Consider the following 144,179-nt stretch of genomic DNA (forward strand, 5'->3'; position numbering starts at 1 on the left):
GAATACTTATTTAATACTAAAAACTAACCAATGTGATCTATCATATTAACAAACTAAAAAGGAAAACTATGATCTCTCAAAAGATGCAGAATGTTTGTTAAAATCCAACATTTATTACTGATAAAAATTCACAGCAAAATGTCAGTTAAGCATCCAATTTCAGCACAGGTCATGATCTTGTGGTTTTAAGTTCGAGCCTGGTGTGGGGCTTTGTGCTGATAGCTTGGAGCCTGGAGCCTGCTTCGGATATTGTGACCCCCCTCCCTCTCTCTCTCTCTCCCTCCCTCAAAAATAAACACATGAACAAACAAACAGAATTCACAGCAAACTAAAAAAGAGGTCAATTTCCTCAAATCGTTTAAAAGAACCTATTATACATCTATAGCTAACATCACATTTAATAGTCAAGTCCAAATGTTTAATGCTCAAAAGCAGAAGAGATAACAAAGACTACAATTATCGAATTTCCTAAACCTTGTACTAGAGCAACTATCCAGAGTTCATACAACATAAGGAAATAAAGTGCATCTAGATTAGGGAAGAAGAAATAAAATTGCTATTACTCCTAGATCCATATGCAAAATCCTACGGAATTACAAAATGCTACTAGAATTTAGGAAGTCATTTTAGCAACATTACAGGTTGCAAGTTTAATGCACAAAAAATAACTATTTCTAGATACTAGCCACAAGCAACTGAAAAGTGAAATATAATAAAATAAAGTTTATAATAACTTCCAAAATTTGGGATACATAGGAATAATCTAGCAAAAGATAGGAAAGAATAATATACTGAAAACTACAAGAGGGGCTCCTGGGTGGCTCAGTCAGTTGAGTGTCCAGCTCTTGATTTCAGCTCAGGTCATGATCTCAGTTTGGGAGTTCTCTCTCTGCCCCTCCTTGCTCATGCTGTCTCTCTCAAAAATAAACAAACACTTAAAAAAAAACTGCAAGAGATTTCTGACAAAGACTTAAACTTATCTAAAAGAAATGGAGAGATACACTGTATTCATGGGTCAGAAGACAGCATATTGTCAACATGTCAGTTCTCCCCAACTGATTCATAGATTCAACATGAGCCTAATTAAAATCTTAGCAGGGATTTTTGCAGAAGTTAATGAACTGGTTCTAAAATTCATATGGAAATGTTAAGGATATAGAATAGGCAGAGTAGTTTTGAGAAACAATTTTAAAAGACAAATGCTTCATCTTTGAAGAAAAATGCTACTTGACTTGAAGACTTATTTTAAAGCTATAATATCGTGACAGTATAATATTGGAGTCAGGGTAGATGGTAGACACATATTTTAATGAGACACAATAGAAAGTTCAGAAAAGACCCACCTATTAATGGGCAACTAATATTTGACCAAGATCCAAAGATTATGCTGTTACAATTGGATATCCATAAGCAGAAAGCATGACTTTTAATGCATACTTCACACCACATGCTAAAATTAATTCAAAATGAATCTTGAAGCCAAAAGGTAAAACTGAAAAACATCCAACTTTTAGAAGACAGTTTTGTGTTATACAAGGATTTCTTGGATATAACAACGATATTCTAGGCCATGAAAGTAAAACTGTGTTAGGTTTTAAGCAGTTCGACATGCCACATGACTCACCCTCACGCTTCCACACAAGTATTCTTAGAAACTTCAGTTTTAGTAGCCAAACCTGGAAACAACTCATCTATTCTTCAACAAGTGAACGAATAAACAGTTGTAGAATAGTCACATGATGGATTAGTGAATACCATACAAGTTCATGAAATGTTGACTCCAGAGTGTAGATGAATCTCAACTTCATCAAGAGGTGAGAGAAAAACTCTAATGTCATTTATATTAAATTTTAGAAAATATAAATACATACCAACAGACCACAGGTAAGTGGATGCCTGGAGACACAAGGAGGGAATGAGATTCAAACAGGAGGGAAAGGCCACAAAGGGGAACAAAACTCTTGGGGGTGATGGATAGGTTAACTGATCACAGGGATGGATGGCTTCATGGTTGTAGACTTAGGTCAAAACTTTTCAAATAGTGCATTACATGTTAAATATGAGAAGTTTATTATGCGTTGATTTTACCTCAATTAATTTGTTGAAAATATACACAAAATAATTATCTGTCTTCTTTGATGCCAGATCTAGTGGTCACATCTGTGCCTTCATTTTAAATGACCAATCAGGAGCATTTGTTAGACAGGACTACTCTGTCCTTCTTACAAGTCTTACTTGCATTTTAACTCTCTTACCTTTTCTCTTTCCTCTCTGACCTCTCTTTACCAGTCTCTTTGCAAGCTGTATCATTTCTGCTCAGACCGTCTCTGCTCCCCCATTCTACATTAGAACACTTTTTGCATTTAATGTTATTTAGCCCAATGACTTAAAATGCCTTCTCAGTGCTAACTATCCCCAAATGCACACCTCCAGGCTCAATTCCTTTGAAATACTCTAGATGCATACATTTCTAAATGGATATTGGTACTAGGCTTATTAAACATATCATGTTCAAGATGAAACTTGAACTTGATTTTAACCCCAACCTATTTTTTCCGTTTTTCACCATTTCAGTAAATGTCACCAAGACTCACTCCTCCTTAAAGCCAAAATCTTAGTTGTTCTTCTTGATGTTGCCTTCCCTCCCAGCTTCTATCCAATGTAAAAGAATGTCCTATTAGCTCTATCCCTAGCATATAAATGAATCCAACTATTTCTGTTCATTTTTACCATAAGCTTTTGTTAAAACTATTACCTCTGACTTACACTGTTGCAGTAGTTGTCTTACTCTCATATATTCGTTTTGCCACAGAGCAGAATGATCCTTAAAAATCATAAATGAGATTTTTGTTACTAGTGTACTTAAAACCCACCTATAGTTTCTTAATGCTCTTTAAAAAAAAAAATCCCAAATTTATGGCCTAAGTGGTTCAGCACGGTCCCAACTTTAACTCCCATCCTCCTCTCTCTTTTATCTCCTAGGACCCAGACACAGTGGCCTGCCTTCAATGCCTTAATCACACGGTACTGGTTAAGGGCTACAGTTAGGGTTAGTTGGTTAAGGGGAAGGAAGCAGAAACCAGAATATTCAGTTCATGCCTTAGCTTGCCACTTAACTGCTTGTGGGATCACGGTCAGAACTTAGACAGCTCTAAGTACTTTAAAGACCAACATGGAAATATTAATTGAATGAGCAAACAGCAGAGAAGACAGATACTGATAAGAGGTAGCAGTATTTGTCCCATCTTGTCTCCTTGTCCAGATTTTTCTCACAAAGAGCACATTCCTAAGTGACTTAAATTTTTAAGTGGCATAACCACTTAATGTTAATTTTATTAAAATTATAGAAAGCATAATATCTTTAAATTTTCAATAGAGTTACAGTCTTCATAGTAAGGTTTCCATGGGTTCCCACTGTAGTTTACTTCAGTTCACCAAAAAATCACTGACAAACTGAGTGCCTGAATGTGAAAGGCATAATGTTTTAAGTCTGAATGATCATGAGTACAGTTTTTCCAACCTAACAACAGCTCAGAAACAGAAGATAAGCTTGAGTAAAGGCTTGTAAGTAAAATCCACCATGCTATGCTGAGTAGAATTGCCTCGCTTCAGACAGCAGTAAGTTCGGCATTCAAGAGTTTCTAAGAAGTCATTAGTTCTGAACTGCCCAAGTAAAATCATCCACTTTTTCATCCAGGTTTCCATACAAATTGGTAACTCATGTGTCTAGACCATTTACCCATTAAAAATAATAAAATGTTTCCCTGGCCCTGTAGACTGTGAATTACTCGAGAATACAAACCCTATTTCTGTAGAGCAAAAGACACCTTCTCTTCACTTTCTAGTTGCTTCACTTGTGTTATTAACTCTAACTAGCATGTCTCCTGTTTTTTTTTTTTACTAAATTACTTTTTATTTTAGTTATTTTTTTATTTTTAAAGTTTATTTATTTTGAGACAGAGATAGCATGAGTGGGGAAGGGGTAGAGAGAGAAAGAGAGTGAGAGAGCATCTCAAGCAGGCTCCATGCTGCCAACACAGAGCCTAATGTGGGGCTCCAATTCATGAAACCATGAGATCATGACCTGAGCTAAAAGCCAAGACTCAGACGTTTAACCAACTGAACCATCCAGGCACCCCTATTTTTTTTAAAGAGAGAAAGAGAAAGTGAGTGGGGGAAATGGGCAGATGGGGGAGAGAGAGAGGGCCAGAGCCTGGTGCAGGGCTCAATCCCATGACCCTGGGATCATAACATGAGCTAAAATCAAAAGCGAGATGTCAGATGCTCAACAAGCTGAGCCACCAAGAAACCCCAGACCAACTTATTCTTAAACACTGTTTAATAATTTTTTATTATTTTTTTAGTTTATTTATTTATTTTGAGAGAGACAGCACAAGCAGGGAGGGAAGGGAAAGAGGGAGAGAGAATCCCAAGCTGGCTCCTCACTGCCAGCACAGCACCAGACGTGGGGCTTGAACCCACCTAACCATGAGATCATGATCCGAGCCAAAACCTAGAGTCAGATGCTTAACCAACTGAGCCACCCAGGCACCCCGGTAATCTTATTTAAAGAATGATGTTTGATATACAGGATGCATTTGATCAATTTGCTGATTAATTTGCATTAAAATATTGGTGGTAATTTCTTTTAGTGGTAGAGTCAGGGTTTAAAAGTCCAGGAGACAAAAACAAACAAACAAAAAAAACCAAACAGAATCTCTCTCCTAGCTCCAGGTGCATTCAGTAGCATAGCCCAAAAACAATTATGATTTTCAAGAAGGTGCAACTGATAAAACTCTTTCAGAATGTGTTCTCTCATGAGATGAGTTTATTTTCCAACTCATGTGCATTTAATGCTGAGGTACAAAGTGCTTAGTGTTCCTACAAAGGAGGACGATATAACAAAAGAGGAACCCCTCTCTAAAGAAAAAGGAGAAATCCCATTATTTTGGCCTGAGGGTATATAGAAAGAAGAGGGGACAGACCATAGAAGAGCAGGTCAGCAGTTAGATGAAATTATGAAGGAAAATGAGAACATCAGGGTGAGTAACACAATTCCCAAGATGTATCCTGGGTGAAGCTTTAAGATTGTGGGAGGGGAGTGACATTTGATTTATTCCCCAATCCAATTTGAAGTTAGAGTACCAGGATGACACAGAAAGAAGAGGGCGTCAAGAGATAAGAAAGAGACAAATTTTGTGTCTTCCTGGGCTTTCGTTTAGTTCTAGGGCTTCCAGTAGGTTCCACATGCCACAGGAAATTGACAGAAAACTGTTAAGAGAACAAGTAGAACAGCCAAGTTTTGAGACTGAGCAATGTATCATGAATGAGATCTTTACAACAGGAGGCAACCGGTGTGCACTACAAACTTCAACCATCAAAGTGTGCAAAATCCCAGATAAGAGCCAGGTGATCTTTGGGGCAGTAGTACAGTGTATGGGGCAGACCAACCAGCATGGATCAGAACACATTAAAAACCAGAAAAGAGAGCCCCGCGTCGGGCTCTGGGCTGATGGCTCAGAGCCTGGAGCCTGTTTCCGATTCTGTGTCTCCCTCTCTTTCTGCCCCTCGCCCGTTCATGCTCTGTCTCTCTCTGTCCCAAAAATAAATAAACGTTGAAAAAAAAAAATTAAAAAAAAAAAAAAAAAAACCAGAAAAGAGCTTGACCATCCAAAGACCCAAACCCATCTCCTTTAGCAAGTAAGTTCCTTTGGGTAGAAGAAAGGAACAGGATGAGGAAATTTGCCCCCCCCCAAAGACTGAGTCTAACAGCGGGTAATAATGAAATGGAAATTGAACAAGTTTTATCTGTCTTATCACTTTCCCCATATCCCACATGTTTCTAACAACCATACTGCATATTAAATCAGTTCTAGAAAATGAAATGCATATAAGAGCTTCTCTGGGATTCTTTAAAATCTCTGCACTGTTTATTCCAACCTTGAAGTAAAAGAACTAGGCATCCTAAGGCCCCAGATGTGACCTTGTGACACCAAATGTTCAGAGTCAAAGAGAAAATAAGAGGCAAGTAAGGGAGAGAGATGGAGAGAGAAATTGGGACATTTTCTGTCAAGTCCTCTTTGTAGACAGTGAATATGAAAGTCCTCAATTCAATTCCAGTTGCAAAAGCTCTGTCCATTAAAGGGGTCCTTATGCTGCATTTGAGTGTACTTTTGCTTTGTAGGACAAAATTCCACAATCAGTCCAGAAACAGAAGCCAGAGCCAAAAATGCAAATACTAAGTCAGATTGAAAACTTTCTGTCAAACCTGAAAACAGACCATGGGACTTGTGCAAAACTAACCCAGCATATACTCATTGCTTCTGAAGCCAGAAGCTAAGACCAGAGACTGGACAAGAACTTCAAGTGCTCTTAATCTTCATATGCAAAGGAATCATCTTGTGAACCTTTACAAAAATCAGCCTCCCAGATATTATGATTCAACTGATCTGGATGTGTCCCTTGTCACCTCTTCCTGAAAAACTTCATAGATGATTTTAATGTGTAGCCAAAGTTGACAGGTTCTCATCTGAATTCCGGGGGAAATGGGTTATGTTAAAATTTGGGTTTGGGGTTGCGAAGCCACACTTCCTTCTGTCTTTGAGCAAGGATAGCTGTTGGATACAGCATAATGCTAGAGTCTGAGACTTTTTTTCATGCAGTAAATGTTTTTATCCACTTAGGTGGCTGGGCAAAGTGTTTTTGACCCAGTACTTAAAAGGCAGTTTTCCTAGAGATGAGCCCCAGTGTTAAAAGGTGATCATTTCACCTATTATCCAGGCTTAACCAAGACACATCTTTAAAGAAAAGCTAGGGATTCGGAACTGAGAAGTTTGGAACCTGTAGAAATTCCAGTTTCTTTCTTAAAAGTAAGGGAATACCTAGGTGACAATCAATATTCTCCAATAACATAAGGGATTTCTCTAAGCAATAGCAATTTATAAAAGAAATACTATTTTATAAACACTCTTTTCCCTACAGTTGCCCTCTTATTATCAGACCATTATTTTCTTCCTATTCCTATAAGGCATTAAGGTAAAGCAAAGAAACTGTGTCATTGGAAAGAAAAAGGGTATTACATAGAGGAAGTTCCTGAGAAGAATAAGAAGTCTAATTCATAACCTTAGGAGTATGGAAAAGTAATAAGATACGAATGAAAAATTGAAGAATTTAGTTGCTACAGGGTTTTCTATGCTTCTGTGTTCTCTATCTGCCTTAAGGCTGAACCTTGAAGTGTGGATAATGGAAGAAAGCAAATAAGTAAGAAGATACTTTGGGTTCTAGCCTACTTCCCTAGGGATAATAAGGGTAAGGGTTAGGCTTCTAAGAGAAGCTTCACATTTATTGTGAAACCATTTCCCAGGATGTACAAGATATGTGCCTCAGCCTCATCAGAAGGAAGTGACTACATAACCTTGAGAAGTGGTAAAGATTATCTAAAATTTCTTGTCCTGAGACAGTGTAAAGATTATCTAAAATTTCTCCCTTTCTTTAGTTGGGGAAGGATACAGGCAGTTATTGACTGCATGGGTAAACCAATGGAAGACTGAGATCAGGGCAAAGAGTTTGCAGAGTTCAGGGACTTCCTGACTGGAAGTACATGGGGAGACATGTACTTCAGTGCTAAAGTATGTGGATCTAAGAGCCTTCTCCCTTTAGCTGAAACATGTCCATACCCTCTCATTCCAGATGCCCTCTTATGGAGGAGTAAATAGTGGAAGAGGATCGAAGGACATCTCAATGATAAGATTTTTTCCTTCAATACATTGAATAATTCAAAAAAGACCATCTAATGGGAGAGACTCAGGGACCATTAATTGGTCAATGGAAAGCTGTTTCCATTATTGTTTCCTCAAATATAGACAGCTTATGAGGAAGAACCTAAACAAGAAATTAAAAGCTACGACTTCTGTGTGACATTTATTTTTTGGTGTCAATTTTGGATTTATCCACATGATTAAAGGTCTAATCTCAAATAAAACTTAACAACAGAAAAGGATCTCTGTCATGTGACAGGTTTCTCTCTGCTTTTAAACACAGCTGCTGCCCACTCAGACTCTGAAGGTCTGGGGCAATGCTTTATCTTTGTCAGCAAAAAAAAAAAAAAAAAAAAAAAAAGGCCCCATAACAAAAATAGGCAAAGGATGGGATAGTAACATGATCAATTTACATAGAACTTTACACCATGAAGGAAAATTTCACATTCTTTCTAGGCTTTTTTTAAAACGTTTATTTATTTGAGTGAAAGAGAGAGAGAGAGAGAGCGAGCGAGAGTGAGCACATGAGCAAGGAAAGGGCAGAGAGAGAGGTGGAGACTATCCCAAGCAGGATCCAAACTCAGCACAGAGCCCTGTCCCACAAACTGTGAGATCATAACCTGAGCCAAAATCGAGAGTCAGATTCTCAACCAACGGAGCCACTCAGGCCCCCATAAGTTTCACATTCTTATGTACAATAGATATGTAATTATCAGCTTTGGTCTAGTCATCATTATTTTAATTTTTCTCTATACTAAATTGTTCATTTAATAAAATCATGTAGAACCTCTGTAATGTAGATGGCATTTTTGAAAAAAAAAAATCCTCTCATTTCTTTCAACACAAGGTAACTGGATCCTCCAGAGTGTTACAAAAACTCTACAGGGCAGGAACTTTCAACACAAGTGATCAGAAAGCCAGGACCAGTGTCACTGATCCTCCTACTTCAGGAATGGGTAACTTGATGTGCTGGTGCGCCAGTGATTCTAAAAATACACTCTTGTCACACATCACATCTGTCAGTTTAGTTCCCCAAGTCTTGAGAGCAGCATTGACTAGACTGAGGCAAAGCTCCTATTATTTTTCCAACACTTCATCTCCCATTATAGAAATGCTAAGGAAAATCTTCATGTCATGCCAGACAACTCCTGAAAACCCATATATTTATATTTCTTTTATGCCTTTACAGGAAAAGCAGATACCTTTAGTACTTCTGTGTAAGTCTTCCCAGAAATAAGAAAAAAATCATATTTAATAAGTTAAAAATGCCTTGTCAGGGTTTGGGGATTTTTTTTTTTTTTTTTTTTTTTTTTTTTGGTAAGAATCACCATTTCTTGCTGAGGACAAAACCCATATGGATACAATCTCAACCCAAACACTACTTAATAAGCCAGAATCTCAGAGATCAAGGGCTATATATGTAGAGTCTTTTCTGTGGTCCATGGCAAAAAACTACTGTGGGAAGAATTGCAAAGGCAATAAAGGCAGAGAAAATCTAATCAGTGACTCTTTACAAATAAATAAAATTTCAATATTCAATCAAAAACTCAAGGAATCATCTATCCCAGAGAGAAGGTACAATCACTAATTTTGTAAATATATTGAAATTTACTCATCTTAAAATGTCTTTTTAAAAAGTATCTATTAAAGATACAAGAAGCATGCCTAAGTTTAGAAGACTGTAAATCAAATAGGACCAATTAGATGCAAATATATAGTTACTTGCACATAGGAATTATACTAATATTCTCCAAAGAAATAGAACCAATATATCTTCATACATACACACAAATACATATACATGCACATACACATATACACAGAGATTTATTATAGAAGCCGGGCCACAATTATGGAGGTTGGCAATTCCCAAGATCTAAGATCTGCAGAGTAAGGTGGCAAGCAGTAAACCTAGGAGAACCTGAAGGCTAGCTTCCTTGAGACCTAGGAAGAGCCAATGCTCCAGTGAGAATCTGTAGGCAGAAAAAAAAAAAAAAAAGAAAAAGAAAAAAGTCCCACTTCAAAAGCAGTCAGGCAGGAAGAATTCTCTCTTATTTAAAGGAGGGTCAGTCTTTTTGTTCTATCTTGGCCTTCAACTAATTTGATGAGGCCCACCCACATTCAAGACAGCAACAACTGTGATCCACTGATTTTAATGTTAATCTCATCTAAAAATGACCAGATTAATGTTACACCAAATAGCTGTACACCCAATGGCCCAGTCAAGGTGACACATAAAATGAACCAATTACTTAATCCAATAACAGTTATTTGAGTCAACTCAGTAACTGTTTACTGATGAAAAAATTAAGTAGTTAGAGCAGTTAAATATATTGATTTCCTTTAAGAAATACATGTAAATGGGTTGTAACCTGAATATCCTTATATGAATAGTTCATTGTAAATTATAAGAATGGTCTTTATGAATATATATTATGATATTAAGGGGCACAGGTTCAAGATGGCAATGTAGAAAGATCTGGAGCTCACTTCCTCCCATGGGCACTGACTCTACAGCTTTATAAGAAAAATGTCCTCTGAAAAAAATTGAAAGTCTGCCTGAGCAATCACCACACAAAGAACAGCTGAGAATAAAACCACATCAAATTGTGTAGGAGAGGCTGGAAAACATAATCTTACCATATACATCCCCCCTGGCATGGTGACCAACAATCAGGAGGTGTCTAAACTGAGAGTTTCTTGCTGAGGAGGGAAGAGTTTGAACTCTACATCAGGCACCTCAAAATTTAGGACCTATACCTGAGAGACAAGCTCCTACAACATCTAACTTTGAAAAATAGCGGGGCTCTTGTCCACAAGACCCACAACACTGTAGTGATCTGGGAAATGGCTCCCAGAAGGCTCATGCACTCATGCCCCCCAGTGTTGGGCCTGGCACAAAGGAACCTGATTGTAGTTAGACTTTAACTGAGAGGCTTGTTTGAATATGTGGGGTAGGCATCTAACACACACATCTGTCAGAACCAGCAGGAATATTTTCTGGGGATAGACATTAGTGGGTACCATATTTGGGCTCACCCTCTGCTTTACTCTTATTAGCAGGGCCATCTTTTTTTTGCAGTGGGCACCATCTTTATACCCCCCCCTCTGCCATGTTCTAGAGCACCAGTATCTCTTGGAAGGGATTTTTTATGCATGTCTGGTGTCCTGAATTTTATGGCTATCACCCAGGGACACCATTGATTACCAGGCTCACGTGGTCCATAAAGCCTGTGTTCCTGGGTCCCATGGGACTATCATATTCAGAGGGATGGTTTCTGGCAGGCTGCCACCAACAGGGCAATGAACGCACAGACACCTAAAACACGCCTTCAGTCATTTGGTAAAAGACTATTCAGTTGTCCAGGAGCTTTGGCCTGGGGGACAAACTTATGGTTTGATGCACATCTAGTGAGCCACATAAATAATTTTAGGGAACAGAGGCCAGTAGACACAATCTCTGTGCTCTCCTTCTGTCTCACTCCAGCCTGCTGATGTCACCCAGAAAGACAGAAAATAAGACACACCCCAAGAGAGCCACACCAGACACCTATCAAATAACCAAGAATACTCTACCTAAGCACAGCCATCATCCAGAATTGAAAGAGAAATACAGTTTTCAAGACAAGGAAAAACTCGAGAAATTCATCAGATTTCTTTAAACTGAAAAGAAAGGGTATTCGTTAATAACCATAACAACAACAACAACACAAAAAAAGAAAAGGATAAATCTCACTGGCTCATGAGAGAGGTAAATGTCTAGTAACAGTAGTGGATTAATCACATTATAAAGACAGTATGAAGGAAAAATAATGAAATAGCAAACATAACTGTAACTACAATTATTAGCGAAGGGATCCAAAAGATAAAACGATGTAAAATGTGACATGAAAAACATAACACGAAGGTGGGGGAAATAAAAATGTAGGCCTTTAGAATACGATCCAACTTAAGTTGTCATCACCTTATAATAAAGTTTTATTTTGTATGTAAGCCTGATGGTAACCACAAAGCACAATCCTACAGTAGACACACAAGAGATGGAGGAAAAGCAATCTAAGCAGGCCACTCAAGAGTCATCCAACCACATGGAAGAGACCAAGAAGAAATGAAGAGCAGAGCACAAAACAGCCAGAAAACTCTTAACAAACTGTAGTAAGTACACACCCTTTAATAATTATTGAAATGCAAATGGACAAAATTCTCTAGTGAAAACACAGAGAGTGGCTGAGACTATTTAAAGAAAACAAAACAAACCCAAAACCGTATCTCTGTTGCTTACAAGAGAGTCTCTTTAGACGTGAAGAGGCAGATTGAAAGTGAAAGATGGAAAAATAGTCCATGAACGTGGAAAACAAAAGAAAGTGTGAGTAGCTAAATTTGCATCAGACAAAACTAATCACAGATTAAGAAAGGTATTACCTAATGATAAATGGGGTCAACCCAACAAGAGAATATAATATTTGTAAATTTTACGTACTCAACATAGGGGTACGTAAATATATAAAGCAGATATTCACAGAACTAAAAGGAGAAATACACAGCAATATAACAATAGTAGAGGACTTTAAAACCCCATTTCTATTGGTGAGGTGATCATCCAGACAGAAAATTAAGAAGGAAACATCAATGTTAAATGACATGTTAGACAAGATAGACGTAACATGCATATTACATTCCATCCAAAAATCAACAGAATATACATTCTTCTCAGATGTACAAGGAAATGGTCCAAGATAGATGATATTTTAGACGATATATTAAGTCTTAATCACTTTTACAAGATTGTAATGATATCGAGCATCTTTTCCAACATAATGCTAGAACTCAGTAACAAGTTAAAAACTGGTAAATTCATAAACATATGGAGCTTACACAACATGAAACTGAACAACCCAAGGGTCAAGGAAGAAATAAAAGTAGAAATCAAAAAATACCTTGGGACAAATGAAAATAGAAATCGAATGTCTAAATACCAAAATTTAGGAGACATGGCAAAAACAGTTCTCAATGTAAATTTTATAGTGATAAATGCCTACCTCAGGAATGAGAAAACTCAAGTAACACAACTTTTTACCTCAAAAATGAACAAAGCCCAAAGTTAGTATGAAAAGGGAAATAAACCCTCCCCCGTTCATGCTCTGTCTCTCTCTGTCCCAAAAATAAATAAACGTTGAAAAAAAAAAATTTAAATGGGGCGCCTGGGTGGCGCGGTCGGTTAAGCATCCGACTTCAGCCAGGTCACGATCTCGCGGTCCGTGAGTTCGAGCCCCGTGTCAGGCTCTGGGCTGATGGCTCGGAGCCTGGAGCCTGTTTCCGATTCTGTGTCTCCCTCTCTCTCTGCCCCTCCCCCGTTCATGCTCTGTCTCTCTCTGTCCCAAAAATACATAAACGTTGAAAAAAAAAAAAAAAGAAAATGGAAATAAATATTAGAGCGAAAATAAATGAGATACAGAGCAAAAACACAACAGAAAAGATTAATGCAACTAACAAGTTGTTTTTTCAAATGATAAATTAATTTGACAAAACTTTAGCTAGAGGCACCAAGAAAAAAAAAAAGAGGATTCAAATAAATATTATCAGAAAATAAAGAGTAAACAGTGTAACTGCTATCACAGAAATACAAAGGATCATAAGCAACTACTATGAACAATTAGACGTAAAAAAATTTGGCAACCTTGAACAAATGGATAAATTCCTAGAAACATGTAACCTACGAAGACCTAACTATGTAGAAATAAAAATTTAAACAGAACAATTATTAGGAAGGAGATTCAACCAGTAATCTGAAATCTCCTAACCAACAATAGTCCAAGACCAGATGGATTCATTGGTGAATTTCGTGAAATATATGCTGAATTAATACCAATCCTTCATACACTCCCCCAAAAAAGAGGGAGTATTTCCAAACTCATTTTACAAAGCTTGCATTACTGTGATAGCAAAACCAGACAAGCATGCCACAAGAAAAGATAACTACAGGTCAATACCCTTGATGAACACAGACACAAAACTTTTCAATAAAATATTGATAAACTCCAATTAACAATACATTAAGAGGATCATATCGGGCACCTGGGTGGCTCTCAGTCAATTGGGCATCCAACTCTTGGTTTAGACTCAGGTCATGATCTCACAATTCCTGAGTTCGAACCCCGCATCAAGTTCTGCATTGACAGTGCAGAGCCTGTTTGGCATTCTCTTCTTTTCCTCTCTCTGCCCCTGCCGTACATTTTCTCTCTCGTTCTCAAAATAAATAAACTTTAAAAAAAAAAAAATTTAAAGGATCATACAACATGATCAGGTGGGATTTATTCCAGGATAAAAAGGTGGCTCAGCATTCACAAAATCAATTTGATAGACTACATTAGCAAAATAAAGGATTAAAATCTTATAATCAAATCAACAGGTGCAGAAAAAGCATTTTACAAAGTTAAAACTCTCAACACACTGGCTACAAAGTGAACATACCAGAATAAAGACCGTGTATGACAAATCTAGGGCTAATATACTTAATGTTTAAAAGCTGAAAGCTTTTCCTCTAAGAAACAAGACAAGAATGCCCATCATTGCCACTTTTATTCAATAGAGTATGAGACGTCCTAGTCAGAGGTCTTAAGCAAGGAAAAAAAAAAGAAAAGGAAAAGGTATCCAAATTATTAAGGAAAAGTAAAAATTTCACTATTAACAGGTAACATTTATATAGAGAGAAAACCCTAAAGAATCCATCCAAAGCCATTAGAGCTAATCAACAAATTCAGTAAAATAGCAGGATACAAAATCAGTACACACAAATCTACAGTTTCTATACACTAATAATGAACTATCCTAAAGAAAAATTAAATAAATAAACCCATTTACAACTGCATCAAAAACAACAAAATACTTAGCAATACATTTAACCAAGAATATAAAAGACCTGTACCCTGAAAACTATGACATTCTTCATGGAACTACAATAATTTTAAAATTTGTACGGAACCCTAAAAGACCTGAAGAGCCACAGCAATCTTGAAAGAACAAAGCTGGTGGTATAATCTTCCGTGATTTCAAGCTGTATGGCTTTAGGAATCAAAACATGTGGTATTGTCATAAAAAGAGGCACAATGAAACAGGATAGATAAAAAGATAAAGTGACACTTATTTGTTCAATTAATGTGACAAAAGAACAGGAATATACAAAGGAGAAAAGACAGTGTCTTCAATGAATGATGTTAGGAAATCTGGATGACCACACGCAAAGGAAGAAACTGTACTGTTATCTTATACCACGCACAAAAAGTTAACAAAAAAATGCGTTAAGGACTTGAATATAAAACCTGAAACCAGGGGCGCCTGGGTGGCGCAGTCGGTTAAGCGTCCGACTTCAGCCAGGTCGCGATCTCGCGGTCCGTGAGTTCGAGCCCCGCATCAGGCTCTGGGCTGATGGCTCAGAGCCTGGAGCCTGTTTCCGATTCTGTGATTCTGTGTCTCCCTCTCTCTCTGCTCCTCCCCCGTTCATGCTCTGTCTCTCTCTGTCCCAAAAATAAAAATAAACGATAAAACCTGAAACCATAAAACTCCTATAAGAAACCATAGGCAGCAAGGACTTTTAACATAGATCTTAGTGAAGATTTTTTAAATCTAACACCAAAAGCAAAAGCAAAAGCAACAAAAGAGTAAAGAAGTGGGGAAAGCTTCCACGGAGCAAAGGAAACCACCAACAAAATGAAAAGGCAGCCTGCAGAATGGGAGAGAATATTTGCAAATCAGGTATCTGATTAGGGATTTACATCCAAAATATATAAGTAACTCATACAACTCCATATCAAAAAAAAAAAAAAAAAAAAAAACAATCCAATTAGAAAATGGGTAGAGGATCAGCATAGACATTTCTCCAAAAAAGACATACAGACGTCCAAGAGGTATACAAAAATATGTTCGACATCACTAAGCATCTATAAAATCAAAATGAAAGTCACAATGTGACATCATCCCACATCTGTTAAAATGGCTATTATCAAAAAAAAAAAAAAAAAAAAACTGAAACCAAAAAACAAGAAGGAACTGTGAGCAAGATCTGGAGAAAAGGGAACCCTTGTGCACTATTGGCAGGAATATAAACTGGTACAATCATTACGGAAAACAGTATGATGGTTTCTCAAAAAACTAAAAGTAAAATCATCATATGAGCCAGGAATCTACTTTCAGGTAATCATCTGAATAGAACATAAGAACACTAACTCAAAAAGTTATATGTACTTCCATGTTCACTGCAGCATGATTTACAATAGCCACAATATGGAAGTAATCTTAGTGTCCATCGATGGATGAATGGATAAAGAATATGGGTATGGGTGTGTGTGTGTGTGTGTGTGTGTGTGTGTGTATGTGTGTATGCATGCTTTGGAATAGATATGGAATATATATACTAGAGAATATATATATATATATGTGTGTGTGTGTGTGTGTGTGCGCACTTTGGAATATTCAACTATAAAATATAGCGTAATCTTGCCCTTTGTGACAATATGGACGGACCTTGAAGGTGTTATGCTAAATGAAATAAGACAGAAGAACAAATACCACATGACTCACTTATAGGTGAAATCTAAACAGCAACAACACACACACACACACACACACACACACACACAAACCAATCTCATAGATACTGATAACATGGTGAACAGGTGAACAGGATAAAAAGGTACAAACTCTCAGGGGCACCTCGGCGGCTCAGTTGGTTAAGCATCTGACTCTTGATCTAGGCTCAGGTCATGATCTCATGGTTCAGGAGTTGGAACCCAACATGGGGTTTTGCACTGACAGCACTGAGCCTGCTTGAGATTCTCTCTCTCCCTCTCTCTCTGCTCCTCCCCAGCTCTCTCAAATAAAAACATTTAAAAAAAAGGTACAAACATCAGTTATAAAATAACTAAGTCATGGGGATATAATGTACCTATTGGTCACTATAATTAATATTGTACTGAGTATTTAAAAGTTGCTAAGAACATAAATCTTCAAGTTCTTGTCACAAGAAAAAAATTTTTATAACTATGTAAGGTGACAGATGTTAACTGGTCTTATTATGGTCATCATTTCACAATGTACACCAATGTTTAATCATGTTGTACACCTGAAACTAATATAGTGTTCTATTTCAATCACATTTCAGTGGACTTTGTGATTTAATTCATACAAAGTGTTGTTAAATTTTGTACACATGTGAATAGTGATATGTGATATGATTTTACATAGTACACTTAAATTTATGATTTTAACATTTTTTTTACATATTAACAGAAAAAGAGTAATTAACCCATCAAATTCATGGTTTCTGATTTAATGTTGTTTAGGTTAAAATAAACTAGCTTTTGGAGTGAAACTCAAAAAGTCACTTAGAAAATCATTTACTTATATATAAAGAAAAGTGTAAGCATCCATTACTGCCAAACTTTTTGTATACACTAAATGTCCAATGAAATATAAACATTCCATGTCTTTATTTATTTTTATAGCTTCAGCTTCTTTTTTTCTCCCATCTTACAATTATACAAAGAATAATGTTTTGATATTGGAGAAGAATAAAAGAATGGTGATACAAATTTCAACTTGGCATCTATGGATTCATTTTTCCCAGACTTAAAGATAGAGTAATAGGTATTGACAATTACTTTATATTTATCTCCTACATTAAAGGTGCATCAAGCTCTTATATGGATAACCTTGTCAAGATTTGTATAATAAGAAATTTGCCTCATCTTTGTTCCTGGGTTTCTTGGAGGTAACCTCTAGAACCTTGGGATTTTCCTAGTGTTAGAAGTGTTTGTGTTATCCAAAGTGACCCCTTTGTACCACACCTGACATTTTAGGCTAATAGCCATTTATTGGATGGTTTATGTTAAACTGACTCAAAATGGAGGATGATCTTATCAAAAAGAACAGGCACATGATTACAGAGTTTTGAACCTGAGCCATATTTTATTAGCCCAACCTCCATGGTGGGAATGGAGCTAGAGACTGGGTTCAACCACATGGCCAAGGATTTACTTATTCACATCTTCATCATGAAACCCTATAAAAACTCTAGACATAAAGCTCAAGTGAACCTCTTGGTTGGCCATACTCTCTAATTGTTGTCACACTCTGATGCTGGAAGACTAACACATCTCTCAGGATAACAGAAGCTTCACATTTGGAAACTTTTCTCTGTGCCTCTCCCCATTTGGCCAATTCTAACTTGCATTATTTTGTTATTATAAAACTCTAATTTTGAGCACAGTACTTACTTTAGTACTGTGAGTCATTCTAGTGAACTATGAAGCCTGAGGGTGGTTGGGAAAACTCCCCAATTTGTAACCACATAGCCATAAATAAGGTGGACCCAGAAACCCCTGAACTTGTGGCTACTGTCTGAACAGAGGTTAGTCTTGTGGAGGATTATGCCCTTAACCTGGACTTTTGCAACTCACTCTCAGGCTCACCTCTCAATTCTTTATTTAGAGGATGTTCCTCTGGTTTTGGATACAAAAGTAAAATCTGAAGAGTACATTCCCTAGGCATTCAGAGGCAAATATTCTGCTCTCTGGTAAAATAACCCAAATATACGTCTCAAAGAATAATGAAAGTTACGTAATTGGCTGTGCACCAGGCTAACCACTTACTCTGTAATGCGTACTTAATGTACATTTTGTCACTAATGATAAATACTTAACAATGATTGTTTTTTCACTGTGATAAATTAAGTACATATAACCTGTCAAAAATATATAAAGTCTTTTTGCTAATAGAAAAAAAATTAGTAAGTGATTCATAAAGGAGAATTCAGAGGACTCACCAAGGGTCACATACAGCCTATTTGGCACAGATACTGATAGGATAAAAATAGTAAGTAAGTCACTTCTATAACATAAATGCTGCCACACATGAAATTCTATAAGGCAATATTTTAATTCCTTCTACCTCTAGAGCATAGGCATGTGTCTGAAGTTGAATACCACTGTAATCTGTCACATTCTGAGATAAAGATACTAGTGGTTTTCATTGTGCAGAATCGTATCTATCCATCATCAGGGCTTAATATCTGTGGAAATTTTTTGTCTGCTTGCTTATGCAGTTTTTATACTTTAACCTATAACCATGTGTCTCAGCTGGCAGAGCTTGGAATGTAGTTTTCAGCAACTGTCAGATGATATATAATGGTGTTCTTGGCAAGAAGGGTTCATATCTCTGTGGATGTTTTGGATAACACTTAACAGTGTCTAAACAGTCACTATTTATAGAAATGGTGACATGTGTTAATACTCAGATTAATTCAGGCTGTTTTTTCCAAAAAATAAAACAAGAAAAATTTAGGGAAACAAAAAAGTCTTTTCTACTTCCAAATACTATACTAGCATATACTAGCACCAGAGAAAATTTTTCTTCCTTATTTATTTAATATCAGGAGGAAAAACAAATCTAATCACATTCTCCTCAAAAGTTACCATCTTTCCTTCTCTACAACGCTTAGTTTTAAAACAGATATTTGCACATTAATGCATAATAGTCGTAAATTACCAAAATATTCCCAAATCTATTTTCATGTTTTCTTTTTTTTCCTTTGAAAAGTTATTGTGAAATTGAAGGTCCAGAGCCAACTTCTGGAATGGCAGAGTAAGGAATTTGGTGGAATCCTCTCTAATGAAAATAATAAAGTCACAAGGCAAGACAAGATTGAAGGGGTGAGGAAATAGACTCTACACTTGTTGGGAGGAATTACAAAATCATGTTACAAAGCAGTATGGATCTTTTCAACAAATATGACCATGAGATAGGATATCTACATGCAAAATAATGAATTTAGACTCTTTCCTTACATCATACACAGAAATTAACAAAGTGGATCATAGGGTTAAATGTAAGCACTAAAACTAAAAATCCTAAGGTGGAAAATAGAGGGAAATCCTCATGACATTAGGTTAGACAAGAGTTGCACAGACACAACACCAAAAGCACAGCATCACAAGAAAAAGATAAACAGAATCTTATCAAAATTACTAGCATTTTTGTTTCAAGGGACACCATTAAGAAAGTGAAATGACAACCCACAAAGACCCCACCCAAATTAAAAATGGACAAAGGATTTTAATAGTTCTACAAAAACAAATAGATACAATCAGTTAATAAGAAAAAAAGATACTCAACATCATTAGGGACAATGACATATCATTTAACATTCACTAGCACATCTAAAATTAAAAAGATAATAACAAGCGTTGGTGAGGATATGGATAATTGAAACTCTCATACATTGCTGGTGGGGATGTCAAATGGTGCAGCCACTTTGGAAAATCGTGTGACAGCTCCTTAAGTGCTAACTTACCATATGACTCAGAAATTTTACCCCAAAGCATATACTCAATAGAAATAAAAATGTATTTCCACACAAAAACATATACATGATTGTTCATAGCTACATTATTCATTATAACTAAGAGTGGAAACATGCAAAAAGTACATCAATTGATAACTGGATATACAAAATACAGAATATTCATTCAATGGAATATTAAAAAGAATGAAGCACCCATAAAAGCTACAACATAGGATGAGAGGCTGGGAAGATGGCAGAGTTGACAGCCCCTAAACTTGCCCCGTTCCCATGGTTGAAACTAGGTAACACTTTGGTGTCAATAATCCAGAAAATGAACCAAAGACTGACAGAACAAACTCCACAACTAAAGGTTGAGAACCTGGAAGAAGTGGGAAGGGCAAAGACACAATTTGGGAGTAAAACATACCATGGCCATCTGTGGTCTGGAGGGGGTGCAGAGAAGGGCAATAAACAAACTCTCACACTGGGGAGCTCACACAGGCCACACAAATCCCCATTAACATTTGGCTTTGGAAGCAAGAGGGGCCAAAGTTCTTACATGAGTTCTTACAACCAGCAGGACTTAAAGCCTGGAATTTTAAACATCAGTGGGCTCAGCTCTGAGAAAGCCTGGGGGCATTAGGAAGCTGAATCCCTGCCCTCAAGGAGAGATGGATGAATGGATAAAGAGGAGTTATGTGTATATACAATGCAGTATTATTCAGCCGTAACAAAATAAAATTTTGCCATTTCCAATGACATGGATGGAGCGAGAGAGTATAATAGCAAAATAAGTCAGTCAGAGAAAGACAAATCCCATATGATTTCATTCATATGTGGAATTAAGACACAAAGCAAATGAGCGAAGAAAACAAGAGAAATAATCCAAGAAATGGACTCCTAATTCTGGAGAACACACTGATGGTTACCAGAGGGGAGGTGGGAAGGAGGATGGGTAAAATAAGGAATTAAAGAGGACACTTATCATCATGAGCACTGCGTAATATATAGAAGTGTTGAATCACTATATTCTACACCTTAAGTTACTATAACTGTATCTTAACATCACAGAACATGACTGTATGTTAAGTATACTGGAATTACAATAAAAAACTTAAGTAAACACTGCCTACAACATGGGAGAACTTTGAAAGCATTGATGCTATGAGAGAAAAGTCAGTCACAAAAGTTGCATATTATATGATTTCCTTTAAGTGAAATGCCAGAAGAGGCAAATCCAGAGAGTCAGAAAGGACATTAGTAGTAGCCTTAGGCTGAGGCAGGTGGGTGGATGGAAGCAGAAAAGGATTCAGGAATGACTGCTAATAAGTATGGGATTTTTCAGTAGCGTGATGGCGCAAATGCTGTAAAATTAGCTTATGATGATGGTTGCACATTCTGTGAATACATTAAACAAAACTGAAGGGCACACTTTCAATGAGGAACTTACATGGTGAGTGTTTAGCTCACTTTTTTTTTTTTTTAATGAAGAGCCAAAAGGTAGTAAATATTTTAGTGTATTTCCTGGTATGAGAATTTTACCTAGGCCACCTCAAAAATATAACTGCTGCATTCTTAAAAACAAACAAACTCTAGCTACCTTGGAAATTGTTTGACAGCATAACACAGGGACTCAACGTCTGTGTTGCCACATCTTTTTAAATATCTACATTTTTCTGCTGCCATCGCTTCTGCAAATTTCTGATAATTATTCTAAAACACTTGATTTCATTAAGTGTTTTCACTGTTTAAGATACTACTATTGGTATTCATTGCTAAGCCTCTTTTATGTAAATTCTCTCCTCAAGGATTTCAATCGTTTGGCTTTCCTTAATGTCAGTTTCTTTACAAAAATAGACTGGCTTTCTTCCCCCAAACATCTTACTACCTATGGAATCATAATTTTTAACATGATGCTGTTATAAAGTCTGTAGTTACAAGTAACAAACCAAGGCCAAGGTTTAACCAATAAGAGAATACACGATCCTTCATAATCAGAAATCTGAAGAAGACTAATGACGGAGGTTAATTAATACAGGGCCTCAGTACTTTTATTAAAGATTCAAGTACGTTCCACTTTTCCACCATCATGTGTAGCATGTTCTCCTCAGTTTCACTTCCCTCATGGCCCAAGACAGTTGCTAAAATTTTATGTCCACATGCTGACATGTCAAATACAAGTTGAAAAATAGAAACTATTTAAAAGTCTCTTTATAAAACTCAAAAAAACCTCTCCTAGAGCCTTCTGGTAGATGTCCTGCTTTCACAATAATTATCTAAAACTGCATTATATGCCTACCCCAAGTCCACCCAAATTCACTCTCTAGGCCTGGAGAGGAGCCTGTCACAAGCAGAACATCGAGTTAACCGCAGTCAAGTATAAAATTCAGTTAGGTCAAGAAAGGTCTAGAATGACTACTGATTATATGGGGGAAGAATGGTTATCAGCTTTATACAATCACTCCTCTTTAATTTATACTCCATTAATTGAAATGTGCCATGTCATGATTTCTTCTAATCTCTTTCAATTTCCCCAAGCCTGTCTATTCACCCCATGTAGAAAATAAGTCTTGATTAACTACCTTCAGCCACCCACACTGATACAATGTTTCCTTAACTGTTCATGAGATCAATACATTCTACCATGGTTTTCAATCTAAGAAAAACAGGTCAAAAGGGGGTCATCAAAGGTATATGCTTTGAATTATAAGACAAGTCAGTCATGGGGATATAACATACAGCATGATGACTATAGTTAATAATACTTCATTGTATATTTAAAAGTTGCTAAAAGACTAAATCTTAAAAATCCTCATCACACATAAAAAAATTGTAATTAGGTATGGTGACAGAAGATAACTAGACTTATTGTGGTGATCATTTCACAATATATTGAATCATTTTGAGGAACACCTGAAACGTTTATGTCATTATACATCAATTCTTTTTTTTTTAATGTTTTAGGAATTATAGCTGTAGGTAATTTAAAGTCCATCTCTCCAAATTCAGTATTTTTTCAGGAAGAGACCAAAGTCAAGAAAAAGAAAATCTAGGAAATAACAAAGAAGATCCATTTAAATGACAAGGAAGGGGAGGATAAAAGTAAGAAAGCAGCAAAGTAGAAGAATAAGAAGGTGGAGGAAATGGGAAGAAAACAACAGAAGAAAACAAAGGAAGTGATAGTGCAAGGAAGGGAGAGAGACAAGAAATAAGAAGAGGAAGGAAAGAAGGAAGAATACACAAAGTGGAGATGAGAATGGGGAACAGAAAGGTAAAGACAGACACCTAAGATTAGCACATGAAAGGTGACATGTTTCACACTTTTCTTAAAGAGCACATGGAACATATAACCTTGTGGTAATCAATGCAGAACTACACACATGTTAACAGTTATCTATCTGGTAGAAAGCAGACCATCATTCATGATTCTGACATCATGATCAGTCCTAGAAAAAAAGAACTATCAACAATGCATGGATTCATTTGAAATAGACTCAGCCACCAAGAAAAGAGGAGTCAAATACTGAGTGCTGAGAAGGACAATGTTCTGACCTTTGTATTTTACTGTGTATGTTTCTCAGACTCAGAACGATGTATCATCTAACCTTTCAGAACCCCTTGAAAGATCAGTTTTTCAGTTGCCATTAACTGACCACTTTTTTAATTATCATTTTCTGGAAGTGTATCAAAGTTTTGTTAAGTGCTCTCTTAATTCTACCAATTGCTAAAAGATTTATGCTGAAGTATATACATTACTTAGCATCATGGGGATAAACCAGAGTCAAAGTTTGGCCACCAAACTATTCAGGTAGCATTTCCCCTTAGGTCATTCTAAACTTATACTATACATACTGTTGTAGGAATGTGGAGACAAATTACAAAACATGTAAAGATGACAAATATGGACCTATAGGTACAAGATCTCTCAGCAAAGCCATTTTGCGTCATCACTTACACAGGAAAAATAAGAATCACAGCAAGGAAGCATCTGTTTTCTTAAATTCTACATTAAAATTAAAATTAGTCAACATACCAAATAAGTATATTTGGAGGCATGTGGCTTTGACCTACAAAATTAAGCCCTGTTTCTTGCAATAATAAACCTATTTATAAATTATCTAAGGTAAAATGAAAATCTCCCTGTTCCAGTCCAATTACATATCTCATATTTTTTCCTTTCCTTGTGCAAATAGGTGTTCATACATAGTTATTTATTTCAAAAATGGGTACATAAACTCTGTAATTTGTCTTTTTCAATCTCACCTGTAGAAATTCATCTAAATCACTATATATCACTCTTGTTCTTTCCATATTTATATTTTATTCCATAGTGCGAATGTACCATAATTTAACATTTGCTTAGTAAAGTGGAACATTTCAGATGTATCAAGCCTTTGCTCTTGAAATGTGCATGAATATGAATTTTTCAGTAGTACAGGACTATAAATACTTTCATATCTCATTTATAGTAATACTACTTTTATACTTCTTGCCCAAAACATGCAAATAATTTATTAATTGTCAGAAGTCCTAATTTCAATAATGGTCAAACCAATGACAACATCTCACTAATCTAATGGCTAAGAAATATAATTGTTAAAAAACAACATGAAGATTTATGCTTTCTTGCAGGATGTAGAAATCCCTAACACAGATGCAGTAACCCCACTTCTGGGAATATATCCAAAGATAATGAAAACACTATGTCAAAGAGACAAATGCACTACCATGTTCATAACAGCATTATTTGTAATAGTCAAGACATGAAAACAATTTAAGTGCTCACTGAGAGATGGATGGATAAACACATTGTGGCATAAACATATATACAATGGAATATTATTCGGCCGTAAAAAATGAGGAGATCCTGCCATTTGTCACAACATGGAAGGTCCCGGATGGCATTGTGCAAAGTGAAATAAGTCAAAGAAGACAGATACTATATGATCTCACATATATGTATAATGTAAAAAAGAAAAAAAAACAGAAAAAGAGATCATTTCTGTGGTTACCAGACATGGGGAGTGAAGCGAATTGGGTAAGGATGGCCAAAAGGTACAAACTTTCAGTTATAAGAAAAATAAGTACTAGAAATAAAATGAAAAACATGTTAAGTATAGTGAAGAGTGCTGTAGGATATACAGAAAAGAGAGTAGATCCTAGGAGTTTTCATTACAAGGAAAAGATTTCTTTCTTTCTTTTTTTTTTAATGTTAATTTATTTTTGAGACAGAAACAGAACATGAGCAGGGGAGGGGCAGAGAGAGAGAGAGAGAGAGACAGAGACAGAGAGAGAGAGAGAGAGACAGACACAGAATCCAAAGCAGGCTCCAGGCTCTGAGCTGTCAGCACAGAGCCCGATGAGGGGCTCAAACTGATGAACTGTGAGATCATGACCTGAAATGAAGTCTGACAATTAACCGACTAGGCCACCCAGGTGCCCAAGACATATTTATTTCTTTCCCTTTTATATTGTATCTATAGGAGATGATGGATGTTAATTCATCTTATTGTGGCAATAATTTCATGATATATATCTCAAATTATTTTATGCTGTATACCTTAAACTTATACACTGTTGTATATCAATTATATCAGTAAAACTAGAATAAATATTACCAATGAAGGCAAAGAAAAAACAAATTGATACAGGAGTGTTACTCTCACATTAACAATAAGGAAAAGTCAAGTAATCTAAAACTTACAACTATTTTCTTTTCCATCAGAAAACTTAGGTCCTCAGACTACCAGGTATAATGAATTCCAAGGAGTAACAATCTCCTCTGAGGAAAGACAAAACACATGGACCTTTTTCCCCATGGACAAACAGAGGAAGAAGAGAGACCAAAAAAAATGTAAAAAGAAAACTGAGGTTTTAATAAACTTTCAGGGGCTACGTGTGACTTAGTATAAAATAGTTTAGATTCTCTGAGATACCAGGTATAAAGGGATGTTTGTTTTTCACTACTCACTAGCTATTTTGCAAAGCTCTCAACTAGCATTAAGAGAAAAGATTACAGACATGGAAGAAAATTGAAAGTGGCACAGATATGCCAGAGGTGATGGCATGATGCCGACAGACATGCATGAAACCAAGTTCCTTCTCTCCTGCCAATTGAAACTTGTCAGTCATTGGAGCAACGGACAAGAGAAAATTCCTCCTCCAGCTTAATCCCAAGCAAAATTGGCCCTGTGGTTGTGTAAAAGTAAAAGCAGGCTCATGCAGAGGGAGTGGGAGAAAATCCACTTGTTCTCATGATCCTAAGTAGATATAAAGTGAAAGACTGCTGTCCTGGGGGGAGGGACAGGACATGTGTTCTACTCTATACCTCCAACTAGTACAAGGACACTATGAATAGGAGAGCAACAGAAATGCTGAAAAACATGACCACGGAGCTTTTGAAATCACAGATAACAACAAAGATTGACATTTTATGAGAGAACTGAGAAACTCTGATCCTGCCATATACTTTGTACTAAGTACTCATCAAAAGTAGTGTGCCTAGAGTAGGGACAAGAGGTATAGGGAGAAACTGGTGCTGTTCAACAGCCATAGTGGCCCTTTAGAAACAAGATCCAGTAAAAACCCCCGAGAAAAGACAGCCACAGAATGAGACAAAATATGTGCAAAACACATTTCTGATAAAGGAATTAAGTCCAAAGTATACAATAAATTCTTAAAACTGAAGAGTAATGGGAAAAAAATGTTAAAAATGGGCAAAACTTCTGAATAAATACATCACCAAAGACAATATACAGATGGTAAATAAGCATATGAAAAGATGCTCAACATCATTTGGCGTTTAGGAATTGCAAATTCAAACAATGAGATACCTCATTTGTTAGGATGGCTCAGATCCAATCAACAGGCGATATTAAATTCTGGCGAGTATGCAGAACAAGAGGAATTTTTATTCATTTATAGTGGAGATTCAAAATGGTACAAGAATTTGGCAAGAGACTTTGGTGGTCTCATACAAAGTTTAATATAGTTATCATATGACCCAACAATAGTGCTTTAGGTATTTGCCCAGCTGATACGACAAGTTATGTGTATACCAGACCCTGCATGTAAATCTTTACAGCAGTTTTGTTAATATTTGTCAAAAACTGGAAGCAGAAAAGATGTCCTTCAATAGGTGAATAGATAACTGTTGTGCATCCATATGATGGAATATCCTTCGGTGGTAAAAAGAAACGAGCTGTGAAATCATAAAAACAGATAGTGATATACATTTAAAGTTCACCTAAGTGAAAGAAGCCAGTGTGAAATAACTACATACTGTAGGATTCAAATTATATGGCATTCTGGAAAAGATCAGTGGTTGCTGGGGGGTTGGAATAAGTGAGGCAGGCTTGAATACATGCAGCACAGCTGAACTTTTAGGGTAACCTATTCTGTATGATACTTCAGCAGCTGATACATGACATGAAATTATCAAGACAACATAGAGAGTAAACCTTAATGTGAACTACTTACAAAATAAAAACTGTTTATAATTCACTGGACCCCAGAAGGGAATGCAGAGTGGGGAAACATATGAAATAAGTTCACCCAAGAAGGTGATTGGAGAAAACGTGCTAAGTAACTTCGGAATAAGTGGAGTCCATAAATTTCACCAGAAGAAACCGGGGAAGGAGTGTAGTCGAGTTGATAAATTTCTGTCACATGGGGGTTGAAGTTAATAATTCTGAAAATGCTATATATGGATACTGGAAATGAACAATTAAGTAAATGCATGGCAGATGGTGGAAGCCAGGTGTTTCATTGCTGGAGTGTGAATTTACAAATAAGCCAAAGAAGCAGACTAGAATGATCTAGGTGGTGATGGATTAAAGTGGCAGACATTGGTATAAACTCATGTTTAATATAGATATAGATGATGGCATCAAGAAACATTTATAGATATGTATTTATACATGGATTCGTAAACCCACATTCCCTTGCTCTGTCGGAGGAGAGAACTTAAAAGCAAAGCCATGTAGGAGCAATGAGATCACCCAGTTCTTAAATCTTGTTTTCTAATATGATTCTACAATAAAAGGGACCAAGACTCTTTGGAAAAATGTCTAATTCTAGGACTTGGGCAAGAAATTAACAGATGAGCTGGAAATAGTATTCAGTGCCAGGATTATGGAAGTGCTCAACACATGTGTGTATACACAGACACACACACACACACACACGCACACGCGCGCGCACACACACACACACACACACACACAAATGGAGATACATCAAAGAAATCCAGGAACCAATTGAAACATCCCCCAGGGGCCCATGCTGGAACACTGTGAGAAACAAACAACAAAAAAGAAATAGTAGCAAGTTAAAATCCAGAGTATTAAATAAATATCTATGAGGCTATACTGGTATGAATGTAACTCTGCACTCCTTAACTGTGGGCTGCATATAGTACTCAGTTCAAAAGAATACAGTTCGGGAAGGGTAGGTAATTTTACAGTGGAAAATGGCAAAGAATACATAATACAATGCTTAAGGTCAATATCAACTTTTGTAGATCATGTTGACAGTATGTAGCAATGATATATGATATCAATGTAATGTAGTCCTGGATGGGATCCTAGAACAGAAAAAAGACATTAGATAGTAAGTTTAAAAAGTGAATAAAGTATGGGGGTGCCTGGATGGCTCAGCCAATTAAACCTCCAACTCCTGATTTCAGCTCAGGTCATGAACTCAGTTCTTGAGTTCAAGCCCCACATCAGGCTCCATGCTGTCAGCTTGCGATACTCTCTCTCTGCCTTTCCTCCACTCACTCTCTCTCTCTCTCAAAATGAATACATAAACTGTTAAAAAGTGAAGAAAGTATGGACTTTTATTACTACTAATAATACTGATTCATTAGTTGTATCAAAGAAATCATTCATGTTAGGTGTAAATAAGAGGGGGGAATGGGGTGGAGGGTATATGAAACTCTGAAAATCTAAAACTATAATCAAAAATAAAGTTTATTGTGGGGGGTGCCTCAATTGGTTAAGCATCCGACTTCGGCTCAGATCACGATCTTGTAGTTCATGGGTTCAAGCCCCACATTGGGCTCTGTGCTGACAGCTCAGAGTCTGCAGCCTGCTTCAGATTCTGTGTCTCCCTCTCTCTCTGCCCCTTACCTGCTTGTGCTGTCTCTCTCTCAAAAATAAACAAGGGTTAAAAAATAATAATAAAAAAAAACGTTTATTTTGGGCCAGATTCCAAAGTATAAAAGTAAATAGAAACAAAGATAAAAAGAAACATTTTTAGCAAAAAAAAAAAAAAAATGCTTACAGTATTCCTTTCAGTAAAGTTGTGATGCAATAAATACAAAAAGTAGTTTTCCATGTAAAAATGACATGACACACAGTGGAAATTTGTATTCATACAAAGAAAGAGTAAAATGGAAACGGTGAAATGACACAAATGTAGGTATTTTTTTTGTATACTTTCTGAAAGTAAAAGTCCAAAATGTACATAGTAACAAAGCATTGTGAAATTTATAACACATAATATAGTAAAATGTATCATAACAAAAGCTGAAAGAATGGGAAAAGAAAAGTACAAGTGTTTGAACATTCTTACACTATATATAAAGTAGAATATTATTTGTAGACAAATTCTGATAGAGGAAAATACATTGCAATCCAGGCCTATCTCAAGAAACAAGAAAAATCTCAAAGATGTACAGTGTAACCTTTCACGCAACTTTTAAAACTTAAAACTCAGAAGTTTGCCTAATGAATCAATAGTGGAAACATACTTGAATCATAAAACTACTCAGCGTCCCCAAAAAAGACATGAAACTATTTGAAAACACAAAGATAGAGGAGACAAAACAGAAAGTAAAAATCAAGATGTTAAGTTCGAAGTCAACCACACAAGAAAACCGCACTAGGAATAAATAGCCTAAATTTTTCTATTAAAGGAATAGATTGTCAGATTCTATTTAAAAAGGTTAAACATAAAAGTAAAAGAGAAACAAGTAAAGCTACTATCATCCTTAAAATTTTCAAAACCTCTCTCTTGATCTAGTTGACATTTCAAGAACATTGCACCCAAAAAGAGCAGAATACACTTTCAAGTATATTCTTGAAGGGAATGTTCACCAAGGGATATTCACCGAGACAAAACATTAATTCTTGATATAATCATAAAGATAGAAGAATGTGTACTCTGACGACAATGAAAAAAAAATAGGAATCGATACCAGTATATTTCAGAATTTTTTCAGGTATCACTTAGAAATTAAACAATGCACATAAGTAACTCATGGGTCAAAGAAAGGTTCATAAAAGATATTAGGAAATGTCTTAACAAGAATGAACAAAGACACCATAATCAAAATTTATGTGTTTTAGTGCTAAAACAGTGCTTAGAGTAATATTTACATCATTAAATACTCGTAACAGGAATAAAGGTGTCAAATCAATTTTCCAAACCTCTACCAGAAAGAGCTAGAAAGAGAAATAAATAAAGTTCAAATAAGGAGAAAAGAGTAATAATGACAAAAGCAAATTCAATGAAATTGGAAACAGAAATTAATAATAATAAATCAATAAAACCAAGAATTACTTTATAAAAAATCAATAAAATTCATTGAACTTTAACTGATCAAGAAAAAAAAAACTCACACACAAAGACAACTATCAAGAATGAGGAGGGGAGTGATGTCAGCTTTATCGTGGCATGAGGCATGCCTTTCCCTCTCCCTTTGATTTATAACTAATTGGATACTCATCATCAAAACTAACTGCCTTTACACACTACACCAAGACTTCCAAGAGTTTCTACACACCTGTGTATCCAAAAGTGGGCAGACAGGACTTTGGCGAGAGCACGGAGCCAAGCCAGTGAGCTTGCTTACCCCCAAACTCACTGCGATCTGCAAAAGAGCAACTGGGAGAGTGCAGGACTGGGCACACCCCCATGGGTATGGGGCATCTGTGGAGATCCAGCCTGTCTATTAGAGGAATCCATCTGAGCATGAAAGAGATGAGTTTTGAGACAGCGGAGATGGACGAACATGCCAAGTCATCCGCCCTCTCCAGAGTGACAATGCAAGGTGTTGAGCTTCTAGTGTCATCTGAGGTGATCACTCTGGCAGAGGAGGCAAAACGCCAAAGTGGTGAGTAACCACCCAGCCGTCTCAGATGTTCAGGTTGCAAGTGCAGGGTCCCCCTTCTTCCAGTAGCATCTTGATTTCTGAGGTGGGACCACTGTGACTTGGAAGACACAGAAGAAAGAAAAAGACAGGCAAGACTATCAAAGGGAACAAATTTCTGTCTCACTGCTATGGGTCCATGATGGACCTCTGGAAATGCCCACTGGAAGATCCCCTTACAGGGCTGTAATCAGCCCCCTCCGCCCCCCGCCCCCAGAGCTCCAGGTACTAAGCCCACATTTTCCCTAATCTGTTGCCAAGAGATCCAGCTCTAGCAGGAGAAACCACAAATTTGAGCTATAGCACCACCTTCTGGAATACAAAAGAAAGATATCGAATAACCAATCTGCTGAACTTTAAGAAACAAAGTAAACATAAATTTTTAGCAAAGGAAGTTGACTGCTGCTTCAAATGTGACAAAAGCACATGTCATCAAACACTAGAAAATAATCAAGTAATTATGATATCACAAAAGAAAATTCTAATTCTCCAGCAACTAAAGTCAAAGGCACAGAATACTGCAATCTGATAAAGCATTCAGAACAGTACTTATAAAGAAATCAACCAACTTCAAGAAAACTCAGAAATTAACTCAATAATTAACTCAATTAACTCAATAATAACTCAATCAATTAACTCAATAATAAAATTAATGAACATAAGAAATTGCCAAAGAAATTGAAATTATAAAAAAAAAGAACCAAATTTGAGAGCTTAAGAAATCAATGAACGAGATAAAGAACAGAGAACATAGCTAACAGAGCAAACCAGATGTATAGAGAAGAAGGGACTTGGAGAACAGAAATATAGGAAAATTCAGTTAAAGGAGAACAAAGAAATATAATTTTTATTTATTTTTTATTTTTTTATTTTTTTAAATTTTTTTCAACGTTTTTTATTTATTTTTGGGACAGAGAGAGACAGAGCATGAACGGGGGAGGGGCAGAGAGAGAGGGAGACACAGAATCACAGAATCGGAAACAGGCTCCAGGCTCCGAGCCATCAGCCCAGAGCCTGACGCGGGGCTCGAACTCACGGACCGCGAGATCGTGACCTGGCTGAAGTCGGACGCTTAACCGACTGCACCACCCAGGCGCCCCACAAAGAATTATAATTTTTAAAAAGCAAAGAGGGGCGCCTGGGTGGCCTACTCGATTAAGTGTCCAACTTCAGTTCAGGTCATAATCTAGTGGTTGGTGAGTTCCAGCCCCCTGTGGGACTCAGTGCTGACAGTTCAGAACCTGGAGCCTGCTTCAGTTCCTTGTCTCCCTTTCTCTCTCAAAAGAGACTTACTTCAATAGTAGCAGAACTTCCCAAATCTGGGGTAGGCATCAAACACCAAAGTCCATAGTGCTAAAAGAACACCCTATCATCTCAAAGCAAAACAAAAACAAAAGTTTTCTCCCAGACACATTATAACAAAACTCAAAAACCAATGATAAAAACTTCTTAATGGCAGCCACGGGGGTAAAAAGTAACATACAAAGGAACCGCCATTAGCCCTGATGTGGATTTCCCAGCAGCAAGTCTATAATCCAGGAGAAGGTAGAAGGGCATATTCAAAATTTATCTGGTAAAGGTGTTCTTCTGATAGGAAGGAGAAATAAAGTTTTTCCCAAACAAAAATTGAGGGAGTTCACTACCACTAGACCTGCCTTGCAAGAAATACTTCAAAGAGTTCTTCAAGCAGAAATTTTAAGAAATGGTCACCAATGAATTGAAAAACATGTAAAAGTACACAACACTATGGTAGAAAACTGTAACTGTATATTATTATGATCTATTAACCAATTAAACTAGGCAAAAAGGTTAAAGGAAAAGAGCATTACAAACAACTATAACTACTATAACTTGTTAATGAAACTGATGAGTTGTGACATTACGAATACAAAAGGGGAGGAATAAAAAGGTGGAGCATTTACAGGCAAACAAAGAGAAGCTGCATCAACATTAAATGGACTATTTTATCTGTGAGATGTTTCATGTAAGCCTCATGGTAGCCACAAGCAAAACTCCAGAGTAGACTCAGGAAACATAAAAAAGGAACGAAGAGATTGGTCACATTACCATGGAAAACCACCAATTTACAAAGGTAAGCAGAAACAGAGCGGGCGGGAGGGCGGGGAGGAGTAGATGTACAAGACAATTAGAAGGCAAACAATACTACAGTAGTGGTAAGCCCTTATGTATCAACCATCACTCAAAATGACCCATATACACTAAACAACGAGTTGGAGGTTGCCAGCGGGGAGGAGGATGGGCAAAATGGATACAGGAGAATGGGAGATACAGACTTCCAGTGATAGAATAAATAGTCACAGAAATAAAAGCCCCAGCATAGGGAATACCATAAATGATATCATAGTAACATTGTACGGTGACAGAGGGTAGCTACACTTGTTGTGAGCATAGCAAAATACCATAATGTAAGAGAAGCAATATATATGCACCCACTATTAGATCCTCTAAATATTTTAAGCAAATGCTGACATATTTGAAAGGGGACACAAAAAGCAATCCTGGTAAGTCACTTAAATATCCAATTATCAGCAATGACAGGCCAGTGAGATAGAAATCAATTTTAAGCCTGGAATTAAACTCTGCTTTAAACCAAATGGACTTCGTCATAGATACAACATTCCACCCAACATCAACAAAGTCCACATTCTTCTCAAATCCTCGTGAAACATTCTCTAGGAAAGATCATATGATAGGACACAAAACAAATATTAGCAAATTTAAGAAAACTCAAATCATACCAACTATCTTTTCTGACCAGAATGGTATAAAGGTAGAAATAAATAGGAAAAAAACTGGAAAATCTACAAATATGTAGAAACTAAGTAAGACACTTCTGCACAATCAACTGGTCAAAAAAAAATCAAAAGGGAAAATTTAAAAATACCAAAAAACACATGAAAATAAAAATAATAGCAAATCGTAAGCATTGGGGCAAGAGCAGTTCTGAGAAGAAAGTTTATAGCAATAAATACATATATTAGGAAATTTACAAGACCTCTAGTAAACAACCCAAGGAACATCTCCAGGAACTAAGAAAAGAACACATTGACCCAAAGCTAGCAAAAGGAAGAAATAATAAAGATGAGAATAAAAATAAATAAATCTAAAAAGCAACAGACATAATAAGACTACAATCTGGCTTTTCATAAAGATATATAAAATTACCTATGTTAATAAGAAAAAGAGAAGGATCAAAATAAGAATAAGAAGAAAATAATAATAAGTAAATATTCCCACTGATACTACAGAAATACATAGGATAAGAAACTACTATGAACTATTATATGTTAACTCAATAACCCAGAAAAATAGATACATTTCTAGACACACAACCTACCAAGACTGAATCAGAAAGAAATAAAAAATATGAACAGACCAATAACAAATAAAGAGAATGAATCAATAATAAAAAATCTCACAACATAGAAAAACCCAGGACTAGACAGCTTCACTGATGAAACCTAACAAACATTAAAAGAAGAGTGAATTCCAGTCCTTAAACTCTTCCAAAAACTTGAATAGGGGTGAATACTTCCTAACTCATTCTATGAGGCAAGCATTACTCTTATACCCAAATAAGGACACTAAAAAAAAGAAAACTGACCAGTATCCTTGATAAATATAGATGTAAAAATTCTCAAGAAAATACTGGCATACCAAATTCAACACATAATTAAGGGATTATACCAGGTCTAAATGGGATTCATCCTTGAGTTGCAAGGTTAGTTCAGCATATTATTAATTAATAAATGTAATACATTGCATTAACGGAATAAAATATAAAACTCACATGATCATCTCAATAGCTCCAGAAAAAACTTTTAACAAGATACAATATCCTCTGATTTAAAAAAAAAATTCAACAGACTGGATATTAAAAGATATATTTCAACAAATTAAAGACCTCTTATGAAAAATTCACAGCTAACATACTCAACAGAAAATAGTTTTTTCTCTAAGATCAGGAACAAGACAACAAAACCTACTCAATCTTAGTACTAGAAGTCCTAGTGAGAGCAATGAGGCAAAACAAAGAAATAAAAAGCAAACCAATTAGAGGGGAAAGAGTAATATTGTCAGTATTTGCAGACAGTATGATTTGGTACACAGAAAATCCCAAATATTTAAAGAATTTTTTTAATGTTTACTTTAGAGAGCACACATTCTCGTTCAAGAAAGCAGGGGAGAGGCAGAGAGCAAGGGAGACACAGAATCCCAAGCAGGCCCCAAGCTCCTAGCTGTCTGCACAGAGCCTGATGCAGGGCTCGAACCCATGCACCTCAAGATCATGACCTGAACCGAAGTCAGATACTCAACCAACTGAGTCATCCAGGTGACCCAGAAAATCCCAAATATTTAATGAAAAAACTGCTGACACTAATAAACAATTTTAGTTAAGTTTCAGGATATAAAGTTAACATACAGAGACCACTTGCATTTCTGTACACTGATAATCAAACACCTGAAAGAGAAACTAAGAAAACTATCCCATTCACAATAGCATCAATACAATACTTGGGAATAAGTTCAACCAAGGGAGTTAAATTCTGTGCGATGAATAAAGAGTGGTATTTGCTAAAAAAAAATCTGGAAAAGTCACAAACATATTCATGGATGGAAAAAATTAATGTTAAAATGTCCATACTACTCAAAGCTGTGTGTAGATTCAATGCAATCCCCATCAAAATAACAATGGCATTCCTCAAAGAAGTAAAAAAACAAGCCATCTTCAAATTAGTATGGAATCAAAAATGATCCCAAAGCAATCCTGAGGAAAAAGAACCAATCTGTAAGTATGGCACTTATTAATTTCTGACTATACTACTTTAGTAATACAAACACTATGGCACTGGCATAAAAATAATCACAAAGACGAATTAAACAGACATATACGGTCAACAATTATTTGACAAAGGAACACACAACACCATACAGGAAAAGACAGTCCCTTCAACAGATAATTTTGGGGAAAACAAGATAAATATGCAAAGAATAATGAAACCAAATCCCTGTCTTATAGTACTCACAAAAATTAACTCAAAAAGGATCAAAAACTTAAACATGAAACCCTATACCACAAAACTCCTAGAAGAAATCTTAGAAAAACTCCTCAACATTGGTCTTCACAATGATTTTCTGGATATGACACCAAAAGCAAAACAAAAACAAGTATCAACAAATGAGATAACATCAAAATTAAAATCTGCTGCACAGCAAAAGAAACAATTAAAGCAAGAAGGCAATCTACAAAACAGGAAACAGTTTTCAAACACGCTATGTCAAATAAGTGGTTCACATCCACAATATAGAGAATTCATAAAACTCAATAATAACAAAAAATAATAATCTGATTAAAAATGGCCAGATGGTGGTGCCTGGTGACTCAGTAGGTTAAGCGGCTGACTCTTGGTTTTGGCTCGGGTTATGATACCACAATTTGTGAGTTCAAGACCCACATCAGGCTCTCTGCTATCAGCACAGAGCCTGCTTCAGATCCTATGTTCCCCGCCTTTCTCTGCCCCTCCCCCACTCATTCTCTCTAAAATAAACACTTTGAAAAATCTTTAAAAAAATGGCCCGAAGAAGTAAATACACATTTTCCCAAAGAAGACCTCCAACTAGCCAACAGAAATTTGAAAAATTGGTTAAAAAAATAATGGCCTTTATTTTTTTTCCAATAGCTCATCAAAGTGGGAAGATACTCAACTAACTTCTGAAGCAAGGAGCCAATTTGTATTACCATATATTTCTTTCAGAAATACACCATATTATAATCCTCTGCCAAATACTTCCAGAAAACACTTACACTTTCTAACTTTTCTGTTTGGGCAAATGTCTTTTCTGTTTGTTATACTTTCCGGGCATTAACAAAGTTAACAATTATCTTCTGATTTTCTACAGGTGTTTTGTAGGGGCAAGGGGTCCTTTCTGGGGAAAGCAATAGCTTTCCAGTCAAAAACTGTTTTCCACTAGAAAACCATTTTGGACGCTACTGGCAGTGGAAACCATTCTCTTTGCACTTGGAATGGTATTTATGTGATTTTTCCCCCTTATCTTCATGCCTATTTCTGTCGATCTTCCAAATTACTAAAAGTCATTCCAGAATTTCTTAAATTCTTATTTGTAATAATTGTGTTATGTAAGCTTCAATACTTTCCTACTGCGATAGAAGAAAAATGCATACTCCTTGTGTAGAATCCTCAGATTAAGCTGAGAGTTTTAAGTGGGTCTACAAACATTCTCTATTTATTCTATCTAGTTTTCTCTATTCTTCATTATTCAGATTTTAGATATGCTTATCAATTTTAAAACAGTAATCGGTGATAAATTCATTTAACTCTTTCATTTTTATTGAACTTATTAGACGTATAGCATTGTATAAATTTGAGGTGTATTACAGGTTATTTTGATAAAAGTATATATTGTAACAATTGTGGTTATAGCAATATTTAGCACCTCAACCACATTGTGTAATTGTAATAGAATATTTTAGTCCATATTATAATGTGCAGTAAGTCTCTATGATGTACTACTCATTACAAGTTTGTACAATTAAACAACATCAATTTAATCACCTCAGCCCCCATCCCCAAGTAATCACAATTTCACTGTTTTTCAGGAGTTTATTCTTTTTTAGATTCCGAATATGAGATGATCCAGTCCATGTCTTTCTGTGCCTGACTTATCTCACTTGGCATAATTCCTGCAAAGTCCATGAGTGTTCTCATAAATGGTACCCCTTCTTATGGCTGAATAATATTCCCATTTATACATATACCCCATCTTTTTATTCATTCATTGATGGACATTTTGATAGTTTTCCTATATGGGCTATTATAAACAATGCCATAATAAACACAAGACTATGTTTGACTTCCAAAGTCTTTTTAAATTTCATCTAGGTATACACTCATAACTGGAAAGTGGGGTATCATATGATAAACACATTTAAATTTCTTGAGGAAATTCCCTATCATTCTCCTAGTGGTTGTACCAAACTGTATCTCACTGTACTTTTCATTTGCATTTCCCTCATGCTTAGTGATGTTACATATCTTTACATTTTTAATGTTTATTTGAGAAAGAGAGAGAGAGAGAGAGAGAGAGAGAGAGAGAGAGAGAGAGAGCGCGTGCACACACAGGTGGCGAGGGGGGAGAGAATCCCAAGCAGGCTCCCCACTGTCAGCATAGAGCTCAATGTGGGGTTTGATCTCATGATTATTAGATCATGACCTAAGCAGAAATCAAGAGTATGACCCTTAACTGACTGAGCCACGCAGGTGTCCCAAACATCTTTTCAATTTTTAATTGATAGAAGTGAATGGATAAGGTACTATCATTTTTTAGGAAAATATCCTATTTACTAGCATCTTTTGTAAATACATCTAAGGCCAGCATGGCTTCTTTACTCCTGGCCTACCCCATCTGAAAACCTTCAAGGTATCTGTATTTTCTATCTCGATGTCTGTTACACATTTCTATAATGTTAACACATATCTCAAATTGTCAGTATTGCTCAGTAAGTCATTAGCAAAAAAAAAAGGGAATATATATTTTACTTCTGCATTTATGTTATTTAGAACACTGTGGAATGAACTAGAACAAAGGGAGGATATATGTGGTAAACAGAGACATTACAAGAGTTCCAACTACTGTTCCATTTAAGTTTCACAACAGTCCTATGAGATACGTAGGTACTATTGTCCTCAAATGACAGATGTGGAATCTTTGTAGTGGACACTTGACTTCTCAAAGATGACTCATCCAGTGGAAAGAATGGAAACGAAATTCACTTTAGGTAAAAACCTGTAAGTTTTCCATTACATGAAGCTACACTCAAGCTTTTATTAAATTAGTACTTGTTTGTTTATGCTACTTATTATTTGTTCCATGGGTATATTTTTCTAACTTCCCTTGATTTTACATTCATTAAAGCCAAGTAATAGGTATCATACCACTTTTATGTTCTGTTCATTATAGACAATCAGGTTTTCTTACCGTAGCAAATGAAAGCAGTGAGATCATAATGTACCATAAAACATCAAAATGAAGTTTGCATGTTAAAACATGGATACCCAAAACTCACAAACATTAACAATCCTATGCCTAATAGGACATCAGGATGAATAATGGCATGAATTATGTAAATGGCAAACATACATGATTCACCTTAGCACTCAATGTAATAACTATAAATATTTGTCAAGATGGAAACTCAAAACTAACAACTAGTTGACTCAGAAAAATTCTCTACAAATATTCATGGCAGATGGGTTTCTTGCACTGACACAACTTTTCATGGGAGGAACTGTTTCAGAAGTCCATTGTAAAATCTGTAGTCTACGTCAATGTATTTTAGTACGTTAAATTATGTGAAATCAAGCAAACTCTATTTAATAAGCCAAGTAAGTTTCAAAGTACAGGCAGAAAACTATTCTAATGAACATGCGCTGTTATAACATTTTCAAAAGAAAATTTCATATAATCAAAATTTCATATCTCCAATAGTGATAAGCCCTAGAACTCCTTTAAGCATTAAGGTATTAGGACTTAAAAGTTATTTTCTGAAGATATTTAGGGGAAAAATCCTTCATTATGAGGTTTTGATGGAAGCTTAGCATCTTACCACAAAAATCACAGTATATATCTTTATTCCCCATTATAAGGCAATATCTCAAAAAATAATATGGAATGAGGCAAGGTTTTTTTTGTTTTGTTTTGTTTTGTTTTTGATTTCTTTCCTTCAGAAGTTTGCAAATGGGCAACTAAATATGGCTCCTTAAAAAAAAAAAAAAAAAAAAAAAAACAAAGCCCATGAAGGATGCTTAAGGATTTTAAAGTGTTTTTCTTCCCACACTTCATCAAAGAAAAAACAAGGCTTTTCACAGGTTAACAACAAAGATTCTGTTATATTCAGGGGAACATACAAAAAGTTTTATTGGTCATTTGTGTACATGTACGTATATGACAAAGCTTTATTTTAAACTCTTAAACTTTATTACTATGTGTTATGAAGAAGATCTATGTGTTATACAAGATGCTGGTGACCTGTACATGATCATGCACAAAACACTGCTGAAAGAAAATGAACCATGAAAGAAATTCAGGAACATACTGTGTTCCTAGATGAGATGACTCAACATTCTTAATATGCCATTTTTTTCCCAAACTTTTTTTTTTCATTGTTTAAATTTTATTTTTGAGAGAGAGTGTGTGCCCAAGCAAGGAAGGGGCAGTGAGTGCCAGGGACAGAGCATCTGAGGCAGGTGCTGTAATGACAGTAGCGAGGCTGAGGTGGGGCTCAAACTCACAAACTTGCAGATCATGATCTGAGCGGAAGGTGGAGGCTCAACTGACTGAGCCCCTCAGATGCCCCTTCCCCAACTTCTTTAGAGTCCATACAGTCCAACCAAAATTCCACCGTTTTTAGTGAAATTGATAACCCAATTCTTAAGTTTATATAGAAATGTCAAGGGCCCGTACGTTTTGAAAATATTGATAAAGAAAAAAGGTGGTGAATTTGCGCTACCGATTTTAAAGTTTTAAAGCAACCAGCGGAGTATTGGCATTAAGATAGATACACAGAAAATGGAGTCCAAAAATACGCTAAAACATCTAGAGTCAATTGGTTTCCAAAAAAGGTACAAAAGCAATTTAATGGAAAAGTATTTTCAAAAACTGTTTCTGGAATCATTTGATATTTATATGAATATAAATTCTCCAATATTATCTCCCGTCATATAAAATAAGCTCAAAATCAATCATAGACCTTAATGTAAAAGCTAGGAACCTTATACCATTTCTTCAAGAAGGCATAGGTAAAAATTTTTTCTGACTTAAGGTTAAAAGTTTCGTGCATCAAACAGAAAAAGCATAATTTCTTAATGACTAGTAGTATTCCATCAACATTAACATCTGTTATTTGAAAACCACTCAAGAAAACAAAAATCAAGTCCATAATGAGAACTCACATATCTGAAGAAGTCTTTGTAATGCAGAATGTATCTTTTTGGGAAAAAAAAAATCAAAGTACAATAAGAACACAAATAAAAAGCAGACGAAATATGTCAAAACATACTTTACCAAAATAGACATACCAAGGATCCCTAAGAAAAGTTGTTCAACATCATGCTTCACTAGTGAAACGTCAATCAAACCACAATGAGATACCACACCTTTTACAATGTGTACAATTAGAAGGACAGCATACATTGGAAAGAAGGTGGAGAAAATTCAACACTGTTACTGGAAAGGGAAAATGTACAACCACTTTGAGAAATAATTTTGATTTTTTTTTTCAAAGTTAAACACATGCCTGGCATATAACCCAGCCATTCTACTTCTAGCTATATGGATAAAACATAAATCTAAAGGTGTGTTCCTACAAAGACTTGTACAAGAATGTTAATCACATCCTTATTTCTAATAACCCCAAACTGGAAACAATCCAAATTTCCATCAACGAGTGAATCATAAATGAATTATGTAACCTTCAAAAAAAGGGTCCATTGCTGAGTAACTAATTGAACAATCTAATGATAATGCAACAACATGGATCATTTGAAATAATGCTGAATGAAAAGGTGGGCATACTTTAGGGTCACATTTATATCAAACTAGGTAAAAAAAAACTAATCTAAAATGGAAAAAAAAAAACAAACAATAAACAAAATTGATCCATGATGGTCTGGAATAAGTTCAGTGATTTGGAATGTTTACAAAGAGCACCAGTGAACTCTGCATTAACAGATACAGTCATTATCTGGTTAACAGTGATGGCTTCATGTCTATTTATGTCAAAATATCAGATTATGTACTTGAAACTTATGTATTTATCATAGGCTATCTCTACCTCCATCATACTGTTGCACCTGTTTCTTTATGATCACTGTGTACAAGAAGGCCAGAATATGTCAAGTTGCCCACTCTACTGACTTCTCCCTCTACCTAATAAAAGTATCACTTCCCTTTACTTTTCCACTTCAGTTGCTCATTTGAGAACAATGCTCCTTTGAAAACTGATACGATGTTTTCCACATCTTCACATAAATCCTTGTACAGTAATGATGACAAGGTTTAGGTAGACATTTTATCCATGGCAAAACCTGTTTTTTCTCTTCGGGTATCATAATCAACGACATAAATATTTGGGTTTATTATCCAATCTCTTCTAAAATAATTAAATTCTTTTCAGGTAATTTTAAAAGACAATCATTTTTTTAAGCACATGCAGCATCGATGCATTGTTTTACGTCTACCACTATAAATGGGAATTAGGCAAGACACCTACATGGAAGTTTCTATTTAACAGTAGTATCTCCCTAAAATAGAGTTCACAAATAGGGCTGTTAAAGAAAACACATTCTTCTGTTTGCCACTGGTTCAATCCCTTGTCCAAGGAAGTCAGTCATCCCTTGAAAAAAATCAAGACATATTATAAACTGTGCACAGCATTATAGAAGATAAAACCCACAACAGTTAAATGCTGGAATAGTGTCCTGACCTTTTTACAATAGAGCACACACAGGGAAAGGTAACATTTATAAGTACAACATGGTAAGGTGAAGCCAGTTATAGCTGGAGGGAGTTCTGTAAATTTCCCACTCTGTAAAACCATGTCAAGGGCTACAGGATCCGAATCTCAAACGTGTCCATCACACATGTGTAGCACACTGGGAAGCTCTGGGCTGGGGGATGTTTATGCAGCCTAGGGGATGTTGGTGTAAACAGGAATACTACATTTCCCATAGCTTCTGTTTTGGGCTAAGTAGGATTTGTTTTCCCTAGGTTTCTCCAACAGCTGCAATCCCTCCAATACCATTCTTCCCACTTACCTCAGATTTATGCATAACTATATTCCTGAAGAGGCAAGATGTATTGACAAGTTTCAGTTTGTAATTTTTTCCTATCCTATGTATTTTACCAGCAACTTGTCTGTTTTGTGAAGAAGGTTGACAACCCTAATGCTTCAGTGAAATTACTACAGCAGCCATTTTAATTTTTTTTTAAGTTTGTTGATTGATTGAGAGAGAGAGAGAGAGAGAGAGAGAGAGAGAGAGAGAAAGAGAGAACATACACCCTCACATGTTTGAGTGTGGGAGGGGTAGAGAGAAGGAGAATGTGGAGAGAGAGAATCCCAAGCAGGCTTTGCACAGACAGCAAGGAAGCGTGATGAACGGCTTGAAATCATGAACCATCATAACATGACCTGAACCAAGATCAAGAGTCAGATGCTTAACCAACTCAGCCTCCCAGAATCCCCAGCCATTTTGTTTTTTATATAAAAAACTTATAATTACGGTATACTTTCTGTTAAACTTTTCCGTCAATTAAACACAATAGCACCTAAGTACGAAATCATATGTAATACTTATTTACCTTTAATTCCTCTTGTTTTTAGTATTAGAAATTCAATAGGTCAACTGCTCTAGGAAGCAAAGAGTAAACATTATCGAAGTCACCCTTTGCCTGGAATGAGAAACAGAAGAAATAATCCCTTTTTATTGTCCCACTTTACTGCCCAGAGAACAGATCATAGTCACAGTATAGTGAAGAGAAAACCACAATATGGAGGAAAAGCAGAGCCCAGTCATCTCATTCAGTTAAGCAAATGGATCTCGAAGTCTAGAGAAACCAAGGCAGCTAAAATTAATTGGGTAGCTTATCATAAAGGGCAGAGACACTAGCCTACAGAGAATCATCTCACACATATGTGAGGAAATTACCTTACACGCAGGAAGGAGTCACCTCAATGTATTTAAAGGAAGAAACCTCTTTTGTGCAGAAAACCTAATTCAAGAGGCACACATCCAGCATTCAATAGAGGTTTGCCTCAGAACAAGGATTAAATTGTCCCTAAATAGGGGCGCCTGGGTGGCGCAGTCGGTTAAGCGTCCGACTTCAGCCAGGTCGCGATCTCACGGTCCGTGAGTTCAAGCCCCGCGTCAGGCTCTGGGCTGATGGCTCAGAGCCTGGAGCCTGTTTCCGATTCTGTGTCTCCCTCTCTCCCTGCCCCTCCCCCGTTCATGCTCTGTCTCTCTCTGTCCCAAAAATAAATAAAAAAAAAAAAAAGTTGAAAAAAAAAATAAATTGTCCCTAAATAAACCACTGTCCTAGCTCAATCTAACACAATTTACAAGAAAGACCCCAAAGAATAAAAACCTTCCAAGTAATTTGACTCCATCTCATAACAGAGCACCAAAATATTTACGGAAACACATTAGAATCCAGCACCTACGAAGACAAAATCCACAAAGGCATCCAATTACAAAATCCCTAGGCAGGTAGAACAGCAGCAAACTATGACCCATTAATAGAAAAAATAATAAATAAATCAGCCCAATTTATAAACTGAACTTCGTCAACATTCACAATGCCTGCACTTAAAAAAAAAAAAAACAAACCACTTATACGAAAATGAAAAACAAAATCCAGACGGTAAAAATCATTTCCAAGCCACGTATGAGATAAAGGACTTCTATACAGACTATAAAAGAACTCCGAGTACTGAATTGAATATTTAAACCCCTAATACACCAAAGTAGATACAGAATCACCAACATCTAAATGAAAAAAAATAATCAAAAGCAATAAGGAAATGTGAATTAAAACTATGAAACAATAACATGCACATGTTCAAGTAATTAATATTTTTAAAGTTTCATCATACCAGGTCACCTGGGTGGCTCAGTTGGTTGGGCCTCCGACTCTTGCTTTTAATTCAAGTCTTGGTCTGGGGGGTCATAGGTTCCGGCTCTGTGTTGGGCTCCGCACGGAGCATGAAGCCTACTTAAAAAGAAAAAAAAGGAGCTTTAGCATACCAAGTTTAGTGAGATTTTTAACAAACTCCAACACTCAAACATTAAGGAACGAAGGAGAAAACACTTCGTAAAGTATTTTGGCAGCTTCTTAAAAGGCAAAACATACAAATGACATAGAAGCCAGCAAATCCATGTCAAGGCATTCACTCAGGAGAAATGAGACCATCTGTTCACACCAAGATTTGTTCATGAACGTTGATAGCACCTCTACTTCTAACTGCCAAGAACTAAAAATAATCCAAATAGCCAATAAAGATCAAGGGACAAATGCTGATGTATTCTTACAATGAAATACATTTTCTCCACATTGTGGATCAACCTCAAACTTTTTTAAAGACAACATAGCCAAACAAACCAAAAAAACCTACACGGTCTAGAACTGTTTACACACAAGTGTAGAAATTCTAACTTCTCTCATGACACAACACACATCAATAGCTGTCTGGGGACAGGGAGGTGCAGATATGGACAGAAGTGATTGCAAATAGGCACAAGACAATTCCGGGGATGTGATATGTTCATTACCTTGATTGTAGGGATTATTTCCCAGATGTTTATACAGGACAAAACTTAAATTGTACTCTCTATAAGAACGATGATCAATTTCTCAACTTTCAATAGTTTTAAAAGCATTTTAATCAAACAATTAAGAAAATATGCCTGCTGAATTTTGAGCATTATTGTTTTAGGATTTGTAGTCCAACAAAAATCTTAGCATCTTCCATACCTTCATGAATTTCACACCAGAAGGACGTGATGCGTTTTGTTGATGAACTCCAGAGAAGAAAATGGCCCACACCTGGAGGAGCCCCTTCTCGGTTGTCTGTCCTCAAATCTGCTCCCTGAGACAGTATTCATGCTGGTTTTCCCTCTACTGTACATCAAGAGACCTGAACTATTAAAACACACACACACACACACACACACACACACACACACACACACACACACTTATATTTAAAATACATGAATAAGCCACATTATTTGCCATAAAATTGGCCTGTGGTAGTTTAACAGATATTTTTTAAAGCTTACCATGCACCAAACACCAATCCATGCTCCGCAGATGACTGAATCACCAAGCAATTCTGGGGTTTTGTCCTCAGGAATCTGACCTGCTACTGCCAGTGTGGCTAATTTAATTACTGGATCCAGTACTTCAATACTCTTTGTTTCTACATCCTTTTCCCCTTCCTTTCATTTACAAAAAAAAAAAAAAAAATACTAGAAGTAGTCACCTTGTAGGCTGCCACTTCGTAAAGCCTACCACAGAAAAGCTCCGCCCTTTGCAGGCTGGCTGTACTCTCTTGACTAATGCTAAGAAGGTTCTTATACTTCAGTGTGAAACCATTTCACCTGAAGGGCTCGTTAAATACAATTGATGACACCCCCTAGCTAGTGTTCTTGATTCAGTTGACCTGGGGGGAGCATAAGAATTTGCATTTCTAACAAGTTCTCAGGTAAAACCAATCCTGCTAATCATTAAACCACACCTTGAGAACCACTGTGTTAGAAGCCCAAACAGGTGCTAATAAGAATGGAAGGAGAGGCTGATTCACGGAGAAAAATATTGTGACTCTTTAAGAACCAGTCTTAGCTTGCCTAGAAATGGTGAGAGTGGGCATCTTTGCCTTGTTCCTGATCCTAGAGTTTCCAGATATTTTGCTTTTGAGTATGATGTTAGCTGTGCGCTTATCATTTATGACATTTGTTATATTAAGAAAATTTCTATTTATAGGGTTTTTTTTTAAATTTGAGAGGTCATTAACATAGAGCATTATATTCATTTCAGGTGTACAACATAATAATTCCATATTTTTATATATTGCAAAGTGATAACCACAGTAAGTCTAGTTAACCATCAACACACATAGTTACATCACTTTTTCTTGTAATGAGTAATTTTAAGGTTTTCTCTAAGCAACTTTCAAATATGCAATAGAGTATTATCAACTGTAGTCACCATGCTGTACATGACATCCCCATGACTTCATTTATTTTATAGTCGCAATCCCTTTAGAATCTCTTTATCCATTTTGCCCACCCTCTACCTCCCATTTCTGGCAACCAATGATATGTTCTCTGTATATGTGAGTTCAGTTTTGCTGTTTTTTTAAATATTTTTTTCATTTTATTTATTTTTGAGAGAGACAGAGACAACATGAGCAGGGAGAGAGAGGGAGAGAATCCCAAGCAGGCTCTACGCTGTCAGCGCAGAGCCCAATGTGGAGCTCAAACTCATGAAACCATGAAATCATGACCTGGTCCAAAACCAAGAGTCGGACACTTAACCGACTGAGCCACCCAGGCACCCCAGTTTTTGTTGTATTAGATTCCACATATAAGTCAGATCATAGGGTTTTTGTCTTTGTCTGACTTACTTAGAATAATGCCCTCAAGGTTATCCATGTTATTCTATGCACCTTTGTTGTTTCTTAGTGTGCAGCTGTTATCACTACAATCTCTGTATCTGTCATCCCATGACATTTTCCTTGCGTGTCTCCATCCAAATTCCTCCCTACTAACTGGGATTCCAATCATATTAAGTGATGGCCCATCCTATGACCTCATATTATAACTTGACTCTATCGGCAAACACCCCATTCACAAATAAGGTCCTGTGTCCAGGTACCAGAGGCTATGACTTCAACATATCTTTGGCAGGGACACAAGTCAACACATAATGAGACCAAGCCATTTCAGTAAGGAAGATCTATGAGCAATTTTGTAATCAAGTCTGTTCTTTCCTTTTTATTTTTTTCTCCCCTGGTAAGACACCTATAATTTAGGTGTCTTTTTCTTTTCTAGGGACACAATTCTCTTTTTTCCCTTGGATTTTTTAGGGATTCCTTTCTTTCAACGAGAAAGAATTACCAAATTGGCTTTCTTCCCAGGATTTATATGTATATATTGATTAGTCATTATCATTTTTTTCTGTATAATTCAATGCAGCACACCAAGGGAACCATTTAATGATAGTTCACAAGAGGAAGAAGGGAAGGCTGTTCTGCTCAGTTTGGGTGCACTCTGAATCATTTTGGGAGACCCTAAGAGATGCAGGGATCAGTGTAGGATTGTTTGCTCTTTCTGAGTTGAGATTAGGGAAAGTGGGAACAATCTAGTGATGGGGCACTACTCTGTGGTAAGAATAGCTTAGGAATAAGGTATCCTCAGTAATACATGGGTGTAGAAATATAGGACTGGGATCATCATTGATAACAAAGCAGTCATCAGTCAAAGAGGGGGGCTGTTTGTCATTCTTCACCAGGATCACAACTTTCCTTTGGGGAGAACGATGTTTCATGTTAACTTTGCCGCTGGCTTTACTGTGTATGTACTCTAGACTGAATCATTGCTGGGCTGCTTTTCTCATTGTTGGTCCGACTTGCTCTTTCTCTGTTTCAGTTTGGTGAGCTCTTTACTCTCTCATGACTAAAATTCTCCATGGTGTGGACTGTTGCCAAACATCCTTACTTCACATTATCCAACGATCACTGTAGAGGTCAGTTTCTTCATAAATCATGCTCCTTAAAGGTTATGTTTTTACAGAGGAACTTTTGTTTTTTAATCTCTGCTGCCTCTTATTGATATTGATTTTGGTTGGTTTGGGAAAGAGAGACAGTTAAGAAATGCCATGCTCCTCCACACTTTACTCAAACGGTGAAATTATTTTTATTTTACGTCACAATAAGCATGTGAAATGGAATCTTAGGATTTATTCAACATAGAATGAGTTTGATAGGGATGCAACTATGCAACGATAATATGATCAGTTAGCAACTACAGTAAAAAAATATATATATATATTTTAAGTTTATTTATTTATTTTGAGACAAAGTGAGAGTGTGAGTTGGGGAGGGCCAGAGAGCAAGGAAGACAGAGAATCCCAAGCAGGTTCCCCACTGTCACCAAAAAGTCTGATGCAGGGCTCGATCTCACAAACTATGAGATCATGACCTGAGCTAAAATCGAGAGTCGGATGCTTAATTGACTGAGCCACCCAGATGCCCCTACAGTAAAAATTAAATTACAGAATGAAAATGGTTATTTTGTTGACATGTAGATGTAATTTCTGATTAATACAAGATTATGTCAAAATACAAACAACACCTTTTTGGAAAGTAATCACCTACCCAGTTATTTTTATACAATCTGTGTTTTCCCACAAGTTGGAAAATGAGTATTATTCTATATATAGCCCTAGGGAGATCCCCCTTATTCAAAACTGGAGTTTTAAGTAAAAAATCATCAGTTTAGAGAAATGGCAAAGAGATGGATATAGATTATTTTAGGATTTTGGTGGTACATAAAAATAAGGAAATTGACTTTATGAAGCACATTTTAAGGACACAGAAGTATAATATCTTAATAATAATCATGAAAAAAATTTAGTTTTTTAAAAAGTCTTTAAAGCTGGGGTGCCTGGGTGGCTCAGTTCATTGTGTCTGACTTCGGCTCAGGTCATGATCTTGCAGTTCATGGGTTCAAGCCCCGCATCAGGCTCTGTGCTGACAGCTCAGAGCCTGGAGCCTGCTTCAGATTCTTTGTCTCTCTCTCACTCTGCCCCTCACCCACTCACACTCTGTCTCTCTTTGTATCTCAAAAATAAATAAACATTTTAAAAAAGTCTTTAAAACTAAGTGGAAATCATGAGCGTTTGGAAATAATTGAACAATTTTAATGGATGTACAAAAAAAAAAAACTCACACACCCCTGAAACTATAATAAACCTGGTCACTGCACAGCATTTCACTCCATTTGTATTTGCAAAATTCATTTTCTGGTACACAAATAAAAGAAACATTTTTCAAAATTGAATATGAACTTCTTTGAACTGACATCTCATTTCTGGGAAATGCTGTGGTTGTCACATATACTTGTCACAAAAGCAATTACTCTGAGTGCCTTTTCAAGTAACAAATATAAAAAGGTACACAGTCACAACATGGTCTGACTGTTCATTCATGCAAAATTAAAACAGCGATAGCAACAAGTAAAACAATCCTGTCAATTCAGTGAAGTTAAAACCAGTCTGGGGAAGACGCTTAGTAAAGAAAATGGGGAGGAAAAAAATTCTTCTTAAAAATAGAGGCCCATCTTTCAAAAAAACATTGGTGCTAAACATAGAAAAGAGAAGGCATGAGCAATAGGAGAGTGGGTGAGCAGGAAAGGTGTAGAAAGAAACTGTTTCTGTTTTAAACTACACATCACCCAGACTCACTCACCAAGTCTCATACACAGAGCACCAGAGACAGGGCTTCTCGGGACTGGATCAGTGGAATAAACTTTTTTTTTTTTTAATGCTTCTTTTTGAGAGAGAGAGAGAGAGAGAGAGAGAGAGAGAGAGAGAGGGTGAGGGGCAGAAAGAGAGGGAGTCACAGAATCTGAAGCAGGCCTCCAGGCTCTGAGCTGTCAGCACAGAGCCGGATACGAGGCTCAGACTCACAAACCATGAAATCATGACCTGAGCCAAAGCCAGAGACTTAACCGACTGAGCCACCCAGGTGCCCCACTATTGTAGTTACTTTATAACCAATATTGAAAACAAATCAAAGTTAGATAATCCTACAGGGTATGGATGTCTATTGGGAGAAAATGACAAAGTTCTCATCAAACCAAATATTTTTACCTTTGCTTTCCCTACTTTGCTTTCCCTAATTAAACTGCCTACGTTTAAAACAACAAATTCCTTTAATTTTATAGCAGTTCAGTTTTACACATTTTTAGTGAGAGTTCTGCCTTTTTTCAAACTGCAAAATTGAGCACTAGGACATATGTATGACTAGAAATTAAAGATATCATGACCTCTGGCAAAAAATGATACATCTTGGAGCACCTGGGTGGTTCAGTCGGTTAAACATCCAACCTCAGTTCAGGTCGTGATCTCAGGGTTTGTGAGTTAAAGCCCCGCATCAGTCTCTATGCTGACAGCTTGGAGCCTGGAGCCTGCTTCAGATTCTGTGTCTCCCTCTCTCTCACTCTCTGCCCCTCCCCCACTCGCACTTTCTCAAAAATAAACATTTTTTAAAAACTTAAAAAAAACAATACATCTCTAAACCCTTATAATGTTTAATTTAAGGCTGGTTAAACCTTTCCTTCCACGGAAGGATAAACCACTCAGTTTTTCTCAACTACAAACAGTCTATCAAGAGAGAACGGTGAATCTCAAGAAAATCATAGTTGCTTCAAACTATTTTTTTTCCAAGTCCTTATTCTGGCTGATTATTGTGGGCTTTTCCTTTCAGCCTGTCAAGCAAGAACATCCAGAGAGGAGGATGGATATGGAGAGCAGTTTCTTGAATCTGTTTGGAGCATCTACAGGACTAATAAGGCCGTTTATATTCATAGTCCGATGATAGCCTGGAAACAGTCTACAGATGGATGATACAGCCAAAGACATTCCTTAAGCAAACTCCACCTTAAAATTGTTTTGTCCGAAAGGGCTAGTATCCAAAATCTATAAAGAGCTCACCAAACTCCACACCCGAAAAGCAAATAACCCAGTGAAGACATGGGCAGAAAACATGAATAGACACTTCTCTAAAGAAGACATCCGGATGGCCAACAGGCACATGAAAAGATGTTCAGCGTCGCTCCTTATCAGGGAAATACAAATCAAAACCACACTCAGGTATCACCTCACGCCAGTCAGAGTGGCCAAAATGAACAAATCAGGAGACTATAGATGCTGGAGAGGATGTGGAGAAACGGGAACCCTCTTGCACTGTTGGTGGGAATGCAAATTGGTGCAGCCGCTCTGGAAAGCAGTGTGGAGGTTCCTCAGAAAATTAAAAATAGACCTACCCCATGACCCAGCAATAGCACTGCTAGGAATTTATCCAAGGGACACAGGAGTACTGATGCATAGGGGCACTTGTACCCCAATGTTCATAGCAGCACTCTCAACAATAGCCAAATTATGGAAAGAGCCTAAATGTCCATCAACTGATGAATGGATAAAGAAATTGTGGTTTATATACACAATGGAATACTACGTGGCAATGAGAAAAAATGAAATATGGCCTTTTGTAGCAACGTGGATGGAACTGGAGAGTGTGATGCTAAGTGAAATAAGCCATACAGAGAAAGACAGATACCATATGGTTTCACTCTTATGTGGATCCTGAGAAACTTAACAGGAACCCATGGGGGAGGGGAAGGAAAAAAAAAAAAAAAGAGGTTAGAGTGGGAGAGAGCCAAAGCATAAGAGACTGTTGAGAACTGAGAACAAACTAAGGGTTGATGGGGGGTGGGAGGGAGGAGAGGGTGGGTGATGGGTATTGAGGAGGGCACCTTTTGGGATGAGCACTGGGTGTTGTATGGAAACCAATTTGACAATAAATTTCATATATAAATAAAAAAAAATTAAAAAAATAAAGATATAAGTAAAAAAAAAATTGTTTTGTCCATACTAACTTCTCTTCGGACATCAGTTTCATCTTTAATAATGTCAGACAATCAATCTCTTTAGCCATAAGGTTAGGTAAGACTGGGAAACTTCTCACTGCCTCTAGCGGGTGAAGCCTAAAGACAGGCTCAGAAATAGGCAACTTTACAGTCTTCGTGAACTTGGATACACACTGGTTTGGAGGGCTTTCAGCAAACAACGTTAGTTTACTTCAAGAATTTTGGATATTAGCGTATTACCTCAGTAATAAACCCTAACCATTAGTACAGTGACTTCTCTGAGTTCTGTGACTCGTCTGTAAATGTCATTTAAATCAAGTCCATTAACATTATTGTTACTCTTTTATATCCTTACAGCTTTTCTGATTACTTCTCCGTTATTGAAAGAAGATCGTTGATATCACCAACTGTAATCATGAATGTATTTCTCTTTTCAGTTTGTCTCTTTTTCACTCACATATTTAGAAGTTGAGCTTTTTTATTGTTTTAATGTTTTCATTTTATTTATTTATTTATTTTTTTTTTTTGAGAGAGAGAGAGACAGAAAGTGAGCAGAGGAATGGCAGAGAGAAAAGGAGATACAGAATCCAAAGCAGGCTCCAGGCTCTGAGCTGACAGTAGAGAGCCGGATGCGGGGCTCAAACTCTTGAACCACAAGATCATGACCTGAGTTGAAGAGGGACGCTTGACACATTGAGCCACCCAGGTGCCCCTTAGAATTGAGCTTTTAACATATACATACATATATACATTTATGATATATTTTTCTGGTGAACAAATTCTTTTGTCATTCATTACGAATGGCCTCTCTACTAATAATAGTATTCTTTGTCCTGAATTTTATCATTATCGAGTGCTTGTAATACATTTTGCATTTTTTTTTTACTTTTAACTCAGCTTGTATCTTTAAGTGTGTCTCTTATTACCATCCTGGTAGTCAAAAGTTTCCATTCCTTTAAAGATGACAGTCTGGAGATTATCAGGGAGAACTTGGGCTTTCTGTTCTGAGCTGGGATGTAATCACAGATCTTTGGGCAGAATGATCAACTTTTAGAAAACTGAACCACCTGCCATATTTTTGAGTAATTTCAATAAATTGCCCTGGATATAATATATCTGGTAAGTAGTTCTTAATGCAAAACATACTTTTTTTTTTTTTTAACCTGCCCTGAGAAATAATACAAGATCTGGATTCCATTTAAAAACAGGACTAAAATCTCACTCTCACCCTTCATGACTCCTTCAACCATTCCCTGTCTCAAACTCAAACATTCTTCTGTATCATTTCTCAGACAAGAAAAGGATGGCACAGAGAGATTAACTGATGGAACTGAAGTAACAAGCAGACCCTGGTGTGATTATTGGGTTTCTGGCTCTCTGTCCTGGGTGCTTTCCTCCAAGACCATTACCTTTCTTGCATGTCCTACCTGAAAAAGGTTTACAGCCTATTACTAAAGTATCCCATTTCCACTTCCCCCCCCCAAAACCCTGAAACACATAGAAAAAACACAGGTATCTTTACTATGATTTAGCAAGAAGTTCAACTATGTCACTCCAGACTTCATAACCACTCTTGGTGAAAGTGATCTCCAGGCTTGCTTCTAGTGCTGTATGCTTGAGGATGGAGAAGAAACTCCGCTTTCAATGTTCCTAATGGTTTAACATTAGAAAGTCATAGTTCCAAAGTCTTGTATCAGATATATCAGATATACAGGTGTGTGTGTGTGTGTGTGCGTGCGTGTGTGTGTGTGTGTGTGTGTGTGAGAGAGAGAGAGAGAGAGAGAGAGAGAGGATCTATACACTCTAAAAATAATCCTAATGGTTTGGTTTTATACAAATATTCTTAGTAACTGAATCTAATAAACTGGTAAAGGAATGTGAATATACTCCTAAAGTGATATATAGGATATTTTTTTATCATCACTGTAGTACAGAAAGCACTCTGTGTGTTATTGTTGAAGATACAACAGTAGTAATAGGTAGTTTCTGCACTAAAAGAGCTTAATGTTCAACATTAATATTGAAGTAAACGACTATGTAAATATAATTCAAAGAAGATAAGGTCTTCCGGGGATGAATGTTCTTTAAAAAAAAAAAAAAAAAGGTAAATAATACCAGAAGCATGAGGAAAGGCTCCATGAATAATCTTCATGGCATGCTTTTATCCATACAGTAATCTTAGAAGATACACAGAAGAGAGGTGACTATTATCCTCACTTAATAAATGCTCTCAGCATCCATTTGCTTATTCCATATTCATCCAGCTAAGAGGTAATAAAAAGAATAATTATTCTAATTCAAGTCATCAAAATTCAAATGTAGAAAAAACTATGCATTCTACTTTTAGAGCTCTGCCTTCCATTTCTAACTGACCTAGACCAAATCGCTTAAAAATTATTTTACGCTCACTGCATTCTCTGGTTAAAAGCAGACATTTTCATATCGATGATCTTAAGTGAATTATCAAGTCTTCTAAAGTTGTAACATATAAAAAAAAAGTTGTGACATATGTCATATACCAAAATAATTTCAGAAGTTTCCATCGGTAAGTTACAGAGGAAGAAATAGGAGGTGGAATTTTCCACAAAGAAAATATGAAACCCCATTTCCTTGGTAATCTATGACTCAGAAAAACATATCCAGATAAATCATCTTCCAAGACTGATATTAGAGAAATAGTAGCCAGTGTGGGAAAAAATCCAAGAGTGGACAAATGGCCGTATGGTATTTTTTTTCTTTTTCTTTTAATATAGTGCCTATCTGGAACTCCTTATTCCCTTTATAATAAGAACCTGGTGCTTCTGCTTCATTCCTCGCCATGTGTGGGTGATTATGGGGGAGGATGGCTGTCTGTCAAAAAGCAGATGATGCCCACAGAATGCCTGAAAAAATAAAACTGCTTATTGCCAAGAGATCGCTTGGGTTTATCTGCCACACACAGACTGTCTGGTCGATAGACAATGTAATTTGAGTGAGACAGTTGTGTCGACATGTAGTACTGAAAACAACACTTTAATTTTTAGCCGCAGTAACTGAATTTTCTTAATTTTTCAAAGTAGACACATGAACACTAATCACTGATCATAGAACAGTGCTTATACTCCACATAATTTCATTACTAGCAAATAAAGCACTTACATTCACTTCGTCAGTATTTTTAAATATCATAAAACTTCATCTGTGCTTGATAATGATATTTAAAAATTTCTTTTAATGTTTATTCATTTTTGAGAGAGAGAGCGCACGAGAGGGAGAAGGGCAGAGAGAGAGGGGGAGACACAGAATCTGAAGCAGGTTCCAGGCTCTGAGCTGTCAGAACAGAGCCCGACTTGGGACTGGAACCCACGGACCCACGGGATCATGACCTGAGCTGAGGTCAGACGCTTAACCGACTGAGCCACCCAGATGCCCCAATTAAATTCTAAGATGTTAATATATCCTTCCATTAGTCATTTATACATACAGATGTTGTTTACATATATTTTTTAAAAGTCTATTCATAATAGCTAGCAATGTTGTGGTAAAACTATATCTACTCACAAAAATTCTAAAATAATCAATCAAATGTAAATTTTGTAATTTATAGGAATGGTGCAGAAAGATGAATGAATGTGATAAATACATATTCTGACTAAACTCCGTGTAAAATTCACAGGACTACCAAAATTTTCTTTGTGATTCAAATAGCATATGAAATGAATAAATGCCTATAATTACCAGTGACCATGCTCCTTGCATTCCTGTTAATAATAGCTTTTAGAAAGATTAATAAATACAATGACTAGCTGAAAATAATTCATGTGCTCAATTGCTACAATTAACACTAAAATTTTTATTCTGCATTCTTTTTACAAGTTTTATACTTTCATTAAGAAGAAAGAACTCAATATTCTAGGGAAATCCTCAGAGGCATACTGATTTTTTCACTTTTGGAAATATAGAGGATTAAAACAATTGGGGGTGCCTGGATGATTCAGTTGGTTCAGCAACCAACTCTTGATTTTGGCTCAGGTCATGATCTCCCAGTTCACGAGTTCTAGCCTGGCGTTGGACTTCGCACTGACAGTGCGGAGCCTGCTTGGGATTTTCTCTCTCACTCTCTCTGCCCCTCCCCAGCTTGTGCTTTCTCTCTCTCTTCCTGTCTCTCTCAAAAGTAAATAAATAAATCTTAAAAAAAAATAAAATAATAAACACATTGCCAATATTTCCCTGGATAGTATGGATTTTTAAATATTTGATTTCCTTCATCTGTTTGTTGAAATGGCTAAGAATGTTATGGAAGATTGCTGGAAGGATCTGTATTAACAATGTATTGATCACCTTGTGTTCAACGGCTGGAAAGATTCACAGTACTAAAACCCTCTCTAAACAGTGAAGAGCTCAGTTACAAGCAGAAGATACAATGCAACCGCAGCAAAAGGAACATGCATCAGTGAGCATCTGAGGCCACAGATATAGCCCCTCCTGTCCTCTCACATCTAGGTCCAAAGGACATACTTTTTCTCTTCTAGTAGAGAAGCACTACCTATGCCTATGTAAAACACCTTGATACCAAGAAGTGTAAAATGTGCCCCTGGTGGAGAGGAAGGTCTGTTGAGGTGAGCTAGTCATGTAGGCATATTCTAGGCACACTCAAGCTAGGTGGCCATCTGTGATGTGTTTCCCAACATCAACAAACAATTCTCTACTTCCCAACATTAGGTGTGACACTAAGTATCCATAATCAGCAAAGGCCCCACAGGTTAAGGGTGCAGTCCCACAAGACTGCCCTGAGATATGAGCTGTAAATGGGGTACTCAAGCTTTCTGCACTTCAGCCTTCTTGACTACAGGTTTGGAAGTTACCATGACCCTCTCCATTCAGCTTCCAAAATTTGCTAGAACAACTCACAGAACTTGGCGAAGTGCTGTGTTTATTATTTCAGGCTTAGTATAAAGGATACAAATCAGAAACATCTAAATGGAAGGGACGTATGGTGCAAAGTAGAGGGACAAAGGTGATGCAGAGAGTCCAAGGTCTTTTCAGGCATGCCACCCTACCAGCATGTTGATGTGTTCAGCGACCTGGAAGCTCTCCAAATCTTATCATTCAAGAGATTACACAACCCAATCTCCAGACCCCCCCCCTCCTCCCCCGAAATCAAGTGACAGAAGAGTTACCAGTTCCAATGCTCTAATCATACGGCTATTTCCTTTGGTGACCAGCCTCCATCCAGAAGAGTCATCTCATTAGTATTAAAAGAACAAAACCAAAACCAAAAACACCTCTTATTACGCAGGAAATTCCAGTTTTGGCAAACATATAATACCACACCATCCCTAACTATTGAAATCCGTCATACTCCATGGAAACAAGGTACAAATCATAAAAATCCAATTATAATTACTAAACAGTTCTGTCTGATAGGCTGGTACATTCTACTCCTGAAACAATTTACAAAACCATGCTTATAAAACATTATTTATCTCTGGTTAATTTACTTTATGGGGCGTCTGAGTGGCTCAGTCGGGTATGCATCCGACTTTGGCTCCGGGCATGATCTTATGGTCTGTGGGTCCGAGCCCTGCACTGGGCTCTGTGCTGACAGCTCAGAGCCTGGAGCCTGCTTTGGATTCTGTGTCTCCCTTTCTCTCTGCCCCTTGCTCACTTTCTCTGCCTATCTCAAAAGTAAATAGACATTAAAAAACATTTACTTCATAACATTGGCCAAACATCATCATCATGCTCTAGGTAACTTTGAAGATAAGAATATGATAAATCCAGATGGGGGTGAATAACCTATACTATGTAGGATATATAAAGAGAAGGCTAGCAACAAATACATGTTCACTTATTCAAAATATATAGATTTAACGTCCACAGGTAATGTTAAAAAGTATTCCTCTTTCTATTAGAAAGTAGAACCCTATACTCAATAGACCAAAACTAAACACACAATTCACAATCAGTGTCTGTGACAAAGAACAATACAATTAGGATGTGTATTTTTGGGGGTGGTGCCTGGGTGGCTCAGTCGGTTAAGCATTCGCTCAGGTCACGATCTCATGGTCACGATATCTAGCCCTTGTGTTGGGCTCAGCATGGAGCTCAGACTGGGATTCGGATTGGGATTCTCTCTCTCTCCCTCTCTCTTTGCCGCTCCCCTGCTCATGCTCCTGCTCTCTTGCTCTCTCTCTTTTTCTCTCAAAGTACATAAAAGATCCAAAAACAAACAAACAAACAAAGAATGTGTATTTTTCATGGCCTGTCAGCTGGTAGTGTGAATGGAACTAGGACAGCCTCTGAAGTGAGAAATAGCGAAAAGATTCTGTGCATCGTTTCCCATTTCACTGAATGAACGTGCCCACACAAAGAACTCAGCGTATGTTCATTGTGTACAAATGAGTGGAAGCAAAAAGAATACTTATTTACTTATGCATGTCGGTATTACTTAGTTATATTAACTGAACTACCAAGGGCAGAGTACACCTCCTCCATTCTATTCTGTCCTGTTAATGTTAAATATGGCTTTCACATTTCAAACACTGCCTGTGAGGGGTACTCTGAGAAGCTAAATGAACACCTTCAAGTACTTCAATACTTCCCTAGGGAGAGGATGGGAACACTGGCTTGGTAAATTCAGACATAGAAGAGAAGAGAGAAGGTCAATAACGTAAGATTGCAAAGCCAAAAGCTGATGATGACAGGAAAGCTGGAGATAATAGAAAGGAAAAATGTGGGTGGCAAAGATGTAATTTATCCCCTTCATTTTATCTCCTAAGGGTGTATTGTATATTTGAAAAATAGGACCCTATCCCAGTCTGAGAATTTTCAAATGCGATGGAATATTCCAAGCCAAGCGAAATGGTTGGTTTCCACCCTGTACTCCTGTGTAGGATACACTGTTGATTGCTTCCCCATGTACTCCTACGCCCTCTCTCCTTCCTTAAAGAATATGAGTTTGTTCATGGATCCAGTCGCATCCTGACATTTCTGGGAAGTCTAGAACAATCTGTAGCCCCAAGAAGTGGGTCTTAAATGATATAAGCCAGTCTCAGTCATTACATTCCCGTTGACAATCGGTCTGGGTTTAGATGTGTGATGTAATTTTGGCCATTGCAAGCTGAGTGCTAAGACTGGTGCAGGATCCTGGGAAAGATGTTCTCACAGAAACATAGGTCGTCTCTTTCCTGCAGCAACTGCTGTATCTAGATATGACACCTGGAAGTGTGGCAGCCTGGAGTCTGGCCTGAAGGTGAAGCTAACATGGCAAAGACTATGGAGACAAAAGATGATTACTTCATTGTGCCACTGTCTCACACGACCTTAGACCAACTCTGATTGCCCTTCTTATGTGGGGGAATAAACTCCATTACTCTTTACTGTCGCTTGCAGCCAATGCAGCGTTTTCCTCCCTATGTTATCAAATCCCATGTACAACTTTCAGTTCTTCTCTTGACTAGAATTTATAGAAGCATTGACACACTTACCAATTTTTCCCTTCTTGAAATATAAGGGCTTTTTTAAAAAAACTAAAATCTCCTATTTTTTTTCTATTATCACCAGACACTTCTGGATCTCCCTTTGCATCAATCACCTAAATTTAGAATTTCTCAGGGCTTTGGCCTTGGACCTCCTTCCTTTTTTTCTATACTTTCCCCATAGTTGATTTTATTTTCCCTTGGCTTTTAATACCACCTCTAACCTGGTTATCGCCACATGCACATCTCTGCTACAGACCTGCGTTCTTAGTCCCAGGTACATATTTCTGACTGTGTCATTGAGATTGCCACTTTCATATTCCATGACCTCTCATGCTGAACGAGTCCAAAATCGAGGTTTAGATGATTCCAACTAAAGTCTCCTCTATGGGAACCAGAAACATGCTAAAATGATACAGTTACTGGTCAATTCAGAAACTTAGGAGTCAACCTGGACTCTTTTCTGACATCTAGCCTACTGGCAATATATTTTGAATCCATTTACCTCTATGTGTCTCTCTAACAGCATTATTGCCTCCTTGGTGGATAGCAGGAATACCTTTCACCTTACACAACAGCCTCATAACTGATGTCCTCGTTTTTGGTTTCCTTTTATCCATCTCCTATGCAGCAGCTAGAGTACCCATCTCCTATGCAGCAGCAACAATTTGCAAATGACATTAGATCCATTGTGTATATGTGTGTGTATGTACATGCAAACATACATACACACACACACACACACACACACACACACACACACACACCACATCTTCCTCATCCATAAAAAAGAATGAAATCTTGCCATTTGCAACAATGTGGATGGATATAGAGAGTAGTATGCTAAGTGAAGTAAGTCAGTCAGAGAAAGACAAATACCATATGATTTCACTTGTGTGTAATTTAAGGAACCAAACAAATGAGCAAAGAGAGAGAGAGAGAGGAGAGAAACCAAGAAAGACACCCTTAACTATAGAGAATCAACTGATAGTTGACCAGGGGGGAGGTGGGGGGAGGGGGGGGTTAAACAGGTGTCGGGGATTAAGGAGTGCACCTGTGATCAGCACCTGGTGTTGCCTGGAAGTGTTGAGTCACTAAATTGTACACCTGAAACTAATATTACACTGTATGTTAACTAACTGGAATTTCAATAAAAACTTGAAAAAAAGATAAAAAAATGAAATCAGGTCATCTGCTAAAAGCCTCTCTTCCCAATGCCATTCTAATGTGCCTCCACCTAAATCCAAAGTGTTTTAAGGAACGGACACTAGCACATGATCTAGACCAGAGGACCTCTCCAATATCACATCATCGGCCCCTGACACATTCCTCATGCTCCAGACACAATGGTCTCTTACGGTGCCTTCCAAGGGGACAGACCTCTCCCCTCCCCTTTCACTGGGTTAATTCCTGCACATCTTTTAGCTTTCACCCTGAATATTACTTCCAAGTAATGACTGCCAGAAACACCCCATCTAAATTGTATCCCCACCTTTTATTGTCTCTCATGAAACTATTTCATTTCACCTTTACATCACTTATGAATACATCGACACAAGCATATGTATCTGTGTATGGGCATATATACATGTGTATATACATACATAACCATATATGTGTGTATAAAAAGAATGCATGTGTATACATAAATATGTATATGCATACATACATAAACACACACAAACAACACTGATGGATGTACAATCTGCATCTCCCTCTAGAGAATCACATTCAGGATGACAGGCCAAAGTCTGTTCCATCCACCAAGCACCTAGCACCGACCTTGGAACTCAGCCAAGGAGAAGGAGTCCAGTTTTCAAAAAGTTCTAGGCAAGGCAAGGAGGTCACAGGTAGAAAAAGAAGCAGGTCCTTACAGCCACCACTAGGCATGCAGTATCTAGCCTGCTGAAAGGGTATTAGTAAACAGGGTGGCCTGTGCTAAAGCTAAGGCAGAGACAAATAGCTTTTACATTATTTCCGTAGCGCCTTATTGATATGAATATTCCTTAGTCTTCAGTGACAATATGGTAGAATTCAGTTAGATTTCCCCAAACAAAATAAATAACATTTATGTCAGGTTACTTAATTTTTGTTTCTAATGTTTTATTGCTACCATAATAGCATTAAGCACATTGTCGGTAAATATTGATTTGCTATAAATTAATGAAATGACAGATTCCCATAGATTATTTGAATAATGCTACCAGAAAGAAAAGCTACAGTAAAAATGTCATGAGCTAAATGTGAAATCCAGTTCTGACCATTTCTAGTTATTTGTTTTCTTATTTATCACAACTAGTTTGACCTTCCTTCTGGTGGGGCTGTTTAGGGAATGTACGTGATAGTAAATGTTATAGGTCTTGGCACAGTATCGTGAGCAACAACACTGTAGGGGCGCCTGGGGGGCTCAGTCAGTGGAACAGCCGACTTCAGCTCAGGTCATGATCTCAAGTTTCGTGGGTTCGAGTCCCATGTCGGGCTCTGTGCTGACAGCTCAGAGCCTGGAGCCTGCTTTGGATTCTGTGTCTCCCTCTCTCTCTGCCCCGCCCCAACTTGCTCTCTCTCTCTCTCTCTCTCTCTCTCAAAATAAATAAACATAAAAAAAAAGGAGCTACAACACTGCAAATGATCAAAAGTTAGGGAAGTAACCTTATTGTATTTTGTTATCTAATCTGTTAATGAAGAAGTCAATGTATGTAATGTTTTCAAGAGAGAGCACAGCTAGATACACTGGCTAATGAGTCATTTATGTGAACATGAAATTTGAGCTAAAAGGGTAGATAAAAATTATGGAAGACCCAAAATAGGAAGGAAAACTTCAGTGATTTATGGCTTTCAAATATGATTACATTGATCCATTTATTGAAAAAAATACATTTCCCTATACATTTTTCCCCACACATTTAAAAAAATCAATGAATCTATCAATAGTTTGCCCCAGTTTACATTCTATTATATTCTTACTTTTTTATGTTGCAATATCCATGAAACAATGTTTTCTTTCCATTTCTATAATCTAATGAGCTATCTAGATGCAAAGTCATGCTTAGATTTATTGGCAAGTCACTTTACTACCAAAGAATAATGCTATCACCCATCTATGCACACACAAGGATTACAATGCCCTGAAAAGTTGTTTTAAAAAGCAGAATTGAACAGTGAAGGCTTTGTTTCATACTGAAATGCCATGTGAAAAGTGATCTCATCTATGTGGCTTCTTTAAAGGCTTGCTCAATCTTTGGAATCAAGCAGCAAGAATTTACCCCATGCCATTTCTGATGATCACTTCAGAAATGGCTTCAAATTATCACTAGAAGAAATGCCATCTATAGCACCTATGCAAGTGGAAGGACGGGAGTGGAAATACACATAGTCCCTTCCCCACCCACATTCTAGTGTGTACATCATTCACGAGCGACACTAATGTTTATGGAATGGGTTAGGGACAAAGGAAAAACAAGACAAATATTGCCCCGTTTTTACAGACTCTCAATTCAGTTATGCCCCTCAACTCCAAATCTCAAACACAAACTATTCCAAATCTTTTTCTTTTTTTCATTTGCCAACCCCCGTATCAGTCACGTTCGTAATAAATTCTAGTCACCCCATTTTCCATAATACCAGCCCCCAATAATACTCTCTCGAAAAGTGATTTTTAAAATTCTGAACTTTGGGGGGCACCTGGGTGACTCAGTCAGCTGAGGATCTGACTCTTGAATTCAGCTCAGGTCATGGTCCCAAGAGTCCTGGGATTGAGCCCTGCGTCAGGGTCTGCACTGAGTGTGGAGCCTGCTTGGGATTCTCTCTCACTCTTCCTCTTCTCCTCTTCCCCACTCGCAATCTCTCTCAAAATAAAATAAAATAAAATAAAATAAAATAAAATAAAATAAAATATAAAACTGTGATCTTTCTGGGTTTTTTTGCTTCTTTATGAATTCTTAGCTTTGGAAAACAAAGCTTTATTTTGATAACTTTAGAAAACCTATTAACCATAAATGGAAACAAACCATTTACTTTTTCTTGCTCCGCTACAACACATTTTATCTTTGGGAATATGTTTGGTAAAAGTCTATACGTAAAGATTCCTTTCCCCCTTTATACAAGGTAATGAGAAATTTGACTCCCTCAGGGGTGCCTGGGTGGCTCAGTTGGTTAAGCATCTGACTGTGGATTTTAGCTCAGGTCATGATCTCACAGTCGTGAGGCTGTGGCTCTGTGGTAGGCATGGAACCTGACTAAGATTCTCTTTCCCTGTCCCTCTGCCTGTCCTCAGCCCCTATGCGTATGCGCTCACACTCTCGCTCTCTCTCAAAATTGAAAACAAAATATTGACTCCCCCAGAAATGATTCATGTGATTATTTTTAACATTTATATAATGGGGCAAATGCAAACATACACAAAAGAAAAAAAAATAAGGTAAGTAGAATATGCTTAATGGTATTTAGGATAATATTTTTAGGCAAATCCTATCATGGGTGAAAACAAACCCATATTCTGAGTACTCAATTGGGATTCATTAATTATGCAGACAAGTTTAACTACTAAGCTGCGTGGACAGCTACTATAGACTTTAAATATCTTGTGCTTCTTCTAACCTATACAGCATACTCTTAATGTCTGTCTTTCTTAAACACAGTTTTAATCCTAATGTAATGCACAATTGCATGAAACAATTTTAGGTAAAAATCATGTAAGAAGATGTTGCCTCTCCCATTTTCACAAAGCTACACTTGACCCAGATCATGTTTCAAACTCAATTGGATTTCAAGTAGGAGTTAAGCCACAGCTCACCAAACACTTCATCATATTATCTGATTGCATTTAAATTGCTTTTAGGTATTTAAGGAACAGATTCTTCGTAGGGACGGTGGAAATAACAACACTTTCCCACAACAACAGTCAAATTCCTTTGATCATCTGTTTTTAAAGTTAAATCCCTTTCATCCCTAGTGTGAAAATTTTTTTTTAAAGTCTGGTTTTCTGTTAAAGACTGGGCAGGAAGCTATATAATTCCACTTTATGCCCAGGCCAGGAATGAGAGTTGAATGCTAATCTCAGCTCCACCCCTAATATCTCCGTTTCCGTCAGTACACAGATTCAAAAATACTTTCATAGTCCCCCCCCCTCTGGTCTTTTAAAATATTCTTTGCACAGTATGAAATCATAAACATTCAATATGTCTCACCCTCAGGAGTAGACAACTTGAATCAAACAAAGTAGCAAATGTCCTGGTAATATTCTTTAAAAAAATTTTTTTTAAGGTTTATTCATCTTTCAGAAAGAGAGAGACAGAGTGTGAGCGGTTAAGGGGCAGAGAGAGAGGAAGACCAGAATCTGAAACAAGCTCCAGGCTCTAAGCTGTCAGCACAGAACCCTATGTGGGACTCAAACCTACAAACCGTGAGATCATGACCTGAGCCGAAGTCGGACACGTAACCGACTAAGCAACCCAGGCACCCCAGTCTCCGAAATATCCTTACCCCTACCTCCCCAACAGTATAAGAGGTGCATATTCAACCATCCGCATGAAAGCTTTTATGGAAAGGCTGGGAGATATTTGTCTTTGTTTCTTCATTAAACAGCCTTTGGTCAATTGTGACACCACTGCCCTGAAGCACCATTTCTCAATGCATTCCATAACATATGATATTGACACAAAGTGAATAGATTCTACAAGTAAAATAGTCAAAACGTGGTAAAAAAAAATTGGGGACACACCAGGAAAGCTGAGTTGAGTACAAGAAGATAGGTTTTCTTGCACAATTTCCCTAAGCTTTCCATATATTAATTTGAATGAGGAACCCCCAAGAATGAGAGTGTCCATGAATAGTTTCTCAAAGCAGGTGGAGGAGGAAGTACACGAAGTGCAGAGAAAGACAAACTGGGACACAGATTCAGGTTTATGCTGTTGTCACACTACAGGTTTAGGTAGTAAAAATCTCTCCAAGCCTCAGTTTCCTCACCCCCATATGAACACAGTGGATAGGACAGTCTCTGAAGAGAGACACGCTAATGCTCAGATCCCAGAACTGTCACTTAGTCGCTTGAGTACTTGCTATATCTTCTTTGTACTTTGGAGATTCCCTTTAAAAAGTAAATATAATGACAATTATCCCTACTCCCAGATTCACTGTAAGGATTAAACTGCTTAGGAAAATGCCCAGTAGAATGGGTCCTCACTACATGTGAGTTTCTTCCTCCCCATTTCCTTCTGTCTCACACCCAGGAACTCAGGATCTCTCTGTTGCCACCAGGTTATCATGTTCTTTCCAGTTTTGCTTTTTGGTCCCATATTACATCACAACACGAACTTTTTATCCCCTCATTCAATTTGCATGTTGTTTCCTGAACTGGCCACCTTATCTTGTCCACATTTAGCATTGAGATCAACTGAACCGTGCCAGTATTTTATTGGCTCTGTACATTCATCCCCTCCAAAGTCCTATGCTGTTAAAGGAGACCTGAAGAGCACTGACAGTGTGAGAAAATTCAGACACCACCCTAGCCAGCAGAGTAAATGGTACCCCCAGCAAACTACCAGCTCTGTTTCCTGAGGCCAACCTTGCCCTTGGTCACTGGTCTGATGTTGCGCTTTCCTCTGGGAGCAGGTTGACATGCATTTGCCAAGTGGTGTCAGAGGAAAACAGAATGGAACCAGAATAAGGCACAGAATTAGTTTTGGTTCCACAACATCAGGCTTTAGCTCTTGCCTTTGTCAAAAAGAAAAGCTAAACCAAGTTTTTTCCTAGCCACAAAATCTAATCAACACCTACATACAGTGTATAAAGTGAAAATAAAGTATTCTTTTAATGAGAATATATTTACTTTTAGAAAGTAGCCAAATAAACTATATTACAACTATTTTAAATCTGCTGAAGTCCAGCATCCCCATCATTTAATCTATTTTCTACCCTTATTATCAGTATATCCTTCCCACCTCAAACAGACATACCTCAGCTCTTAATATTCTTGAACTCCTGGTAACTTTTGACAGTTGGCTATTGATTGCTGCCTTGTGACATATTCTGCTCCTTTGGCAAGCATGCCACGGAACTGTCCTAATCTACTTTTATGCCAAGTCCTTCCTGTCTCTGTACAGCCACAGGCACTACCTAGACTATTTCACCCATACCTTGGTGAACCTAGATTCAACCACTACCAATACATAGATTCCTTCATTCATCAAATATTGGTTCAATGCCTTTATATCTGATGGTCCACAATTGGCACAGGAAGAAGCCCTGAAAAAAATGGGCACAGTCCCTGAAATCATACAACACGCGCGCACACACACACACACACACACGCAATAAATTGTGGTAAATATCAGAAATAAATGAATACGATGTTGTGCCAAAAATAATTAGATTGGAATGAGATGTAGAGCTGGTTTAAACTGATTCGAGAGGCTAATGGAGAAAACTTGGATGACGGAAGGCCTAGGATGTCATACATCAAACATTATTAGCCATAGAACAAGTTTCAAAAGTTTCATATATATAAAATTATATGGAGCATGTTTTCTTACGATGGCGTAATTCAGCTACAAATCAATAGCAGTAAGTAATGGAAAAGAACCATATATTATTGACATGGAGTGCTGAGTTGTCTACTGCTGAGCAGTCCATTAGTGAAAGAAGAAACCAAAATGGAAATTGTGAAATATTTTGAACTGAATGACACTGAAAATATAGCATTGAAATTTGTGGTATATGGCTCAAGCTAGGCTTATGGAAATATACAGCATCGTCCCTGTTTGAAGAAGGCCTGTAGAAAATCCAAAATCTAACATACTTAAGTTATTGGGGAGTTAATTAAGCTTCCTAGATCTAAAGTCAATAAAAATAATAATTACAGGGGCGCCTGGGTGGCTCCGTCGGTTGGGCATCCGAATTCGGCTCAGGTCATGATCTCGCTGTTCGTGAGTTCGAGCCCCGCATCGGGCTCTGTGCTGACCACTCGGAACCTGCAGCCTGCTTTGGATTCTGTGTCCCACTCTCTCTCTGCCCCACCCCTGCTTGTGCTCTGTCTCCCTCTGTCTTTCAAAAATTAATAAACATAAAATTTTTAAATAATAATAATAATAATTACATTTCTCTCTGTCAGAACAAAATCTTAGGAAATAAAACTTTAAAACTAATACCATTTGTAATAACATCAAAAAAATAAAATAATAAAAGATAGGTCTGACAAAAGATATGCAAAACCTTTTGCATCAGGAGAATGTAAAACTTTGAGTAAAATTAAAGACTATCTTAGTTAAAAAAAAAAAAAGGAAAATATCATGTCTTGGACTGAAAATCTGCAAATCTTTCCAAATTGATGTACACATACAATGTGAACCCAGTGAAAACCTAAGCAGCATTTTTGTGGAAATGGGCAAGCCGATTCTAAAAACATAGGTCTGCAAAGAGCCATAAATTGCCAGGAACAAAGTATGAGCGCCTAACACACCAAGAATTGTTATGAAACTATAGTAACTAGTGTGTTTATTGGTGCCAGGAGAGACAAACAAGACAGCGGAACTAAGATCGTCCAGAACTAGAACCACTTTGATTTTGACAAAATTGGCATTCTAGAGCAGTGAAGAAAACAGCAGTCTTTTCTATAAATGGTTTTTGGTAAATTACAAATGAATGAACTACATAAATAAATAATGAAAAGTGAAATCCCTGCCTCACAACATATCCAAATATCAAACCCAAGTGGATGCTATATATGCGAAAGTTTAAAAAATAAGAATTCTAGAGTAAAGATAAATTGACTTCATAGCATGGGATGATTCATTAAATAGGAAAAAATGATCTAACACAAAGAAAAATGTAAATAAATTAGAGTACATTAATATTATAACTTCTATTTTAAAAAACCCACAAAACACAAAAAGAATAAAAAAGTAAGCCTAAACTGGGAGGTTATATTTACAATACATATAACTGACAATGGATTTCATATTAGGAAAATAATAAAGATCTTTTATTAAATAAAAAATCAATACTTAAAGTGGGCAAGAAATTTGAATCAGCACTGTATAAAAGAAGAGAGCCAAATGACCAATAAGCATTTTAACATTTATTTATTTTTGAGAGACAGAGAGAGGCAGAGCATGAGCAAGGGAGGGGGAAAGAGAGAGAGATACAGAATCTGAAGCAGGCACCAGTCTCTGAGCTGTTTGTTACCACAGAGCCTGACAAGGGGCTCGAACTCACGAACCACGAGACCATGACCTGAGCTGAAGACGGATGTACAACCGAATGAGCCACCCAGGCGCCCCACCAACAAGCATTTTAAAAGTTGCTCAACATTCATACTGATCAAGGAAACACAAATTAAAACTTCAATAGCATGCCACTGTGTAATCCACCAGCATGGTTAAAATGTAAATGCACATACCTAACAATATTATGTAATGGCAAAGGTATTTAACAACTGGAAGCTCGTCCACTCTTAATGGAATTATAAACATAAATGAGTGCAGTCACTTTAAAAAGTGTTGGGCAGGATACACTAACTTTGAACATGATACATCAATCCTCCTAGATTCATAACAAACAGACATAGATTTACATGACCCAGAAGCTAAGTACAATAATGTCCATAGCAGCAGCATCTATAATATCTCCAGACTAGAAATATGATCATGTTTATCAGCAGTTGAAAGGTTAAATAAGTGGGGCTATACTAGGGAATGCCACTATGTAATGGAATGCTATACAGAAATAAAATTAATGAACAACAGCCACCACAGCCAATAGGATAAATCTAACAAGAATATGAAACTTTCAGTGAAAAAATATGAGACAGAAAGATGCATACTGGATGATCCCATTTGTATAAAGTTTTAAAACTTTAGTGTTTCAGGTTAAAATGGTGGTTACCTTGGGGAGGGAAGGTTATGATGGAGAATAAGAAGAGTTTCTGATGTGCACCTGATATTTTAATTTTTTGACGTGTGTGGAGTTCACTTGGAAGTAATTTATGGAGTTAAGATGTTTTGGTACATGCACTTCTGTGTCTACTTTTCATACTTCAGTAGCAAAAATATCTTACCTAGAAATTCCGGTGTTGTCATGTCTTTCCACAACATAGAATCTTTCAATGGCTCCCCATGCCTTCGAGAATTCACAAGCACTTCAAATTGTCTTCTGGGTCTCCTTTGCCCCCCTTGCCATAGAGATACCTTATCTTCAAACCACACAAAACAGTCTCTATTGTGATTTTGCTTTTGGTGTGCCATTTGGAATCTATGAAATGCTTTCCTGATCCATGTAACTAATTTGTCTCCCTCATTAAGGGCTACTTCCTCTAGAAAACTGCCTATGAGCCTCAAGTCTCCATTAAATTTATTTCCTTTGTATTAGATTAGGACCTTGCTATGTTTCAGTAAAAGCTCTTGCAACTGTTGTGATTACCAGCCTATGTGTCTGTCTTTTCCTGGAAAGTGTGGGTCTTACTCCATTCAATGTTCTCAGTGCCAAGCACAACGTGTGGCATATACTAAGCTCTTGATAAAACACTGTTGAATTAAATTGCCTGTCATTTGGTTGAAAAAGGTAGCTTTGGTTGTGAAAACCAAGAAAAGTCTTCTTGTTTACACATTTTTATCAATTGTACTGTACTTGGGTAGAAAGGGCTGCAAAGGGGAAGTTAAGTTTAATGAAAACACACGTAAGATTTACACTGTACAATCACTGAAAGTTAAGGCAACATTTTTTCCAGTTCACTCAGATCATCTTCTAGTCACTCTTTCCCTGGCTGGGTCTAAATGGTTTTTACTGAAATCAACTTTTTTGGGGGGAGAGGCATTAGAGAATATCTTATTATTCATCATGGGCAATATGGAATTTATGAACCCAAAATGTTAATTAGTGTTATAGCTTTTCTGCACTTTTGCAGAGACTGAATCACAAATAAATATGATTCAGTTCTGCAGATTTCTTATCAAGGTCTTAATTTCTTAATTCTGGGGAGGACATTTTTCACATGGCTATCTCTACGTAATAAACATTAAGGACTAGTTTTAAAAACCCTTATGTTCTATCTCTGTCAAAGTTTCCAAAATGCTACTTCCATATTTACAGAAAGGCAGATTAAGAAGAAAAACCAGTGACAACTCCTCTTACTACATGACACAGTATGCCCATAAGCCTACAGAAATGACAATCCCATGGGTTTTACTGAGGCTATTAAAGAGCAATGATCCCCAACAGTTAGTTGTCTCTGCGGCCCATTATAAGCATCTTTGATGAACACTTTTTCACAGAAGTCAAACATCTTTAAATGTCAAGCAAAGCCAAACACATAAAGCCTTTCTCTCCAGACTCAAAATGTACTTTATTCTACAGTAACATTCTGTAGCAGGTAAACAGATAAGGCATCTTTAGAAGAACTGGTTACTTGCCCTTTAAGCAATGTTTCTCTTCCCCAATATGGCATCTAGGACTCTTTGATTTTGTGTAGAGGGAGCTCATACCAAACAGAGAAGCTCTGTCTAAAAGCTATAAGGCTGTCTCAGAACTTAATGACTGTTTGGAGAGGGAAGGGAAGTAGCAGAGCATCAGGATTACACAAATGCGAACCTAAATACTGCTGGAGACACAGAAGCGGAGTCTTACTCCTGCTTCATTGCACATATCGTCTTATTATATTTCTTTCTACACACTGGCTTCGGCTGTGCACCATGCCATGTGATAGAAAATATCTTTTTAAAGCTTCTTGGATTATTACAGATACAATTACTCAAAGAAGTTGATTCTGTTTCTTTCTCTCTCTGTGTATATGTGTGTGTGTGTGTGTGTGTGTGTGTGTGTGTGGTGATAATGCAAAGAACATATATAATATGTATGTAATATATATGTATGTATATGTACATATTCTGCATTTCTTTTTTTTTTTTCAACGTTTATTTATTTTTGGGACAGAGAGAGACAGAGCATGAACGGGGGAGGGGCAGAGAGAGAGGGAGACACAGAATCGGAAACAGGCTCCAGGCTCTGAGCCATCAGCCCAGAGCCCGAGGTGGGGCTCGAACTCACGGACCGCGAGATCGTGACCTGGCTGAAGTCGGACGCTTAACCGACTGCGCCACCCAGGCGCCCCGCATATTCTGCATTTCTAAAGACATACATATAATGTTATAATTAAACTCAAATTAAAATAATTTTAAAATTATATTTAAATTTTTAATTTATTACAAGATTCAAATAATTAGATTTATATATGTATATATGTATGTATATATGTATATATATGTATATATGTGTATATGTATATATATATTTAATATGATGGATCATTTGATATCTTTATCTGTAATGCTTATCAAGGCACATCTCTGAAAGTATACACGGGATTAATTTCAACTCAAAAAGCATACACCTTTGAGTACATATGTGTATACACACACACACATACTAATGTGATATACATTATATTATATATATATTGCTATATTGCATTATGCTATTTATATTGCACTATATATATATATATATGATGATGTGATATACATTGGTGTATCACAGACACACTCATATACACACCTACCATGAGAAAGAAAAGCTAATGTGCCTTGCTTGTGTCCAGTGTACCATTTTGGATCAAGCACTGATGAGATGACTAGTATGACTTAGTAAAAGCATAGCCTTGCAGGTCCCCTCCAACTTTGTCAGTCAACAGCGTGTCATGCTACCTAAAAGCCAAAATGAAAGATCTAAACAAAATGCCAGTAAATGCCAATTCTTTTCAGTCGAGGACAAAAACCTTGCGAAAAAAAAGAAAACTCTACATACTTAGCAATATTAGTGCTGACATTCAACAAAGATTAATCGTTCAGAAGAATCATTCATTGTTTATAACACTATACTTTCTCATCCTGAAAATGGGACATTCTGTCCTCTATCATCTTACAGATGATCTTTTGGTTGAGACCATATCAAGAAGATTTCCAATTTCAAACAATAGATTTTTCATTGTCCCAAGAAGGAATTAAGTAGCAATTTTAACAGGAAGCTTATATCTTATAATCTGTAAGCTTCACATCCACTGATATCATAGCCAACTTAATTCCAAAAAACTATTTTTTCAAACATGTGACACTCAATTTCTATAATACAAGAAATATCAATAATTCAGAAGTTAGTTTCACACATTTTTGCATGTTTGCATGTACATTCATTACATTATCTAATTATAGAAAACTGCACTAAAATTCTTGCATTCTTTTAAGGGTAGTGGGAAGAAACTGAAAACATGGGAGCAGAGCAAGAGTCCAAAGAATTTAGAACTGCAACAGAAATAATAATAATAAAGCACTGAAAATAGATATCAACCCCCAAAATTTAATATTCAATAGTTAATTGGCCAAAACTATTAGACAAATTCAACCTATAATTTTAGCCCACAGGTTGACAAATCTTTTATATAAATATCTAATTTCACACTGTTTTTCTATGCTAACAAAATCAAATATTCAACAGTTTGAGCTCATGAATGGGATAATTTGAATATAGTCATAGATTATTAAAGGAGGATATTTGGAATGCAATAAGAGAACTTGAAAGGATCTAATGAGTAGGCTGGTATTTTTAACAACATCTGTTGAACTTTATTAATAGACACAGAATGGGAAGAGTCCAGGTAGGTAAAAATGTGAAATAACACAAATTGTCTCACTTTGGGAAAATGAAGTTTTGAGTTTTTGTTACAGCAAACAATTTTACATATTGGACCTATTGAAAGGTCCAAGGATTTGGCAGTCCCTCAGTTAATGTTGTCTTTCAAAAAATTAATAATTTTGCAACATTCTCTTCTTATTTTATATATGTATATAATAAAATATATTTGTATATAATAAACACATTATTAATTGAGGAGGGATACATATAAATATATAATAACTATTATACATATTATTTATATATATTTAACTTGATAGGTCATTTGATATAATGCTTATGCAGACACATCTCTCATGGTATACTAGGGGACTGATTTATTTTAAAAGAATTTAAATAACAGAAAATGATACATTACCATTATATTTTTTTCACATTTATGAAGTTAAAGAAATTTTTAGAAACACAGATGGAGGGATGAATGGATAGGTGAATGATCATAGGTTTTGCATTGTTCAAAAGTGTGTCTAGCTAACACAAGAAGAAGTAATTACTAAGATACACACTTTTAAGTATTAAAAAATTGGAAATAGATAAATGAAGAATAACTTTATGTCAAACTAGATAATAAGTATTTGATATATAATCTCCCATACTAAAGCAGGGCTAATTAAGCATCTTTTTTAAGTGACAACCCTCTTCTCCTTGATACTGTTTTTTAAAATCTGTTTTCTGTTTCTTTGATTCCTCCTATGAGTGAGGAAATAAATTAACTATTGTATTTAATTTCAACTAATTTAAGTCCAAACAGCCACACATGGTTATGTTAATAGGTATGGTACTGGACAGTGCAAGACCAGATTATCTCTATTCTATCCCAAAACAAACCATCTAAGCCTTGTGTAATATTCTGTCTAGAAAGGCACTACAGCATGCGGAGAAGTATGTTCAGACCTGGCTTCTTGCTCCCTCTCCAAAGTTCGATTTCTTCATTTATCTGTCATTTTCTTCTCTTGGCATTATTCCTTAATGCAAAACAATGAATTATATATACACACGTACAGCTGTTTAAATGAAAAGAGAAGTGATTTAAAACATGTGAACATGCTTCCTAAAATGGTATCTAACATTTGCATTTAGAGAACTAGCTAAGAGTTGGCATTTGCAAAGGATTTCCCAGGACGTTACTCACATTAACTATTTGTGACTTATCTACTCTTTGCAACAAAGAGAAATTGTTCTTACTCAGAAAGAAAGAAAGAAAGAAAGAAAGAAAGAAAGAAAGAAAGAGAAAGAGGAAGAAAAGAGAAGAAAAGAAAAGAAAAGAAAAGAAAAGAAAAGAAAAGAGATAAGAAAGGAAACACTGGTGTCAAGTCTGTGTCCTATGCTGTCATCTGTCAAAAGCAAACAATTTTCATACAGAACTAAATAGCAAAGTCTGTCTCCCAACCTGCCCAAGGTGATACCATCAGGTAGAATCAAATTCCATGATTCTTCTACTCACATGCTGCTTAGGCTAAAAGTAAGGTTCACAGGTTGCAGACACGAGGCAAAAGAAGAGGAAAATATCATTTAATTCTCTGCCCTTCAATCTACTTTTCTGCCGTGGCACCTTCTTCCTTCTTGCCCTGCCCTCTTAGATAAAGGATTTTTTTTTTTTAAGTTTATTTATTTATTTATCCTGTGAGAGTCAGAGACAGTGAGAGCAGGGGAGGGGCAGAGAGAGAGAGAGAATCCCAAGCAGGCTCCATCCACACTGTCAGCATGGAGCCTAATGTGGGGCTCGAACTCATGAACGATGAGACCATGACCTGAGCTGAAACCAAGACTCAGACACTTAAATGACTGAGGCACTTAGGCGTCCCTTGCCCTGCATATTCTTACTAAGGCCACAGAGTCACAAGAAAGTTTGTCCCAGGGTATAACAGAATTGCAGTGTTCACATGACATATGGGTGTGATGTATCTTATGGACAGTAATGCCTTCTCCAGTTCACCTGGTATTTGATATTTGGAAGGCAAGGTACAGCACTATCGTTAACTGCACAGGGTATGGAATTAGACACGTGGCTTTAGGTGGCTTGGATATTTATTTAGTATCACCTCAGGCGAGTTATTTAAACTTTGCATGTCCAAATTACCCCACCTATAAAAATAGTGATATTAAGCTGCCTCAGGGGATGATTATTAGGAAAAATTAAATAATACACATGAATTGTTACCAGCTTCTACAAATGGAAGCACCTGCAATTTTTAAAAGGACAAAATTAATTAAATAAAGGTGTAATTTAATAAGTGATCTTAAGAAGTGCTTATCATCCAGTTTTACTTTGCTACTTTACCCCTGTATTTAATTCTGCTCTCCGTTGACACTGTAAGCCATTTTTTAATGTTTATTAATTTTTGAGAGAGAGAGAGAGCACAAGCAGGGGAGGGGTAGAGACAGAGGGAGACACAGAATCTGAAGCAGGCTCCAGGCTCTGAGCTGTCAGCACGGAGCCCGACATGGGGCTCGAACTCACAAACCATGGGATCATGACCTGAACCAAAGTTGGACGCTTAACTGACAGGGCCACCCAGGAGCCCCTTTCAACCATTTTTAAATACAAATGACTGTTACTGCACTTTCTGTTTCCCTGACTGATTCCCACCTGAAGGAACACCCCAATCTTAACATCTCTGCAACTATACTTTTTTCACCCCTCAAATGTAACACTATTTCCAGAGTTTCCTTTACTGATAAAGTACTGGCATTCCTTTGTCATTAAAGTAAACTTCCACTATTTCTGTTCACAAAATCAGTGTCCACATCACATAAATTCCACAACATGGACATGTCTTAAATAAAATTCCTATTCCCATAGCTACTGCCTTACTACAGACTCTTAATATCTCATCCTATGGTTACTCTCATAGTCTTCTAAGAGGCCCCCTGTGTCTCCATTTATGACCCCTCCAAAACACCCAAGTGACTTTGAGACAACACAATCTGGTCATGTTGCTTGAAAGCCTACAGTGAGTTCAATTGCTTACATTATGAAGCCCAAACTTCTCATCACAGCACACAAAACTGTTTATGTTATGGCCCTGTTTTTCTTTCCAGACTCATCTCTTACTATATTCTACTTTCCAGTTTTACAAAACTACCTGGAGATTCTCCAGCATCCCAAGCCACTTTTGGATACAAACAACAAAAAGTCACCCAAAATATCTAGAGGCAAAAATGGAAAAGGACACTTGTGATAAAGGTATGAACAGCTCATAGACTCTGATGTGGGTTAGAAGTATAACTCAGGCCGTAGGGAGTGAAATTCTGAATTAGAACATTTCTATTAAGTTATTATCTAATGCACGGTGTCTAATCTATGTCTCCCAAGTCTGCACTACTCTTTGCAGGTTCTTGACCTGGTTTCTCTACTCGGCTCACCTTGTGCATGCCCACGATCCAGATGCCTCCTAGCTCCAGAGCGTATCACCAATTAATTATTCTGTTCCATGTCACTGAGTTAAAAATCTAGCTCAAACCATCACTGCTTAGCAAAACATATTGATGATCATACCATGTATTGGTTTGTTCAATTTTTATGTCCTCCACTCACTAACTGTGTCTTTCTCTATAGAACAAAACAAAACAAAATATTGAGCATTATTTCTGTGGGTGGTGGAAAGCTCTAGCAGTTTAAGCTGGAAGCAGCAGATGGGCGTGGAAGGTATACAGATTAACCTACACAAAGCCTGTGTGTTTCTACCTGGAATACACTTTTATCCCCATCGTCTGCTGTTGATAACTATCCACCTTGCAAAATGCTACAATCTTCCTGAGGACAGAGACTGTGTCTTGTTTCTTGTTTTATCTCCAGCCTGGAAAATACTAGGCAACCTATAAATAGCTATCAAATTAATGCAGACATACTCTTGTCACTTCCCTATAAGATCTTTCCTGTCTTTTGCAAAAAATAAAAAATTAAAAAAATCTAAAAAACAAAACAAAAGAAACAAACAGTCCTCTCCCTCCCTTATACTTCATGATACATACATCTATGATATAGACCCTGTGTTTTGTACCCTCTACACATACCTTTATTAGAAACTAAGATACCAATGTACTTATTTGATTCCTTCACTTTACTGGACTGCAAGATCCCTGGGGATACATCATGATTTATTCATTCCAACAAGATTTCTAACCCAGAGCCGGTGCTCAAAAATGTCTGTTGAACGAATGAGCGAAACAATGGGCAACTTGACACTCCGGAGGTCCAATCAGATTGATACCTCCTTGATGACAGCACTGCTTTATGTAAGTTTATGTGGTTCACCAGGAAGCAGAAATAAGTAAAACTGCACAAAACTTGTCATTGTACAAACCATTCCTGACGTCCACGAGCAAAAACACTTCAGTCTATTGCTGCCCCTAGGGTGCTTGGCCTTTCACTAAGGAAAATGTTCCTCATCACACCCACTCTTTGAAGCATGTTCGGGAGACTCTGCTCAAAGGTTCTGATACAAAACTGAGGTTCTGATACAAAACTTTAACTGATTTGCCCCAATGACACAATTATAATGAAAGAAGTTTTGATGGAATATACGAATTGGCTCTGTTTCAATACCCAATTCTTTTGTTTGGAGATCATCTAAAGGGTATATCATATGCCAAAAATAATCAGATGTATTGTTCTTCCATTCCCTTAATGAACTCTACCATACTTTGTCTTTTCCAGTAAATTGCAAGTGAGTCACCATTTGAAAATTAATTTTAAAAGAAAGCAACTTCCCAAGCAAGAAAATGGTAAGTATTAACTTGAGTGTAGGACCATCTGTCAGAGTTAATGCCCATCAGGGATTTCTTCCCTAATGATTTGTTTCTGCAGCTAAGGAAAAGCAGAATTTTTGAACTTTGAATAGTGGCCAATTCTTTGTATATATACCAAGTTGTGTTCAAAGCTGATTAATGTTCTTCAGGCTATAAATATTTCTATATTTTTTTTAAAAAGTATCTCCATAGAATAAAATTAGAAGGTGAAATTCTCTAAATTCTCTAAATTCCTATTCTCTGGAATTAACACAAATGAACACTACAATTTTTTTATATAATTTGTTTGCTTTTTTAATCTTTTTAATGTTTAGTTTGAAGGGGGGGGGGGGGGGGGGCCAGGGCCAGAGAGAGAGAGAGAGAGAGAGAGGTAGACACAGAATCCGAAGCAGGCTTCAGACTTTGAGGTGTCAGCACCGAGCGCCACGTGGGGCTCAAACTCATGAACCGTGAGATCATGACCTGAGCCAAAGTGGGACACTTAAATGACTGAGCTACCCAGATGCCCCTCAAATAATTTGTTTCTAACATCGTTGAGGGTTGCCTACCATCTTTAAATTTGCTTAATGTTATTAAGGTTGCCTCAAAGTTTTAAACAGATTAGTTGAAAAAAGCGAAAGTAGTATTTTTCCAAAGTGTCAAAATAGATATCTCTAATTTGCCAGTGTTGATGCAAGGTCATTTTAAATGTCTAATAGAGACAAGAGTTCTCTTACAACAACCTCAAATAATTAAATGAATGCCCTCTAATTTGTATGTGTTTTGTCTTTTCTGCTCTCATATGACAGTGAAGTGGTGAATTGCTCTCTAAAGTAGCCAATTACATCCACAGTTAATTAACCGCATTAATTATCTACAGGACTTTTTGTACAATAGAAAAGTTTCAGGCATTACAAATGTAATTGGCTTCATCTTTTAAAGTATGTGGGTATATTATGTTCAGTAAATATACACTATTGCTTATGGTAAGCCCACTGTATTATGGTTATCAACTGGGGCAATGGAAGAGATATTGAAATCCTTAGGGAGCAATTTGCTTTAACTTTCCATTGTAACAATAGTCAAATTCATCAGATTCTTCTTTGGAAAATCATGTATACTGATAAGCAAAAGTATAAAACTCGGGGTGAAAACAAAGAATGGCTGGAACCAGCAGTAAAAGCAGAATTTAGCTGTTCCTTTTCGTCTCCAGAGAACCCTAGAGGAAATCGGCGTGATTGAATCAAGGCCCACCACTGTTTCCAACAAATCCAACCCCTCCATGTAAAAATCCATCAGGATTCCCTCACATTCCACCTGTGGCCAACCAAACTGGGCCAAATGGAAACCCTGAAAGAGTCAGATTTCCATTACTAACTTAGTAATCATAAGCAAAGTCTTCTCTCAGGTTCTGTTTAATTGGTCAAGGGTTGTATGAAAGCAAAGATCTTCAAGAGACATGACTAAAATCCTAGAAAAGCATCATCAGAATAGGAGACAATTTGTCTTACCTTTCTGGGCAGAATATTAACTTCAAGAAGTAGGCAAATCTGTTTCTGCCAAAAAGGATAGAGATGGAAAAGATAGTAATAGAACAGGAAAGAAGAAAGGGAGGGGGGCAATCCGAAGCTAAAACTGTGCTATTGTTAAGTGTCTTTAGAGAAAACATTGCCCCCTCTGAATACCCAACACTGAACTACCCATTATTTAACGGAATTTTATAAAAACTATTTGGAAAAAAATTTTTTGGAAAAAAGTGGTAAGATTTGAACCTTATTTCGGTTAATAAGTAGTTTTCAGAAATTTTTTTTTATTTCATATCATTTGAATGGCACAAAATTATTAATAAATAGCCCATAAAAATAAATTTGGCATAAAAATAAGCCAAATATTCAATGATGAATTAAAGTTTATAAAATTATATAGACAATCCTTTGCTCAAATTATTAGTTTAAAAATAAGTTTTTACATATTTCAGCATTAGCCCAGGGATAATCCTGAAAGGATTTAAAGTGAATTAATTTAGGGACACTTGGGTGGCTCAGGCAGTTAAGCATCTGACTTCAGCTCAGGTCATGATCTCACAGTTCGTTGGTTCGGGCCCCGCCTCAGGTTCTGTGCTGACAGCTCAGACCCTGAAGCCTGCTTGGGATTCTGTGTCTCCCTCTCTCTCTGCCCAGTACTCTGCCCCCCAACCCCTGTTCATGCTCTGTCTCTGTCTCTCTCTCTCTCTCTCAAAAATAAAACATAAAAAAATTAAAATAAACCAAATTAACATATAGATTGAAAGGTTTATAATCACAGGATAATTTTTGAGCACTAGAAAGAGGCAGATGGGGTTCCTAGATGGCTCAGTCAGTAGAGCATACAACTCTCCATCTCAGGGTTGTAAGTGCAAGCTCCACATTAACTGTGGAAATTATGTAAAAATAAAATCTTTAGAAAAATTTAAAAGAAAAAAGAAACAGAAAGATATAATAAAGGCCAGCAGCACAGGACGCAATATTCCACATTATTCACCATAAGGGAAATGCAAGTAAAAACCACAGTGCAATACACTGCCCTTATCCTAGGACTATACACAAAATTTTCAAAGAAAATGGAAATTACAAGTATTGGGGAGGATGTGGTAAAGTTAAAACTGTCATACACGACTAGTGGGAATACAAAATGGTGCAGCCTTTGTGGAAAATAGTTTGATTGTTCCTCAATAAATTAAGCAAGCAATTACCATGTGACTCCGCAACTCCATGTTCAGTTATATACCCAAAAGAACTGAAAACAAGTGTTAAAACAAATATTTGCATACAAACATTCACACCAGCACTATTTACAACAGTCACAAACTAGAAACTGGGGCACCTGGGTGGCTCAGTCGGTTAAGGGTCCCACTTTGGTGCAAGTCATGATCTGATGGTTTATGAGTTCAAGCCCCACATCGGGGTTTGTGCTGACAGCTCAGAGCCTGGAGCCTGCTTCATATTCTGTTTCCCTCTCTCTCTTGCCCCTCCCCCACCCACACTCTGTCTTCCTTTCTCAAAAATAAACACTTGAAAAAATCTTTTTAAGCGGAAACAACCAAAATGCCCATCAATTGACGCACAGATAAACAAATATGGTATAGCCATACAACTATATTCAACTATGGTTGAATATATATAGTCGAATACAGTTGAATACATACAACTGTATTCAACTATAAAACAAACCAAGTACTGATATATGCTATCAGATGAAGGAAGCTTGAAAACATACTAAGTGAAATATGACGGATATAAAAGGTCACATATTGTACGACTGCATATGCATGAAATATCCAGAATAGATGAATTCACAGAAGCAAACAACAAAATAGATCAATGGTTGCCAAGGCCCACTAAAAGAGGGAAAACAGGAAGTGACTGCATTAATGTGTCCAGGATTTCCTTCTGGGGCGATGAAAATGTTTTGGAACTACGTAGAGTAGTTGTTGTATAGCAATGTGTATTTATTATATGTCACTTAATAGAACATTTTAAAATTGTTAAAATGGTAAGTTTTATCTTACATGAACTTTATCATAATTTTTTTAAGTATTAGGAAAAGAAATAGAATGAGGAAAACTGGTGGCTTCAAATGAAAGTAATTATTTCCAAAAACAAAAGTGCATTTTTTTCCCTCTACACTTTATACCAGTTGCTGAAAACATTCCACCCTTGAATCTTACTGATGTTCCTCTTCATAAGTTCCATCAGTGTCACACTTCCTATGGTGCCCTTTCTACCTGCAAATCCAGTGCTGGAACTAGCACAAGTCATGTTAATTTTGTGGTGCTTGACAGAGTCCATTCTTTACCATATTTGTCGTTGATATAATTTGTAAAAGAGGCAGCTTTCAAATACTTATTTTCATTTTAATTTATCCACTTCGAAAAAGGTAAGTGCCTTGGATTATTGAATATTATCTCTTTAAGCTACTTTTAACAGAGGATTAAAAGTGATGATTCCTACAATTCTCCACTCATGACTCCTTTTCACCCTTTTCTAGAAGCTAAACGTCACAAGTAAGCTTATTAGTTATTGTTTTGTGCCATAGGCAATGATCTCATATATGACGTTTAGCCTCAGACCTAGCCCCTGAGATGTTCAGTAATCATCTCTAAGATACACACATGACACTCATTGTAAAGTACTGCCCATCTTAAGAGGGAGAAATAAATGATTTTATTGATATTTACAGATATATTGGCCATTTAAATAAATTAGTTTGTTCCAGATAAAATGTCACGCTAAACCACAGTGACTTAGAGCCTCAAGCTGCCATGATGCTGGTATTTAAGGCTTTAGGAAATTACTGTTAGCCTGAGGAAGGGAGACATACCAGGATCCATATCAAATGCAAAGCTCTCACCATCTGGATGCTAATATAAACTTCCCTGTGGGACGTTAAAGCTTAACCAATCACGTAAGTTCAGGCAAAAGGAAAAAAAAAATAAAAGGGACAAAAGATTTTTTGGCTGATTCAAAAAACATACCATCTAGTTTTCCAAAACATGCTATTTAGATGATTAATATTACACAGGAAAAAAATTATGTTTACAATACAATATGACTTCTAAGTGGATGAAGTAGTGAATGATGTAAATAAAATATGAAAAATGAAGACCTAAATTCCACACTACAAAAACTACAGTCTGAAAGATGAGTTAAGTCTGATCCAGAAGGATTTCAGAAACTGAGATGAGACTTTGGTTTTGAGGTATGAATAAAAGCAAATATGAAGAGAGGGAAAGGGCATATTGTCACAGAAGTCAGGCACCATAAGCAAAAACCCAGGTGTCAAAATCAAAAAAATGTGTGGGAATAATACTAGTCCTTTTTTGTGATTTATTTGTTTGTCTGTTTTTAATTTTTATTTATTTTTGAGAGAGAGAGAGCAGGGGTGAGGCAGAGAGAGAGGGAGACAGAATCTCAAGCAGGCTCTGCACTGTCAGCACAGGGCTGGAACCCACGAACTGCAAGATCACGACCTGAGTTGAAATCAAGAGTTGGAGGTTTAACCAACTGAGGCACCCAGGTACCCCAATACTAGTCAGGTTTGACAGAAATCAGGTGGCCATGTTGGATACAGTAAACAATAATAAAGAGAGAAAAGCAAGACGGAGCCAGAATATGGAGTTCCTTCGATGCCCAGGAAAAGTTTGAATACATGCAAACGAAAGTGGAAAAATGTCAACGCCCTTTGACCCTGGCCGCTGGCTGTCGCCCTAGGAGGATGACCTAGTCTCAATATGCAGTGTAAAGACAGAAAATTGTAGAGCCAATTGTAGGAAACAATCTGGATGTTGTTAGAATGAGTTAGTTGAGTAATCCTGAAGACCAAAAACGTAGAATGAATGTGCAAGTAGAGAAAGTGCAGATTCAGGAGCCAACAAATGGTAATGCATCCCGACAGAGCAGGTGAAAGGAAGAAAAGAACTAGAGAGGCAACAGAGATGTCTAGCTTGAATTCCTCTGGTAGGAATAACTGAGCGGGAAGGCAACTGAGGTGAATTTTGTCAGTGTCAGGCTTGAGAAGTCTGTGTAGATTGTATTTCAAGAAAAAAATATTATCTTCTCCACCACCCTCAAAATATTTCAAAGGTAAAACAAGATAATAGGTATGAAAGTGTTTTCCAAGCCTACATATAGCTTATATGTAAATATAAACATAGTTTATATTAAAGATGCTTTATTATTATCTTTATTATTAACAATTACAATATGACAAGGCTGAGATTCAAGGAGGCTCAAGTTTAGAAAGACTAGTGGTGTGTCCTTGGAGATTAAAATGAAAACTTTGAAGAGGGTTGAGTTTCCTTGGTAAAGTGGATTTAAAAAGAAGAACAATGGGCTCATAGTGTCCAAAGTTCAAAAAAGAACAAATGCCAAAATTTCAACTAGAGATTTAGCCTTGTAGAGCTGGGTAGAGGTTTTGTTTTCCCTGTCACAGAAGTTAAATTTGATATGAATCAAATTCAAAATGTAAACATAATGGACAACCCTATACATTCCAACTTTTTAACTCTTACGTCTGTCATATACACAGAAACACCTACACACAGAGAAAGCACAAGCAAACAAACACACAAAATAAATAAATAAAAACCCCAAATGTGACGTTTAATGGTGTCAGAGTGCACAAAGCAAAGATTTCACTTTATTTTCGATCACCGTTTATGAAACTACAATAATGATTACATTGAGATTTTGTGGTGTGTGTGTGTGTGTGTGTGTGTGTGTGTGTGTGTGTGTTATCTGAAGGTAACAGCCAGGGTTCTGTGAGATGTGTTTCTTTGCAGTAAAGAGTATCTCATTACAAAAAAAAAAAAAAAAAAAAAATTACCCTGTCAGTGTGTCTAGGGAAAGAGGAAAGGAAACTGCTAAGGAAATCCCTTAGCTTTGATAAGTAAATTAAAGTAACTAAATACTATGGAGACAGAGATAATGCCTTACATGAATTAATGGTTAAGAAAATCAATAGTCTATAACTTTCGGGTTAGTAGCAAGATTTAATTTAAGGCTTACAGCAGAACAAAGTTGTTTTGCACAAAATTCCTCTCAGAAATAGATTGTCTTTCTGAAAAATAATTCGTTCAGATTTGTCCTTTCTCCACACCAAGACACATTATAATTAAATTATCAAAAGTTAAAGAGAGAATATTAAAATTCAGCAAGACAAAAACAATGGGTTACATACAAGGGAACCCTCATATGACTATTAAGCTAATCTTTCAGCAGCAACTTAACAGGCCAGAAGGGGTAGCATGAGCTATTCAAAGTGCTAGAAGGGGAAAACACTTCCAAACAAGAATACTCTACCTTTGCAGGTTATCATTCAGAAGTAAAGTAGAGATAAAGAGTTTTCCAGACAACTAAAGAAATTCATCACCTCCAAACTGGCCTTACAAAAATGTTAAAGCTGAAAAGGAAAGGCATAAGGAGAATAGAAAGGTAAAAATCTTACTAGTAATGCAAAAGTAGTAGATTAACTGCTTATAAACCTGATATGAAGGTTAGATGACAAGAGTAGTAAAAGTAAGCATAACTATAATAATCAGTTAAGAAACATGCAAAATAAAAATATGTAAAATATGACATCAAAAACATAACAGATGGTAGGAGGGAGAATAAAAATGTAGATTTTTAGAATGCATTCAAATTTAAGATGCTATTAACTTAAAATAAGTTGTTTTCAAGGGCCTTAGTCAGTTAAACAAGTGATCTTGATTTCAGCTCAGGTCATGATCTCATGGACATGGGACTGAGCCCCACATCAGGCTCTGCGCTGACAGCATGGAGACTGCTGGGGATTTTCTGTCTCCCTCTCTCTCTGCTCCTCCCCCACTCACTCTTTCTCTTACTCTCTCTCAAAATAAATAAACATTTTTAAAAAATAGATTGTTTTACATATGATGTAATATGTGAGCTTCATGGTAACTACAAAGCAGAAAGCTGTAACAGGTACATAAAATGAGAAAGGAAGCTAAATGTAACATGGAAAGAGAAAGAAAGAAAAAGAAAGAAAGAAAGAAAGAGAAAGAAAGAAAAAAGGAAAAAAAACCTTATGAAACCACAAGGGAAGAGAGTAAGGGAAGAAAGGAACAGGGAGGAACTATGAAAATATCCAGTCAAAAATAAAAATAATGAACAAAATTGCAAAAAGTACATTCATATCCACAATTACTTTAAATGTGTATGGACTAAAATCTCTAATTAAAAGACACAGAGTGGCTCCAGAGGTGTGATGGAATGTCTTGATGTGAAAGAAAAATTGCATTGGAACCTTGTTTAAAAGAACAAAAAAAAACTTCATTCAAAGAAATTGCAATAGAGATCAGGACTATTACAGTGGGGCAGAGGCAAGGAACTCCACTTCACTGAAACAAAAGGTTTTTGTGTTTAAACACTAGGGAGAGCTATAGGTTAGTGGAAAAGTACTAGAGAATGTTGGTCAAAGTGAGGAGGCCATCCTGTTGACCAATTGGTTCTTATCAAAGTGAAGCTCCTACTCTTACAGTCTGAAAGGCAGGGCTGTCTTTCTTGAGGTTTACCTTTCAGTGGGAAGGTTCCCAGGTACTCCTGGGTTGTAAAACTGTTGAGAGTCTGTGAGAAGTTGTACATCTCAAAGAGAAAGAATTTACAATTGAAAGTTCACTTAGGTAAACACTCCTAGAAAAGGAGGTCAGGGGCCTATAATCTAGAAACCTGTCTAAAATTTAGCGAAGCTGAGGGGAAGAGTAACGTTGTCTTCTTGGTCAATAGACTTAGAGAGATACCAGAATCAGGACTGGGGCACTGGAAGACAACTGGGAAAAGTCAGGAACTACTTCTTGCAAAGAATATGCTTTCTAGTTGTCTCCATGCATAAAATGTGTTCCTCTATATTGTCTCAAATTCTTTATTTTGCCTTACTATACTTACTGAAGGTAGATCAACAAAATTCATTTGAGCTATCTAGCATTCTTTTAAAATCCAAGTTTTTTTAAAGTTTATTTATTTATTTATTTATTTTTATTTAGAGAGAGAGAATGAGCAAGGGAAGGGCAGAGAGACAGAATCTCAACCAGGCTCCACACTTACAGTGCTAAGCCCAACTAGGGGCCAGAATTCAGGAACTGTAAGACCATGACCTGAGCCAAGATCAAGAATAAGACACTCAACCGACTGAGCCACCCAGGCACCCCAAAGTCCAAATGTTTTAATCTCAAATATTCAATAAAAGTAAAGAGTACTTTATTAATATGAACAGAAAATTATAAATTAGTTCTCAAAAGACTCTGTTGAAGGCAATAGAGAGAGATTCTAAAGCCTTGTTCAAATTCTGACTTCACCCTCTATGATCTAAATGACCCTGTGCAACTTTTCACACTATATTGTTTGTTTCCTACTGTGTAGGAAAGAGATACACAGGGCTATTAAAATATTTAAATATATTAATATTAAGTGCTTAGAAGTACACCTGAAAGAAAAGTATTACCTATTTTTATCTATTTCAAGAAATGGAATAATTTTTATAATATTTTTCTAAAACCAGAAATATAAAACCTCCTTACATATGTTTTAAATTGAATTCTGATTCAGGATGATTTGTTGTTTTCAGTTTGCTCTTTGGAAGTAGGTCCTATTTTCTCTGTCATAAATTATCTAAACTTACCCAATTAGAAAAAAATCTTACTGAACTAAATTGGTCATATGTCTTCTGACATTAATGTCATATTTTTTTGGGTATTTACCAATTAACCCAAAAATATATATGTATTAAAAAAATATTTCCCTCTAAGTCATAAATGCAACTGTATAACTGTGAAACAAGACATATTTGTGACCAAATGGACTTTAAACAATTTATGGTTAAGAAAGAAGGCTGCCTTCCTATATTGCCCTTGCCAGAAGGTGAAGTAATAAATTCTTTTTCAGGCAAATATGTAGCACAGAAAGACGATACATCATTGTAAGTAGTACAAATAATTAGAATTTAAAATTACACATGAGAACAGTGATGTCACTAAGATAATGGCACAGGTCATTCCTGACTTCACTTTCTTTCATAAGAACAACCATAATCTCTTCAAAAACAAAACACCATTGAGAGAATCCTAGAACAAGAGAGTGAGGCTGAAGCACCCCTGGGGCCACATAGACCTACACAGACTGCGTTAGAAGGGTAAGAGATGTGGCTACACGTTGGCCACACTGCCCTTCCCCCAGGCCAGCACAGCACCACCTGGAGAGGGCTCCCCTGAGACTCAGGTTCCTCCAGAGGGAAAAGAAAACTCAGAGGGGACAACCAGCCCCCTCCCTTTGTAGAAGTTATGGGTCCCTTTGTGGGGGACTCCTACTCTGATCTTGCGCCACAGAGATTATAGGGGAATCTGTGGGCTCAGCCACTGGGAGTCTGACTGTGAGAGACAGCAAGACAGGGACTCACAACAACAAGCACATGGATCTTGGCAGAACTTAACATGCAGTGCCCAAAGTAGTAATCCCAACCAGAAGCTATGTTCATCTGCAGAACCAAGTCAGGGGATGTACTCTGACCCAGAAACTTGATGAGGTGCAGATTTGCCTGATTAAATGAGGAGTTCTCCTGGCCTTAGAGCCCAGTTTACCCACACCCACTCAAGGTGCTGAGTCACAGCCCCAACCACTGTGGAAAGTGCCTTCTAGCCTCATCTGACCCCAAGGGCTAATGACAACTCCTGGAAGGTGTGCAGCTCGGTGGCAATCAAGCTAAGAGGCAGATGAGCAGATACCAGCATACCAAAGCAATACCAGCATAGAGGCTCCCCATGCTACACACTGACAGAGGATTAACTTATAGCCCATGCTGACTATGATTAACTCATAGCTGCAGGCCCCCCCAACTGGTGAGACTGGAAAGAGTAGTTTAGAGCATCCTCTCCTCGCCCACCTAGGCAAAAGAGCTGAAGCAAAGTCCCATCCACTGGGAAGAGTGTCTTCTCAACCCAACTGGCCAAAAGAAGTGGTAGAAATGCCTGAAAAGTGTACAGCCCAGTGGAACAGGAACTCAGAGAAGGGCAAACAGAGCTAATAGTTTGCAGAATAAAGCCAGGGACCTTGTTTAGCCAGAGACCTTGTGGTGTGGGTCAGTTTGAGTTAATGACAATAAACTAAGAGTTTTACTGGTTTTAGAACTGCTTCTCTGAGAGCAGAGAATCTAATCTGTAGCCCTTCTCATTGCTGAATGCAGCATTTAGCTTTTCCAACCAGGAAAACTTATCAGAACATACAGAAAGCTGTGTAACCCATTCAACAGCCCTACATGCATTGGCCTTTTAACAGAGAATACATTCTGGGATTCTACCACCTGCAGAGCAAGGTGGCCTCTGACCAAGAAATTCAGGGTGGACTTAGGCCTGATTTGAGCCTTCAAACAACAAACTCTATAGTCTCTGAGTCCTGTCCTGCTGCCATGCCAGGGAAGGGAAGCTAATTCATAGCTATATCTGCTACTGAATATAGCCCATATTCGTGACCAGAGAAGCCACACAGACATGGAGCCCTTCCTAAAGACTCATATAGGTAGGGAATCAAGCCAGTAGTCCTATCCAACTTTTCTCAGCCAGTAGCACATCCTCCCATCCCGTCCCTAGAGCTTGATTAGTTGCCACCTTCAAATAAACCATAATAGACCATAACCACCCAAACACATTGCCAGCAGACACACACAGAAAACTAAACTGAACTGACTGGTAAAGAACTGTTTCTGCCAAGCAAACCTGTAAAGTCTTTTACAGGAGCCAGATTATTCAAGTTCACAGATACAAAAAAAAAAAAAAATCAGATAATTATGACACCATCAAAGTAAATTAATAAAATTCCAATAATTGACTCTAAAAATATAAAAATATAGAACTTTCAGAGAAAGAATACAGAGTAATCATTTTAAGGAAATTTAATGAACTACAGGAAAACACAAATACACAACTAAATGAAATTAGGAAAACAATGCATGAACAAAACGAGAAGTTTTATAAAGAAATAGCAAACTTCCAAACAAACAGAAATCCTAAAGTTGAAAAATACAATAAATGCAGTGAAGAATTCAATAGTTTCAAAAGTAGACTGGATGATGTAGAAGAAAGAATTAGTGACCTGGAAGATAGGACATTGGAAATTACCCACTCAGAAGTGAAAAAAAAAGGGGGGAGGAGGATAAGAAAGATTAAAGTCCCTATGGGAAACAAACAAACAAAAAAAAAGAAACACTATTTTCAATATGGGAATTCCAAAGGGTGAAAAGAAAAAGAAAGAGACAGAAAGTATATTTAAAGAAATAATGGCTGATAACTTCTCTACATGGGGAGAGAATTGGACATCCAGAACCAGGAGGCCCTAAAGACTCCAGATAGGCTAAATCCAAATATGACTACATTAAGATATATTGCAATTAAATCATCAGGAGTCAAGGACACAGAAAGAAATTTAAAAGTAGCCTGACAAAAGAGAATAATGTACCATTTATGTGCATTAAAAGTAAATAAAACAAAATAAAACACTAATTAACATCATAAAAACACAAAAAGTTTGATTATATCAAACTTAAAAGTTTTTTGTACAGTGAAGGAAATCAAACAGTGAAACAAAAAGGCAACATACCGAATGGAAGAAAATATTTGTAAATGATGTATCTGATAAGGGGCTAATATCCAAGCTATATAAAGAAACCATTCAGCTCAACACCAGCAAATTAAAAAACAAACAACAAAACCCAAGTAATCCAATAAAAAATGGGCAGAGGATATGAATACAGTTTATTTCAAAGAAGATATACAGAAGGCCAACAGACACATGAAAATATGCTCCACATCACTAATCATCAGGGAAACACAAATCAAAACCACAATGAGATAGCCCTGATACCCATTAGAATCACCAGTATGAAAAATACAAGAAATAACAAGTGTTGACAAAGATTTGGAGAAAAGGAAACTTTTGTGCACTGTTGGTGGTAAAGCAAATGGTCAGTTACAGTGGAGAACAGTATGGAGTTTCCTCAGAAAATTAAAAATAGAAATACCACATAATCCAGTAATTCCACTTTTTTTTTACCAAAGAAAATAAAACTAGTAATTTAAAAAGATATACACAAGACTATGTTTATTGCAGCATTTTTAAAATAGCCAAGATATGGAAACAACTCAAGTGTCCATCAATACATGAATGTATATAGAAGATGTGGTATAATATATGCAATGAAATAACATTCAGCCATAAATATGAATGAAATCTTGCCATTTGTGAGAACATGGATGGACCTAGAGGACATATGCTAAGGGAAATAAATAAGAGAAACACAAATATATTATTGCATCTATATGTGGAATCTAAAAAAACAAAACAGGGGCACCTGGGTGGCTCAGTTGGGTAACTGGTTGAGTCTTGGATCATGATCTCGTGGTTCGTGGGATCGAGCTACACATTGAGCCCTGTGCTGACAATGCAGAGCCTGCTTGGGTTTGTCTCTCTCTCCCTCTCTTTTTGCCCCTCCTCTGCTCATGCTTGCTCGCTCTCTCTCTCTTTTCTCAATATCAATAAATAAATAAACATTAACAACAACTACAAAAAAATGGAACCTTTGGCTTCTGGCAGAGGCAACGTGCTCGCCCCAAACTAGCACTTGCCTGGAGACTCTGCTGCTCTGGAAGGTTGTCAGCACTCTGTTTAAAAAATAAAATAAAGTAAAAACCAAAACAAACAAACAAACAAAAAACAAAAACAGGATAATAGATACAGAGAATAAACTGGTGTTTGCTAGAGAGGACAAGAGTGAGGAGATGGATAAAATAGTTGAAGGGGATTAAAGGGAAAAACTTCTGGTTATAAAATAAAGAAATCATAGAGAGAAAAGCACAGCATAGGGAACAGTTAATATTGTAATAATGTTGTATGGTGACTATACTTATCATGAGGATCATTGAGTAAGGTATAGAAGTTTTGAATCACTATGTTATATACCTATTATATTACCTATATAATTACCATATATTACCTATATAATTATTATATAATACCTATTATATAATATATAACTATTATAACATTACATGTCACCTATAATTCAATTAAAAAATCATGAGATAATCAGATGACATATTTAAAATATTGAAAAAAAGCAACTGACCAAAAGACATGAAAACACAAAAAAAGACAGAAGGATAAGAAAGAGGGGGACAATGAATCTGCAAAACAACCCAAAAACAATAAAATAGCAATAGTAAGTCTTAATCTATCAATAATATTTAAATGTAAATGGATAAAATTATCCAAACATAAGCTATAGAATGACGAAAAGAAATTAAAAAAAAATATATATGCAACAATATACTGCCTACAGAAGATACACTTTACCTTTAAATACAGAGATAGACTGAGAATAAAGGGGTGAAAAAGACATTTTAAGCAAATAACAGCTAAAAAAATAAAAGCAGAAGAGCTAAATTTACATCAGTTAAAATAGACTGCAAACTAAAACTTGTAAAATGAGACAAATAATGCTATTACATAATGATCAAAATATTAAGAAAGTATAACAATGTAAGTATTTATGTGTCCAACATCACAGCACATAAATATATAAAGCAAAAACTAACAGAGTTAAAGGAGAAATAAATGACAATACAACAATAATTGAGGTCTTTAATACCACATTCTCAACAATGGATAGACCATTCAGAACTAATAAGGAAACAGTGAATTTCAACACTATAGACCAAACGTACTTAACAGCCATATACAGAACATTCTATCCAAAATACCAAAACGCACATTCTTCTCAATGACACATGGAACATTTTCCAGGATAGACCATATGTTAGGCCACAAAATAAGTCAACAAATTCAAGAAGAGTGAAATCATACCAAGGATTTCTCTTACCATAATGGCATGAAACTAGAAATCAATAACAAGAGGAAAACTGAAAAGTTCACAAATACATGTAAAGTAAACAACACTCTCCTGAACAACCAAGGGATCAAAAAAGAGATTACACAATAACTAAAAAAAGTATACTGAGACAGAGGTGCCTGGGTGGCTCAGTTGGTTAAGTGTCCAAGTTTGACTCAGGTCATGATCTCATAGTTTGTGAGTTTGGGCCCCTCATCGGGCTCTATGCTCACAGCACAGAGCTTGGAGCCTGCTTCAGATTCTGTGTCTCCCTCTCTTTCTACCCCTCCCCTGCTCATTCTCTCTCTCTCTCTCTCAAAAATAAATAAACATTAAAAACATTTTAAAAAGAGTATACTGCGACAAACAAAAATGCAAACACAACATACCCAACACACCAGAACTCATGTGATGCAGCGAAAGTAATTCTAAGAGAGACGTTCATACCAATAAACACCTATATCAAAACACAAAACAGATTCCAAATAAACCACCTAACTGCTTTAGGAACTTGAAAATGAAGAACAAGCTGAGCCCAAGGTTATCAAAAGAAAGGAAATAATAAAGATTTGAGCAGAAATGAATGAAATAGAGAAAAACAATAACAATAGAAAAGATGAACCACATTAAGAGTTGGTTCTTTGAAAAGATAAACAATATTGACAAACTCTTAGCTGGACTAACCAAGCAAAAATCTTAAAAAGACCCAAATCAACAAAACTATAAATGAAATAGGTGACAGCATAACTGATAACACAAGAAATTCAAAGGATCATAAGAAGCTGCAATTAATAATCATACAACAAACTAGGCAACATAGAAAACCAGAAAAATTCTTAGAAACAAAAAACTTACCAAGACTGAAACAGAATAAAATAGAAAGTCTAAGTGGACCAATTACAAGTAAGGAGATAGAATTAGTAATCAAAAATATCCCTAAGGAGAAAAGCCAGGGACCCTCTAGCTTCACTGGTGAATTTTAGCAAATTCTAAAATTTCTAATTTCTTTAGATGTTCTAAAACATCTAAAGAAGAATTACCAATCTTCTCCAAATTCTTCCAAAAATCAAAGATAAATGAACATTTTCAAAACTCATTTTACAGGACTACCATTATCCTGATACTACAAGTGAAAGAGTATACTACTAGGGAAAACAAAACAAAACAAAACAAAACAAAACACTACAGGCCAACATCCCTGATGAATACACAAAAATTCTCAATAAAATACTAGCAAACAGAATTCAGCAGCCCATTAAATGGATAACACCACATAATCAAGTGGGATTTATCTAGTGAGATGCAAGGATCTTTCAACATGTGCAAATCAATCAATGAGATACATTACATTAATAACACAGTGAAAAGATCCATATGATCATCTCAATAGACACAGAAAAATTATTTGAAAAAATTCAACATCCATTAATGATAAAGCCCTTAACAAATTAGGCATAGAAAGAACATATCTCCACATAACAAACACCATATGTGAGAAATGTTAGCTGTGGAGCTAACATCATACTCAATAGTGAAAAGATAAAAGGTTTTCCTCTAAGATCAGAAATAAGACTAGTGATCCCACTGTTACCACTCCTATTCAACATGGAACTAGATGTCCTAGCAAGAAATGGAAACAGAAGTTACCAGAATTGGAAAAGAATTGAAACTGTCTCTATTTGAGGGGACATGATTTTACATATAGAAAATCCTGAGGACTCAACAAAAAATCTCTTAGATTTAATCAAAGTCTTCAGTAAAGTCACAAGATACAACATGAACATACAAAAATCAGTAGCCTTGCTATACACTAAGAACAAAATTTTTGTGACAGAAATTTAAAAGTCAATCCCATTTACAATAACATTGCAAGCAATAAAATATTTAGGAATAAATTTAAGTAAGGAGGTGAATGAGCTCATGCTGAAATCTACAAGGCATTGTTGCAAGAAGTTGAAGAAGACACAAATAAATGGAAAGGTATTCCATGTTAATAGAACAAAAGAATTAACACTGTTAAAATGTCAATACAGTTGACAAATGGGTGTGAACTGCATGGGTCCACTTACACAGTTTTGTTTTGTTTTTTTATAAATAATGTATAGCACTGTACATGTATTTTTTTCTTCCTTACAATTTTCTTTAACATTTTCATTTCTCTGGTTTACTTTATTGTAACAATACAATATATCATATATGTAATACATAGAATATATAAAATATGTGTTAATTGACTGTTTATATTATCTGTAAGACTTCCATTCAACAGTAAGCTATTAGTAGCATTTTGGGGAGTCAAAAATTATACATGGATTTTTGACTGCATGAGAGTCATGCCCCTAACCCCTGTTTGTTCTAAGATCAACTGTACCACCAACACCATGTAGAGATTCAATGCAATTCCTATTAAGATTCTAATGGAATTTTTTACAAAAGTAGAAAAAAAAACCACTCCTAAAATGGATATGGAACCACAAAAGACTATGAGTAGCCAAAGAAATCTGTGGAAGAAGAGCAAAGCAGAAAGTATCACACTTCCTAATTTCAAGCTATACTATAAAGCTAAAGCCATCAAAAGAGTATGGTACTGGCATAAAAACAGACAAATAGACCAATGTAACAGAATCAAGAGTCCAGAAATAAATCCAAGCATATATAACAAATTATTATTTGACAATGAAGCCAATAATACTTGATGGAGAAAAGACAGTCTCTTCAATAAATAGTGCTGAGATAATTGGATATTCACATGTAAAAGAATAAAACTGGACCCAAATCTTAAGCCACTTCACAAAAATTAACTCAAAATAAATAAAGACTTAAGTGTAAGAATTGAAACCTCAAACCCATACAAGGAAACATAGGAACAAACTCCTTGACCTGGGTCTTGGTAACAGTTATTTGTATATGACTTCTAAAACATAAGAGACAAAATAAAAAATAAAGTGGGACTACATTGGACTACAAAGCTCCCGCACAGTGAAATAAAGCATCAATGATGTGAAAATACAATCTACAGAACAGGAAAAAAATATTTGCATACCATATATCAGATATGGTGTCAACCTAAAAAAAAAAAAAAAAACACATAAAGAACTCATACAACTCAAACTATTTCACAAAGATACCTGCACTCCATGATCATAACAGCATTATTTGCAATAATTAAAACACGGAAATAACCTAAGTGTCCACTGATGGATGAACGAATAAAAGAGCTGTTATGCAAACACACACAACATATATACATACAATGGAATTTTATTCACCCACAAAAAATGATAAAATCATACCATTTGCAACAAGTGGATGGACCTTGAGGGCAATATAATAAGTGAAATAAGTCAGATAGTGAAAGACAAAAATTGTACATTGTCACTTATGAGGAATCCAAAACACTAAACTAATAGAAAAAGAGATCAGACTCGTGTGTTACACAGAGGTGGGGTTAGGAGAAGAGAAAACTAAAGGAAGGTAGTCAAAAGGCGAAAGTTTCCAGTTATAAATAAATAAGTATATATAAATAAATATATACTAGGGGTATAATGTCCATTGTGATGACTATAGCTAATGCTACTGCATGATGTATAGAAAAGTCATTAAGAGATTAAATCCTAAGTGATCTCACCACAAGGAGAAAATATATATTTTTTATTCTTTCTTCCAACACACACACATACACACACACACACACACACACACACACACACACAAATGGCCAACAAGCACATGAGAAGATACTCAATATCACTAATCATTAGGGAAACGCAAATAAAACCAGGAGTTATCACCTCACACCCTTTAGGATAGCTACTAACAAACAGAAAACCACAAACATTGGTGAGGACAAAGAGAAACTGGAACCCTCACATACTGTTGGTAGGAATGGAAAATGGCAGAGCAAGTGGGGAAAATGATATAGCAGTTCCCCAAAAAATCAGAAACAGAATTACCGTATGATGCAGGAAATCTAGGTATTCACTCAAAAGAATGAAAAGCAGGGTCATGAAGAGATATTTGTACAACCATGGTCATAGTAGCCTTATTCACAATAGCTAAAACATGGAAGCGACCAAAATATCCATGGATGCATGAATGGATAAGTAAAATGTTGTATATACATGCAATGAAATATTATTCAGCCTTAAAAAGGAAGGAAATTGTGACACAGGTCTACAGCATTTGTAAATCTTGGGGACATTATTCAAAGTGAGGTAGGGCAGATAAAAGGATAGTCGCTATATGATTCCACGTATATGAGGAATGTAGAGTGGTCAATTCATGGAGATAAGAGACCATAATGATGCACTGGCAGTGCAGAGCCTGCTTGCGATTCCCTATCTCTCTGCCCCTCCCCCACTCACTCTCTCTCTCTCTCTCTCTCTCTCTCCCTCAAAATAAATAAATAAATAAACTTAAAAAACAAAAACAAAAACAAAACCAATGGGCCAAATAAAAACCATGGTCTATAAAGATAAGACCATTGTCCCCAGAGATAAGAATGGCTTTTATATTTTAAAGGCTTACAAGAAAAACAACAACAACAACAACAACAAACAAAGAATGTGTGACAGAAATTGCATGGCTTGCAAGTAGGTGGCCTGCAAATCCTAAAATATTTACCATATGACCCTTTGAAGAAAAAGTTTGTCAACCAACTTCTGCTCTATAGAATCTAAAACATAGGTGGAGCCCTAAATTTAGCTTTTACTTTCAAGGCAATTGCCTGACTTAACACCCGTGGCTTATGTTTTGTTTTTTGTTTGGTTGCTTGTTTTTGTTTTCTTTTTTTTTTTGAATGGACTCTTAGAACCTTGAGGCAAAAAAAAAAAAAAAAAAAAATCCAGATACTGTCCAAATTGTAAAGCATACTAGAAGAATGCCCAATCCAAAAGATAATATTATCAGAGTAAGGGAGTCCTGGAAACACAGGTGCATACACAGGGTGCCACAAAGAAAATGGTCTACCCCCAAAACCATCACTGACTAAAGAGGAATAAATCCCTCCGAAGGATTTGCAACCTTAATTCAGCTTTTATATGTTTGTAGCTTGAATCCATATAACCTGAAAGGCCTGAAAAATCTTACAGCGAGAAGATAGTATCAAGTGGCCCTGTGTGGCAAGGAATATATTCCAATATCTTGGCAGAAGCAAACGTAAGTATGCTCTACAAGGACCTCTTTTAATTGAAGAATCAGAGAATTCTCATGGATGGGCTCTGAATAAAAACGACCATACATTAAAAAAAATCATAAAACACCTAGGCTTAATGAAGAAGATAGTAGCAAATGACTTATAAAGACTTAAAATACCAGCATTATGAAACAGAACATTAAGTATGCTTACTATGTTTTAATCCACAAAAAATATAAGAAGCATTATAGAGAGCCAGAAGCCATAAAAGTTAGCCCACCTTGGTGGTAACTGATCCATGGAAAGCACCCCAGGCATAGGTATCTGCTAAAGCCTACCTGCACAATCCAGAGCTTCTGGTGTCTGGGAGGTTCCCTCCTGTCCCTGGGGCACCTCTCCACTCAGCATAACTCTTGCCTTAGCACCCACAATAGATAAGAGATGCTGTCATTTATTTCTTGCTGGTATGTGTGAGGTGCTTCTTGTTCCTAGATGGTATTACCTGCATATTTCCCACCTCCTTCTAGGAAAACCATTAGATATTCTAGAAGGAGGTGATCTGGTCTTGTGATGGTTGAGTACCTAGTGAGTTCTCTGTGTATTGTCTAGTAGGTACTGGAGTAGTTGTGTTGGCTGCGGACAGCTCTACTCTCTTATCACCCTCAGCCCCAAATCCCTGACCAATCTTGAAACAAATGATAGGAAGGTGGTTCTAGGGGTCTGTGGACATAAAGATCATCCACAATTCACTGTATGGGAAAGAAAAAGGACTCTAGATATAAAAAGCGGAAAGGGATTTATTATGAAAAATTAAGGATAAAAGAACAAAATCTAGTTTGTTTTTAGTCTAGACTTTGCAGAACTGGATAAGGGATTTTCCAAAAATCCATTTTGAGGCTTCTACAGCAGGACTGGTCTAGACGGTTGAACCTGCCCCTATCAGGCCCCTGCCCAAAGACACTACAGCCCTAGGGCATATGATCTCAAATCTTTAATGGACCCTTCACTTGCATTTACCATGAGATGCTCCCATAAGCAGATCACAACCTCAGGTGTACTTAAATACCTATAGAAACAGAAGAGATACAACTTCATTTTTTCCCATCCGTAGAAAAATTCTTATACCCAGCATTTTATATATTTATTCTTAAATTTGACACTTATTCCTTCTATAAAAGGAAAACCGCACAACTAATAGATAGATAGCATCGTAGATACCAACCATAGATTTATATAATCAAGTAACCATATGTTCAAGAATTCTGCCCTGGGAGAAAACCAACCCAGAAGTGAAGCTTTAAATGTTGTTTTCCTTTTTTAAATTTCTATTTTTTAAATGGTAATAGTGTAAGTGAATTTGAATGCCAAGAAATGGATGTCTCTATAATTAATGAGAAAAGAATAACTTTCACATTGCATTGGCAGAGATATTTATGCTAATTTTCAATAATTGAGGAAGTGTTGCTAATAAATAATATTCTAAATTTAAATATCATTTTTGTCAGTAGGTTTTGACAATGATACTTACATTACCACAGGAATCATTCAGCAATGCAGTGTCTTAAATAGCATGCTACAATTAGCTTTTTGTTGCTGTCTTTCTTCTTCTTCCTCTTTGTTTTCTTAACACAAATTCCGAACTAGATATCTGTGACAGCAGAGTCATTACCTGAAAAAATTCAACTCAGCAAAGAGAGAGTTTTTATATTGAGAAGTCAAATAATGAAACATTTGTCATTTCACTCAGACATGTCAGGGACACACCATTTGCCAGTCATTGTAGTAAGTGATGATAGTGTAGAAATGAGCCAGGCTCCTTTCTTTTTCTTAAGGAAATGGCAGCCCAGCACTCTCACTGGAAGATTCATAAACAAGTGAAATAGTAAGTCAAATAGATAGCCTTTAATTGCAACATGCACAGAGGAAGGGTAACAAACTCTGGCTTCCAGTCTTGAAGAACAGAGAGAAATAATGGCATCCTGGTTTCAGATGTTAGCATTCTTCGTAAGTAAGTGGCTTGAGTGCCTCAGAGGGAAAATCTGGAAAGGCTATTAGTACCATGTCACAGAGAGAGGCACAGGGATTTGGTGTTAACTCCTGCCCCATGACAAAGGCTTACATGTTTGTAGATCTAGCCATAATTACCTCGTGTAGAAGCATAATCATTGTGGAAAGTCCAGTTCTACTATTAGCTGCCTCATACAAGGTCCAATAATGGATGAAGGTCAGAGACTGTCTTCTTTTGCCTCACTTTCTTTTATCTCTATCAAGACTGCATTACTAAACATCTACTCCTCAACACTTTCCTCTTTCATACTTATTTTGAATAAGAACTATTCAGACAAACAAGGTTGGGAAGGGCATCATCTTGGGTCCCCTAAGAAATAGATGCCAAGATAGAATTAGCAATGTAGGAGATTGAATGTAATGTCTATAAAAGATATAAGGGGAGGGAGAAAGAGTAGGCAGAGAGTGAGTTTAGACCATGATGCTGGTCTAAAAACTGCCAAACATTATTTTTTTTAATTTTAGAAATGTTTATTTATTTTTGAGAGAGAGAAAGAGAGACAGAGCACGAGTGGGAGAAGGGCAGAGACAGAGAGGGAGATACAGAATCCAAATCAGGCTCCAGGCTCTGAGCTGTCAGCCCAGAGCAGGACATGGGGCTCGAACCCATGAACCATGAGATTATGACCTGAGACGAAATCTAGAGTTGGACGCTTAACCGACTGAGCCACCCAGGCGCACCCCTGTCAAACATTTTTTAGAGTGAAAGTTATCTAAGACCAGAAATAGAGCTTGACGTTGAGAAAGTTTGTAATAAGCACTAGCTGAGTAACAGAATAAGCGAGGTTTTGGCAGGGAGGGAAAGTGGGAGAGAGAAGTAAATGCCAAAAAAATAAATAAGTAGCAATTAGTATTGATGCTGTCACAATGGTTGGGAGGTGGCTGAAATAAAATTCACTGAATGACTCCTGTTGAAAGCAAGGCCTTGTGGTTTTTTAGGGAAATTAAAATTGGTCTCTACCGTTGCCAGAAGTTAGTAGTAAGCACTGGTTGATCATCTACTGAGTACACAATGTGAATGAAAGATCTGACTACGTGAAAGATTCATTGAGGTAGAAGAATAATATACTTAGAATAATAAGGGTCCTGGGAAAGCAAGGGAGTAGAGTCATACTCTAGTTGTTCTCTTAGTTAATGCTGTGCAGCAAAAAAAACAAAAACAAAACAAAACAAAACAAAAAAACAAAAAACAAAAAACAAACAAACAAAAACCATTATTGTATAAAACATGTCCTTTTTATTTTCTTCATAGATTCTATAAGCTGGGGATTCAGGCAGAATACAATAGCAATGCCTTGTTTCATTCCATGATATCTAGACCTTCAACTGGGCATTATTAGAATAATACTGAAGTTAGAATTCTCATGCATTCGCCTCTGTATCTCAGGATGTTCTTTTTAAGATAATGATTTTTGTGCCTATACTTATAGGGTCTACTGTTCACTACTCCCCACTTTGTTTTCTGATGTTGATTTCTTTCACTATTCAGGACCACTCTGAACAGCTATCTGCCCTTGACATGAATAAAATGACTCTTTCTGAATACCCAGTAGTCATAGTTGGGAATGCTTTAACAGATAACCAAGTAAAAGGGCCATTAATATTTGCCCACATGTACTGTGGCATTTACAACATAAAATGTCATTATCGTTTAAGCCCCTACGACCTCTACCATTTCCATTTTTTTGTCAGTAATCTCTATGGATTAAATGGTCTTTCTACAGAAGCTGTATTAATTATCTCAAGTCATCTATTATGGCTCTAAGTGAAAGGGAAATATATACCTTCTCAGGAGCCTCTCAAGAATGCTTTGGCAATCCTTCTAAAGAACACAATTTATAAAGGCACTGATTTATTTTTAATAGTCAAGTTCCATCCTTCTTTTGCCTTCTTTCAGCAAGGTTGGGAAATCTGTTGCTTTTTAAACATGTCCTTGTTAATGTAATTTAAACACTGCAACTTTAGGAGTTGGCATTTTTATTCTGGTTGTGAGTCTTTATTGCCAGAGCATAATATAGGGGAAGATGTCCACTGAAGGGATCAGGAAAGGCTGCTATTACTGTAGGTGAATTGTGAAAATATGCAAGACTAAGTAAAATACGGTTCAATTTATACAGAGTTTGAAAGGATGGAAAAAAATAAAGTAGACCAATCTTTTTCAGGAGGGGTCGAGTAGATGCCATGTTCCTTCTCTCACAGAACTTAGAGTCTCCTATATTCCTCTGCCGTGCTACCCGTAGGATAATCAAGAAATTCTTATTTAAACATTAATAGGTGTCTTTTCCTTAATTCACATTTAATTAATGTCATCTTTCCGGCCCTGGCTCCAGAACATCTTCCCACTGGCGTCTCTCCTTCCAAGAAATAGAGAATAACTATGCACTCATCACAGCTCTTTCTGTCTGTACTGGTAAAGAGAATATTAAGATCTAAGTATCTGCCTCAACCGAAGCCTGTATCAGTAAAACATGAACCCAAAAGAATCATTCTCCCTAATTTTTTCTATCTTTTTTCTATTTTATGACATGCAAGCCACACTATCTCTGATACATTGGCCACAAATGATGAGATCAGAAGGTGGTACCAAAATCAAGGGCAAAGAAGCCCAGGATGGACGTGAAGAAGGCTGCCTGTCTCTGAAGTGCCTTGGCCTAAATTCTGTCCAATAGGGGTGCTGTATATGCAATGGTGATAAACTGACCCAATTCCTTGGGCTTATGACATAAAAACAAGCACCAGACCATTCCCATCAGTTTGTTTCTCTAAAAGCTATGGTACAGATCAATGCTAGGAATGCTCAGTTCCGGAGTGGTTGTCAAAAAGGGGGCTATAGTTTGTATCATTTCTTGGTCCTTCATGGTCACTATGTAGCTTTGCAATAAATATTGTCTCAAAGGAATCCCAAATAAGATTCCCCCTCAAAACCCTTAAGAGCTTAACTAATGCAAAGTACTGACAGATTGATTAAACTTTTGTGATGAGTGTCCCAAAGACCACCCCAGGCTCAGTGATTCATCAGAAGGACTCACAAGCCTCAGCATGTACACAAGTATAATTTATTACAATAAAAGGATACAAAACCAAAGCATCGAAGAGGAAAGGCATATGGAGCAAAGATGGGAAGAAACTTCCCATCTCAGGCTTCCAAGGGTCCTCTCCAGTTGGACTTACACAGGATATGCTTAATTCCTCCAGCATCCAATTGTGACAACATGCGTGAAGTGTCGTCATTACATCCTCAGCATCTAAATTTTTATTAGGGGTAGGCCACATGGTCACATTCTACTTAGCGCACACCAGGATTCTTGACTCCTAGAAGGAAAACAGTTCTTCAGCTTAATTGATTGCGCAGTCTGGGGACAGGGAGCCACCTTTATTAGATACGGACCAGTGGGAATACTCCCCAAGTTCAAACGCCCAGATACAAGCCAAAGACCAACCTCGCAAGCCAAGTTTTCTAAGGATAGCAGTTTCACATCCCCCCCTTGCCAGGTATTTCTCTTCCCTAAGATAAATGACTTCAGATTATTTTACACTAACTTTGAGAAGCTATATTCACAAATATCTAATGAGTTTTTTTGATTACATTTAGCTTTTCCTAAGTTAATGGGCATGACAATGCTTCAGTTATGGAAAAGTAATTGCCATGGGTATGAAGGTAATGTGTTTACGTTTTATTGCTTTATACTACTTGAAGTAATGCTGTAAATGACCTATTAACTGTCCAGATGTGAATAGGTCCTTTCATATGTTGGGGGAATTTACCTTTCATATGTTGGGGGAAAAAATTAAAAGAAGAGTGGAAGGTCGTTGAGGCTAGATTGAGATGCGACTACAATATTTTAAATTAACAAGGGCATTGAGTTTTAGCCAATTGGGTATACTAGAAGTGACTACTTTTGATTCGTCTCTATTAAAATGTAAGAAAAATCCTCTAGTGGCAAAATTCCAAGCAAACCCATTCACGGAAATTAGTGATTCATATTAGCTATCTGGATTAACTGTGCTGCTTCCACCAGAAGACAATCAAGAACTAAACTAATTTCTAAGGAAGAATTAAAAAAAAAAATTACTGTGCATTCGGATTAGAACAGATGTTATATTAGGAAATGCTGGATTATCCACTCGGCATAGAAAGTCTCCACATTCCCGTTTGGGAAGAGCCACAGCAGTATAGTTAGGAATTATGCTGTCATCCTGAAAAGGAAATCACAAAGCCAATGAACACCTTCGATTTGAGTTCAGGGCTTGGCCCTTTGTGGGTCTCACCTCTACCCTGGTCCTTCACACAGAACCCGCTCCTCCACTATTTTATTGGTTAATTACTCTATCAATTACTTTTTCTTAATAAGCTTAAGTTAGAATTTTTTTGTTTGGGTCCAGTTGATGATTACAAACATAATTATAAATCCATTTTTTTTTTATTTTTTTAACATTTATTTATTTTTGAGACAGAGAGCATGAACAGGGGAGGGTCAGAGAAAGAGGGAGACACAGAATCCGAAACAGGCTCCAGCCTCTGAGCTGTCAGCACAGAGCCCGATGCGGGGCTCGAGCCCACGGACCGCGAGATCATGACCTGAGCCGAAGTCGGACGCTTAACCGACTGAGCCACCCAGGCGCCCCTATTAATCCATTTTTAAGCCAACAAATTAAATGCTGTCTGAACAATGGCCAAGTATTCTATCACTTTCTAAATGAAGAGAAACCATCAGCAGAGGAAGTTTCTCACATTTTTCTTTTAGCTTAACCCTTAGTTTAGATGATGAGACACATTCATGACAACAATCACTTCAAGAGCAGCTGCTAACTAAATTTGGGTTTACACCCTCGAATTCTTCAGCTCACTAGCCAACATTCTCCCTAAAAGGTTTATAGTTTTTATTAGCATCAGAAATGTGTACTTTAGAATAGTACACATGGGCAGGGTAAGAGACTTAATTTCATAAAAGGACTTTAAGCCGAGTGACAATGCCGAATAGCATTCACCAGGTACAAACAAAACAAAACAAAACAACAAAACAAACAAACAAACAAAAACAACCCTGACTTTAGATTTGTGTACCACCTCAGGACAGTGAGCACAATCCGAGATTATTTTTTAAACATTGAGCTAAACCACATACCAAAACAGTTTATCTTTTTAAATAGTAACTATATGAACCTAGATAATAAGAGCTACTATTTTTCATTTTGAATGATTTCCTTCAGAAAAAGAAAACAATAAAGTGCCCTTAAAAGGTAGGCTAGGGGCGCCTGGGTGGCGCAGTCGGTTAAGCGTCCGACTTCAGCCAGGTCCCGATCTCACGGTCCGTGAGTTCGAGCCCCGCGTCAGGCTCTGGGCTGATGGCTCAGAGCCTGGAGCCTGTTTCCGATTCTGTGTCTCCCTCTCTCTCTGCCCCCGCCCCCCGTTCATGCTCTGTCTCTCTCTGTCCCAAAAATAAATAAACGTTGAAAAAAAAAATTTTAAAAAGGTAGGCTAAAAAAACTCTCTAAGGTTACAACTTTAGTAGAGTGATCTGAAACTTCACAAAACAAAATTTGACTAAAAAGCTAAGTGCCTTGAGTCACTCACATGGTTAACTGGGACATTCTCTGCCTCTCATTCACCCAAATTCACCCAAATTTCAAGCGCCACATTACAAAATATGAAATCATGTTGAAATAACACACATTATCTAAATAAAGCTAGAACATGACTTTTATTTTTCTGTCTGGGTAGAAAACTGGTAGAAAACTGTCTGGGGAACAAATGGCCATTAATCTCATCTTTTAGTTGAATACTATAAAACTTTGGACGAGGAAGAAAGATATGGCAAATATTCCACCACCACAGATTTTAGCACTATTAATTGCTTTTTAGTTTGGGGAGCATACTAATCCACATCTCGGTTGTCCAATGACTCTAATAAATCCAGGTTCCAGGGCTCATATTCCAAGAGAGACTGAAAGTATCTTTCACATGCTCCAGCCCCCATTTCCTAAATCTTTCCCAGGAAAATACTCGAGTCCTCTAATTTATACAGTGGGAGCAATGAGTGCCAATTCTGGAAGGGTCCCAGTATCCATAGCCACTGTCCTCACCACCATAACTTGTGGCCGCCACCAAGTGTCACTGTGGACTGCTGCTTTACCCGGGCCCTGAGACTTCAGGTTCATACCTGAGAAGGGATTGAGAAGGGAAATCTCAATAAAGGAGAAAACAAAATGAAGTCAATGAGGAAGATAAATATGGTTTTGTAACAACTGCTGGAATGATTTGGGGAGTTAAATACCGTAATGGAAAATATAGTTTCCTAGAAAGAAATGATATTAGACATGTTGACAGGATGACTGTAGATATCAACACATTTTAGATTTCTCTGTTATTTATGTTAGATTGGAAGCCTTGGGACGTAGACATGAGGAAGGGTATCTGCAATGGTGCGATTCACTTCACAGGGGTTTTTTCTTCTAAGTCTACCCAGAGTAAAAAGTTTGAACTTAGGCAAACATTTCTCCCCAATTCATTTCAGTTATAACTCTTTCCCGATACAAAAATTATACCTTGTGTCACTTATCTTAGACTTCAGATCAGTTTAACTATGGCTGTGTTATATTTTGCATCTTTAAAACTCCACCGTCTTTAATGACACAGAGGTAAAATCAGAATTGATTAATTTTTCTTTCTCCGTGTTATTGCTGCATATTCAATTTTTTTTTTTTTTGGTAAGCACATGATCAAATATATATTGTTTGCTTTGTTCTGAGCAGGTCTGTAAAACCCATTAAATTATCCTTATATAATTTTTTGAAAACTTAGCTTAACCTTGGCTTTCTTCTTTCAGACAATTATTGCTTTTATATGATGCTATTCTTCTCGGCTTTGATTACGTGTTCCTCCTTCCAGTTTGTCTATATCTTACTTCAGTTGTAAGTAACCAGAGAGTTCCTGCAGATAGTGCAGATTCTTTAGATGTCTCATGATATGTTAATCATCAAAATACATTTTCTATGTGTCATTAAAATATAGAAACTTTTTCTTCAAGCTAACCTTTTCTTGGAATTTCTAGTCTGAACATCAACCTTTTATGGGATAAACACTTCCTGAAATCTCCTTTTGGACGTGCAAGATATACGTATTTTCTAATGTATGTATATGTATTTTGTTCCAAGGTTCTGATTTCCTAGTAATTCACCAAGCAGGTAGACTTTTATTTCTAATATATATTTATTTATTTATTTATTTATTTATTTATTTATTTATTTATTTATGAGAGACAGAGAAAGAGAGAGAGAGAGAGAGAGAAAGAGAGAGAGAATCTCAGGCAGGCTCCATGCTCAGTGTGGAACCCAATGCTGAGCTCAATCCTACGACTGTGAGATCATGACCTGAGCTGAAATCAAGTGTTGGATGCTCAACTGACTGAGCCACCCAGGCTCCCCATGGACTTTTTGTATTAATTTAAACTATATACAGAGTCCAACTTTCCCCCTATTGCATCCCTAAAATATCCATGCAGCTCCTAAGATCCTGACTGCATGCCGAGCTCTACACCATGATCAAGTGTTCTGTGCAAAGCACCCTGTAAGTGACTCAGATATATGCCATCTATTAGAAGCAATGAAATAGAAAAAAAATATATTAAAATAATCACATTTTTCATTTGAGACTGCAATTCTTTCCCACCCACATGAAAATATATTTCCTTGGCTACATTTTCCTGGGAATGGATACAAGGGGATATATTACATTAAATCATTCTGCATAACTTGATTCCCACATGATAGATTTTTAGTGCTATGATTTTTGCCTAGTTCTGGGTCAAATATCTTTCCTAGCAAACTCCCCAGTTTGAATTCCAAGAATGGCTCAGTTTGAACTCTTTTTCCACAGAGGTTTTTGATTTTCCCATTTATTTCCTTTCTCATTATACTGTATCAGAAACTCCTTTAAGAGAATTAAACTTTGATTAAGGACCAGGTCAGATTGGGGCACCTGGGTGGCTCAGTTGGCTAAGCATGTGACTTTGGCTCAGGTCATGACCTCACAGTTCGTGGGTCAGGTTCTGTGCTGACAGCTCAGAGCCTGGAGCCTGCTTCAGATTCTGTGTCTCTGCCCTTGCACTCTCTCTCTCTGTCTCTCAAAAATAAATAAACGTTAAAAAAAAAGAACCAGATCAGATTACATTCTGCTGCAACCTTGGTAGTCTCTTTCTATCATTCCATCAACAAACATGGAATGATTATCTATTGAAACAGTACCTGTTATAGCTACTGGCATTACAACTTAAAATAGAACAAAACAAATCCCCATCCTCAAAAATCCTATTCTTTAGTAGGTAAGAACACAATAAATAAGATTAAAAAAAATAAACATGTATGTTAGAAGGTAATGAGTGCTCTGAAGAAAAATAAAGCAACAGGAGGAATATAAAGTTGAACACGGGCAGTTTGTGATGGAGTGGGTAGGTCTGGTTTCACTCCGATGGGGCCATGTGAGTAAAGATGTGATGGAAGTGAAGGAGAAATTCAAGTGAATGTCCAGGAAATGAATGTTTCAGATAGAGGGAAGGACAAGTATCAAAACGTTGGTTTGGGAATCTGATTGAAATGACTGAGGAATAGCAAGGAGGCTGGCAGAGGTGGTGAAGAGTGAACTGAGATGATAGGTCAAAGAACAATCGTGTGGAGCCTCTCTGTGATTTGTAAGGATATTAGTCTCATGATGTGGGAAGCCCTTGTTGGACTTGATGGCCATGATATTATACCATCTAATTTTACTTTTTAAACAATATTACTCTGGGGGCTATATTAGAAACAGACCAAAGGAAGGCAAAGGGGAAAATGAGAAAAACAACAGTAGTACCTTGGGGCAATGCATTAGTTATAGAAGTTGGGAGACATGGTCAGATTTGGAACATATTTTAAGGCAGAGTGACAGATTTTGATGACAGATAGAACATGGGTTATGATAATTTAAGTGAAAAGGATGCCTCCAAAAGTTTTAGCCAATGCAAATGGAAGAGGAAGTTGCCCATGATGGAGGAATAGAGTTTTGTGGGTGGTGCTAGAGGAGGAGAGACTTTTTAGTGTCAAGTTTGAGATGCCCATGAGACAACTAGCAGGAGATATTTGTGAAGTCAATTGGACATATTTCTAGAGTTGGGAAGGGAGGTAGATTGTAGAAATACACGTTGGATCAATTAACTTCTAGATGGATATTAAAAGTCTTAAGGCTTGGGGCGCCTGGGTGGCGCAGTCGGTTAAGCGTCCGACTTCAGCCAGGTCACGATCTCGCGGTCCGTGAGTTCGAGCCCCGCGTCGGGCTCTGGGCGGATGGCTCAGAGCCTGGAGCCTGTTTCCGATTCTGTGTCTCCCTCTCTCTCTGCCCCTCCCCCGTTCATGCTCTGTCTCTCTCTGTCCCAAAAATAAATAAATGTTGAAAAAAAAATCAAAAAAAAAAAAAAGTCTTAAGGCTTTATGAAACTCCCCAAGGAGTGAATTGTGAAGAAAACTAAAGGAGAAAAAAAAAAAAGGACTGTATGCTGGGACACTCCAACATTAAGAGACCAGGGAGACAGGGAGATAAGAAAAAATAGATAAAGCAGAAAGAAAATAATGGCCTGAGAGGTAAGAAGAGAAACAGAGAGTATGGTATCCTCTAAGACAAGTAAAGAAACTGTTTCAAGGAGAAGGTAGTGATCAAAATGTTACAGATAGTTATGTTACTTTTCTAACCTGTCAAAAGTTTGTCAGGCTGAGGGAAACAGTTAAGCTTATCTTGATCACATTAAAGGCCAACATGAATGAGCGACCATGAATTGAAGGTTAGATCTGTCAGTCCAGTTACGTATTTTTCTCATGCTGCAACCCTATGGGTTGTCAGAGGGTTTGATTTAACTAGAACTGTGGTTTCACTGAGTATAATTAAACAACAGAAGGACAAAAGAGTTAAGGACGCATGTCAAGAGGTGATGACAACGAAGGACCATGAAACTTAAGGACATACAATTGAGGGGAAAGGAGAGCACATAGGGACAAAAGGGACAATGAATTATTAGGAAGCTCATTGGTCTGAAGATGCTGGCAGGCTTAAAGGATTATGTGGATGGGGGAAATAGAGTGTGTGTGCGGAAAAGAGAGACAGTGGTGGTCAGAGGTATGGTCCTTGAAACTGACAAGATCTGGAGGGTAACACAGGACAAGAGGCAGAGAGAGAGTGCAAGACAAGATCAGTGGAAGCAAGGAGGTTTGAATGGATAAAACATATGAATATTTAATCAACAAGAATAGTGTCAGGACTGACACTAGGGAAAAGGACAGTAAGCTGAAACTTAAAATCTTTAAGGAATAAGAAACAGTGACCTGGGGGCAAGATGGATCATAAATTAAATTTAAAATAGAGGCAATTCTTTTTTGCTAGAGCCCAGAGCTTCACCATACAATGGAATGAGTAGTTGCTAAAATGTAAAAACATCAGTCCCTCGAGTAAATTCGTTAAACAAAATACTTTAAGAAAATATATCAAGATGTTTATTTCTTTGGATAAAAGATTGTGAATGACTTTAATTTTCTTCTTTGTTCCTTTATGTATTTTCTTAACTCAACCACGAATGAGAACAAAATACTTTTCTAATCAGGAAATAGTAAGTGAGGAAGGAAAGAAAGCAAATAATTACATTTTCTAATATGTCATTGTGACTAAATCAAGTTACTTTGTGATCACTAACTTGGTAAATTATTGTTCCTCCCTTTGAAAAATAAACAAATTATTCAATACCAGTTTCCATTTTATAAATATTTCCACTCATTATTTTCCATGATCTCAAGAGGAAATTAAACCTGGCATACTTCGGAGCTGTGGTTAGGGCATGATGCTATTCCCCTGAAAGTCTTATTTAAAATACTTCTGCTATAGCCAAACTGAAAAAATTCCTTCCTGAGAGTCGATTTTGAGGCCAATATATACATATTTTAAAACTTGGGAAACCATATGGTATTTCAATTTCCAGGAAACTTTGACAGTAAGCTTACTCTCCATGAACCCAAATCACAGAATTCCAGCTTCCCTGCCTGGCCTACATTACTGGCCTTTACAATTAAACCTCAAGCCAATGGCTAACTGCTCCTTTTGAGAAGGATCCATAGTCTGGCTTTCTAAAACCATTTTCCTTTAACGTTTTGTTTAGTAAGTTTCTTTAGGCAAGTTCTTTGTCCTATATCTCACAGTTGTGGCTCATAAGCAAGAGTTAAAATAATATAAGCAGCTAGGAGCCTTTTTTATATTTATTCTCAACCTGATAACATAATTGGGAGCCATTCTTTAAAACAGTGATATGGCAATAATAATGTTCATCCATTTTCACTTGGTGTCAGACACTCCCCACAAAAATTAATTAAATGCTTCCATGAACTCCGACTGCCACATTTTCTTTAGGGTCCTAATTAAAAAGCCATTATTAAAAAAAACCAATGCATTAAGCTTTCAACCTGGCAGTGAAATACTGACAAGTTTTTTTATGAAAGACTTACAGATGAGCCAGCGAGTCAACCCCGTCTGCACATGTTCCAAAATGAGTTCATTCTGCCCTTGCCTCTGCTCCCGACGAAGTCATCTCTTTACAAGCGTTACATTTCATCTCTTTGAATTTGCTAGAGGTTCTTCAAAGAGTTTTTGCAAGCGTTTACTCAATGTATTGGCAAAGCTTCAGTAGGGTCGACGAGGGAAGTAAGACTTGAATATCCGAATTTTAGTTCTAAAATATTCCTTGTTTTACATCCTGACATTAAATCAATGCAATGTAAAAAGTCAGCAAGGTGTGTCCTCTTTACTTACAAAGCCTGCTCAAAATTATATTTTCTGACGGTACTTTCTTACCTCTTGATTGGTATTACTCTGGACAATATAACTGGTATTGCTTTGCAAAAGCTTGCTTCTGCTCAGCAGTAACTTCTAGAGTATCAAGTCTGTAAAGCTAAGCTAAAAATCCAGATTTTGTAATAAGACTTTGCTACAAATAACTGGAAGCCTCCAGGAAGTGCATGTGTGTGTGTGTGTGTGTGTGTGTGTGTGTGTATGTGTGTATTATATACATTTTTTTAAGATTTAAAAAAATTTTTTTAATGTTTTAATTTTTATTTTTGAGACAGAGAGAGACAGAGCATGAGCCAGGGAGGGGCAGAGAGCGAGGGAGACACAGAATAGGAAGCAGGCTCCAGGCTCTGAGCTGTCAGCACAGAGTCCGACGCGGGGCTCGAACTCATGGACTGTGAGATCATGACCTGTGCTTAAGTCGGACGCTTAACCGACTGAGCCACCCAGGTGCCCCTATATTATAAAAAGTTTTATTGTAACATGACAAAACTTGCCTATGTGGCATCATTTTTGTAGACAAATTGAAACTTGAAACAATACATTTGTAGTGTCCCCTAGTGTACCTTGAGCCATATTTCTCATTCATGATTTGCAAATCAAGAATACAAAGTCTAAACATAGTTATGTGAAAATGGTAATTAAAGACAATTAAAATTTTTAATTTTAGTTTTAATTAAAACTTTAATTAAAATGAATCTTATTAATTTTAATAAAAAATTAACGATAATCCTTTAGTTACTCATGCAGAGTAGAGAAACATCTAATTTTTTTTTTCTTTCCAGTGGGGAGGGCTGTGTCACAGTTTAAAAAGCAAGATGTCATGCAATCCCAGAACTCTAAGCACCACTCTTTGCAAGAAGTATAGACTTGAATTATCCTTTGTTTGGGAAAAAAATTAAAGTAATAATAAAAGAGTTTGTCTGGAAGGTGAGCAGATTTGCAACTATTTGGACCCTATAACCTTGACATATTTCTTGTATGGCTCCTTTCCTCCCTGTATCTGTATAGTACTATTTGTTTTTGGGGGGTCATATGTATAGATTCTTGACCAAGGGGATCATAAGCAGAGACACAAAAGGCCACAGGAAAGTCCTGCTAACCTCATCTTCTACCCAAGAATATGTTCTTCTGCCCTGGTGCAACATCAAATGTGATTGTATTTAAGGATGAATGATTCAGACCACAGTAGATGTTCTGATATCAAATGACTACACTGACAGCATAAGACCAGACCACTTCCCTGTGGGTATGAGCAAGATTTTAACTAAGGAGAGTGGATATTCTGACTACAAGTCATTCAATGACAAAAGATGAAAAACAAAGATGTAAGCCATTCAACTTCCAACAAAACTGCCAAAGAAGCTGTTCCCAGCATGCCAGGCGGGGTTTCTGAAAAGAAGTGAACAAAATGCCCGTGAGGGGTAAACTTGGTTTTGTCAAGCAGAGTCAGGCTAGCACCTGCGCTGAAGAGCATCCTGGGAAGCCTTCTGACATCGAATCGCAGCTGGTGGCATCTACATACAGTCACATTCAGGAGCCATCCTAATTTATTTGCATCAGACATCCCTTCCCTTATTCCCAATCCTTCTGTGTTCTGATTACAACTTACGACCTTACCTCCATTTTCACAGGAGAGAGGATGAGCAGGTTGAGGACTTTGCCTTGAGATGGCAGCAGGCGACTTGTGAAAGGAAAAGAGACCATTGGAAGTATCAGCATTAATCCACAATACAACATGTGCCTAATGTGGCCAGTGACTACCAGGACTATACTGGGGGGGGGCACAAAGAATTCTTAGGAAACCCACTACAATACTGAAGGATAAAAACCTGCTAAAATACTAGACATCATGCATCCAGGAGTGAATAAGCACATCAACCCTTTTTATTTGGACATACATTCAGTTTAACATTTGCAATTGAATATTTTTATTGAAGTTTCAACCTACTGAATGGGAGAAGACACTTGAAATGATATAGCTAATAAGGGATTAATATCCAAAACACACAAAGAACTTAACACAACTCAACACCAAAAAACTCCCCAAATAATCCAATTAAAATGGGCAGAGGATGCGAATAGACATTTTTCCAAGGAAAACATACAGATGGCAAACAGATACATGAAAAGATGCTCAATATAACCGATTCTCAAGGAAATGTAAATTGAAAACACCATGAGTATCACCTCACACCCATCAGAATGATTAAAATCAGAAGCACAAGAAACAACAAATATCGGTGAGGATGTGGAGGAGAAGGAACCCTCATGCACTGTTGGTGGGAATGCAAACTGGTGCAGCCACTGTGGAAAACTGTAGAGAGGTTCCTCAAAAAATTAAATATATAAATACCATAGGACTCAGTAACTCCACTACCGAGATGTACCCAAAGAAAACAAAAAAGCAAAGCAAAAAGCTATATGCACCTCTGTTTATCACAGCATTATTTACAATAAGCCAAGATATGGAAGCAACATAAATGACCATGATTAGATTGAGAAATGGAGAAATGGATATTATTCACATGTAAGGGAATATTACCCAGCCATAAAAAGAATGAAGGGGTGCCTGGGTGGCTCTCGGTGTCAGTTGTGCATCCGACTTCAGCTTAGGTCATGATCTAGCAGTTTGTGAGTTCGAGCCCCACATCAGGCTCCATGCTGAGGGCTTGAACAGAGCCTAGAGGCTGCTTTGGATTCTGGGTCTCCCTCTCTCTCTGCTCCTCCCCCACTTGTGTTCTGTCTCTCTCTCTCTCAAAATTAAATAAACATTAAAAAATTTACAAAAAAATGAAATATTGCCATTTGCAATAACATGGATGGATCTAGAGGGTATAATGCTAAGCAAAAAAGCCAGTCAGAGAAAGGCAAATACCATATGGTTTCACTCATATGTGGAATTTAAGAAACAAAACAAACAAACAAAAAAAGAAACCAACATAAAACCACATTCTTAAGCAAAGAGAACAGACTGGTGGTTACCATAAGGGAGGTAGGTGGGAGGAATGGGTGAAATACATAAAGGGGATTAAGAGTATGCCTATTTTGATGAGCATTGATTAATAAACATATAGACCTGTTGACTTATTATACTGTATACCTGAAGTTAATATAACAATGTATGTTAATTAGACTTAAAAATTTTATGGGGCGCCTGGGTGGCGCAGTCGGTTAAGCGTCCGACTTCAGCCAGGTCACGATCTCGCGGTCCGTGAGTTCGAGCCCCGCGTCAGGCTCTGGTCTGATGGCTCAGAGCCTGGAGCCTGTTTCCGATTCTGTGTCTCCCTCTCTCTCTGCCCCTCCCCCGTTCATGGTCTGTCTCTCTCTGTCCCAAAAATAAAAATAAAACGTTGAAAAAAAATTTTTATTGAGGTTTTATTTATTGGCTTTCATTTCTTATGCTCACATAGTAGACCTGAGACTGCTGTATTTGGGAAAGTCTACTTGCAAGATTGGCCCTTGGCTGCCATGTGGAGAGCATGGGCCACAGAAGCACTGTTTTGATGCCCAGGTAGTAAATGTGATACAGAGTTTTGAAACAGACATTATTCTCAGTCTGAATCCAATTCAAAGTGTATCCAAACCAATTAAAACAGTAGGGAAAATGGCACCACCTTGGCATTCTAGGTTGGCATCCTAACTCTTCATTAATTCATTCATTTTTCATTTAACAAGTGTTTACTCAGCCTCTCCAGGATCAGGTACTATTGCTGGCACTGAGTATAGAATAGTGAACAAGACAGTCTTTTCTAATAAAAGTTACACAATAAAAAAAAAAAAAAAAAAAAAAAAAAAAAAAACCTAAAGAGGTGTTCCTGGGTGGCTCAGTCAGTTGAGTGTCTGACTCCTGATTTTGGCTCAGGTCATGATCTCACTGTTGTGGGACTGAGCCCCTAATTGGGCTCTGCACAGACAGCATGGAGCCTGCTTAAAACAAAAACAAAAACAAAGCACCTAAAGAAAACCATGTCTGGTAGCAATAAAAGCTATAGAGAGAACTCAAATCAGGTAAGAGAATTGAGTAAGGAAGAGATGGGTTCTCAGGGCATCATCTGGCAAGGAAGTGGTTCTCACTAAGGGCATCTCTAACAGCGGCAGCTTCCTTTCAGTTCTCGGTAGACACTGAACATCTGTCAGGGAACCAGGCAAAAAAAAAAAAAAAAAAAAGAGTAAGACAGGACAGATATGCACATGCAGGATATGCAGGCAAACCCAGACACAACTGGGAGACCCTAGAGGGAAACTACTGTCCCGGGTTATGCACGTGGGCATCAGAGCCATTAAAACTTAAGTTATTATCTGTTCATATGACCTCACTGTGCCCAGGACCTGCTAAGATGCAGGAGTTTTCAGATGATACAATTAATGGCACAAATAGAAATGGAGTGACTGAGACAGACAACTGGAAGCCTGTACCTGGAGCTAAGGTCAGAGATCATATCTGAAGATACATATTTGGGCATCACAGAAAGAGTGGTTAAACAGTGATAACAGTATAACAAGACAAGCAAGAGTCCATGGTGGAGTCTTGAGGAATGTTCACATTTAGGTTCAAGGGGATGAAATAACAGAGAGGAGATATTCATATAAAGAGAATCAAAATAGAGAAAGAGCAAAACTAAAAAAATAAATAAATAAATCACAGTATTCCAACAAAAAGGCAGAAGGGTATTTGGTAGTGACAAATTCTATGAAGATAAGAATAAATGCTGAGGAATAAAAAAGGGTCAATTTATTTAGAGGATACATAGGAACTAACAGGGGAGAGCATCATCAATGTGATGAAATGAAGCTAAATTGTACAGTGTTATAAAGGAATTCAGATGAAATAGTTTTAGATCAGGTACCTCAGACACTGAACCAAGAAAGGAAAGTCAGAGCTAGGAAGGTGCTAATAGATGTGTCTGTCACCAAGGTGGCAATTAAATAAGCCCTTATTAATTTTTAAATAAATAAGTATAGAAATAAAAGGGTAACAGTAAGCGTATAAGAGTTTGACTTTTTTTTTTTTTTTTTAGAAAGAGAGCACAAGTTGGGGAGAGGGGCAGAGGGAGAGAATCTTTTTTTTTTTTCCTTTGAGGGAGAGAAACAGAGTGTGAGCTGGGGAGGGGCAGAGAGAGAGAGGGAGACACATAATGTGAAGCAGCCTCCAGGCTCTGAGCTGTCACCACAGAGCCTGATGTGGGACTCAAACCCATGAACCATGAGACCATGACCCGAGCCGAAGTCGGACACTTAGCCAACTGAGCCACCCAGGTGCCCTGTAGAAAGAGAGAGAGAGAGAGAGAGAATCTTAAGCAGGTTCCATGCTCAGTGCAGAGCCCTACATGGGGCTTGACCCCAAGACCCTGGGATCATAACCTGAGCTGAAATCAAAAGTCCAACACCAAACAGACTGAGCCACTCCAGCACTCCTGACTTTGTGTTTTATTGTTAATGAGAAAAGCAGAAGGGAAGAAGCCTATGGAAAGACAGAAACTGAAGTTACTGAAGACAGGAGGGATGATTATGAAAGCATTACACAGAGAGCAACAAGGAAATAGACCTAGAACATGGAGAGGCATGTACTTCCTCTGAAGCAATGAGACAGATAGAACTCTTCTGATGCTTCAAGGTGAAGATTAAGTTATATGCAAGAGTTAGCGTTTAATAGCTGCAGTCCCTTTGAGAGGCTGGAGGCAAGGTAACTAGCAAAACCTTCAGGGGATAGAGTGAAATGATCTATAAAGGACTCACCACTTCCAGAAATTTTGCCTTTAAAATGTTAGCCCTTCCAAAGCAGCCACATTCTAAATGAAGACCTATCCTACCTCTCTTCCTCAAACTCCCACCCAAACATGTGACGGAAAGACTGGAGAATCAAAAGCAAGGAGAGAAAAATTTGCAGTTTTATATGAGGCTGACCGTGTACGGGAAAAGGTACCTGATCACGAGCTTTGCAGGTGCAGGTGAAATTTGCCTACTGATGGTGACCCACTGGAGACCTCTGATGGGTTCCTAACTTCAGGTTCCCACCCAGAGAATGTTACGAAGATTGACAGGTGTTCAGGCATTCATCAGTGTTTTTTGGTCTTTTTTTTTTTTTAATTAAAGTACAGTTGGGGTGCCTGGGTGGCTAGGTTGGTTAAGTGTCCGACTCTTGATCTCAGCTCAGGTCATGTTCTCACACTGGGTGAATTTGAGCCACACATCGGACTCTGTGCTGATGGTGGAGAGCCAGCTTGGGATTTTCTCTCTCCCCCTCTTTCTGTTCCTCCTCTGCTTGTGCTCTCTCTTTCTTTCTCAAAAATAAATAAATAAACTTAAAAAAATTAATAGAAAAAATTAAAGTATAGTTAATACACAATATTAGTTTCAAGCATACAGTATAGTGGTTGGACCACTCTGTGCGTTAGACTAGGTTCACCAGGAGAGTAGCCACATCTGTCACCACACAATACTGTTGTTATACCGTTGGCCACATTCCCTATGCTGTACATTTACAAACTTGTACAACATGGCCCTTCACAAAGTCTAGTGAGGGTGATAAAAGCAACCTTGTTAAAAAGCACAATGTTGGGGTGCCTGGGTGGCTCAATAAATTAGGCATCCGACTTTGGCTCAGGTCATGATCTTGTGGTTCATGAGTTCAAGCCCCGCATCAGGCTCTGTATTCACAGCTTAGAGCCTGGAGCCTGCTTCAGATTCTGTGTCTTCCTCTCTCCCTCTGCCCCTTCCCTGCCAGCTCTCTCTCTCTCTCTCTCTCTCTCTCTCTCTCTCTCTCTCTCCCTCTCAAAAATAAACATTAATTAAAAAAAAATAAAAATAAAAGTGAATGAAGCTAAATTCACTGAGGCAACCAGAAGAGAAAAATGGAATGTAGCAACCTAACAATTTCTGGGTCAGTTCAAGAATCCCTGAAGTTCTTACATGATGGAGAGTATTACCTGGGATGACCTCATGTAGACTGAGAAAAACTTCAAGATCAGAAGTTTCTTGTGGCCATGACTATAGTTGATATAGGGTAGCTTTTATTTTATTTTTTCTACATAAACAATTTTATGTCTGTACTATATAGCATTTTAAACAGGATCTGGCTAGCTAAAAACAAAAACTAAGTATGAGGCAAGGAACTAACCAGAGCTCTCACTTCCATTTAAGAAATTAAATAACAGGGGCGTCTGGGCAGCTCAGTCGGTTAAGCAACCGACTTCAGCTCAGGTCATGATCTCCCAGTTTGTGAGTTTGAGCCCTGCATAGGGCTCTGTGCTGATAATGCAAGTCCTCCTTGGGATTCTCTCTCTCTACCTCTCTCTTTGCCCCTCCCCCACTTGTACTCTCTTAAATAAACTTAAAAAAAATTAAATGACATATACGAAGGAAATCCAGTGGACATTAGTTTTGCCCTCATATTTTGGTCTCCACCATCAAAATCAACATCTAATTCCATTTCCTGATGATTGTTGTTATAAACGGAGTACAGATATAAATAAAATATGTTTCTTAACAAAGCAAGATAAGAATCATAAATTTCAATACCTGCCAGGTAAGTGAGTTCAGCATTTTAGTAAGCAAAGGGCAGAGAAATGTGTCTCTCTCTCTCCGCATGCAATCATGGATTGACCTGGCAATAGCCTTTCTAATTAATTTATGATGCTTGATTTCATTTCATTCAGGGTGTGAGTCACACACAAGCTCTGATTTCTCACCACTTTTGATATAATTATAACCTAAAAATCTTAAAAGGAACTTTCATTTTTTAAGAAAATGTACTGAGAAATCATTTGGAAGAAGAACCTCATATTAATTGTCATTTTTCAAAAATTACATTAGTACTGTGGTAGTTTTAGGAAGATAGAACCATTATTTTTTTTTAAAAATTTTTTAAGGTTTATTTTTGAGAGAGAAAGAGAGAGAGTGCAATGGGGGAGAGGCAGAGAGCCAGAGAGAGGGAGACACAGAATCTGACGGAGGCTCCAGGCTCTGAGCTGTCAGCACAGAGCCCATCGTGGGGCTTGAACTGTGAGATCATGACATGAGTCAAAGTCTGACGTTTAGCCAACTGAGCCACCCATGCACACCAGAACCTTTAATTCTTAAGCTTATATAACTCACTAGCGCCTTTTAAAAGATAGCTAAGATTTAAATTATTTGTTTCTGAGAGGTGTTCTTTTTATATTACAATAAGACAATTTCCCTTGGTTGCCAGGAAGTTTTTCTAAGGTTGATCAACTATAGTTATCTTTTTGAAATCATTATGTCATGGTCAATTAATTAATGTTACAATATAACATATTTCATAAGCTAATGGCAATTTTGTGAATGGAAAGAAACTGTCCATGTTGTACACAAGTTTTTGAAAATCCTTCCGTAATTAATCATCACCAGCTCCTCTGCACTGTGAAATGGACTATTTTGGCTTCCCAAATAATTGCAATTTATAACTAAAGAAAGAACTCCAAAGAACCTGGGGTACTAATGGGAGCTATCATCCTTTACAAACTGATTAAAACTATAGTTGCAGATGAAAACTGGTACAAGCAGGCCAGATATATCTTACCTGGCAGTTGCTGGTAGAATTTCTATTTTATAACCAGTGTTTGGTTATCATCACCTGAAAAAGTATGTTTTATGTTTGGGAGGATTTCTTGAAGCTCTAAGATTGCCCATTATATGTAGTGTTTATTCCACAAGTCTCGAAGCTCCAGATGTTGAAAGTACATTCCAATTACCCGAATATTTGTAAATATTTAATCTACACTCAAACACCCCTCTGTGGCTTATCACTAGTGAGTAACTTACCTCATCTCATCAAGTCCTTTGTTAGAAAGCATCCCACAGGTGGCCGAGTATTGCAAAGACCAACCAATAAAAATTAAAAAAGAAAAAAAGGAAAGGAATTCTACAGTAAATTTGCAAATATCTTCAGAGATTGCATAAAATTTGTATTGGAGAATGACTTGAATCATATCAAAACTCTTCACAGATAAGGATCTAATCAAATTATACCAGTTAACTGAAAAGGGGTCGGTAAGAATGGTGGAAGGAAAGGTGTTTCCAGAAACAACGACTGGAATATCAAAGGATCCATAGCGACCTTGAAAACAATTTGTAAAATTTTTTGACTTTTTTTTTTTTTTTTTTTTTTTTTTTTGCAAAATACTCTCTTAAGGTCAAATGCAAAGCTCAACAGTAAAACACAGGAATTAGTAATGTGTTGTCTTACACATTTGTCAGCAAAATTACCCTCAAAGTCCATCCTAAAAACTAGGGCACAGAGGAAGAAAGTGGTGGTGATTGCCAAGACTGAGCTGAGCCCAGTGACAGGACTACAGTGTTAGTATTAGGAGACTTTACAACCCACACTGGTGTAACAGGTTGCCAGCTACATTCAAGAAACTGCTGGTGCCAGGAAAGATTCAGCCCCTTCTCTGTACAGGAAACCTTTGGAGCAAAGAGAGTTATGACTATCTCAAAACTCAGATCAGTGAGGTTCGTATTGTGAGAGGAGATGTTCGTGGGAATCTGAATCATCCAGAACCGAAAGGGCTGACTGATAGGCAGTTTAGAATTGGCTGGTTCCCTGGGCATCAAGTGACTCCTTGGGGAGGCACAGCCACCTTAGCCCCGTTGCAGAGTGAGTCTGATGTGGACATTCTTATCTCAGGACACACACACAAATTTGAGGCATTCGAGCATGAAAATAAATTTTATGTTAACCCAGGTCCTGCCACTGGAGCACATAATGCCTTGGAAACAAACATGATTCCTTCATTCATGTTGATGGGTATCCAGGCTTCCACAGCTGTCACTTATGTGTAGCAGCTAATTAGAGATGATGTGAAAGTAGCATGAATTGAATACAAAAAATCCTAAAGCCAGGCCTGTCTTGCCATGCTTTTTTTTTTTTCATTCCCCTGTTCAAATAATTAAACACTAATGAGCCATTAAAAAAAAAAAATAGGACATCTATCTTTTCAAATTAGTGTTTTGTTTTCTTTGGGCAAATACCCAGTAGTGGAATTATTGGTTCATATGTTATTTCTATTTGTAATTATCAAATATTTAAGAGGACAAATTTTTGGTATACACACAATAAATAAATTTGCTTTATTTTTCCACATACAATTTAAATTAAATGTTTTCTATTGGTCATGATGACATTTTTATTTCTATTTTTGATGGATTCTGTTTGTGACTGTACCAGGTAACAATTATTCTTAGGGAACAAGAGATTCCTTTATGTCAATTACCTTTACCAGATAAATCAAAACCTCTGGTTCTTTCTTTTTTTTTTTTTTTTTTAAGAGAGAGAGACAGAGAAGGAGAGGGCAACACAGAATCCAAAGCAGGTTCCAGGCTCTGAGCTGTCAGTACACAGCCCGACGTAGGGTTAGAACTCTCAAGCTGTGAGACCATGACCTGAGCCGAAGTCGCACGCTTAACCGACTCAGCCACCCAGGCACCCCCCTTTCTTTTTTTTTTTTTAATGTCAGACAAGGCACAGACAACCAGATGTTTAGTTTGCCCACATGTCTGTCTTTAACGCAGTTCATGGGAAATGTAAGTTGGGCAGGGTTTCTACTTATCACACGTTATGTAAATTCAGTGTGGTTACAGAAGGACAAGAATTACTATTAGTTTAGCTTAAGTGTATTTGTGTATTATGACTGAGACAGAACTTTGCTTTAAATATATGGTATTTGTGTGAGTGCAAGGGTGTGTGTGTGTCTGTGTGTGTACGTGTATATAAATAGTAAAAAAATTTAGGTGTGTAGTAGATTAATAGGAGTCTGAATAGAAAGGAAAATATTAAGCATGAGGATTTTTATAAAACTCAGAAATGCACTGCCTTTTCTATTTTGTCAGTTGATTTCTATTGTTGTTGTCATGTGTCCTAGAGAAAAATCATTACTTGATAAATCCGCCAAAATTGGATGAATACGACAGGAAGGATTACTATTTTCTAGATTATATATTTTATAATTGATCTAAAACTTTTTTTTTTAATTTGGGGAATTTTTATTAATTTACACAGCCTGTACACGTGCATCCTTTGTTAATTTACTAGTTTATCAATTTTCTTAGAAGAATCAATACCCAAAGTACCAGTAAAATGTAAATTCTGATCAACAGGTTCTAACATAAAAGCTGAACAGTGTTAGTCACCCGTCAAAAAGGGATACTCTCGTCTCTGAGACAAGGTCTCTCTGTTTCCTGAAACAAATTCCTGAAAATCGGCATCTCACAGACATGCTTCTGTTTTCTTTAATTTCAGCTGCAGGCAGTAGCCATTTTAGAAAACATAACAAGACCCAGAATTTCTGATTTCCTTCCAATTTAGCTAGCTAATAGACAAAATTTCTTATTGCTGATTGCACGAAACCTGAACTCTTCCTCTCCAGGATTCTGGCAAAACGGCTTTCTGAAAATTCTGGTGGAAATATGTAATCAGAGCTCTCTTATCAGTAACAGAAGCAAATGCACTGAGTTTAATGGGCACTGAATGAACCAGACTTGACGGCCATGTTCAAAAGTCAAAAGCTTGTTTGAAGGGGCACTGTACACAGTAAAGAAATGTTTTTTTAATCACCTGACTAAATGGTCAAGGAAAAGATCAGTGGCACTGATTGAGAAGCTTCATTTGTGCTTCAATTTGGGGATTTATTGTACTTCAAAAATTGGCCTAGGTTTTAAGTTGTTTGGATGATTGTGAAAATAAAAAAATATATATATATATATATAGCCACGTTGGTGAATTACATTGGCAGTCTACCAAACAGAAATTTCAAGGAACAGGTGGTTATGACATTAAAATGAATAGAATCTCTTTCTCCAGGTAACAAAGGAAACAGGGTTTCTAAAAGTAGAGTGTGTATATTTCATAAAGAATATTTCATTCTCAATAGAAAATGAGTTTATTAGTGATAAAGATAAAATTTAATTATGAAACATGGTATCTTGAGCAGGTAAATGAAAGTAAATCTGCATTCGCTATACAATTTTTAAAATATGATCAGTTCATCTAGAAGAAATACAGCACAAAAACAGGTTCCTTGGAGAAAAAATAGAATACAGGAAATGACAAGTATTTTTTGTTTTGATACCAGGCAAGAACTTTTTTCCAAAAGTCCTATTGCAGTATTTACAGAAGCAATTCCTTGGATTTCCACAACCACCCAAGAAATAATATCACAAATGCATTGATGACTACATTTTCAAGTTCTGAAAATTTATCTTCTCAGACAGTGAGGTGCTTGAGGGGAAAAAAATTTTTTTTAGTAAATTACAATGAATGACCACAATTGTTACCATCAAGTTTGAACGTGTGACCTGCCTCACACCTGTCAGATGGAGAAAAGGCATTCCTTTTACACCTCATTTCAGTTAGGAGATCCCAAACCACTAAATGACCAACAGCCCATGCCACCCATTTAATGGTGTGCAGGCCAGCAAGCACCCTCTGAATGTCCCATTGGCAGATTCCAGCCATTTGCTTCTTTGCCATCCTGCATGTGAGATTAGAACTAAGGCCACTTAATGGAAGATTCGCCCAGTGATGGTGGAAAAAGGGAATGAGTAGCCAATGAGGAACGAAAGAGCAATGGGGCAGGAAAGGGTTTGCTTTTGCTGGAAAAGCAGTGGCGAAGAAAACTGTGGCACTAAGGATCCCAGGGCTTGCCCGGGAAAGATAGAATCTGCTCCAACAGGAAATTGACAAAATCACATGCAACCTATTCATAAACACTAGTCCCTTCTCGCAGGTTTGGACCAGAGGGTCAGGGAACATTTTCCTGAATCTAGGTACTTTGCAGTTTGTCTTGTCACAGGATTCAAGAAATAGAAGCCTGTTGCTCTTGAAAAACACCCCTGACACAGGGGGTAATGAAAGGTGCCCGTTTTGCTTCAGGCCATGATTCAGCTTTCTCATCCCTTGTACGCTTTCTCCATTCCGTGTCCTCCTACCCCTGTCCTACTCTCACATCCCTTCTCTCTCCTTCCCTCTGTTCTTCACTCCCACTCTCCCTTCTTTAAAGGTAAAGAAATGATCCACTTTCAACTCCTTAGCAAACAGGGACAATGTGTTTTTTTGTTTGTTTGTTTGCTTGCTTGCTTAATAAAGAGGAAGGAGGTAGCTGGTTTCCTACCCCTTTGGTTTAAAGTGTCCTCTTGTAAATTTTAGAGGCCCAACCTTTTTTTTTAAATATTTTAATGTTTATTTATTTTTGAGAGGGAGGGAGAGGGGAGAGAGTCAGAGAAACAGAGAGACAGAGTGCAAGCAGGGGATGGACAGAGAGAGGAGAAGACACAGAATCCAAAGCAGGCTCCAGGCTCTGAGCCATCAGCACAGAGCCCAACATGGGGCTCCAACCCACCAACCTCAAGATCCTGACCTGATCTGAAGTGGAGGCTTATTGATTGAGCTACCCAGGCACCCCTAGGGGTCCAGCCTTCTGATTTGCAGGGCAAGATCCGGGGCCTTCTAACTAGTGGGACTATAAACCCACACCTCTGAAATGGAGCTTAAAGTTTCTCAGGAGACACATAGGACATAATCCCTAAATTAGTCTTCTTGTATCTGGAGGAGATAAATCTTAATTATCTTCTGCATTACTGTATAAATCTGTTTGAAATCCTGTCCAGATTTGGTAATTGATTTCATGCTACTTACACGCCTGTAAACCTGATAATTTTTACTCGATAACACAATGTGTTCTTTCTCTCTTCTTCACTGGTGTGGAGGTTGTTTTAGTTCCCCATCCTTCCGTCCTCTCTCCTTCTTTGTTACCACCTTTGTTTCTTTTCACAAATACCGAGAAGGGACAGAGAGCACTATGGTAAATACAAAAAGACATTGGAGCGTAACAACCTGGACTAAAAGGTAAAAACAAAACCATCTTATTTGTCTCTGTCTCTTTAACTTCCCCATCAGGATTTTAAAATACAGGTTTTCTTGTTCTTGCTAAATCGGGTGTTATTTCAGTTAACTTTTAATCTTTTTTTTTCCTTGTTGTGATTATCTGGTTATTGTTTACCCAGGAAATATTTTTTTCTGCCTGCATTATTTTTAGCTCTGGTTGCAAAAAATCCTAACAAAGTGTTTAATTCCGTTGTTTTTGCATGACTCATGGTGTGTTGTCTAACATTATTGATGCATGAGGCTTGTAAATACCTGAGCTTGAAAGGGGAAGGATTCAATGCTGTCTGAGAAGTTGAATCTTTTACTGCCATTAATCAACTAAAGTCTATGTGCTTCCCTTGAAAGCAAGTGTGATTACTCTAACACTTTTTTTCTTTTTTAAGTTATAAGCCAAACTTAATCTTTGAAAACAAGATAATAGAAATATATTTAAATATTTACAGCTTATTACAAAATTAGAATATTCATTGCATTCTACTCCTGTTTGAAGTCAACCAACTCACGTTGAAGTTAACCAATCGTATCATATATATATATATTGATATCATATATGATATCTATACATATGATACAATATATTATATATAGATACATATAGATATAGATATAGATATAGAATAGATATAGATATAGATATAGATAGATGGCCTTAATGTTCCCCTCAGTTTGACTAAATTTTAGATAGGTTCCTTCCTGACTACAGGCCCCTGACTTCTATTCTTTTAGAGGACATATTTTAGAAAACTTAAAATTATAAATTATTTCTCTGTCTTTTGAGATGTGAATCTTGTCCCAACTTCTTGCCAGTGTCTTTGGATTCAGAACTGTCTTTCTCAAGGACCTGGGGGCCATCCCTTTGAAATGCAGACATCAAGAAAGATAGAGCCCATCTTCAAGCTCTATGACAGGATAGGACCCTAACTTTGATAAGCGCCAATTAGCAATCACAGATGACTTAATCACTTTAACCATCCTGATAAAGTCCTCCAGTACTGTTTCACTGCTCACCCCAGTACTTAAAAACTCTTTTGCCTTTGTTTCAATGGAGCATATATATTACATTTTATTTAAGTATAAAATGGATTTTATATATTCTATACATATTTATACATATGCATTTTATACATTTTATATGTATGTATACACATCTACATATTTTATGAATATATAAATATATATTAAACATATTTATGCACACACCCCTATATATATATGCAAAAACCTAAATTTAATAACACCAGAGCCAAGTACTATGGTTGAAGCAGATATAGAAGATACAGACCATTCTATTTTTAAAATAACACTATTGTTTCATTCTACACTCTTCACTGGTCCCTTCCTGTCCCAACACATGAACACACACACACACACACACACACACACATACACACACACACAGAGCAAATCTAGAGCCTCTGTAGCTTTGGAGTGGAGTTATCCAGGAGTCTTTCTGTCATCTGTGAGCAAGGAGGAGCTGATCCCATCTGGAGAAGGGAGGGGAGGTTCACCCCTTTCTTAGCTCCTGGGAAGATTCTTGCTGGATTGTATATAGATCAGGACTCTCAGTCTCCTCACATGGAATGATAATGTTGTTGATAGGACAAGTAGACATTGTTCTAGGATTAAGCATCAAGGGCTTGCTTATGCGGTCTCTGTACTTGAGTATTTCCCTTCTCCTTCATTACATGTTGGGCCATCCAGAGAAACTTCATGTCTGCCTTGTCCAACTTCGTAGTATCCTTATTCCCCGATGAGCCCGGAGCTCTGTGCACAAGACCCTAGCTCTTACATTTGCATTGCTGAGGACCCAGGGTGAGTGGATTGCTCACCTAGACCATAACCCACTGGGTGACAAAACATTGTCCTTCTTTGAATTTGTTTTGTATCTATGTCTGTTCTGTCAGTCAGACTCTTCAGTCTTACACTCTACACCCATACTTGCTTCATTAGAATTTACAATGGCTTTCTGATACAGCTCATGGAAAAGCCAATGAAAAGCTTCTCTGCTCTCTTGTCACTCATGTTGCTGGTGAGATAGCTTGCTTGAGGCATAACAAAAATATATATATAGATGAAAACAAATATTATTTATTATATGCATTATTATGTGCAATAAATAGCATTAATATATAGTGGCATTACATATGTATTGCCTAATACAATAACAGCCATCCAACTTTTGTGTTATTATCCCTCTTTTACAGATTGGTATCAGAGCTGGAGATTCATAAGATACTTGGTCAGCTATGGAGCCATTAGCACTAAATGCAGAAGCTGAAATTCAAACACAGGACTAGTTTGGGCACAGATCTTAATCTCCTTCTATTCAGCAGATATTCAGTGTTAAGAATTACGACACTGGTGGCAGAAGGAAAAAACTCTCAACTGCAAAAGTGGCGGGTGTTATAAAAATAAAGGCGCAGCACTAGGAATCAGAAAGCCTTCCAAGTTAGTTATGTGACCTTGAACAAATCATCTAGTTATTTGAAATAGCAATTTCCTTATCAGTTGAATGAGGAATTAGGGCAGCTGGTGATTTTACAGATCTTTTATAAATTACAAATTATATGATTCTTTCTGAATGCTAATTAGGCTGTCAGATACTTCCTGGAAATATGCATTTGAAAAGAACGCTTACTGCCATTTCCTCTGGAAACTTCTAAAGATACATAACACAGTGTGGTATAAGAATAAAGTACTTCTAAAGATATATATAACCTAGTGTGGTATAAGAATAAAGTTAGGAGTAGCACCTTGGTGGCTCAGTCTGTTAAGCATCTGACTTTGGCTCAGGTCATGATCTCCTGGTTCATGAGTTCAAGCCCCACTTTGGGCTCTGTGCTGACAGCTCAGAGCCTGCCTGGAGCCTGCTTCAGATTTTGTGTCTCCCTCTCTCTCTGCTCCTCCCGCACTTGCACTCTGTCTGTCTCAAAAATAAATAAAAAATATTTTCAAAAAAGAATGAAGTTAGGAAACTTGTGAAAAGAATAATATCTTTCCATTAGATCTTAAATAAAAATGCTTCCAAGTCCTTAACCCTCTCCTCATTCATCCATGTAGTGAACATAAAAATAATAAATGTCATTCACCTCAAGTTTTGTTTCACAGAGGCTGCCTCTTTCTTCTTGTCTAAGCATGAATCTGAGAAGTGCTTTTTCTCACTCTCCAGCCAAGCTAATGAATACCAGAGGGAGAAAAACCCATAAATCCCAATATCTAGCTCACAATTTGCCTTCCATGTGCCCAGCTGATAATTTTCAGGTTGAACGAGTTTTTGTGTCCGCATTCTCCAGGGATATGAGAAGCCATTAACCATGATTAGGCTTGCCAGAAGTGGAGGAAATGTGTAGGATCAATGTAGGTTTGGCAGCCAAAGCAAATCTACTTTAGCTTACATATATTAAGAAATGTGTTTGTGAAACTCAGCTGTTATGGGGAGCAGAAGATAAAAGAAAGTTGCCTAATACGGGTAAGCTACCATGCTCATTCAGACATACCAGTGATAACGTCAAAACCATCTTCGGCTGTCCAGTTACAAGTCAGCTTGTGCTTACTGAATGCCAGCAAAATGCACAAGGATTTGGTAGATGTCAGTAGACTAGCAAATTGCCTTTTGATTATCCATTAACATCATCTCCATCCAATAAAATCACACCATCCATGGGCTCCATTACAAAATCAAGAACTTTTCCTTTTATCTTTACTAATCACCTAATGTACCTCTATCTATGAACTTAAATATTAATGTGGCTAGTAATTTTTCATGACCTTCTACGAATCAGTCAAAAGCATCCTAAAGGGGAGAACTCTACATATCTCAAGAAGTTTTTCTTCTACTTCATATAATATGTATATAGGTAAGCAACAGAGAAAGACAGAATGTGAAAGGGACAGTGCCTGTGCACAGGCCAATTACAATATAGTCTGCGGTCTAGCGGTTTGGATGTTGTATACAAATACAGTAAAACAAACCTTGGTTTGCGAGCATGACCTGCTACGGAAACACTTGTAATCCAAAGCCCTTACATATCAAAGTGAATTTCAAGAACCGTTGGCTCAGTTGTGATCACGTGACATTTGGCATCACATACTGCTTGTATTGCAAGACGTCACGCATTTATCAAGTTAAGATTTATTAGAAACGTTGGCCGTCTTGCAGAACACTTGCAGAACAAGTCACCCACAATCCAGGGTTTTACTGCATGTTCTTTTCCTGGTACAAAAGGGATGGGACAGCAATCACAACTTTGAAATTCTCATTAGACCCATTTATTTGGCCGTTGGCAAGGAGCAATTAATTTTGTAAGGAAAATAATCTTTTCCATTGCAGGACTCGGGAATGAGTTTTACTGCCAACAGTCTCTTTGAAGCCACAGTTATGAATTTTACCTAAACAAATCTAAAGCTCACTCTATTAACATAATCTTTAGGTTGGCCTTAAACTCTGGGTTTTTAATTTCACTTGAATCATACTTGCACTTTTCTGGCATGCTTTTTTATGAAATGCGTTATAGCCACTATCAAAAAAGGAAACTACTGCAATTCAATCTAGGCAAGTAATATTAAAGGGAATACAAAAGCCTATACCAATCCTGAAGTTTAAAAGTACAATTCTACAAAAAAAAAAAAAAAGGATGTAGTACATCCTTAAGAAACTAATGCAATAGGTTTTTTTTTTAATATTTATTTATTTTTGAGACAGAGAGAGGAAGAGAGAGACAGAGCACCAGTGTGGGAGGGGCAGAGAGAGAGGGAGACACAGAATCACAGCAGGCTCCAGGCTCCAAGCTGTCAGCACAGAGCCTGACACAGGGCTCGAACTCACGACCAGCAAGATCATAACCTGAGCTGAAGTCTAGTGCTGAGCCAACTGAGCCACCCAGTTGCCTGGCAATAGGAGTTTAAAATGATAATCTTTCATAACTAGACTTAGTGTGATCATTTGGCAACGCATATAAATGGTGAATTGCTATGTTGTACAAAGGAAACTAATATAATATGGTATGTCACGTGTATTATATTTAAAAAATTAATAAAATAAAATGGTAATCTTTCTACCTAGAATTTGGCTTAGGCTCCAAAGGCTGAAAACAATAGCACAGGTGCCAAGTACCCATATATCCTACAGAGAGATAGTAGTTCATGAATGCTAGAGCATGAGAAATATACTCAGGTCCTTCAAGGTCAGCCACTTCACCAAAGGGAAAAAAAAAGTGAAGACTGAATAGTCACAGAAAGGATTTTCTTGGAAAACTCTGTGAGTTAGAACTACTCCCAGAGAGGCAGGAAGAGAAAGCTTAAAATTCTTCCCATTGAATAACATTGTCTCAAAACATGTAAAGGAAAACTTGAAAAAAAAAAAAAACTGCAAAAAAAAAAAAGCTGCAAAAAATACATGAATACAGAAACAACAAAGGAATATATCCCATTCAGTAATTTATAGAACAGACAGACAAGTCGGATTCTGAGTTCTCACCTTGAAAATAAGAATGGTGTTGCCACCACTTACTACTATGAGTAAGAGTTTTTTAAATGGGTATTTTTAAAAATACATCTTAATACATTAAACAGACAACGGGCTAGAAACCATTTCTCCAGCAGCCTTCCAAAGGCTCATGTACATCACTACATCCCAAAATTCATCTATGACCCTAAAAATGCTCAATATTTCTTAAAAACACAATCATCTAGGTAAAATATACTAATATTAATATAGGTGATCTAATTTTGCCAACCAGAGAAATAATCTTTCCCTGAAATTCCCCACATATATGACAGATATATAAGCAGTATGACAAGGTAAAGAAAAATGACAATGGGGGGAAACAATTTATCAGAGGAAACTCTCAAAGGAGGAGTAGTATTTGTCCTTGGTTAGTAGTACATTTATAGGAAGTTTCACACTGTGTGGTGAAAGGCAATATTTGACCTACTTTTGACACCTCACCAGTGTCAGTAGCGAGTGTATAGGGACACAGATATTCTAACCATCATTAGGAATACAGCCTGCCTGGTGGAACTGTGGCTATTTCAGACCTTTCTGGTAAATGTGTTATTGTTTACAAATATCCACTTCTCTTTCCTGTAAGAAAATAATTCTTCCTTACTCCTTTGAAGCCAGTAATGGCCCTGTGACTTGTTTTGAACCATGAAATATGAGCAGAAATGACCTGTCATTTCTGAGCTTTAAGAGCAAATGCAAGCTATAGTCAATTCTCAGTACTCAAGTCTGTTATGTTCTGTAAAGTCTACAAATCACAAAGTAGCAAATACTAAGTTAGTGTTCCTAAGAGAAACATAGGGTTATGTTCCTATGAGCTTCTGGTCACATTTTTGTCAACATGTCAATACAACTGGTCAACATCTCATGAATCCACAATTTTAACAATACTTTCCATAACTTCAGATACTACTCTATAGCTTGAATATTTATACTATAGCTATTACTTTAGCGCTTTCTGGAGCAGCCTCTGGTATTTATGGGCAATTTTCCTCTTCCTTTTTCTAGATGGACTGTTTTATTGATCTATTAACATTGAACTCATTGCCAATAGCCTTATAACTAAAGCCTAAATAAAGTTTATCTAACACACATTATTTTTTCTGTGAGGCACATCACAACCTTCTTTTGCTTAGGAACAGTAGATAGCACTTCAGCACTATTCTTGGGCCATTTTAAACAGAAAAATTACTAACAAAACAGAACAAAATGTGAAAAAATGTTACCAAATAGGTCACACACACACACACACACACACACACACACACACACACACACTTGTTTACAATCTGAGAACTGAAACAGGAAGGGAGAGTGTTACCTTGTTTGACCTCAGCTAGAAAAATGCACGTTTGGCAAGTGAAAATTTCTCCCATTTTGTGCATGTCTTTGAAGGACTACAACAGCACTGTAAGCACTGGCTTGGGAGTTAGAGGTAAACTTTAGCAAGAAGGTGAATTTACAAATAAAGAATCCACAAATGAGGATCAGCTCCATAGCTTTATCTTGACCAGTGACATTCCAAATATCTGCTGCTTCATTACTCTGGGCAGTATGGGGACCTCAAATGACCATGGATGAACATGTAGCAGGAGTCAGAATTAAACTTTTATGCTTTAAGTCTTTAAAACTTTGAAACTATTGGTTACTTCAACACAACCTAGTCATCCCTGACATAAATACTCCTTGACCTAGAAATTCCACTGCAAAATTTATCTAATAGACTTACACATCTGAAAAAAGACATAAAAAAGATGGAGGCACCTGGATGGCTCGGGAGATTAAGTGTCCAACTTCGGCTCAGGTCATAATCTCATAGTTCATGATTTCAAGCCCTACATTGGGCTCTCTGCTGTCAGCATGAGCTGGCTTTGGATCCTCTGTCTGTCCCTCTCTCCGCCCCTCCCTGGTTCTCTCTCTCTCTCTCTCCGAAATAAATATTAAAAAAAAAAAAAGGAAGACATATACAGATGGATATAGAATACTTATAGAAGGATGTATAAGAACCAGTAACTCTGATAACCTCTGTTAATCAAGATTAGGAAACTGGGGTATTAGTTTACTGTTACCGAATAATGTATTTATTTGCTTAAAATTGCACATATTCTTTTTTGAATAAAAAGACAAAATTAAATTTAAATATTAAACTTAAAAAATTCAAAGGATGTATGTGATAAATTTTTAAATCAGCATTTATGTTTTTCCTTAAAATTAGGGAAACATCAGCTATCTTAGACTGAACATTTCTAGAAACCTTAGATTGTTGTCTTTATCTATGAATTACTATATCACTAGGGGCAGATTAATTCATTACTTATGTGAAGGATGGCTTTGAGCTATTTTCAATCATTTTTAATCACTTGAAATTGTTATTTCTTTTTAGAGGTTATTATTATCTTTTCTGAGATGGCAAAATGTCAATAGGGGATTAAGGCAGTAGAACAGTTGAGAAGCCAACACAACTCAGCTTCCTGAAGTCACTACTTTTCTGGTGAGCCTAGTCTGCTGTCAGTGGATATAAAATCCATGCAACTTATCTACCTTATTTTTCTTAATTTCTAATTCCAGTACAATTAATACAGTGTTATATTAGTTTCAGTTGTACAATATAGTGATTCAATAATTCTATATATGACTCAGTGCTCATCACAATAAGTGTACTCTTAATCCCCCTCAGTTATTTCACTCATCCCCCTACCCTCTGGCAATCACCAATTTGTTTTCAGTATTCAAGAGTGTTTTTGTCTCTTTTTTATTTTGCTCATTGTTTTGTTTCTTAAACTCCACATATGAGTGAAGTCATATGGTACTTGTCTTTCTCTGACTGACTTATTTCACTTACCATTATACCCTCCAGGTCCATCCATGTTGTTACAAATGGCAAGATTTCATTCTTTTTATGGCTGAGTAATATTAGTGTGTGTATATATAATATCTATATCTATATAATCTATATCATCTATATCTATATCACATCTTTATCCATTCATCTGCCAATGGACAGTAGGGTTGCTTGCATATCTTAGCTATTGTAAATAATGTTGCCATAAACATAAAAGTGTAGGTATCTTTCCAAACTAGGGTTTTTTGTTTGTTTGTTTGTTTGTTTGTTTTCATTTTCTTTGGGTAAATACCCAGTGGTGACTGGATCGCATGGCAATTAGAGTTTTGATTTTTTGAGGAAACTCCGTACTGTTTTCTACAGTATGCATTCCCTCCAACGGTGCATAAGCGTTCCTTTTTCTCCATATTTTTACCAACACTTGTTGTTTCTTGTTTTTTGCTTTTTTTTTGTTGTTTTGGTTTTCTTTTTGTTTTGTTTTTTATTTTAGCCATTCTGACATATGTGAGGTGATATCTCATTGTGGCTTTCCTTCGTGTTACCCTGATGATTAATGATGTTGAGCATCTTTTTCAGAAGCTTATCTATCTTGAATATCAGAGGGAAATGACTACATAGAATCAGAGGATGAAATAAATGCCTTCTAAAACTATGATTCCTAATCTTCTGATAATAAAAGGTGACAATTCTACCTCTTAGCAAAACATTTTTTGGGATAAAAATATACTTCAGTGTTAAGAAAACATTTTGAAAATAAAATATCTTCCATAATTTCTCTACCTTGACACCTACTGAACAAATTTTTCTATCAACAACATTCTTTTTATTTTTATTTTAATCTTTCTGACTTGTCTACCACTATCCACAGATTTCCTGAGGACCTGCATACATACACACAGTTTCTACATTATAATTAAGTCTAATTGATTCCCAGAAAACTATCAAATATTTCATTGAACAATTTTCCTTATAACTGTGGTATAACTTGATAACATTCCTGTACTAGTGAGTCAGTGCCACATTATTCAAACAATATGCCTTTAAATCAGATTTATTTGTATTTACATAAGAATAGTTGTATAAAAACAATTGATGTATATTTGTAAAAGGAGACTATAGAAAATAGCTTACATTCAGGAAAATATAAGTTTATTGAGAAATATGTACTGTGTCCTTGTATATTTTATATGTATGTATAAAGAGAATGATTATTTATATAAATAAGCATACATATATAATATGTATGGTGACAATAGGTAGTCAGTGAAAGAATATACAAAATGATTTCAATTTTTACATTGTGTAAGAAAAAAAAATCTACTTCCTTAGCATTACAGTTAAGAAAGTTTGGGGGCGCCTGGGTGGCTCAGTCGGTTGAGCATCCAACTTCGGCTCAGGTCATGATCTCACGGTTCGTGAGTTCGAGCCCCGCATCGGGCTCTGTGCTGACAGCTCAGCACCTGAAGCCTGCTTCCAATTCTGTGTCCCCCACTCTCTCTGCCCCACCCCTGCTTGTGCTCTGTCTCTCGGTGTCTTTCAAAAATGAATAAACATAAAAAAATTTTTTTAAAAGAAAAAGAAAGTTTGAAGTAAATATTTCCAATATTTACATATATAAACTGATATGGAAATCCAAATTTCATTTGGATGTTTAGCATATTGCAAATTATCATTCTTGAACTGCTACCAACAGTTATGCCCTCTGACACAGGGCTGGTTTGGCACGCAAACCAAACTTGGTGACGTTGAATGTCAACTCAATCACCAAGGAATAAAACAATCCTTGTGTTTTACTATGAGAATAAAATCATTATTTACCAAAAACTGACACTATGTTCACAGAAAATACTTAATCTCAACATAAGGTTACCTATCATTTTCAGATTATTTCCCATTTATCCTACTAAATTATGAAGTTTCATTTCTTTTTTTTTTTTTTTTTTTAATTTTTTTTTTTCAACGTGTTTTATTTATTTTTGGGACAGAGAGAGACAGAGCATGAACGGGGGAGGGGCAGAGAGAGAGGGAGACACAGAATCGGAAACAGGCTCCAGGCTCCGAGCCATCAGCCCAGAGCCTGACGCGGGGCTCGAACTCACGGACCGCGAGATCGCGACCTGGCTGAAGTCGGACGCCTAACCGACTGCGCCACCCAGGCGCCCCTGAAGTTTCATTTCTAACACAGGAGGAGGAAAGTAATAGATGACTAATAAATAAAAAATCTGGTCCCAATTTGTTTAAATATATACAGTTCTCAAAAAACTGTTTCTCATAAAGAAACAGGGAATTTAATCCCTATTTGATTTTCTCTCAGGTAAACTGTCTTCAGTTTGAAGTATTGAAAAACAAGGTATTTAGGGGCTCAGGTAACTGAAAATTAAAGAAATAGTTGCTCCATAATGTTAATAAGCTTCCAATTTCATTCCGATTCTCCATCCTTTTCCACTATGTGAATTTTACCAAATACCCCCAAATCCTTGTGCTCTCAAATTAGTTACCAGGTTCAATCAGAGTTTTATACTTCTTTATCCAAAATAAGGGGACCAGAAATATGAAATATGTTCTCTTCCTGCACTAAGTCTTGGGCTGTCTTTTCCTTGAGCCAAACAATTCCCTTGTCAACCATTGAATGTGGAGATCAGGGGAATGAGATCCCATCCCCCTGATTTGGTTAGGCGTGTGAGTGGAGTTCACCCATACCATATGGTTGTTTTTCCTTATGATATGGTTCCCAACCAAAGATCTTATTAGGAAAAGAGAATAGGTAAACATTTTCCAAGAAAATAGACACAATATCTTTATGTCAACTGACATATGATATTTCTATGGCACAAGTAAAATGTTGAAATCTTTTCAGATTTGAGTCAAAGTTGTAAAGAACAGCTACAAAATTTTCCAATTCTACCCAATGGTAGACTATTTGAGGGGATTATAGAAAGTATGGATATCTCAAAAATTTTAGACTCAACAACAGGATGTAGGTAAGAGCCATTTATGGATCTATAGACAAGAGGTAGGGGAGCAGGCTTGTAAGGGGACACCAAGAGTCATGTTTTAAATACAACCTGGATCCATCTATTAGACACTCAAGTGTCTAATAAAGCTTAACTGTTAAATATATAAGTGTGGAGTTCAGGGCAGAGGATCAAAGCCAGAGATATAAATTTGTTATCTTCATAAAATAAGTGATATTGAAAGCCACTTTCTCCATTGATTTAGTAGACCTATCACCACAGAACACAACTTAGAGTACATGAATAAATGTAATTACTGCTGAAATAAAACAGTTGTACCCTTTTCATGGGCTTATGTAATTCTTTCTTTTAAAAAAGCACAATGTGTATTCACTAAGAAGATGAGTATAATGAGATACCAACATCCTATACTAAACTTATTAATCAGGTAACCCAGTATCTGAAGTTTCAGTCTTCTCACAGTGGACACAAAAGTGTGTTTCAAATTTCTTTACTTTCGTTACAAGTCATTTCAGCTAATCTGGAATCTTGAAGAGTATATTAATACTAATATTTTTGCAAAGACTACATGGCATAGAGGAATCACTATTTGATATTATAAGTGACTTAAAAAAGAAGGGAACTGAATAACTATCTCTGTGAATCAGGCCCTAAGAGAGCTTTTCCACAAGAATGGAATTACTCAAAGCAATGACTCTGAATCACTCCCTCTCCACAGTAGAGAAGAACAATTAGATGCTGAGTTGTGTCAGATAGCAGGTCATTGTGAAAGCATATTGCCAAATATAGTTTGTTTGCCTAAGTCATTTATTCTGGTAACGTGTATTTATTTAGAAATTGTCTGTGAATGGTAATGCTTTACTGCTGAACATCTGTTTTCTACCTTCCTTATTTTCTAAAATGTCAGTTGTTGGGGGAGGTGGTCCATGACTGCAAAGTAGGAAGACTCTGAACTCATCTCCTCCAATGGACATACTGAATCGCTACCTACATATAGAGCAATTCCTCTTGAAGAAGAACCAAGGACTGACTGAACAGCTTCTGCAGAGTAAACAACACAGGAACCACACAGGGAAGGGCAGAGAGATGGAGACATAGCAAGGATGGGAATCCCATACTAACGTTACAAGCCTCCATAAAAAGGAATATCACTGGGGGGCTCACACACAGACTTGCCCACAGGAAGCCTGCACAGCAAACAAACAAAAAAATAAACAAAACAGAAAAGAAAAGAAAAGAAAAGAAAAGAAAAGAAAAGAAAAGAAAATTAAGAAAAGAAAAGAAAAAAAAACACAAACAAAAAAAACCCAAAACCCCTAGTGGTCTAAAGGGCAACTACACTCTAAATAAAGGAAATAACATTTTCTAACCTTAGATCATCCACCAAACAGGTGAGGGACCTACTGGAACTCTCTCTGGAGTCGGAGATTCTGGCAAGCACCATTTTTTAACTTGCCTTCCACCTTAATAACATGGACAGAAGCCTGCCTCTATGTACTCCAGGTCCCTGACCCATACCAGCTCCAGCTGTCCTCCCAAGGCAGATACCCCCCACACTCCCATGCTCCTATTCCAGCTCCAGCTGCCCCTCAAGGAGGCACATTGCAGTGCACCCTGGGACATGTCATCCCACGCCTGATCCAGCTGTCTCTGCCAAGGTGTTCCCCACTAGAATGGTGAACTCCGGGACTTCCTAGCCTGTACCAACCCCAGCTCCTGCCATATAGTACTGGTGAGGATGTGGAGAAAAGGGCACTGTCATACACTGTTGGTGTAAATTCAAATTCGCGCAACCACTGTGGAAAACAGTATGGGGTTTCCTCAAAAAAGTTAAACATAGAACTACCCTATGATCCAGAAATTCCACTTCTGGGTATTTAGCTGAAAAAACAAAAAACATCAATTCAAAGAGATGGGTGTACCCTTATGTTCATTGCAACATTATTTAAAGTGGCTTAGGATATGAAAGCAACCTAAGTGGCTATCGATAGATGACTGGATAAAGAAAACATGGTATATAGTATATAAATAGAAGGCTGATGCCATCATCAGCCTATTGATTCATAGTTAGTAAAGTGGCCCCCTCCACTATATAACTTCAAATATACAACGCTTGTCAAACATGCATAAAAATATTGGTATCTTTGATTATTATAACTATAATAAGAACTTAAATAAAAGTAAATCTTTTATCAAACTGAAAAAGAGCCACACTATCGATACATAGTCACTACTGACAATTGAGTTAAGCTACTTATTTTCTAACTGGAATTTTTATTCCAGTTCTAAAATAGAGAAACTAGGGGCACCTGTGTGGCTCCGTCAGTTAAGCGTCTGACATCAGCTCAGGTCATGATCTCATTGTTCGTGAGTTAGAGCCCTGTGTCAGGCTCAGAGCCTGGAGCCTGCTTCAGATTCTGTCTCCCTCTGTCTCTGACCCTCCCCAACTTGCACTCTCTCTCTCTTTCCCTCTCAAAAATAATAAACATTAATTTAAAAAATAAAACAAAATAAAGAAACTAGTTTCATAAGGATTTCTTTTAAACCTTCGTCGATTATCTGAGTAGGTAGGTTGACATATTCTCCATTAAATTCAGTATAGATTAGGCACTGATTCATTTTGGCAAAAACTCAAAATTCATAAAACTTAATATGTGATCTTTCCCCAAATCAGCTGACCCCAAAGGTAAATCCATTTGCCAGTATTATTTTCAAACACCCTGGCTTAAAAATTTGGAATTACTTTGACTTAACCCTCTCTCAAACTCCCAACACCTAGTCAGTAATCAAGTGTTTTTACATTTTAAAAAGTCAGGCATTTATTGTATACTGTGTACTTCGGGTGCAAAGATGAATACTGTCATACTTGGCACCTCATGAATTCACAACGCTTGCATTTATTCCTTCGTCTATATTTTTACCGCTGCTCAACCAAACTTAACTTGCTTTCTTGACTCCACTCTCTCTCCCATCCAATGTATCCTAAAAATTGCTCCCAGATAAATCTTAGCAAAAACACTTTGCATATGTTACTGTCTTTCTCAAAAATTTGTACTCATTCCACTTTTTCTGCAGAAAGATGTTACACATCCTGACTGGTATTCAAGGCACTCAGCAGCATGTTCCCCATCCTACTCTGAAGCTCTCTGTCCACTCCCCCAAACCTTCTGTTCCATCCAAACCAGTCTACACACTACTCCTACACAAAGCATATATAGCTTTACTATCAAGCCTTAGTTCTCACCATTTTCCTCGCCTGTAATGTATACTTTCCTCAACTAAACGTATCTCAGTAGAATAATACACATTTAAGAATATACAATATTTATACAACTTTAGAGGTACCTTTAAAAAAATGACATTATCCACTTATTGAATAAAACCATCTGTACATAACATTTAAGTACGTATCCCATTTTTCCAGTTAGGTTATACATACCTTGCTTGAGCTTCCTAATTTTGAGATATATACACCCTAACTAAGGAAATAGAACATATACTTCAAAGCTACGTAGATATATTTTTAGCTTCCTCCCTCTCCTGTGCACAACATGTGGAAGTAGAATTTAAATACAGTAAAACCTTGGTTTGTGAGCATAAATCATTCTGGAAACATGTTTGTAATCCAAAGCACTTGTATGTCTGTGTGAATTTCCCCATATGAAATAATGGAAACTCAGGCGATTCATTCCCCCAAAATATTCATATCAAAATGATTACAATTCTGTAATATAATACAAAATAATAAAGAAAATACAAAATATAAAGAAAAATAAACAAATGAAAATTTTCATGGCTGGTGTGAGAGAGACAAGAGAGAGGAAGGTTACTGTGGAGGACGACTTTCACTATCACTAACAGAATCACTGCTATCTATTGGCCCAGTGGAATCTTTTTCTACATGGGGCCATTGTATACACTCGCACAGATGTTGACTACAGTACAGTATTAATAAACTCTTGTCATATACTGTATTTAATGTAACTGGCAACAAGGCAGCAGAGGAAAGGGTCTATATCTGCAGGCAGACTGACCTAGAATGAAGCAAAGCATTCGTAAGCTTAATCTTGTATGGAAAAGCAAATGACTGTCCACAGGTACTTTGCAGTGACAAAAAATACACTAGTGCCAGTTGTGGGCACCTTCCTGTGTTCTGAAAAGTCACCAATTTCTGACAAACACTGAAGCATGAGACGGAGCATCGGCGCACAGGAGACAATCACCTGCAGTCCCACAGCAAGACAGAGAGAGACAGAGAGAAGAACCATTGGCTCAGCTCTGATCATGTGGTGTTCAGCATCACGTACCACTCCTATTGCAAGACATCACTCATTTGCCAAGTTAAAATTTATTAGAAATGTTTGCTTGTTTTGAGGAACACTTGCAGAACAGGTTACTCGCAATCCAAGGTTTTACTGCACTTAGTATAGAATGGCTTTAAAAATTTATATACTTCACGAGCCTGGGTGGCTCAGTCAGTTGAGCATCTGACTCTTGCTTTTGGCTCAGGTCATGATCCCACGGTCCAGAGTCATAGGATCAAGTGCCTCATCAGGCTCTGTGTTGGACATGGAGCCTGCTTTAGATTCTCTTTCCCTCTCTGCCTCTACCCTGCTTGTGCTCTCTAAATAAATAAATAAATAAATAAATAAATAAGGAATAATAAAAATTTATACCATGGATTTTTTTCAAAAATAAGATTCCTTATATTTTAACTCTTATTTTTCTTTGTGTAATTGAAGCCTTTATGCTTTTTATTGAGTTTGCCTTAGAGTTAATTATCTAATATTAATTTACTTCTGTGAATTAGAGTCCTTACAAAAATTTCATTATTATATTAAGAATTGTAGAATTTTGGACTAGAAGGGGAGTGACAGGTACTCAAATAGGTAAAAAAAAAAAATACTTAGAGTATTTCTGGAAGGCATGTAGAAAGTGAAATTAAGCAACATGAATCCGTAACTTATCTCATAACTCAAGACACATATAACAACACCCCACCAATTCAAATAATGTAAGGATAATGCATATTTATCTAAAATTAATATTGATTAGAATTTTAGTGTTGGTGTATTTAGATGATGAGAAGTATCTGGCCCATTATATCCTCATTTCATCTTGTTTTTTTCATCCTGTTATTTTATTCTATTTTATTTTATTTTTTTATTTTTTTATTTGAGAGAGAGAGAGCAAGAGAGAACCTGACACTGGGCTCCATCCCACAACCCTGATTATGACTTGAGCCGAAAATCAAGAGTTGATGGCTCATCTGACTGAGCCACCCAAGCCTGCCCTCCCCTGTTATTTTAGAACAAACCACTCAGAAATGAACCCTAAAGTAAGTTTTGAGTAGACAAGAATTAGTTTCTAACTTCGGTCAAAAATTTCCTTTATGTAGAATAATAGCAATACCAATAATAATATTAACATTGATGATAATATTAATTGGTAGAATGATTACTTTGAGACAAATTTTTCTAAGGCCTATCCATGATTAATAAATTTGCTTGAGGGTGCAGAGTATTTTCTGAGCATAAATGTCTGACTCAAAAGCTTTGTTTTTATCTACTATGCCATCCTATCTATTACTCTCTCAGAAATGGAGTCTTATTTCTATGGGAACATCTGGCTCGTATCTCTAAAAATGAAAAACAGAGGAAAACAGTTTACCATTCTTTAGCTATCCAGTATTCAATGAAAAGTTGTAAATCTCTGGAGCTGATTGGCCTAAAAAATCCTTTTCAATAATACGAGATGCTAGCAGATTTGTAAAATTCTTACAGCCTTTATTTTGAAATATTTATGATTGTAGTAGCATGAAATAGGTTAGTATTTTTCTAGAATGTTTAAACAAATGGGGTCATTTCGTTTGACTCCTTCATTAGGTATTCTTGTTAATTCCTCAGATTTTATTTTTCTGCTATGCTATGACTCATCCAGTTTGAAGACAGATATTCAATCCACCAAATACTCTTCTTTTTGTAGTATTTAATCAGATAAACAGAAATCATGCCAACACAACAACAATAACAAAAAAAAATTCCAATCAGGAAATTGTTTCTGTGTCTCATTTCAAAGGCTTTGATAGAAGTGAGAGAGTGTACAATTCATGGCACGATTGACTATCCACCAGCTTTTAATTAAAGGAGAAAAGATGAATAAATAGAATTGATAAATCTAAGTCAGTGTAGAGACACATTTTGACTGTCTCTAAGGCAACCTTAATTGTTTAAACTTGTTCATGATTTATGTTTCGAGAACTTGGGAATTTCATTAAAAATAGCTGAGTTCCATGGCATTTCTGCATATACAGAAATTTAATGATAGTTACAGGCTTTTGTTATGGTGTGTATTTGTATGCTAGACATAGGATTCCCTGAAGACTATATTTGTCCATCAATTGATTATATTTGTCCATTGTCAACACACTGCAAACTGTCCAACCTTCTTTATAACCCTGTCTACCTATGATGCTACTCAGAGGGAGCTCAAAGAAGATGAGTGGCAGTGAACGGTGACACTCTTTTTTCTTCAATCATAACACTAACCAGCATTTTTCAGTAATTATTACACACAAGGAACTGTCTAATCACTTCTCATTTCCTCTTCACTCTATCCTCATGGCAGCCCTATAAGAAAAGTGCTATTTTTAATGCCATTTCATGAAGGAAACGGACATAAAGAAGTAAGTTACCTAACTGGAAAATACTGGAACTCCTGTTCTAACCCAGTCATTGTCTGATTCTAGAATCCATGCTTTATCAACTGAACTATATAGCTCCTATATGCCCTTCCTCCTGGCTTTTAACCACAGACAGTGAACAAAACCAACATGAGGTCACTTTTGAATTGGATCACCATAATGTACCCATCCGTGTCCTCTATGCAGAGAAACAAAACTAAAGCAATTGGGAAAGTAGGAAACCAGAGACCCAAGGGGACTTGGAGAGGTGAGAATTCTGTGGTGTGGGAAAAAATAGAGACAAGATTGGGAGCAGGGGAGTCTCTACTAAAATTCAAGAGGGGCGCCTGGATGACTCAGTGGGTTGAATGTCCGACTTCGGCTCAGGTCATGATCTCACAGTTCGTGAGTTCAAGCAGCCCAACTGGCT

At 36.9% G+C, this 144,179-nt stretch overlaps 1 protein-coding gene across 1 annotated transcript; it reads left to right on the forward strand.

Moving 5' to 3' along the window:
* The first annotated feature begins 118,346 nt into the window (after positions 1-118,346).
* On the forward strand, positions 118,347-121,768 carry LOC121010866 (vacuolar protein sorting-associated protein 29-like). The gene is made up of 2 exons (XM_040444735.1): positions 118,347-118,366; positions 121,165-121,768. The coding sequence occupies exons 1-2, from the start codon at positions 118,347-118,349 to the stop codon at positions 121,649-121,651; spliced, it is 507 nt and encodes a 168-aa protein (XP_040300669.1). The 3' UTR covers positions 121,652-121,768.
* The last annotated feature ends 22,411 nt before the right edge of the window (positions 121,769-144,179 follow it).

Source organism: Herpailurus yagouaroundi, unplaced genomic scaffold (genome assembly GCF_014898765.1).
Source record: "Herpailurus yagouaroundi ecotype Mexico unplaced genomic scaffold, PumYag 192, whole genome shotgun sequence".
Taxonomy (NCBI): domain Eukaryota; kingdom Metazoa; phylum Chordata; class Mammalia; order Carnivora; family Felidae; genus Herpailurus; species Herpailurus yagouaroundi.

What these genes read in the sequence shown, in the direction of transcription:
- LOC121010866 (XM_040444735.1), top strand. Translation starts at nt 118,347, where the DNA reads ATGGCCCTTCACAAAGTCTA. An exon ending in ATGGCCCTTCACAAAGTCTA is followed by an intron (nt 118,367 to 121,164) that starts GTGAGGGTGATA and finishes ACAGGACTACAG; the next exon opens with TGTTAGTATTAGGAGACTTT.